General features: G+C 39.9%; 2 protein-coding genes and 1 long non-coding RNA gene across 5 annotated transcripts; 1 reads left to right on the top strand and 2 right to left on the bottom strand.

Annotated features, from left to right (window-relative positions):
• The first annotated feature begins 1,390 nt into the window (after positions 1-1,390).
• On the top strand, positions 1,391-13,047 carry LOC129561936 (uncharacterized). The gene is made up of 3 exons (XR_008687077.2): positions 1,391-2,850; positions 7,852-7,936; positions 8,760-13,047. It is a non-coding gene; the product is annotated as an uncharacterized LOC129561936 (long non-coding RNA).
• A 5,903-nt stretch (positions 13,048-18,950) lies between these two features.
• ANAPC4 (anaphase promoting complex subunit 4) lies at positions 18,951-53,634 on the bottom strand. Its single transcript, XM_055434669.2, has 28 exons — positions 53,287-53,634; positions 50,998-51,103; positions 49,531-49,663; positions 47,927-48,001; positions 47,758-47,784; positions 47,619-47,663; positions 46,895-46,979; positions 46,177-46,281; positions 44,829-44,912; positions 43,622-43,708; positions 43,141-43,205; positions 42,354-42,396; positions 42,165-42,241; positions 40,089-40,189; positions 39,953-40,004; positions 35,580-35,635; positions 33,108-33,154; positions 31,010-31,066; positions 30,588-30,644; positions 28,699-28,792; positions 23,461-23,558; positions 22,830-22,891; positions 22,712-22,750; positions 22,511-22,612; positions 21,464-21,538; positions 20,437-20,610; positions 19,658-19,781; positions 18,951-19,291 (listed from the first exon to the last, which is right to left on the bottom strand). Exons 1-28 carry the CDS (start codon positions 53,413-53,415, stop codon positions 19,064-19,066), a joined length of 2,427 nt encoding a protein of 808 aa, XP_055290644.2. The 5' UTR covers positions 53,416-53,634; the 3' UTR covers positions 18,951-19,063.
• Positions 53,635-61,015: 7,381 nt separating this feature from the next.
• ZCCHC4 (zinc finger CCHC-type containing 4) lies at positions 61,016-121,786 on the bottom strand. Of its 3 annotated transcripts, none has more exons than XM_055434654.2 (13): positions 121,641-121,786; positions 120,751-120,869; positions 119,948-120,030; positions 98,009-98,284; positions 97,490-97,570; positions 87,567-87,639; positions 81,591-81,741; positions 79,938-80,038; positions 71,620-71,741; positions 71,288-71,363; positions 68,477-68,528; positions 67,838-67,982; positions 61,016-61,849 (listed from the first exon to the last, which is right to left on the bottom strand). In XM_055434654.2, exons 1-13 carry the CDS (start codon positions 121,765-121,767, stop codon positions 61,714-61,716), a joined length of 1,542 nt encoding a protein of 513 aa, XP_055290629.1. In that variant the 5' UTR covers positions 121,768-121,786; the 3' UTR covers positions 61,016-61,713. The 3 variants fall into 3 exon arrangements, with proteins under 3 accessions (XP_055290629.1, XP_055290630.2, XP_055290628.2); XM_055434653.2 differs by lacking the exon at positions 61,016-61,849 and adding an exon at positions 64,815-66,137; XM_055434655.2 differs by lacking the exons at positions 61,016-61,849; positions 79,938-80,038; positions 81,591-81,741 and adding an exon at positions 64,812-66,137.
• Between the last annotated feature and the right edge of the window lie 22,393 nt (positions 121,787-144,179).

Here is a 144,179-nt window from a genome sequence, read left to right as displayed (position 1 = left end):
GGAAACAGTGATCTTTCTTCTAAGTAAAGCCACATGACTATGATCTTTCTAAAACAGTCTTCATCAAGAAACAAAGTCATCTACTGGGGCATACAAATTCAAACCAATTACAAACTGTGGGGCCTCACCTTGCTACCTGGAGCCAAACCAGCTGCCCACTCAAGGGGATGCTGACTGGTTAGGCCCAGTTGGTCTTCAAGTTCTCCCAGAGTCCTGGTCCTTTCCACATCCCTCTCTGGGAATCCTGACCTGACTTCTCTGGGAGGGGAAAGTGTATTCTGGGTATTGAGAGGTAGGGTGGCGCAGTGGACACACTCCTGACCTCCTCACCAACCCTTCCTCCTATGCCAAACTCTCTCTCCAGAGCAGAGGCTGGGCATGGTTCTGGGGAGGCCATAGGTTCCCTTTAGGAGCCGAGTGATTATTTCCTTCCAGAAGAGCAAATGTTACCGTGAGACCAGGGAGCCAGGGAAGCTGCTTCTCCCCTTGGACCCAGCACTGCGTCTGTGCAGCTTGAAGGCTGCTCAGAAGAGAAAGGAGAGGGGGGAGCGGGAGAGAGGGAAGGACAGGAGAAGAAAGAGGGGAGAAGGAGGGAGAGAAGGGTTGGAGAACAGTTCAGAGGAAGGAGCCAGACATCAGGAAGCGAAAGTGATGGTGCGGAGGCTGGTCTTCGGAGTGAAAAACTGCCTTTGGGGTAATTGCAGCAGGAGGATTTCAGAGAAGGAAAACCATCTCAGAGCACCAACGCCAAATGACAGCAGCACCCCTTCCCTAACATGAGCCCCTCCCAGTGAGAATTACAGATCCCACCTACAGGGAAAGATGAGGACCACACTGATTGCACATAAAAATAACAGCGGCTAAGTCAGAATAGCAGCACTCACTGAGCACCTTCTGTGTGCCCCGTATTTTTATACATAATGCAGTGTGCAATCTGGGCTCAGTCGCTCAGTCATGTCTGACTCTTTACAATCCCATGAACTGTAGTTCGCCAGGCTCCTCTGTCCATGGAATTTTCCAGGCAAGAATATGAGAGTGAGTTGCCATTTCCTTCTCCAGGGGCTCTTCCCAACCCAAGGATCGAACCTGTGACTCTTGAGTCTCCCTCACTGGAAGGTGGATTCTTTACCAGTGAGCCACCTGGGAAGTCCATACATATTACAGACATTTTCTTCATTCCATCTTCACTGCAGCTCTCCAAAGTAGAGACTGTGTTTATATTCCTTGAATGCAAGAAGAGTTCAGGTGATCGATCGGATGTGCCGCAGAACTTTCTAGAGTAGACCAGGACTGCAACAGTACTTGAGCCTAGATCTGTCTGAATCCACGAGCTGCTGTATCTTCACCACTGTTGGTAAGGACATTGGGTGAGGACTTCAGCAGGGCCATTGCATGCTGTTGCATAGGTCGTGGACTGTACAAGGGCCTCCTCCTCCCCTGGCAGGAAGGACTTTGCCTGCCAGACTATCTGTAGGGCTGTGAGCACCCAAGGGAAGGGCACCTTTCCCTAGTTCATCCAGGGGGGCTGGATCAGCCACGGTCCTCTCTGCCATTGACCTTGACTATTTCCTCTTGTCTCTCAATAACCCTCTCAGGAATGTATAGCAGTGCCCCCACCCCAACTTGAGTTCACAGATTTAACACTGACAAGTTCAGTTACTTGCAAGACCCCCCAGAGTGGGTCTGTGATGTGACATCACGGTCTGTGATGTGACATCATTGGTCACTTTGCTGGGGCTTAAATCTAAATCCTTGTGGGAAGGTCACCTGGCTGGGGGGTGGCTCAGTCACTCACAGGCTGGATTCAGCTCTCCATGTCACTTGGTTATATATCATTGTTTCTCCTTTTATGGAGAAACTTGATGGAGGATGATATTCATAGTATTCAAATTATTTTAAAAAATCAAAAAGAATATCATTCAGAGAAAGATGGAGATGGCACACTTCCAAGGGTTTATTTACTGTTCATAACAAGCAGGCTGATTAAGGGAGCCAGTGAGACCAGAAGCAGTGGGGAACGGGTACCACCCAAAGCCCAGAGGGGCAAGAGAGAACAGCACCCCTGGAAGTAGGATGAGCTGGAGGTGGCCCAGCAGGGACTGAGGCCAAAGAAGGCGGATGGCAGGAATAAACACCTTGACCTCTGTTTACTCTCCTCTCCTGATCTCCTGCCCCAGCCTCTCACTCAGGTCAGACCCAAGGGGAAGGCAGAGGACAGGGAGCTGGAGTGATTCGATCCATAGAGATCAGCCAGCTCCACACAGAGTTCAAGATTGGAGTGAGCCATGGGGCTGGGGGAAGGCGGAGGGTGGCCTCTGTTTCCCTCTGAGAAGAGAAGGACGCTTTCCTCAGCTTCCAGGGGCCGGGGGTATTGCTGGCAGACTGCCCTCAGCTGTCTGCCCTCATGGCGGGCTCAAGGTCCAGAGCCCTCACCTCTCTGGGTGAAGTGTTGGGCAACACTGAAGAGTTGTTGAGGGTGTGGAGCAACAGGATATCCACTCAGATAATTGGAGGCTAGATTGGTGTTGACCGACTGGGGACAAATGTGGCAAAAGTAAACGAGGCTGGATATTTGCAGACCTCTTGAGTTAGCAATTCCGCTCATGGATAAATACTTTGAAGAAACTCAAGCAAGAGCACAAGAATGTGGCATAAAAATATTCACTGAAGTGTTGTTTGTAATGGCAGAAGCTTGCAACAGCTTCAGAATGGCCATCCACAGAAAAATGGATAAATAACTTGTGATATATTAACATGATGGAATGTTCTACAGAGTTGAAATGACTGAACTACAGCTCTGTGGACCAACGTGGGCAAATCTCCAAAGCATAATATTGAACAACATAAAAGGTAAGTTGCAGAAAGCTGTACGCAGTGGCATAATCGTTTATAATGCATGTATGTACATAGTATATATTATTACATAATGAAAACTTTATACTATAAATAGAACTTTAGCAACATATAATAATAGAATTATTTAAGGAGACACTATTTGTATCAAAAATATAAAAACATGCCTATGAGTAGTAGCCAAATTTAGAGGGAGCGAGGAAATGCATGGGTACATAAGGGACTCCAACTGTGTCTGTAACACTGTTCTTTTATTGGAAATCTGGCAAAATGGTGAAATTTTATAAACCCGGATAGCAGGTGCTTGGCTGCCAGGCTATTCTGCTTGTTGGCATTGTGCATACATTTTGTTTTTTTTTTTTCATACATTTTGAAGATCTCTAATATTTAACATATTTCATTCTGGGACCCTTGGGCTCAATATTTCAAATCACACTTCTAATTAACCAATTTCAGTCACATGTTTCCTGAACACTTTGACCCTCCTCTAAAACCTGCCCTCCCTCTGTGTAAGAGAGCTCAGTTCTCACCCCACTGCCCTGAAATTTGGGCAAGTGCTCTCTTGTTAAGTTCAGCACTTGCTTCAGTTTGTTTTCAGAATCAGCTGACAAGCAGGCTGTCACCAAGCACATTTGACTTGCTTCTGTTTCATCACTGGAGAGGGTTCAAGTCCTGCAAAAGGACTCAGGAAACACAGTCTCCCTCCCAGGGAACCCTCCCCAGTCCAGGTACCAGGAAACCTAAGGACACACGTCCAGAGAGAATGGCTCTTCCAGCAACCGTGGCACCCAGAGCCTTGGCTTCCCCGCAGAGCCCTCGGCTTATCTACACCCTCAGGAGGCTTCTGGGGATTGCCTTTGCCAAAAGCAAAGACCAACTCCAGGGTTTCAAGGATTTAACAGCGTGGGCAGAGTGCAATGCCCCCCTGAGTTATTTCCTGAAATCCATACTAAAAAGGCCTTCAAGGAAATATCTAATCGGCTTTGACTTGAGTCCTGAGAAAAAGCCAAAATTGCCTTCCATTTTCCTGTCTCAGAACCCCCCTCTCCCACACACATGCAGCCTCTGCTGCCTCCTCCAATCCTTTCTAAATATAAAAGGAGAACTCAGCAACTCCAGGGACCAACCGGCAGCACCCCAGAGTGCAGGGGGGTGGTGAGCCCCTCGTGGTCTTGTACCCATCATCACCCCGCTCCCTGAGGGCATGTATCCAGGGGAGCCACTCCGCTTCTCTCTGGGCACCTCTGTTTTCTCTCTGGGCACCTCTCTGCTCCTCACTGGGCATCAGCAGGGTTGCTGGACCTGCCGGGCAGGCGGCCATGAAACAGGCCAAGAAGTCACGCCTGAAGGAGCCTACCTCCCAGTGGGGGAGACAGCGATTTACAAGTGAACTAATAGTCACACAGTATCACTGCAGGTGGAGACACGTGCTAGGTGGAGAAGCAAAGGGAGAGAAAGCGGCAGTGCACGGAAGTAGGGAGAGACCACGCCTCGTCTGCAGGGTCAGGAAGCCTCCGTGGGGAGGCGACTTCAGAGCCAGGTGGCGACATCTGCGGGAGAATGAATCCAAGAAAAGGGACCAGCAAGGATGTGATGGGAGATGCAGGTGGTGAGGCAACCAGGGCAGACCTTGCCCCAGAGCCGTGAGAGCACTGGCATGGCCGCCATGTTTCAGAGGAAGAGACAGAGGGTCCAGGAGAATACCAGGCTTGCCAAGACCCCACAGCCAGTATGTGCTGGCTGAAGCCAGGCTGTCTGATCTGAGAGGCATTGCTCCCCGTCTCCCTATCATAGGACACACACAGAGCCACGGCCCATATCCAAATCCTGGATCAGCTGTGGGTCGAAATCCAGGAAACCCCGATTTAAGAATGTTCATGCAGTTTGGTATGGCAAAATCTGAGATACACCCAGGGAATCCAGGACAGCACACAATTAAACATATGAACATAGCATGACAAAATCAGACATAGTAATATTTCTGCACCAAAATATACAAATCTTCACACTCAGTGGAGCTATTAATAGCCTCCATTCAGGTGAGGTTTTGCCACCAAATTCAGATCACATTTTGATGCCAAGCTAGTTACAAAAATAAATAGCAAACAATTTTTGGTTTTCACAGCCTTTAGGATTTCCCCTAAAAGCATAAAGGTCACAGAGTTACAGTTTCTGAAAATGACAGCTCTGTGAAGACAGGTGGTAGAGAAGCCGGCCGGAAACGAGGTCACTCATCTTCCCATCTTGGCATGGCTCAGCCTGAAGGACCTGTCGTCAAGGGGGCCGAGCGCTCGGGGTGCGAACTTCCTCCTTAGCCAAGGAGCCAACAGCAGCTCTGAGCAGCTGGCAATGCACAGGAGAAAGGTGATGCAGAGTCCAGATCAGGGGAGAAAAGGGGACAGGAGAGCCCAGCTTTACCAACAAAGCACCAAAATGGAAGCTTTCTTTATATTTATTATATAATAATATAGATTATATGGTCTTCCCTGGTGGTTCAGAGGTAAAGAATCCATGCAATGTAGGAGACGTGGGTTAGATCCCTGGGTAGGGAAGATCCCCTAGAAAAGGGAACGGCTACCCACTCTAGTATTCTTGCCTGGAGTATCCCATGGACAGAGGAACCTGGCGGGTTACAGTCCATGGGGTCGCAAAGAGTCGGACACAACTGAGTGACTAACACACACTTCACATATATTATATATTTTTGGCCTTGCTGTGTGGCATGTGAGACCTTAGTTCTCCAACCAGGGATTGAACCCATACCCCTTTCACTGGAAGCCTGGAGTCTTAACCACTGGACCACCCACCTAGGAAGCCCCTAGAAATTTTCTTTTTGGCTCTTCTTATAGTGCCCTTGTTAGCCTGGATTGAATTTGAAAACCTAGCCAGAGGCAGAGAAGTTTGCAGGGGTTAATAATCAGTCGCCTGTTGCTCTGGCTAAGCCATGAGGAAATCACCACGGGAAAAGAACAAAAGAAAAATATAGCAATACAGTATAATCTAAACAAAAGTACATCAGGTTGATTAGTTGAGTTGTCATGCCCTGCTAAGCAGAGGAAAAACGTAGTGTGGACCTTGGAAAGCCGGGTCAGTGCAAGTTCAGAATGCTGCTTGTGCACACACCAAGATGTTTTCCCAAGGCATATGCGACCTCCAGCTGGATGATACCCCTTGTGCAAGAAACTAGCCAGGATAGTTCTAAGTAATCAATAAGATGGGAGATGTGACCGGGGACACAGAAGGCTGATTTTGTGGTAACACAACAGACAACAGACACTTTCTGCTTGCCAAGACACTAAATTAAAGTGATGTGGCTCTGAGGAACAGGGTTCTTGATCCAAGAGGTCTTGAGTCCCCTGGTCCCCTCTTTAAAACTTTAATTCTGTCTCTAGTTTCTATTCCCAAACTGTGGGTCAACCACTTTTGATCCCTACCTGCTGTGCTGGCTGAAGCAAAAGTTAAAGGTGGGAGAGACAGAAAAGCATCTTTCTTGAGATTAAAAAAAATAATAATCAATCTAGTGCCTAAATCTTGGTTCTCCTGCCCCAATTCCTACGAAGAAACGCAAACCAATTCTGGACCCCTCCCTGGGCTCCTCCTCCCCACCTGCCTTAGAAGGGCCAGGAACCAGAGTAAGACTGAAGGTGCTGGGCAGAGGAACCAGGGTCAGAGGAGCCATTTCTTCCTTCTGCCCCTCAGCCTGGGGAAGAGGCCTTGACCATCATCCCCACCCAAGTTCAGGTGGAAACTCACAGTCCACATACGGCCTCCACTTCTGTCCTAATCAGCTTTAAGAGTCACTGAGAATCAAATGGCAACAGAAGAAGGAAATGACACAGTCTCAGGCTTTCCTAGGGAAATTGGGGAAATAGCCATTCAATTATTCAATAACTGTATTTTGAGCACCTGCTATATGCCAGGAAGTTTACTGAGCACCTACCATATTCATCAGAGAACAGAAGAGCAGAAGCCCTTGTTCTCAGTGGAGAGGGGGTCAGGCATGGATTCAATATATCATCAGAGGCAAAGGTGATGGGTGCCTTAGAGGTGGGGAATAACAGCACAGAATAGGGAGATCAGGGTGCCCAGGCAACAAACAGGGTGTTAAAGTTGAGCACTACCAAGCCCGCTCTCTGCTCTGTCCTTAGATGACATCATCACACCCAGGCCAATGTCTGAATTTATGTTACCATTTAGTCCATTCTTCTGAACATTCCCAGAGAGCTAACAATGACACTTGTATATATCAAGGGCATCTTGACTTCTATGTATCCAAAGTCAAGCTAAGGACAATGCATGGAAATAAAAACTAAACACACACACATACATACCTGATGTTCACATATATCTTCAGAGACATTAGACAAGATATTTCAGCTCTACACAAAGGAGGAGGTGGAAAAAAAAATAACAATAGCAATCAAGGAATAGGAAAGAACTCTTGGAAATTAAAATATGCTAGAAAAAATAAAAAATAATTAGAAGATTGGAAGACAAAGTTGAGGAAAGAAATCTTTCAAAAAATAACACAAAAGTCAATAAGATTTTTAAAAATAATGAGAGAAAGATAAAAAAAAATAAGAGAATCAGTCCACATGAATTACAGAGAAAGAGAATTGAGAAAATGAAGAGCAGAAAAAAATTAAGAAACAGTTTTTTTAAAGCCCCCAAACTGAAGGATATTAAGTCTAGTGGTGAACTGTAACTGTCTTGATCTGACTTGAGAGAGCATTTTCTAAATTTTCAGGAATTTCTTAAGCTGCTTGCTAAGCAAAGCTGCTATTCACAGATATATAAACTTACAATTAAGTAAATTGTGTTAAAAGCAAATGTAATGAATACTCAAAGTCTATTACTTCCTAATTACTTTACCACATTTTACTACCTTTTACAACATGTCACTATTATATATCTTTCGAGGTTATTAATGCCTATGTACCTGTATCTGTGAGGTCCAACAGCTTTGTGGCCTGACTTTCGTCTCACTCTTTAACACAGATGAAAATACCCACTAACATTGATATGGGACGTACAGTTGTTCATCAGTGACGTGAACACCTCTCCAGAACTGAATAGTAAACAGGTATTGCTTCATTTTTTCTGGTTTTGTCAAATCATGCCTGAATTGCCGCTAAAGGTATAAAGAGTGAAACAACAATGAAAGCATTCTGAGAGCCCATCGGCCGCGCTGAATTAGCAGCAGAGAATACTGCATATGTTATTATCATTTGTAAACGATGGGCGTGACTTTCCAGATGAAAGTCCATTAACAGCTCAACAGATGAATAAAAATCATCCCACCTAAACACATTATCATGAAATCTCAGCACCCTGGGGGAAAAGGGAGGGTACAAAATGCACCCAGAAGAGAAAATAAAAACAAGACCAACAAGCAGGTCATCACGCGGCGAACAGACGAGTCACTGGCAGCGAGGAAAGCTAAGGGATAAGGTAACAACGCCTTCAAAACTGTGAGCGGAACCATTTCTAACCGTGGAGTGCGCACCCAGCCAAACTGTCAATGGATGTCAGAACAAAGACAGTTTCAGAGATAAGACACTTTAGAAAGTTTACTCCTGTGTACCCACTCTCAGAAAGCATCTAGAAAATGTGATCCCCCAAAATGGGGATTTGGCTGAGAAAAAGGAAGGTACAGACCCAGGAATTACGTGGAGAGACACTGCGGGTTGTGGTGAGGGAGTGCGGAATGCCAGTGGCGACAGCTGCAGGACTGCTGGGGCCGGTCCAAAACCTCTTCTTGTTTTGTGTTTTCTATGGTCCCACCTCTCCCTAATTATAAGAAGCCTGGTACTCGCACTTGAAAAAACCCTGGAACCAAGATCTTGAGTTTTGTTCAATCAAAAAAAAAAGTGCATCTCAGTCTTATTTTCTGATCCATAATTCAGGTGTTCCTCAGGCCTCCCAGAGACTTTTGTGAAGACTGCAAAGTATTGAAGGCCTGGTGGGTAAATGAAGGTCACCAAGTAACTGGGGCAGTGGGGCATGTGGCCAGGTAAGTCATGTTAGTGAGCACTTACTGTGTGCCTCAAGCCACGGAGGATGAAGGTAAGCACCAGGTATTTGCAAACGATTGCATTGCCCCATGAGTCACCATGCAGGTACCAGCCAAACACAGCCGTCTTCAAACCCAAAGTGTCAGAAGGCAGAGCCAGGAGGAACCTGGGAGAGAGGGAGGCAGCAGTGCCCATGCCTCTGGTTACCAATCAATGCCATTCCCCACCCCTCTCCTTTAGATGGGTGACTGCAGAGCAAAGGGACTCCTCCCAAAACAATCCTTCAAAACTGTGTGTGCGAACGAGCCTGTCCCCTTGCAAATGGCCACTGGAGAGGCCACGCTTGTGGCAGCCCATAGTACTGTCTTCCCAAAAGGTTAAGACAGGCCTCCTTGGCAGCTGCCACCAGCCCCCATAGCATCTTCTCTTGAGTGCCCTCAGTAGAGAAAAGTCTTCATCCTTTGAGTATGAGGGCATTGCAACCAGAGCTGATGTCTGAGGTGACACATAAATAAGGAAATTTTCCTTCACCAGAAAGACAAATGTAACCAAAGCAATGAGGTGAATAGCATTACCATCTGGAATTAACCACCACAGGCTGAGTTTACTGAGTGTGGGCTGGGCCAGCACTAGTTCACCCCTTTCCATGAACGTTATCCCCTTGGCCCTCACCAGGACCCAGGGAGGCTAGGATCAGTGTCCCCATTTCACAGATAAAGAAGATGAGGCTCTGAGTAGTTAAACAGCCTCGTTAAGTTCTCATCGTTACTAAGTGGCAGCACGTGACCTGGGAGCTGTTCTGTCTGCCTGCAGAGCTTTTCGGTGGGACTAGGCAGAAGAGGGGCAGAAGGAAGGGATCACTTGGAGAAGCCAGTCTTTGTGCAGGAAGGAGAGACAATGGCAAAAAGACTCATCCTGAGGAAGATAGGGAAGGACAAAGCACTGCAGGGAAACCCATGTGGGGTTGGTGTCCCCAGGAAACCTGAAGTGGGGAGCAGTGAGGGTAACAGAGGTACAGAAATGCCTCAGCACTTGGGTACAGGGACCTGAAAAAGATGTGCTTTTTTTGCAGTAAGCCTAAATTAGCAAATCCCTGCAGAAGGATTTTACTGTCCTGCTTTTCAGTGTTTCAGGATGCCTTCGTGAGGCTATGTCCAGAAGCAGGAGGATTCAGAGCCACTTTCATGATAATAAGCTCAGGATCTTCCCCCAGGTGAAATCAGAAACTGTCCCTAATAGGTTAGAGGGGACGAGGAGAGACAGAAAGAGAAAGCTGCTCCAGATTGGTAGGTGGCAAGTTTAACAAGAAAGGAAGTTAACAAATGAGGCTTGTCTGGGGTGCCCCGATCTCCACACTTGCCCATTGGTCTTAAAATCTATGTAGAGGCCTTAAATGGGTTCAAATGGTCTCAACAGCACATTATCTCAAGGTTGCATCCTTGAGACAGCTCCTAGCGTGGGAACAGTGGGAAGAATGTAGACTCCAAGGACGGGATGGGGTAGGAGCCTCTGATTGCCGGGGTCCCCTCACAGGTCAACTGGTGGTCATGACCTCTCAATGACCTCCTCCAACACATGAACAGCAAAGAATGCATTGAAATTAGATTTTATGCTTATAAGGTAATTCATTGGTTTTGCATAACACAGCGCTGATTAGGTCCTTGAAAAGTTTGCTCTAGACAGATTAAATATTGCCCTCCTCCCTGCAAACTTTTTGCACAGTGAATTTGCTTAGCAAATCTTTTCATCAAATATTGATCAAATTTTTTCTATTTAAAATGAACAGGATCTAAATTAGGGAGCTGTGACCCAAGTTAGATGTTTGTTTCAGCCCAGGCTCACTGACTATCCTCACTGCCCAGTGTAAGGTCGGACCCTGGTGGCCTTCTTGGCTTCCCCTTCCTGGTGGCTATCTTGGCTCCTTCTTCCCCTCTCCATCCCCCGCCGGAGGGAAAAAGTCCCGCCAAACCGCTGAGGAATTTCTGACGTAATAACCCTCTGCCAGATCTATCCCCCGCTTCCTGACCTCCAGAGTGACCAACCCGGTCTAGCTGACCACTCTCAATCTCGCATTCCCGAGCTTTACCTTATCTTAGGCCTGTCCAGGTTATACAATACCACGTCCTGCCCCGAAGGCATAAAAATCGCACCCTGCCTTTGTTCGGGGCAGAACTCCTCGTGGCCATTCTTGCGGTCAGAGGGTTCTGCCCGGGAGCGCACTGCCAATAAAGCCTGTTACTTTCCCTTGGTGTCTGGGTTATTTCCTTACAGCTTGAGACACCCGTTTCCGCGACCTTACACCCAGAAGACCCCCACCATACCAAGATGGAAAAAAACACAGCAGAAGATCTGCAGGCTTAAGAAGGAAACAGACATGAAACAGATTCGTCAACAGGCAGACATTCTCCAGGGTGTTTGTACCTTGGCTTTCTTTACCAGGAGGCCCTCAGTCCTTGGAAACAGCACAAACTTGGATTCTAAGTAAAAGTTTGAAAACTGCGACTAGATCATGAAAGTTGCCTTGGTCACCAGTCCAAAGAACACAGGAATGGCTACATCATTGACAGGCTGCAGTATGGAATGAAAATATGGGACTTCTTGTCAAGAATTTCAAGACGGCGACAGCAGAGTGAATATGCAGTCAATGGCCAGACCATGCATGAAATAGAACTCTGACCTGCAGCCTACAGCAGCCTGCCCAGAAAACCGACTCATCAATGATAACCAGCCCAGGAAACAGTCTGTTTTATATAAACCATTCATACAGGAAGGGAGACGGCCACCTCAACAGTGGCAATCCAGGAAGCCAAAGAATCTTCTTGCAAAAATCGGCCTCAATAGCCAATGATCAGTAACCATCACTTCATGGCAAATAGATGGAAAAGCAGTGGAAACAGTGTCAGACTTTATTTTTTTTGGCTCCAAAATCACTGCAGATGGTGACTGCAGCCATGAAATTAAAAGATGCTTGCTCCTTGGAAGGAAAGCTATGACCAACCTAGACAGCATATTAAAAAGCAGAGACATTACTTTACCAACAAAGGTCCGTCTAGTCAAGGCTATGGTTTTTCCAGTGGTCATGTATGGATGTGAGAATGGGACTGTAAAGAAAGCTGATCACCGAAGAATTGATGCTTTTGAACTGTGGTGTTGGAGAAGACTCTTGAGAGTCCCTTGGACTGCAAGGAGATCCAACCAGCCCATCCTAAAGGAGATCAGTCCTGAGTGTTCATTGGAAGGACTGATGTTGAAGCTCAAACTCCAATACTTTGGCCACCTCATGCGAAGAGTTGACTCACTGGAATAGATTCTGACGCGGGGAAAAATTGAGGGCAGGAGGAGAAGGGGACAACAGAGGATGAGATGGCTGGATGGCATCACCGACTCAACAGACATGAGTTTGAGTGAACTCCAGGAGTTGGTGATGGACAGGGAAGCCTGGTGTGCTGCAGTCCATGGGGTCGCAAAGAGTCAGACACGACTGAACAACTGAACTGAACTGAACTGAAGTAACCGACAACTTTCCTACTTTCTGTCCCTGCTTCTAACTCAGGACCAACCAGATAAAGCCAAATACACAACTCCTAACCAGCCACACAGGATGGCCTGCTTCTATTAGGCCTCCTTTGGCTTCCTGGGGCCCACTGCCTCTAGTCAGGGTAAGCCTGCAGCCTTCCCTCTTCTTCACTCTAAAGCATTCCCAGCCCTTCAGCCTGCTCTGTAGTCTCTGCCCAAAGGTAAGACTGCCTCCCTTGCTCAGGAAAGCTCAGAATAAACAGCCTTTGCCTGTTCTCATGTGGTTAGTTCCACAGAGCATTAAACTGAGCCTCAGCCCTTCAGAGCATGAGGCCTGTGTTGTTCCCGTGTCAGGAAACCAGCCCAGCACGAACAGCACAGACAAGCAAACTGCTGCCCTCTACAGGGCCTTTCGGCCATCCTCCAACTTGCAGGCCACGTTGACCTCTGGAACCCCGTCTCCTGATGGGGACCCTCCCACACATCTTCCTCTCTAGAATGTTCTTCCTAGGCCACTGGGCCTGGCAGAGTGCTGCCTGGCGACCCAGCCTCAGCCAGAAAGGCCATGTGGTGCCCGAGCTTCCTGGATTGAGGCATTCCCACAGGGCAGGCTCAGCAATCCTCATGGGGCAGCCGTGCAGAGCAGCCCCTCTTACCTTGGGTGGCTCAGCTCTGCTGCCCTGGTCCAGAGCGCTGGGAACCTTCTGTGCTAGCCAGCTTGGTACTAAAGTTAAGACTTCTCAGGCACTAGGGGGCTCTGTGACTTCCTATATAGGACTCAAAGTGCTGGACTCCATCAATTTCAAGGGCAGGGCTTCCAATAGGGCAGAGATCTTTAGTGAGGATTTACCACCAGGCAGCAGGGGTCCCTGCCCTGGAGGAGTTCGCCTGCCAGAAGTGGAAGGTTTGTTGTTCACAAGAAAGGGAGGAAGTGGTTGATGTCAAGAGATGTACTACGTGTGATAGGAAACTCGGCTGACCCCTCCCTCACCAGCTGTGTGACCTTAGGCAAATTATCTAACCTCTCTGGGCTTCTCCATCCTCCTTGGTACAAAGGGAAACAGTGCTCCCTTTTTCTGGGGTGGGGGCAGCTGGACAAGTTCATACCCACAGTGCATTGATTAGTCCAGGTCCTCTCCTGGGCTTGGTGCTCAGGAAACACAATGGGCATGGTGAGGATTCGAGGCAGAGATGACAGCTAGCCTGGGCCTGGGATGGTGAGGGCTGGAGGAGTAAAAGGAAGCTTTGGAAAAGCATTTGAACTGGACTCTGGGACCGACAGAGGGGTAGCAAGTCTTTATTCTTCCGAACTAGGTGGGCACATTTTGCACCCTTCTCCCCTTAGAGCCACACCACTCCTCTCTGTTCTGCTTCAGCCCATAAAACATGTCTTAGTTTCCTTTGCCAGTGATTCTGTGTACTGTCATCTTCACCACATTCTGGCGGCAAACCATCATCCGTCCCTCCGGCTTCTGGAAATGTGCTGGACCACGTGGCATGTGTCACACACCTAGTGTGCAGCCCAGAACAAAACTAGCTAAAAATTAGTCTTGCATTTAAACATAAACAGACCCTTATACTAATTTTGGAACTAAGGGCAGTGAACTAATTTTGGAACTAAGTACTGGGTTAGACATTTGCGAGACCTAAGGCTCCCATTTTCACCGGGTTGCTGAGCCAATTTGCAAATCTGTTCCTCCAACTTCCGTTTCTCAAATGGAGACTACACTATTACAGTTCCTGCTCCATCCCAAGACTGTCACCTCAAGTCCCTTTTACGTGTTGGATGAGTAAATGGGATAACTGACATGTCATGCTCTGAGCTATTTTGTGGAAAAACGTTTAAGACGGAACTTATTTTCTCGACACTGCATTATCATTGATCCTAGCCCATAACTCGGAGAAGGCAATGGCAAGCCACTCCAGTACTCTTGCCTAGAAAATCCCATGGATGGAGGAGCCTGGTAGGCTGCAGTCCGTGGGGTCGCTAAGGGTCGGACACGACTGAGCGACTTCACTTTCACTTTTCACTTTCACACATTGGAGAAGGAAATGGCAACCCACTCCAGTGTTCTTGCCTGGAGAATCCCAGGGACGGGGGAGCCTGGTGGTCTTCCGTCTGTGGGGTCACACAGAGTCGGACACGACTGAAGTGACTCAGCAGCAGCAGCCCATAACTAACGGGCCAAGTGTGTTTTCTGGTCTGTGTTCCATAGTCACACAGTCCCTCTCAGTGTTCACCACCAAGCATCCCGTGTTTTGAATGGTTTCTCTGCTGCAAACTGCAGATTCACCCCCTGCCTGGCCCATGTATTTATTCAGAAGATCATCTCTGCTTCTTACCTGCTTCCCATCTTCCATGGAAGCCTTTACCCAGTGGAAGTCTGTAGACCAACAAAATGCAAAATATCTTGATGCATTGGGAATGAGACAGAGAATGTCCACAGCACAAATATAGTGGGTAGCTTCCCCACTGTCACCTTTCTGGGGAGAGCACGGCTGTCTCTGTGAGTCCTGAACACACACACACACACACGAGCCTGCTGAGGAGGCAAAGTGAGAGGCCATGGCCACAGGTGTGGGCAGCGCTGTCTTGGAGGAAACTACACTGACCTTGGGGGGCAGGATTTGGGGTCCCCCCACATACTCCCAAATCTGCAGGAAAAGCAGTACTGCTTCCCCTCACAGCCTGTTTCCTCACAGAGCTGATGGTGATTATGAAGGACGGAACTCTGAGAATGAAGCCTTGGCATCACTGTCAATCATGCCATACAGACATCATGGCGGCTGCGCCACTGCAGGAAGACTGTGGGCCAGAGCGTGGTTAGGGGCAAGGCAGCCAGGACATGGGAGGGAGAGTGGGGTTGTGGAACAACACAGACCCCAGAAAGGCATCACGCGTGGCGGTTAATAGCAAGGGTGCTGCCCCAGGCATCCCCATCCTGCTCCTGCAGCCTGCGTGATTCCTGTGAACAAGAAGACATTTCCTGTGCCTCAGTTGCTCCATCTGTGAAATGGGGGTGATGATAATAACAGCACTTACTTTGTAGGACGGGGCTGAGGCTTGAATGAGTTATTTGTGCAGTGTGCTTGGAATGGCACCTGGCTCTTAGTAAGTACTCAATTGTGGCAATTATTGCTACCTGGGGTTTTACATCCAGGCTGTTACATTGACTAGCTGTGTAATTGCGATACATGGAAACTCTCTGAACATTTTTCTTTTCTGTGAACTAAGGAGAGCAATTCCTTTATGCAGAGCTGATCAGAGAAACATATGAGATAATGTATATAAAGCTTCTCCCACACTATTTCTCTTCCATGTTAGGCTTCTGCACAGGAGAACCTTGAAAAGCCAAAGGCACACAGACCAGGAGGGGGATGGGTGGCAGCAGGTGCAGGTAGAAACCTTCTGATTACAACCAGCCTCGGGTCTGGCCTGGCCTGGCCCTGGAACATCTGGCTCTGAGCACTTGGGATTTTTGTGTACTTTGGTAGATGCAGAGGTCCATGGGCCAGCTGGGGCTAGGCCCTCCTGGGTCTGCTAAGCAGCCCAGTGCCATCTCCTGGGGGCCTGGGAACTGCCTGGTTTTTCCAAACAGCCAGAGCCCCTAAACAGGGTAGCTCCCCTCCCGGTAATGCTTCAGATGACCCAGGAGAGCACCCAGCACCAGAGAGGTCCTGAAATGCACCCACACCGGGGGAAAGACGGGTGCTTCAGTGCCTGCCCATCCCTGATCCCGCCCTGGGCCTCTGAGCAGGGCTCACTCCAGTCCACTCTCCCAGGCCACCGGATTGGGCTGCCTCCTCACACCACAGGATTATCTCTGAAACCAGTGCTGTGCTAGACAGGACCAGGCAGGGGAACAAACACCTGTTTCCCAGAGCCAGCGAGCAGAGCTGCCGAGTCAGCTTTAAGAACCCCCCCAACCATCATGGCCTTTTTTTTTTTTTTTTATTGGAGGCTAATTACTTTACAATATTAGATTGGTTTTGCCATACATTGACATGAATCCGCCCCGGGTGTACATGTGTTCCCCATCTTGAACCCCCCTCCCACCTCCCTCCTCTCCTTATCCTCCCTCCGGGTCATCCCCGTGCACCAGCCCCGAGCATCCTGTATCATGCGTCGAACATGAACTGGTGATTCGTTTCACATATGATAATATACATGTTTCAATGCCATTCTCCCAAACCATCCCACCCTCACCCTCTCCCACAGAGTCCATATCTCCCAGATGGAGGCAGTGAAAACCTTTAGCTGATATAGGACTAGAAGACATTGCTGTCTTCACAAGCTGGCTTTGTAATATTATTCTGCACCGGGTCCTCTATAACTCTGGGCTCTGCTTCGATCTCTCCAGAGGTCAGTGTGGGGCTTGGGAGCCCGGCCTTGCCTCAGTCCACCTGGGTCCAATTCCCTGCCTCCTCCCAACTTCCTAAGTGACCTAAGTCACAGATCCTCCCCTGGGCCTCTCAAAGCCCTGAGCACAGGCAACTTTTCAAAAAGCTGTCAGCTCCTCCTCCTCCTGCACTGGTGATCCCAGCACCCTACTCAGGGTAACTTTCTCCATCCTGCTTGCTGTCATTTTTGTTACATGAACAGCCACATGGATGAGTCATCCGAAAGCACCAGGCATTCAATTCTTGATCTACTGAGCCCCAGTGATTTTCTCCTTCCCTAACAGCAGCCACCATGGCCCCAGTTCCCTTGTCCTCTGTACCACTCACTGCAAACCACACCCGTCTCTCCATCCCTCTGAATCTGAAACCCCACAACCCTCCACCTTCTAACCCACTGACCCTGTCACAGTGTTACTACCTTCTCCAAGCCCCTCATCCCTTTCCTGTTGCAGTGGGTTGACAAAACCCCAACCCAGATTAAAGCCAATGCTCCACCTAATTCACCCAACATCTGAGCAGAAGGAGAAAATGATTCCATGAATTGGGTTCGTTATTAATTTATGCTACAAATCTCCAGCGGACCTTCAATGCTAACACTTCCTCAGTGAATTCACTTTCCCTCTGAGGTCAAGGATGTCACACGTTTCCTCTCATCTCTCTCCGCTGAGACGGTATCTCTTGGGGAAAGCTGTCGTGCCCGCAGTCCCATCGGCCATGAGCACCTGTCCCCACACACTGCTGTGAGCGTGGAAGGAAACCATGCTCCAACCCGAGGCTGACCGTTCCTCCGGCTGATGGCTCTTGGCCCTTTGTCTTCTCGAGGGTTTCGCTCTCATGTGCTTCCCCCTTCCTCTGGAATGGTCAATGTCTCTCTTGTGGATCACTCCTCTGGTAATATAAATACGCCTTCAGAGCACCCATCTTTTTAAAAAAAGCCTCCGAAGTCATGGCTCCAGCCTCTTTTCTCTCTTCTCTTGCAGCAAAATTCTTCAAGACTTGCCTACTTCTGTGGTCTCTACTTCCTCACTTCACATCTATTTCATATCCACTCCAATAGGGCCTCTGCTACCAACACTCCTCTGAAACACTGTGTCACCACTTTTATACTAAAAATCACCTTTCCAAATACACCATCTCTATCCAAAACCATAATTGAAAAAGACACATGTATCCCATTGTTCATGTAGCACTATGTACAATAGCTAGAACATGGAAGCAACCTAAATGTCCATCAACAGATGACTGGATAAAGAAGTTGTGGTGTATTACAATGGAATATTACTCAGCCATAAAAAGGAACACATTTGAGTCAGTTCTGATGAGGTGGATGAACCTAGATCCTATCATATAGAGTGAGGTGAGTCAGAAAGCGAAAGATAAATATCATTTTCTAACGCATATATATGGAACCTAGAAAACTGGTACTGAAGAGTTTATTTACAGGTCAGCAGTGGAGAAGCAGACATAGAGAACAGACTTAAATGGACATGGGGAGAAGGAGGAGAGGGTGAGATGTATGGACAGAGTAACATGGAAACTTACATCCCCATGTGTAAAATAGAGAGCCAACGGGAATTTGCTGTATGGCTCAGGAAACTCAAACAGGGGCTCTGCATCAATCGAGAGGGGTGGGCTGGGGAGGGAGATGGGAGGGAGGTTCAAAAGGGAGGGGATATATGTATACCTATGGCTGATTCATGCTGAGGTTTGACAGAAAACAGCAAAATTCTGTAAAGGAATTATCCTTCAATAAAAAATTTTAAAAAATGTAATTTTGAAAGCATTCTGGAGCTCTAAAATGAACTACAAAGGGAAGATAGAAAAACACAAATAAATATTGCTGCAGAATCCCAGGGACGGGGGAGCCTGGTGGGCTTCCGTCTATGGGGTCACACAGAGTCGGACACGACTGAAGTGACTTAGCAGCAGCAGCAGCAGTTTAAAAGTACTAAATGCATCAAATCTTCCAGTGATGAATGACTAAAGGTAACTTCTTCCTGATATAGGGGTGATTCCTGATACTACCTTTTGACAGAAAAGACTAAACTTTTTCCTCACATTCAATTTATATTTTCTTTAACACCCAGTATTAAAAAGAAATCTCGGTAAAAGGAGAGAGCCTCTCACAGTGGTTATACCATTAAGAGAAGAAGCAGAATAAAAAACTCAAGGAAAATTTACTGTTTATTTTGTAAAGAAAATTAAGTGGTTCAACACATCTTCGATCATCATCGATGTCCTTCCTGACATGAGAACATATAAAATAATGGCAAGCCAGATCATGAGTCTAGCTCGGGGTCTAGTTTTTCTACTTTAATAACCATCTCTGGAGCTGAAGCAGCAGCACCAGCTTGCTGCATCTCTGCTTCCGACTCAGACAACACCTCTTCCTTTATTTTTACAGGCTTGTTACCAGCCTCCTCCTCTTCATCCGAAGACTCATCAAGCTCCCATTCATCATCTATGTCCATTTCAAATACTCTCACATGACGGAGATTTGAACTTAACTAAAGAAAAGACCAAATAAAGAAATTTTAAATGGCTTAATATATTATATATTAAAAATCAGAAATCTGAACAGTAGTTTCATAGAAAAATTATTTCCCCATCAAGTTACAACAAAATCACTCAACTCAGCAATCACTCAACTCAGCTTTCATTCTGTACTCCATATATACAGTGACAATTTCAAGATTAATAAAATCTAAAACAGTAATTACTTAGTAAGCTTTCTCAGAACAAGAGAACTAAACAGCTACACTGCTGCATGCTCATAATCAACAGCAGCTTTATATCACAGAATGTTTGCACCCAGAGGCCCTGACAGATCCTGCCACTTCTGTTACTCTTAGTAACAATTTGTAAACACTTACCACACAGGACACCTTTCGAAAACCATTCCCAGCAACATACTGTGCTTTCATACTTTCCAGTAATCTCCAGTGCTTCTCAAAGTGCATGGTACGGGTGGGGATAGCATTACGCTGCTCATCTAGCCTAGAGAGGGAAGAAAGCCAACCCAGGAGTGAAACGGGGCTCTTCTCCCTCGTTTACTAGGGATGGCATGAGAGTTTGACTTCTACCAATATTCCCATTTCCAACATAATTCTCCCAGCTACTGTATAAAAAAGCTGTGATACTATATTCTATGAAAACACTGTGCTTCCAAGTGGACCAAATTATCTTATTAAAGCAGAAACCTTAGAAAATAAGGCTTTTGCTTCACTTTTAAGGTAAGCAAATGAACTCATTTTATTAATAAATTAGAGATCTGCTTACTTAAATCTCAATCTAAAGCTAGCTCTTGGAGGTGACATTGAACCCCTTCTGTAGCTACTGAGGTCCTAATTCTGAAAGACAAATCTAAAATAATTCTACTACAAACTAGGGCTAATGTCATCCTTGAAAACAGAAGTGCTGTTCTCCACACAAAATAATTCCCCACCTTCTTCCAGCAAATAATTCTTGATATACTAACAAAGCAAAAGGACAAGAGAGCTGTTGAAGTCAGTATTTTTTCAATTAATAAAGAAGTACTTCTGCTCAGTTGACTTTATCATACCTAAAGAACTATAACATACAATATACATTTTTTTTAAAAAAAAGAACATTTAACTGTTCTATCAGAAAGACAATCTTACTAATGAGTTACCTTGTAGAGTAAGTCCCAGTGAACTGATATTCTGTGGAATCTTCACTGCTGTACACTGAAGACAATGGCAACTGCACCAAGAGTCTATCTCGTCCTTCACGTCCTACAGCATCTTTAAGAACTACTGTGACTGTTTCATCATCATAAAACTGGGCATCTAAACAACTGTAGGTGCTAGAATTAAATAAGCTCCGTTATATCAAAGTTATCATGACTGAGAAAATGCTATATATATAGCATTATACTGGTACCAAATCAAAAACTGACAATGAAAATGTCAAGCTGACATTCTATGCAGTAACATTTAAAATATATCATTAGTTTACACTAAAGTCACAGTTACCTCTGGTACTGATTATTCACAAATATAACTAGGCCCTGAAAATAGGTAATCATGGAAAAAGAAAAATCTGTGAGGTTGGTTCACAGTTCCAGAAAATTCTTGACATCAATGGTCAGGACTTAAGCCTCTGGAAGTTCTATGAATGACACCATATAAATATATTGAATAATCAAAGTTAACTATAATGAAAAGTAAAAATAAGGTTTACATATGAAAAGATACAACTTCAAAGAACTTCCTTTATGTAAGGAAAACAGTAAGAAAAAGGTAAGTTTAGGATTAGTGTCAGTTCTTTCTCTTGCAAAGCCTCTAGATGATATCGGTATTGTTAACCTAAGAAAACTCCAGAGCAGCAAGAAGGACACCACCGCCTCACATCTCTGTTGGTCATAAGAAGACCTTTAGCCATCTGCCCCCTGCAATCACATTACTTTCCTAGGGGATAGAGACTTCAGAAGTATTAACTGTAGGAAACCATACTACAAAAATTCCTGCAGGCCAGTAAGGTTCTTTTCAACTGTATGTCAAATCACCCTCTAAGTATAAAACATATAACCAACCCAGCCCCGCTATGTTGCAAGTGACGAAGGCCTAAGCATATCATTCCTGTAACTGAGTCTAACCACATTCCTCTATCTGCATTTACTATAGATACAGCTCATCCAGACAAGGTTCAAGATTTACCTTCTTCTCACTTTTTCAGTTGTGGCATATGTGAAGCTCCCAAATTTAACAGCAATTAGTCCATGACTTACAGATCTTGAAGAAGGAAGAGGGGTGGGAAGAGACTTTGTAGAACTTGGATAGGCAATAATCTATACATGCTTGAAAAAAATGACTGTCAGTACACTTACATAATCACCAAACCCCAGACCAAAATACTATTACACTCACTCTAGAATACTGATAACTAATACAAATCCCTGACAGACAAACTTAACATCAAAATTACAACTTGGTGTAAAATCTCACAGTCACCAAAGCAGAAAGATATCTTACAAAATGAGGATGTTTGGACAAACAAATTATGTCTCCCATCCATGTACTAACCAGGCCCAATCCTGCTTAGCTTCGGAGATCAGACGAGATCAGGTGCGTTTCGGGTGGTATGGCCACAGACCCAAATTATTTCTCTTGGGCTACATCTTGGTTTCAAAAAGTTTCCTTTGGTTTAGATTTAAAACCATTTAAGATCCTAGTGACATTCTGAATATGACTTATCTTTCAAAACTTTTATTTGCATTCTCAAAAGAAGTCTCTAAAGAAAGGCCTCTTGTTTAATGAAAGGCATACTAAACCTGGCGTGCTGCAGTCCATGGGGTCACAAAGTGCTGGACACGACTGACAGACTGAACTGAATACTAAACCTGAGGTAGAAATCCTTTCCAGAAGGAAGCCAAAATACAATTCTGAAGTTCCACAAGTTCACAAGATATAATACCAACTATTTTGCTGTTATATTTTCCTTAAGCCTAAAGAAATTTTATATGTAATAACTATATACCAATACAAAATTAAATAATCTAAAATTAAAAGGGATTACACAGCTTCCTAATTTGGCATTACCACCTCAATAATGTGAAAACTAAGACTTAGAAGAGTTAAGTTAGCAAATCTAAAGTCAAAGTAGCTTAACTAAAACCTGAAATGGAGGGGAGGGAAGCAGTATGTTTTATTATTGAAAATATTAGAATCTTATCTCCTTGATTCAAACTTCAGATTAGTACTCACTGGGAAATATCAGTATGTCTCCTTAAGATGCACATTTTGTAAAGTGAATCTTCTAAAATAGTAAAAAGAAGATAATGTAGATTTGAGGTTTTATTATTCCACCTAAGGAAAAAAGTTAATGTCAAAACATGACATTTAGCTATCAATTTATACAACAAAACTGCATTGTTCACAGAAGACAGGGAAGAAACACAGACTTACAGAAAAGGGAATTTGAATAGTCTACGTGCGGAATCCTCACTAAAACAAAAGGAAAAAAAGGTAAGAAAAATTTTAATCGGCTGTTTAATTATACCACCCAAAAAGTAAACAGAATTACCTTCTACTATCTTTATATAATGGAATACATACTGCTTGATTCATTGATTTTCCAATTACATCCTAAATAAGATTTAAAAATATAATTAAAGCATGGACATATACAGAAATAAATACTCCATAGAAAGTGACTGATCATCACTGTTTACGTCTAGTGAAAAATCATCTATATCACCAAACCTTCATGCAAGAAATTTTAATGACAGTCACGACAGTAAAGAAGAGAGAAAACTCTGAGCACAAAAGGACCTTGGAGATAAGTGATGGCAGGTGAAAAACCGTCTCTTCTAAGTTTCACAACATCAATCATCCATCCTTCAGCAGTTAACAGACACATAAGATCTGTAACTAAGATCATTTATAATAAGTTTGTTCTGGGGACCAATAAAATACTAAAGATGCCAACATATTCAATAACCGTGTATTTATTTTTTAATTTATGTAAGAAACCAACAGTAAGAGGAAATATTAGGGTGAATCACACGAAACTGCCACTTCTGTTAGTCAAAAACCGTTGAGTATCAGCATTTTCATATGGCTCATCTTAATAATTATGATCATTTACATAAATGAGCCACATATTGTAGATATTCTTGCTCCTATACAAAAACATGCATTTCTTTCAAACTTACTGCTGGCTTTTGCAAGCACTGATCAATAACGTTCTCCATCCGCCTTTTCACAAAATGCAATGATTTTCGAGGATAATAAGGAAACAGCAAAGGACTTTCTGGTTTCAAACAAAAACAAAAAACAAAAAGCTGTAACAAACCAGACAGCTAGGCAAAACTTACCTACTTAGAGCCAGCCCACACAGCTTGTCTGACGGTGGAATTCTCCCTGGCCACTCCACTGTACCTTCACACAAACTCACTAAAAATGACCAAGGCCTCCTGCCTTGCAACATCCATGGCGGCCAGCCCACTGAAAACCACCACACTTTCTACAGGCTGAGTCCTGGCAGTTTACTATTCCTTTATTTTTCCCACCAAAATCCAACAGTATGCTTCCCTTGGCTGTAAGAGGAAAAGGATGACTTGGGAACCAGAAGACATATAACAAAATAAGTTCACTCTTCTCTCTTCTTTGCCACAATGGTGTAACAATAGCAACCCAGTATTATTTTGGAAGAGAACAAACCCAGGAGATAAGAAATTGGTGCTATGAAAATAAGCTCTTCGTTTCTGAAAAGGCTACTTTTAGCAGTAGAAAGTAATATATAATTTGTCAACTATCAACACCGAGTATGTTCGATCCCTTTCATATCTGTTATTTCTATTGTTTACAGCAGCTATATAAAGTCAGTATCATACTCCTGATCTTACTGATTTTTTTTTTAATGAAGCCTAAGAGGTTCAGCAATATGTGAACCGTGAACTTCCTGATGTTCAAGCAGGTTTTAGAAAAGGCAGAGGAAACAGAGATCAAATTGCCAACATCCGTTGGATCATGGAGAAAGCAAGAGAGTTCCAGAAAAACATCTATTTCTGCTTCATTGACTATGCCAAAGCCTTTGACTGTGTGGATCACAATAAACTGTGGAACATTCTGAAAGAGATGGGAATACCAGACCACCTGACCTGCCTCTTGAGAAACCTGTATGCAGGTCAGGAAGCAACAGTTAGAACTGGACATGGAACAACAGACTGGTTCCAAGTAGGAAAAGCAGTACGTCAAGGTTGTATATTGTCACCCTGTTAATTCAACTTATATGCAGAGTACATCATGAGGAACGCTGGGCTGGAAGAAGCACAAACTGGAATCAAGATTGCTGGGAGAAATATCAATAACCTCAGATATGCAGATGACACCACCCTTATGGCAGAAAGTGAAGAGGAACTCAAAGGCCTCTTGATGAAAGTGAAAGAGGAGAGTGAAAAGGTTGGCTTGAAGCTCAACATTCAGAAAACGAAGATCATGGCATCTGATCCCATCACTTCTTGGGAAATAGATGGGGAAACAGTGGAAACAGTGTCAGACTTTATTTTTGGGGGCTCCAAAATCACTGCAGATGCTGATTGCAGCCAGGAAATTAAAAGACGCTTACTCCTTGGAAGGAAAGTTATGACCAACCTAGATAGCATATTAAAAAGCAGAGACATTACTTTGCCAACAAAGGTCCATCTAGTCAAGGCTATGGTTTTTCCCGTGGTCATGTACAGATGTGAGAGTTGGACTGTGAAGAAAGCTGAGTGCCAAAGAATTGATGCTTTTGAACTGTGGTGCAAGACTCTTGAGAGTCCCTTGGACTGCAAGGAGATCCAACCAGTCCATTCTAAAGGAGATCAGTCCTGGGTGTTCATTGGAAGGACTGATGCTGAAGCTGAAACTCCAATACTTTGGCCACCTCGTGCGACGAGTTGACTCACTGGAAAAGACTGATTTTGGGAAAGGTTGGGGGCGGGAGGAGACGGGGACGACAGAGAATGAGATGGTTGGATGGCATCACCGACTCGATGGACATGTGTTTGAGTGAGCTCCGGGAGTTGGTGATGGACAGGGAGGCCTGGCGTGCTGTGATTCAAGAGGTCGCAAACAGTCGGACACGACTGAGCGACTGAACTGAACTGAAGAGGTTTAGGCAATCGCCCAGTGTGAGAATGACCAAGAAGCTAGACCTCTGAATCAAGCCCAGGTCCCACTTCCAAGCTCACCCTCTTCCACTGTGCTCTACTGGCCTCCCTCATAGCATCTCCTGCCCCAGCTATGCTGGACAAAGGAGTTTTAATCATGCTAACATTTTAAGCTCCCAACAGGCGACAGATGCTGTGGTATCACAGAAAGATACTTGGTCTCTGTCCCCAGTTCCCGGGACAGAACTCTTTAAAACCTCTGGAACTTCCTGAGTGATAACGATGATAGGAGCATCCTCTGTTTTAAAGATAGCTTCAGGATGCGGGTTGGATTTCAGCCCCATCCCCCAACCAGGTAGAAGAGAGAAGCCTGCACTGAGTCCCTCTAACAATGAGAAAACATCAACAACACAAACTGAGAGACATGCTACAAAACAAATGACTGTTGCTCAGTTGCAACCCCACGGACTATAGCCCAAGAGACTCCTCTGCCCATGAGATTCTCCAGGTAAGAATAGTGGAGTGGGTTGCCATTCCCTTCTCCAGGGGATCTTCCTGACCCTGGGATCGAACCCAAGTCTCCTGCACTGCAGGCAGATTCTTTACCATATAAGCCACCAGGGAAGCCCTGCCCCCTCACCCCCCAAAAAAAAAAACCTGACTAGTACTCATCAAATCAGATCATAAAAAGATAAGGAAACAAAAATATATAAAAAATATATAAATAAAAGTTTAAAAAAAGAAAAAAAAAGATAAGGAAAGACTTGAGGAGCTATCATAGATTGGAGAAGACTAAGACGACACAACTCAATACAGTGTGGGATCCTAAGGACAATGGAGGGAAAATATGAAGTGTCACCAATGGCCAGTAAGTTAACCACACCTACATAACGAAAACTCCACAAAACCCCTAGATGACAGAGCTAGGGCCTCTGGGTCGAGGCCTGCATTAAGGGGCTGGGAGGGGTGTGCGTCTAGAGAGGGGATGGAAGCTCCACGTCCCCCACTCTATCCCTCACCCCATGTGCATCTCTGCTTGGCTATTCCAGAATTGCATCCTTTATAATAAAACCAGTAAATGTAAGCCAAGTGTTCCTTAGTTTTGTGAGCCATTTTAGCAAATTATTAAACTTGAATTATGGGAACCCTCAAATCAGTAGCGAAGTGGGACAGAAATGTGGGTAACCTGGGGGCCCAGTACTGGTGACTGAAAGTGGGGGCAGTCTTGTGGGACTAAGCCCCAAACCCTGGAGTCTGAGCTAACTCTGCAGAGTTAGTGTCGTAAGGGAAGTGTGGGACACCCAGGTGGAATCAGAGATGATCTCAGGAGGAAAAGAATCCTCTCACTTTGGAGTCAGAAGTGTTCTGAGTAACTGCTTGTGTGCCATGTGGCAGGCACTATCCTAAGTGCTCCGTTTAGATTAATTTATTGAATCTTCACAACCGCTTTTGAGGGAGGCACTGTGATCACCTCACTTTACAGAAGAGAACACTGGGGCACAGAGAGGTCAGGCAATGTGCCCACAGCCACACACCAGCAAGTGGCAGGGCAGGTCCCCAGCCCAGGCAGCCTGCTTCCAGCACACCCACTTTCACCCACATGTGACACCAACTCTCTCACCTCCCCTGGGAAGGTATGTACATTAAGTATTCAGCACTTGATTTTTGCAAAGTTCTAGGAAGAAGTTTCATCAAGCGTTTCTTAAAAGCTCTATAGTAACAATCTGTACTACTTCATACTCTACGAAGAAACTGGGAGATTCATAAGCTGGTCTGAAGTCACATTCTAACATCTTAAGAGGTGGAGTTAATCTGAAGTTAAATATGAGGCCTGTAACTAAGGTGAGGCCTTTCTATTCAGCTACAGAAGATGTGGGGAGAAAAAAGGGTAGGACCAGTTTTTTTTCCAAAGTCCTCAGGATGGATATGAGCCCAACAGTGACCAGGCCCTGGTGCCATCACTGCTTGAACGCTGCTATCAGCCTTCCCCCGGCATCACTCCTCACTCTGTGGGCATGCTGATTAAATACAGTAAATGAGCTGAGTCAGCTGGACTTTTATTATCCCTCCATTCAATACTAACTTATGTTAATACATCTCTCTAGTGATCCTGAAGACTCTCAAGCAATATAAAACATGTTCTGCTCCAAAAAAGAATGTGGGCTTCTAGGGTTACATCAAAAGAGCAACAAGCAAAGTTCTGGGCCTGGGATTTCTCTGCTTCTCCCACCCACTCCTCATTCAGATAAACAGCAAACAGAAAGAAGCAGAGATCATTACTGAGTGCAGTTAAAAACAAAGGTTCTCAAGTTAGCAGAGTCCAAGCTCTATCGCTTACTACCCTTATCATCATGGGCCTTCTCTAACCTTCAGTTTCCTCTTTAGTAAAATTAAGATAACCTTCTAGGTTCTTCTGAGGATTAAAGGAGATAATACATGTATATGGTGGCTATTGGGAGAAGGCAATGGCAACCCACTCCAGTACTCTTGCCTGGAAAATCCCATGGACGGAGGAGCCTGGTGGGCTACAGTCCATGGGGTCGCGAAGAGTCAGACATGACTGAGCAACTTCACTTTCACTTTTCACTTTCATGCATTGGAGAAGGAAATGGCAACTCACTCCAGTGTTCTTGCCTGGAGAATCCCAGGGACGGCAGAGCCGTCTATGGGGTCGCACAGAGTCGGACACGACTGAAACGACTTGGCAGCAGCACGCGGCTATTACCCCAAGGATCTAAGAAACAGCTAAACCTTGGTTAAATTACGCTTTGAAAAAGCAAAGAAATAGATGCTTTAAACATCTTTTCATCTAAAATGGAGAAGTTTTGATACATAATGGTTGCCATTTTGTGTTGCATCCCCAATAATGTTGGCTTAATAAAATTTTACCGTATCAACAATCCAGAGAACAAAAGGCCTAACAAGTTAAAAAAAAAAAAGCCACCTCAGGAGAATGCAGCGATGCATCACTACAGGAGTTAAAACTGTCATATGTTTTTAAAAGCTAATAAATTGGAACTGACTTAAACAGACTTCTCTGGTAAGCTCTATAGTTTTCTTCCCAATATCCTATTTTTTATAGCAGACAATACTTAAAATAAGCAATCTTACTACATCATAGTTAACATAGTGTTTTTGAACATGGTAATATCATACACTGTTATTATTTTCCTGTTTCTCTAATCAAATAAAATAGACACAAAAAGATAAATCAAAGAACTTAGCAAGTACACTTGCTGAGGTACTGGTCTCAAATAAATATGAACATGGCCCAAATCTGCTTGGTTCATGAAATACCTTTAAGGTGGCTGCTGTTCTGAAGAAAGTCATACCACTGGTTTCCCTCTGTGTTAGGGGGTGACACAAGATCATCATCTTCATCTTTCAAGTACTAGAAACAGAGAATTAGACATTTCAGCTTTGTGAACCAAAGAATTAGGCTCTAAAATTGCTTATATTTAACTCTATTCTACTCAAGTTATTTTTACTGTCAAGTCCTCTGAAACCACATTATTCTGTGAGATGACCAAAATTTACTAAATGCCAAGCTACTGAAAAAACTGCAGACCACTAAAAGATTACAATGCAACAGACACAGAGACCATCAATTGAGTTTAAGTATCATGTTCTATTTTCACAGAAAATAGAACTTTTAACCTTACATATTTTAAACTTAGATATTCAAGTTTATAAATTAATTTTCAACCGTTTATCAACTGTCAATCTACCCCATGGCAGTAATTCTCAAAGTGTGGTCCACACCACTTGGAGAGTCTTCAAGATGATTTCCAAGATCCATGAGATCTTTACTATTTCTATAATGGTATAAAGCTTTTATTTGCTTTTTCTACTGTAATGACATATGCCCTGGTGGTCAAATGCACAGGTGGGGACAACTGCTGGCACTGCCACCGAGAATCAAACCAAGCTAGTAGTCACTGGATTCCTTTTTGCCACATACAGTTTCACTAATCTCTGATAAGGCTATTAAAATTATTAATTTTATTAAATCTCAACAAAATCTTTTTAATATTCTGAGAGACAGAATTGGAAGTATGAATAAAGCATTTCGCTGCATACCAAAGCATGACAGTTATCATGAGGAAAAGCATTTATGAAAACACACTTGATTCAAGCTAGGCACATCTTTGTTGCTCCTGGAATTCCACTTTTACTCAAAAGAATGACTGGCAGACAAACTCTGATTATTCGTTCTTGGGTATTTGGCAGATATTTTCTTGAAACTAAAGAAAGTGATCCTGTCACTCTAAGCAAAATAACTGACAGTATTTGTTGTCAGTGATAAAATTTAAACATTCAAGTAAAAATTAAAATTTTGGAAAACCCATATCTGCTATTATGTGCTTGACAGCCTCATAGTAGTTAAAAATTGTCTGATGAGATTGGTAATGATATTAACAAAATCTGACTTTTGGATACTGTATGAAGAAAGGTATCAGCCTATGGAAGACCTCTGTAATTCAGTGAATCAATATTTTCCCAAAGATCAATACATGATATTACGAAATCAAGCACAGGGTAACAAGATCCTTTCAAAGTGAAAAGCAGATGAATAAATTTTAATGAATCATAATATGGAAAGTCTACTGTTGCAATTTAGATTCCACACTAGAACGAACCTAAGATACTACTGTTTGTCAGAATTTGGTAAAATACCAAAGAATATTCACAATTTTCTAAAAAGCTATTAAAATATTTCTGCCTTTCCAAATACATAACTGTGTAAAACCAGGCTTTCTGATCAAACAACATATCACAACAGAACAAATGCAGCTGCCTTCTCTTAAGCCATACATCAAGGAGATTTGCAAACATATAAAACAATGTCACTCTTCACTTAATTTTGTTTTGCTAAATAGTTATTTTCCATTAAAAATATTTATATTAACATGTAATGAAAAGGTTTGTTCTTTTTAAGTGAATTAAGAAATAAATCTTTTTTCTGTTTAATTTCTAATATCTAATAATATATGCTATTCAGACACAACCCCAAAAGTTTAAAGCTACTCTTTGGTGATTTTACTAAAAGGAGAGGGCTACTATATAATTTGGCATTATGCTACTTTCAGAAAATTTTGTATAATAAAGACTAACACTGCTAATGTTTTAAAATCAGTTTTTAAAAATTAAAAAATTAGTAACTAGATTCAATCCAGAGCCCATACCTGACCAACTTTTTCAACGTTAAAGTATTTTCCTTTTCGATTATAAAGATCTGGAGCCTAGAAAGAAATAAAAAAAGTTTAATTCTTAAGTCAATTCATTAAAGAAAAAAAATATCTTATATTTTAACCAAAAACTCTACTTCTTAAGAAAGCTGTTAGTAGCAGTTACTTTTTTCTTTTGTGGATGGTGAAACACAAAGTTCAAATTATGTGCTTTACATTTAATAAATAAGTACTGCCATTCGGACATGACTAAAGCGACTTAGCAGCAGCAGCAGCCATTAATTAGTTGAATAGTTGAAAAAGTATACATAATTGCTAGAAGGTCACTTAAATTGGATTAAATTTGATCACTTCTTACCATTATCCAGATTTATTGTAATTATTGTTTAAAAAGCACTATAGAAATGCCAATTTCCTACCTCATTGAAATGTTCAGTAAGAAATTCAGCAACAAATGTGATATCTTTCTGAGTCATCTATCAAATCCAAAAGGAACAAAAAGAAAACAAATCAAGATAAAAGCTTCTCAATAAAAAATTATGTAACAATAAATGTGACAAGCATGTAATTAAATATTTTAAACCCATTTTCCAATCAGCAACTCCAACAGCTACAGATCTCTTTATGGTCTCAGGCTATTTATTATTTTATGCCTAATGCTAAGACTGAGAAACCTGTATGCAGGTCAGGAAGCAACAGTTAGAACTGGACATGGAACAACAGACTGGTTCCAAACGGGAAAAGGGGTACGTCAAGGCTGTATATTGTCACCCTGCTTATTTAATTTATAGGCAGAGTACATCATAAGGAACGCTGGGCTGGATGGAGCACAAGCTGGAATCAATAACCTCAGATATGCAGATGACACCACCCTTATGGCAGAAAGTGAAGAGGAACTAAAAAGCCTCTTAATGAAAGTGAAAGAGGAGAGTGAAAAAGTTGGCTTAAAGGTCAACATTCATAAAACGAATATCATGGCATCCGGTCCCATCACTTCATGACAAATAGATGGGGAAACAGTGGAAATTGTGGCTGTTTTATTTTTCTGGGCTCCAAAATCACTGCAGATGGTGACTGCAGCCATGAAACTAAAAGACGCTGACTCCTTGGAAGGAAAGTTATGACCAAGGTAGACAGCATATTAAAAAGCAGAGAAATTATTTTGCCAACCAAGGTCCATCTAGTCAAGGCTGTGATTTTTCCAGTGGTCATGTATGAATGTGAGAGTTGGACTATAAAGAAAGCTGAATGGCGAAGAATTGATGCTTTTGAACTGTGGTGTTGGAGAAGACTCTTGAGAGTCCCTTGGACTACAAGGAGATACAGCATGTCCATCCTAAAGGAGATCAGTCCTGGATGTTCACTAGAAGGACTGATATTGAAGCTGAAACTCCAATACTTTGGCCACCTGATGTGAAGAGCTGACTCACTGGAAAAGACCCTGATGCTAGGAAAGATTGAAGGCAGGAGAAGGGGACGACAGAGGATGAGATGGTTGGATGGCATCACCCACTCAATGGACATGGGTTTGGGTGGACTCCGGCAGGTGGTGATGGACAGGGAGGCCTGGCGTGCTGCAGTTCATGGGGTCACAGTGTGTTGGATACGACTGAGCGGCTGAACTGAAGAGTGAGTGTGGAGTCCCTCCTTTGGGAGCAGAGGACGTCTGTTTGATAAATAACCTCAATCTGGGTTAAGGGCTGCAACCTGAGAACATTGCTTGCTTCAGTGTTGGCCTCTGCTTCTTTTAATGACCCCACCTTCTCCCTACCCCAGTTCTTTAGCCTTCAAAAAATTACACATTGAGGTCTCTGCCAACAACTAACATATTCAATCTCCCAAAGTAAAGCTAAGAGTGATGGCAGAGAAATAGCTAATGTGAACACTCCTGGTTTGCAAGGTCAGTCATCCACAGCAAAAAAGACCTACTTCATATAAAAAATGTGATTCCTTATTTATCTGGTCCACTAAGACTAATTTTAATACTCCCCATTTTTTCAGGCTTAAAACCACCTAATCTACCTGAATCACAGTTTGGGGAGGGGTGAGGATGAGTGAGCTTCAGGAACCAAACGGGAATTCTGCCCTATTCTGTAAGATATTCTGAGAAGGAGATTCCATTGCTACTTGTCACAATCCTTATTACAGTCAGAAAGAAAATGGTACTCACCAGACATGAACATAGGTACTAATATATACGTACTAGACTTCCAAGGAAAATAAAAATGCATTTAAGATTTTAGGAAGTTAAAATAAGGAATCCAAATACCTTATGTTATACAGACTATAAAATCTTTTACAAACATGAAAACAATAAGCTTAGCCATAATAAATGTATTCTGTGAGATAAAAAATATCAAACATGCAAATTAAAAAAAGGGCTTACTAGGCTCTCTCTTGTGCCTACAACCTAACATCTCTTAACAATAATTGCATAAGACTACTAAGATGACCAGCAAAACTGACCTCAACCAGGGCAATATTAACATATATAGGAAAAATACTATTATATACTACCTTATTCAGTTCGGGAAGTACATGGTCTTCTGTCATTCTCAACATTGCTGAAAATATAAAGTTTAAAACTATCTTTAAAGGGAAACTCCAAACATAACTTATTTTTCTTCTAAGAACTACAGAGTGAAGAACTTGATTTATATTCTTAGGCTCAAAACAGTTGGTATAGCCATCTTAAACCATTTTTTGTTTTCTCCTTCAATACAACCCATTGCCACTCCAGACAAATAAACCGAACTGTTGCCTTTAGCAAAGACTGCGTGTGCAGGAATCCCTCCTAACTTAGTCATGTTTCTTCTCTGAAAATGTGCAGGCAATTCTTTCTTTCCTCCAAAAGCCTTAGAATGCCAAACAGATGTGTTTCTTCCCCTTGGGCTTTTCTGCCACATGAAGATGCTTGCGCTAAGATTTATGTGTGTACATACACACTTATATGTGTGTATATATGTATTTATATTCCTTGTTTAATATTTGTGGTTGACTTTTTGTCCTTTCATGAGGTGTCTTCATCAATACTGTATTTTCTATACATATTACATCCACCTAGGTGAAGAAATATATTGCATGCGTTTTGCATAGTGTTTGAATATGCTTTTTATGTTTGGTCAGGAAAAAGTATGTTAGACATGATTCTGCAAATAGGGATTATTTTAAGAAACTGTTCTTAATTAATTCAGACTTTTAATTTATCTGGAAAAAAAAAACAGCCATAATCTAGTTCCATTCATTCATTTATCCATTCAAAAATTACTTACTAAGCGTAATACAAGTACTGGGAACAAAGCAGTATAAATAAATCCCTGCCTTCATGGAGACTGCATTTTACAAAAGAGCAAACCAGGGTTAGAGCGCTAACTAGTGGCAGCATCCAGTTACAGTTAGGTCTCCAGTTCTCCAATGCAGTGTTTGTTCTGTTGTTGTTCAGTACCAAGTCCCGTCCAACTCTTTTGCAACCCCATGGACTGTAGCCCGCCAGGCTCCTCTGTCCAGGGGATTTCCCAGGTAAGAAAACCGGAGTGGATTTTCATGTCCTTCTCCAGGGGCTCTTCCCGACCCAGGGATCAATTCAGTGTGCTTTGTGCTAATGGTAAGGACTGAGTGGTAATTCATTTATCTTCTAATGCAGCTTCTTATTACAGTTAAGACATGCAATAAGAATATAAACTGCCTAATTACTCCAGTAATTATAAGTAAAACCAAGCTACTATTTCTCTAATAGAAAGTCACTTCTAAGGTTTCATTTAATTTGAACACTGCAATTTATTCTAATTAACTCTGATATTAAACAGGCTGGCCTGATAAACACTCTGGCTCCCCATTCTGGCTAGTATTGGTATGGTTTTGAGAAAAATCTAAGAATTTTAAATGTCAACATCCACTGATTGAATTCATTTTTTAATTAAAAGCAATTATATTAGGCTAACAAATATGAAAAGTCATGTTTTAAAAACATGAAAATTAAAGATTTGGAAAAAATCAATTAAAAGAAGATTTGGGCATTTGTTTAAAAGGATATTAGCACAGTACAGGTAATTTACTTTCTATTTTACTCTTTAGAATTTTAAGTACTATGGAATAAATAAATTCTATTTACAACTAAATTTTCCTGTGTTGGAAGGAAATGGATGCTAAATTATTTCAAAGACATTAAGAGAGGTCACAAAAATAGCAGTACAAATGGACTACATACATAAAATATGCACACCCTGTAGAGTGAGCATTAAAACATTTAATATCATGTCAGTAACTATTTGTTAATTACATACAAATGCAAAGAGATGCGGCGACACAAAGTAAGGACTAGTGGTCTGCAATCTATTCAGTGGGGCATCACTGTCCAGGAGAAGTGATAAGGGCAAAGTTCTAGTTCTGTGCTGTCCAACGTGGTAGCCACTAACTACAAGCAGCTCCTGAGCACTTCAAATGTGGCTAGCATGACTAAGGAACTGCATATGTAATTCTACAGAATTTCAACTAATTTAAACAGCCATAATCGACTAGTGGCTACCACAATGAATGGCACAGACCTACAGACAGAAGATCAAAGTATAAAACAAGAGTTAAACTATTCAAGGCAGAGGCTTTGTCTTATTTTCTCTCCCCCTTTCCACTCCAAATCTAACACCTAACAGTGCCTAATACAAAGTAGAGATTAAAAAATGCTATTTGAACCTAGGGAGACATTACAGAGTAAAAAAAGGTCAGTTATCAGTAAGTGATAGAGACAATCAATGTTAGAAGTTGTATCTGTGGGGGCGGGGATGAGAGGGTGTAAAGAAGAAATATGATTGGCCATGTGTTGAAAACTGCTGAAACTGAGTGAAGTGTAGGAGTGGGGTCATTTAAGCTATTCTCTCTACATTGACAAGTATTTAAAATTTCACTAGTGTAACAATATTCCAAATTGATATTCCCACATTTTTTTCTTCAAAAGTGTTAAAAATACAAGAATGCTTCATTCAACTAACTTACCCACATACAGCCACCGAAAAAATGCTTTGAAGTTTTTCATACTGCTATCTATAACTCTAAAAGATAAAAATAAATCAGAAATGAAATTATTACATGAGGTTCATATATCATTGTTCAATTACTATGGAATATAATAATCCTTACTGTTCTAGTATAGCCTATCTGGATGACATTTAAAGCTTTAGAACAGATTTAACAAATCAAACACATAGCTAAAAATAAAATCTCAAAAGAGCAAATCCTGATTCTTTTCAAAAATAAAGCAAATAACTCAGATTCTAACTGGTTATAACAGCCTTGCCACAAACTGTAATAGTCTCTCCAAGCATTCAATAAAGCATGAAATCCTTTTCTAACTTTGGAACCAAAAGAAATAAAAAAAAAACGAAAACAGTTTTCAGCACTATTCTCAGTTTTTAAAAAATATCACTGATCAGTAAGAAGAAAAAATATCAACCATAACAGAAAATCATTATTATAAATTTATACTGTCACTACCATTACCTCTAATATCAATAAGACATTACTTATGGAAGTTGATATTTTTATCCTTACAGTAACAGATCTCAAAAATCGAATTTCCTTGGGCTTTACACAAATGTACCCTGAAGACTAAGTGTTACAAGTGGAAATCATCTACACTTTGATGAAACTGTTTCTGAATATAGAAATGGATATCATTTTTTTAAAAGCTCTTTAAACTCACATCTGTAAGATAATTACTCTAAGCAAATAATATGTGCCCTTTTTACCCCTAAATCTCAAAGTCCCTTCTAAGCATTAAGTCTCATAATACTACTGGAGAAGTAGGTCAGTATCATTAACCTTTCTGTACACAGTACAACACGTGACATAAAAAACTGTGACATCTCTTGAGTTACCAAGCAACACGATCAAAACTCTCTTGCAGCAAAAATGGGGGAAAAAAAAAAAATTCCTGTCTTTCTCAGTTCACCCCAACCTCAGGCAACCACTGATCTGTTATAGGCTAATGTTAAAATTCTCACTGTCTCAGTTTCTCCATTATCACCTAAAATAATGCTATATTTCACTTATCTCCAAGGAGCAAGAAATTAAATCAACAACCTTTCATTCATATTAAAACATGATCAGAGAAAACTTAGTATTTTATGTTTACTCTCTGCAAATATGCAGAACCAAAAAATTATTCAACATTCAGGAAAAGGAATGTCATTTCCCTCCTGCTCTGTTCTTTGAGCACACACATCTATATTCTAAACTCCATTAAAATGACAGTGGGGAGGGGTGTATGTGTTATAAACTCACATACAAAAAGAGGATGATAGAAAAAAAGAAGTTTTTTTTAAGTTTCACAAACGTCAAAAGCAGACAGAAGACTGGTGAAGCTCACCAGCAGTGGCCACAGGTGAGGCACTTCAGAGAGAGAGCAGCAAGGAGTCATCCACCCAGCAGAACCCTGGGGACACTCAGTCCTTAGAAACATCAAGTTCAACAGAAGACATCAGGATGTATACTAATGCGTCGAGACAGCAAAAGAAACACAGATGTATAGAACAGTCTTTTGGACTCTTTGGGAGAGGGCAAGGGTGGGATGACTTGGGAGAACGGAATTGAAACATTTATATTATCATATCTGAAACGAATCGCCAGTCCAGGTTTGATGCATGATACAGGATGCTTGGAGCTGGTGCACTGGGATGACCCAGAGGGATGGGATAGGGAGGGAGGTGGGAGGGGGATTCAGGATGGGGAACACATGTACACCTGGGGCAGATTCATGTCAATGTATGACAAAGCCAATACAATATTGTAAAGTAATTAGCCTCCAATTAAAATAAATACATTAAAAAAAAAAAGACATCAGGATGGCGTCTGGGGCTGGATAAAGGAGGACAAACTGAAACAGAGGGTCACAGCACAGGCCCCCCCACATGCTCTGGCACTTGTGCTGGCTTTGGTCTACCATGCACCCAGCAATTCCAAGCAACTTTAAACTGCCTCAGGAATAAATGTGAGTAAACAATCAGGCATCAGGTTTTTGAGGAAAGCTTGCAACAAGAGACCAAAACAAATAGCAAAGTGACATATAAACAGGAGATAATTCAAGAAGCAGCAAAGACTTTAAAAAATCTAATTAATGTCCTCAGAGAGCCATGAAATGTCGTATCTACAGAGCAAGAGCACCGCTTTGAAAAATAAGTAAACAAATAAGAAAACACTTAGTAATTAAAAGACAGGACTGCCATAATAAAACCTGCAACAGCATGGCTCAGGTCAATGACCTCATTCTCCATTCCACCTGGGTTCTTATTCCAAAGTTCACACCCTAGACCCTCTTTACCAACCTGAGCCTTCTAAATCTCAATTTCAAGCATCCTGCTCAACCACAACCACCAGCTATCTTTCCAGTGACTTCTTGCCAGTATCCCAACAGTCGTACCACCAAGACTTACTCTACTAGTTCTCCCGTCTTTCACTGTCACTAACCCACTTATTTCTACTTTCAAAATATATTCAGGTTTTGACCATTTCAGATTCTGACCACCATTTCTCTCTTGGCTTCTGTCCTCACCCTCATATAATCTATTCTCAACACTAAGTAAATAACAAGAGGGATCAAAAAGACCCTAAGTCATATCCTGTTCCCCCACTGCCTGTAATTCCCTAAGAGCTTATTATATTATTCTTTATTATGTCCAGCGTAAAAGCCAAAGTCCTTACAACGGCCTACAGGCTCTACACAACTTGACCCATCCTCCATGTCCCCTTTCAACTCATCCTATTGCTCACAGTGTTAAGTTCACTAACTTAGTGGCTCCTGGAGGTTTCCCTCAAGTATGTCAGGCATGCTCCAAACTCAAGGCCTTTATACTTGCTGTCCCCTTTGCCCCCAAATATCAGCAAGGCTCACTCCTTCCACCCTCAAGGCCCTCCCTGACCAAAAAACTGCACCTCTACCCCCAGCATACCCTAGGTCCTTCTTCCCTACATGGTTTTTCCCACCACTACAAACCACTATCTGACCTGCTACAGATTTTAATTATTCATTTCTTTATTATCTGTCTCATCACATTAGAATACAGTATCTATGAAGGTAAGATTTTTATCAGTTTTGTTCACTACTATATTCTCAGCATCTAGAATAATGTTTAAAACACAGTTAAAAATGCACAATAAATGTATATGATGAATGATAGTGCTGGATAATCAAGTCAAGAAAATTTCACAAGAAACAGTAAAGACAAAGCTATTTTAAAAATGTGAATAAAAATAAAAGACATAGAGGGTCAATCCACGAAGTCTAATATGACCAACTAGATTTCTAGAACAAAAATCTAGTTTTAAAAAGTGGGGAAGAAGAGGAAATTATCAAAATAACAGAATTCAGGTTAAAAATAGCATTTTCTTATTAACAGTACAATGAATGGAAAGATCCACATTTAAAATACTACTGTGAAATTTCAACGTATCAAGGATAAAGCATAGTTTTCAAGATAAGAAAAAAAGCATACAAAGGAATGAGAATCAGAAGCACCAGACCTTCCATCAGCAACAAACAGGCCAGAATACAACAATGCTTTCAAAGATCTCGGAGAAAATAAATCTCCCTTCATAATCTATACTCAGTCAAAACCGTCAATTAAGTGTGGAAAGAGGAGAAAAGACACAAAAGGCCACAGAAAGCTTACCCTACACATCTGTTTTCTGAGTTATTGGAGGACATTTTCCACAAAGTGATTAAGTGAACCAAGAAACAGAGGAGATCCTGAAAGTAAGGATCTAACCCAGGAAAGCAGTGAAGAAAATGCCTGGGTGGCAGCTGGCACAAGAGCTGGAAGCAATGGACAGACTGGTGCAGGGGTGGTGGTGGGGCGGGTGCTGTGAGGTGGGAGGCTAACAGAGGAGGCACCAGGGACAGAGGGGCGTTCCAGGGATGTGATGCTACCCTTGAGGCAGGGAGAAAACCTAAAAAGGTGGTAAAGAGAGACAGAGCAAGGAAAAAAGAAAGCAAATAAGAGTCTAGAAAAAACAAACAAAGAGAGGAACAATTTCAAAAAACTTATAAATAAAAGAAATGCAGTACGGTCATACAATTTAGAAACATGGAAATAACCTATAGCACTAAAACCAGAAACAGACACAAGAGTTTAAAGGATTCCCTCTAAAGAGAGGACGTCCTCTGAGGTGAGGACAGGTGAGACAGGAAAATATCATGTGAATTTTTAAATCATTGTGCTATTGGTTTGTTTTAATCCTATAAACATGCAATTTTCATAAGAACTTAAAATCTCATTTTAAGAAAATCACAACAATTTGCTAGGTTCTCAACGACAAAAAGTGAAATATTCTCAAGTCAATGATTTCAATATTCAAGTATCCCCAGTACTTACTGAAGAAGTTCATTTGCCTTGAGTATGAAAGAACCTACTGCAGTAATAGCATCTGAAAAGAAGTAAATAAATAAATATCATTTGTCAGGTAAGTAAAGTGAGTTTAAAGCATTCTATTGAGAAATTAAATTACTACCTTCAATTCCTGCAGCATCTAGTCCAAGAGGTTCATATTTTTGCTTCCATGAAGCCATTCCTTTCAGTTCACTCAAATGGTATAATAAAGACTCTGAGCCACTATCAAAAACAGAGCAGAAATAAATTAGTATCATCACCATCATCAGGGTGGTAGGCACCTACTATCTTGCTTGAATATTTCCAAGTTTTCAAAAATAAAAACTGAAAGTAACTTTAATTTTCTTTCTATGAGAGACTGCTACTGCTGCTAAGTCACTTCAGTCGTGTCCGACTCTGTGTGACCCCACAGACGGAAGACCACCAGGCTCCCCCGTCCCTGGGATTCTCCAGGCAAGAACACTGGAGTGGGTTGCCATTTCCTTCTCCAATGTGTGAAAGTAAAAAGTGAAAGTGAAGTCGCTCAGTCGTGTCCGACCCTTAGCGACCCCACAGACTGCAGCCCACCAGGCTCCTCCATCCATGGGATTTTCTAGGCAAGAGTACTGGAGTGGCTTGCCATTGCCTTCTCCGTATGAGACTATTAGCTCTCAAAATTATTTCAAAAAACTGTAGCAGAATCATTTGGTTGTCATGACTAGTGAGATGAATTGGCCACATGATTAAACTTTATAAGATCAAATTATGTTCCACAGTTGGTCCTGGCACTGTTAAGACAGTCAAATGGTCATCTTGTTCACCTAACAGCTATGTATTTACCACTGAGCAAATATTTATTAAGCTCTAACTTCAGGTCAGGCACTATGGGGACTTCATGGTAAACGAAATGAAAGAGTCCTTATAACACTGATAGTCTAATGGGGGAGAGTCATAACCACATAATCAGACAGTATACCATTTCAACTACATAAATGCCCTAGAGGAAAACACACCAGGTTGGAAGGACTGATGCTAAAGCTGAAACTGCAATACTTTGGCCACCTCATGCGACGAGTTGACTCACTGGAAAAGACTCTGATGCTGGGAAAGGTTGGGGGCGGGAGGAGAAGGGGACGACGGAGAATGAGATGGCTGGATGGCATCACCAACTCTGTGGACATGAGTTTGAGTGAACTCCGGGAGTTGGAGATGGATAGGGAGGCCTGGCGTGCTGTGATTCATGGGGTCGCGGTGAGTCGGACACGACTGAGCGACTGGACTGAACTAAACAGTGAAAGAGAAGAACCTGAACTAGTCTGGGAATTAGACAAGGATTCTCTGAACATCTGAGCTGACAGCTGGAAAATGCAAGTGAAGAACAGAGTGGGAGCGCTCCAAAAAGCAGAAGAGACGCACAAAAGCCCCGGGTAGGGGACAAAAATGTTAAGTCTGAGAAGGCCACCAAAGACATGGGTCCTAAGAAACGAGAAGGCATTGGAAGCTTTTAATAAGAGTAACATGATAGATCCACGGTGGAGAACACATCTGAGGGACACAGTGTGGACTGGAGGAGACCGGGCCAGACAGCCCTACAGTGCTCAAAGAGGGAGGTGAGGGCCAGGGGTCTCAGCATAAAGAAATCTATCAAAATCTAAGTCAAACACTAAACATCAACCTGCAAGCTGCCTCACTGAGGTAGCGGTGTTTAAAAATGGCATGAGATTTGAGGATCTGGAACAGTCTTGGCTCTGACACGTAATAACTTTGGGGCAGCCATATGCCCTTTCTGAACTTCAGTTTCTTATGTAAAATGAGGATAATCATAACCCACACCTTGCCAAGAACTTAAAAGCAAAAATATGTAACATGTTTTTACATAACATATAAAATGATAAACAAACATACTTAATTTCACCGCTCAAAAAAGGGTATATGCCCTATTCAAGACATAACTCATGGTTGTCTGGGTGAGAAAAAAGCCCAGATAGGGCCTATGGTGGTGAAAAGATGTTGGAAAGTTATTTCATAGAGCAGAGTCACTATTATCAATTCTTTAAATCTTGGGCACTCCAAGATTTCCCTCAAATGCTACAGCAAAAATTTCAGCTAGAAGACGCTCAAACAGAGAATGCTAGATAAGGAAAAGAAGGCTGGAGAAAGAAAACCAATGCGAAGTACGTGCAGTGCAACACCAAAAGATTCTACATCATCTTCATACCTCTGTAAGTGACTTATAACCAATTTTTGTATACTGGAATATGATGACTCTATAGACTGGCCAAGCTTCTTTAAGCCCTGATTAAGAGAAAAAAAATATAACATTTAGCATACAAGTAAGATACTATATGCCATTCTAAAAAATAATAAGGCTATGTTCATAGTCATTAGAGTACAAAGATAACCACACCTTTACTGTTAACTGGTTCATTAAGAGGGTCTGAAGTTCAGCACTAGAATGAAAAAGAAAGTATTTTTAGTCTTCTCTATTTAAAATCTGAATGCATCACTTAAAACATTTAATTTCAAAGTACAAATTTAAACAAGATTTTAAACAAAAAGAAATAGCCCAGCAAAAATTAAGACTCTGTGGTAAGCAGAGAAACAGACAAAAACAGGAAACATTAAAGTCCACACACAGACTGAAATAGACATGAGAATGTGCTATACACTAAAATGGTATTTCACAACAGTAAGGAGAAGACGTACTACTCAATAAGCTACACTGGGCAATTATCTACACACTTAGAAAAAAGTAAGTTGCTGTGTCTTTCATAGCATACAACTAAATAAATCATATCTGGAACATGTAAATGGAATAAAATCATAAACCACAAAAAAAAAAAATCTCTGGATGAAAATAAAGATCTCTGACTGCTTAATATGGGAAAATCTTTTTAAGAATAATGCTGAGGCAAATACGATAAAAGAAAAGAGTGATTTAGCTACATAAAGATTTTTAATTTTCTATACATTTAAAAAGTACAGATATATGTACACATAGTACATACACATAAAATGATTAATTTACATAGAAAATAAATGTGTGAATAAAAAAGCCTAGAAAGACACATACTATTCTTTGTTTTTTGTGCATCAGAATTTTCTATTTTTTTTACAATGAATATGAATTCTTTTGAAATAAATTACTTTAAAAAGAGAAGGTAAAGCAAGAGTATCTAATGTAAGTTTATTACCTTGCTTTCCCCCACAACAACAAGTCCATGAATTCGTCTTGCACTGATGTGGTTGTGTTCTTTTCCTAGAGAAAGATGGATAAACTCATGATAGGTGTTTTTTAAATAAGTATTATTCAAAATACAGGAATATGATGACTCCCTTTCTTACCTTTAGCTTTCTCTCAAATCCATATTTAAACTGAATATCTGAATAGCAGTTATAAGAAAACAGCCAGTCAGCTCGTCCAACACCTGTCCTTAATCCCCACATCTTATCAGCTCCACTTCACAATCCTGTCCCCACCTACGTTTTTCCAATGGGAAGGACTGGCATTATCCCTCTCTGAGACAAGAGTCTGAGATTAGATGAAGCCATCTCAAAGAAATCATGATCTGAGCCTTGAACAAATCAGACCGATTTTTCTCATGTCCCTCATGAACGCAGTAAGGACATCATACACTCTTTAACACCTTCCATGGGAAACTCCAGTTACATTACCTGCACAAACTTGGTAAGACGAGAATCCATCTGCATCAGTATTTCTTCCCAGGCTTCACACATACATGTCAGTGACAAATTTATATACTATTAGCAAAAAGAAAAAATATTAAAGTAGCAAAAAACACAAGTCAATATGCTAACTAAATAATACATGCTTCTTACTGCCAACTGTCTCAAAGAAATCCAGGATTTACTGTAAACCACTTTTAACTCAGTTAAGCCTGAGAAAGAAGAGACCATGGCTAACACCTGATAATCATTTAACTATCAAACATTCTCAAATTAAGTTTTTATCTGGTAAAATAGATATTTTTCAACTATTTACATGTATGATGTGTTTTATGTACATTCACTGTCAAAATGCTGATTGGTCAACTATTCAATCTTCAAACAGTATCCTTTTAAAAAGATACTGATCTCCAGAAATCTTTGACACGAAGTACATTAGTGACTGTGGCAGACTAAAGAGAGAAGGTCACGGTTCTCTGCAGCGCCTCTATCCAGATGTAGAGTCAGTTTCTCCAGTCTGTCGATTTGGGCTGGCTGTGCATCTCAGTGTGACACAGCAGCACACGTGTCACTGAGTCCAAGGCTCCAGAAGGCTTTGCAAGCTTCCACTCACACTCCTGACATTCCCGCTGTCGACAACACTTACCCAACAAGCCTGATCTAGCCTGTTGGGAAATGGGGAGTGTGGAGCTCAGATAAAGCCATCATGGCTAAGAGATACTCGAACCAGCCAGCTGACCACTGCTGTATGACCCAGACCAGCCTGAAGAGATGAACCTAGCCCAGAACAACAGAACCTTCAGCTGGCCTGACCCAAACAGTCAACTAACTAAAACACAATCACCGGCTAATTTGGGCTACATTTATTATATTCAAAAGCTGTTAGAATGACTATTTTCCATAATACTTGATTTGCAAAGAAACTTTTAAAATTCCAAAATATTTTATTTATGAAAATGTTTAAAAAGATTTAAATTACTTTTTTCTTTTCTTTTGGATATATAGGGATGGGTGGAATAGATTTTCAATTAAATTCCTTTTTCTTGTTTCAGTGGACATTATAAGCTTATCTATCAGACTAGACACCGCTGCCATGTATAGCTGGCTTTAAAAAGTAAGATTTTCAAGTTTTTTGTTTACACAACATTAGAAACTTATAGTAAACAGTCACACAAAACAAGCTATAAATAAATACCTGTAAAAGAGCTGAAATGTGAGTAAACTTCCTGGCCATTCGAGTTACTTCAGGTAAGAAAGAGTACAATAGATTGGTTTCAAGCTGTCAAATCAAAATACTTAAGTGAGTCACAAACAGATATATATTTACTACTCTTACTATGTATCAGAAAGACTACCTCAGAATTTTGCTCCTTTTCAGTATAACAAATCAGAAAATAACAGAAAATAATTTTAGGATTCTCTCATCTGTAGCATCTAACTATGTACAGATTACCCCCTCTAAGTTAGCAATCCTCTCTACTTAGTTAGAATAAATGTAATAATCTAATTTATACCACTATTATGAGGGACTTTTAAAATGATCACAAATAACATCTAAAAATTTTTTAAGGAATTATAGCTACTGATAAATACAAGTTAACTATCTATTACAGAGGTACACAAATTATCACAATAAAGTTGTTATTAAAAACATCCGTTACAAATTCCACATAAAGAGTGAATTATTTTACTGTAACACCAAACACAATTCGGGAAATAGTATTTTCACAGAACCGTAAGATGGAGAGCAACCATGAACAACTGCTCCGGCAAACAGCAGGAAGTCAGGAGCTCTCTGCTGATGTGAATACAATGAAACTATAAGGCCTCATTTGCGTCACATCCTGCATCTTTTCCTCCTACTTTTGTTTGAAAGTTCACACATACTAAGATTAAGTGGCTGGGTTATTTGAGATGAAATTTCAGGGAAGATTTTCCAGAAGGCAAAGCTCCAATCTAAATACTCTGTAGGAGCCCAGTTTCCAGTCTATGATACAAACTGCACACAATGAAAAGGTTTTCCCCAGCACTGACTAGGCATCTCACACAAGAGGCAATGTGTTAGTTAAGAGCCCCGGCTCTGGAGCCAGACTGCCTAGCATCACTTTCGAGTCCTTACCAAGCAAGTTACAGTCTCTCTGTGTGCCATTTACTCAACTACAAAATGGGGATAATAATAGTACCTACCTATTAGGTTACATAAAATTATACTGAATTACTCAGTACTGGGCACATATTAAATAATAAATATTAGCTTTTATTATTATTAGGGTCAAAATCCCAAGAAAATACTTGTTACAAACATGAACTGGCATAGCAACAAGTTAATATTGGTCATTAATAGACCATCAAAACACTGTTTTGATGAAAATTATGCTGAGCAATTGGAATAATAAGGTATTCACCAGTAACACTCTAAGATTTAGAAGCTCCAAGTCAATTTTTTGCTTTGTTTTAATGGCCATTAGAATCCAGTGATATAGATAATAAAAATCAAACCTTTAAAAACATATATTTACTCTCTGTTAGGTTCAAATACTCACCTGAAAATATGAAACTTCTGAAGCACCACTGGCAGAAACTTCTGTGACCACTGACAATGATTTCAAATCACTTGATAGACATAATGCAAGACAAGTACCAACAATCTGTAAAACAGTCAAATCCCCATTATATTTAGTGTTATTGCTACACTGCATCTGCTTACAATACAGGAGGCAAAAATTCAGAGCTCTAAAAAGCAGTAACTCCTGCCACATACGTGGCAGATAAAGGCATGTGTCCACTTAGTTGCAAGGACACAGACACAGACCCTAACAATGCACCCAAGTGCTGGAGAACTAACATAGCCCACAGAGCCTGCAACATTTTCCATCCTTCTAGGGAACTGTAAGAATAAGAAAAAGGTATGAGAAGACCAAGACTGCACCTAAGATTGCGTCTGATGACTTTCATCACATTCCAACCACAAACGGTAGCTCTTAAACTCAAGGCTAGAAAAACATTAAATCATAACCAAGTGCACCATAGTAAACTTTTAGTTAAGAAAAAATTTTTTGACTAATTCCACTAAGAACCTCTGATCTTCACAGACATCATATCACTATTTTATCTTAGTAAGAAAATTATCCTCTTAACATTTAAGGACAAGTAAATCCAAGAAATGAAACTGGGAAAAAAAGTAACGTTTTATTCTTTTCCATAAATCAGTCAGCTGTTACATTCTAAGGCAAAAATAGAGAATCTTAAAGAAAAACTTACCCCAGTGACTCGAGCAATTTTGAACATTCCATAAGCATAAAGCTCAATAAAACCAGAGCTTCCTCCAAGGACAAGAATATTAAGCCTAATTAAAAATAATGCAACAAGCTGAGGACAACAAAGAGGACGAGTTCTTACACCAAGAGACAAGTTGCTGCTGCTCTCACATCATCTGCACACTCAAGCTCCCTAGCAGGAAGACTAAACCTCTAAACAGATTCACCAAGGTTCAATTGTATCGGGCTTATTCTCCACCCCCCTCCCCAGAAGAACAACATAAATCTCACCCGGCCTAAAAGACCTCAGTTTACAGTAAAATAAGAATATATTATTTTAACAATTGTATTTATATACCCTCAATAACAAAATCCTCTCTTTTCCAGTTAATATAAAGTGCCATCACTTTTACCATGGCCCTGATGCTAAACATATTAAGTGGGCTTACAGAACCTGAAGATTTCAATTTAAATTTCAGAAACTCAAGCACTTCTATCCTTCTTTACTTTTTTAAAATGAAAGTATACCATAATATTAAACTTGACACAAATATCATACAATAAAAATGAGTGAAAAATATATATTATCTGTTTATTGTTCAGAGGTATTTGTCAGCAGTGAAATAAAATGACAAAGAAAATATCTTTGGAACTCTGGTCTAAAAACTGCCTCAAGTATCAAATTTAAGAAGATAAAACTTGTTATTTAAGATGTCTGCAAGATTTACCTGACATCTCCCAAAAGCTTAATAATTTCATCAGAATTTTCTTCACTAAAATATAAAAATAAATTGGGTTATCTTTCAACTATACGCTTCAAATAATAAAAGATTTATCTTACTTGAAAACAAAAAAGGCATACCTTACCTAAATATTTTTGAGGTGTTGCTATAACTAGAAAAAAGAAACAGATTAGGGTAAAAAACTCTCAATAGAAATGCATTTTTTTAAAACACATGAGAAAACTGTCAATGTTAAAAGTAAAAGAAAGAAACCTGTAAGATTAATTCTAATGAGATTAAACTCTGATACTTACTTTTTCGGCAATGTAGGAAGTTTAGGTAAGAGAAGATTTGATTCATCCTCAGAATTATAAAAGGATGTTAGAACACTACAAAGGGGAAAATAAGATAAAACAAAAATAAGTATTATAAAAACAAATATTCTACTTCTTGTTCCATTAAAAAATATTACTTTTTTAAAGGCCCAATTTTACATATGACACATTACCAAATAAACATAGTGACTTTTACAGTGGTAAAACTGTGTATGGCATTTAACAATCACAAACAAGAAACAGAAAAGTTGGAAATTCTTCATTTGTCTTGAACTTTATTTCTGAAAGAAAAAAAATCAGCCTACCCACTTTATGTTAAGAGGAACAAATATTTATAAACAATTTTCTCAGCATATGAAATGCATCCATATGTATTTGGTAGCAGTACCAGATATGGACTGATAATTTGATTCCTTAACTCTCCTCTAAAAACCAACACTGAACACAGGAGTACCAAGAGCAATTTTAAACAACACTGCAGTTATTATAATGTAATGATGGGTTCTATGACTTATACGCATTTGGAGATGTAACAATCCAGTAGGTGTATATAAGATGACACCAAGTATTCTGAAACAGTTTTATTTATCCTCCCATTTTTTTCAATCCTACCTCCAAATACAGTTGGAAATGAATAAAGTGAAAAGTGGTGTCCTGAAAGACCCTGGAATCTCCATATAACATTTCTGAACTCTTAACAGAAAGTGTGTTAGGAATACACTTAGCAGATAACTGGACTGGAACAGAAATTACATGGTATACTCTGCTCCTCTATAGATTCACATGACCACTTGCAACCTTTATTATTTGATGATGGATTGATCCTTGTTTTATCTACAGTGACTTTTAAACCCCAGGCTAGACCTTATTATTTAATATTTTTACAAGCCCCTCCTGAGGAAATTTGTGAATTAATAATCAGGATTTACAAATTAATTTGATATTAACTTAAAACTTAATTAGAATGGAAAAGCTAACAGGAAGAAAATGATCTTATTTCCTCAAAAAAAAAAAAAAATTTTATGTTCAGTATTCACTAAGCCTACTGACCCTTTAGGCTATCTTTACTGCAAACGTGGCAGAGTACTTGATTTCACAGACTAAGGCAAAACTATTTTCACAAAATAAGGAAATTATAGGGACCACAAAAACAAAAAGAACTCATTCACTATCAAAATAAAATGCTCAATTCAGCATTTTTCATATTCGAAGAATATTTACTCAGACACAGAAACACAAAGTTCCAGAATGAAATATATGGTGAAAAGAAAAACAGAACCTTAATTTGCTAATCAGCAATCTTAACTAATATTACTTGAACGTATAAGTCATTGATATAAACTTTTAAAAATAACCAAAAAGAAAAATCTTGGCCATTCAGGCATTACTACTCCAATAATAAAACAGATTTTTTTCCAGAAGAGAAAGAAATCTAGCAAACATTAAAAAAAATTTCATCTTGATAAGTTTAAAACAAAAGGTTAAAAGCAAATACACACTCAATACTCAGATACGCCTAAGTTTCCACTTTAAAAAAATGAAAATGTCATGAACATCCTACTGGGACTACTTTATCACTCTACCTGCTCTCAACAGTCACTTCCATCCAATGCATACAAGAAACGGGGGCCTCCACAGAAAAAGAGTGCAAGCTTTCAGGTTTTTCTACATCACACAACACGATTTTCTTGGTATCAGCAAGAGCAAAGGCCAAAACTAAAACAAGAAGAAATAATCAGAATCAGTCACTGTAATACTAAGAGAAAAATGGGTATTTCATTTCTTGCCCAATTTTACTATTTTAAATATATCATAATCATAGAAATGACTTAACCCTTAAATCCTTCCTTTAAATAAGTAAAAAACTGCAAGGTATCTTTGCATCCAGTTATGCTGTTATCTACACTTATCTTCAAATGCTCAAACTTTTGTGAGCAATTTACTACTGTCTTGTGTACTGTTCTTAACATCTGACATATCAGAGCCTCTAAACTGGAAGCTTGATGCCAAGCAGAAAACACACAACAGACATCAACATAGAAACAATAATACTGTATCACCAAGACATACTGGTCCCCATCTGAAAGTTAAAAAGCGATTCCATCTGCTTGGTTCTTGGCAAGGTTTTTTATTCCACTTTTTAATTTCTAACCCTTATTGAACAGGGATATCAAATACTAATGGGTCTTCTTCCTTTCACTGTAGCTGAATGATTTAGTATCATTTCTCTACAGAAGTCTTTAATGTCTTCCTAACATATAAAATTGAAGAACGTCTAGACAGAAGACTGTGTGTTTCACTGAATACCAATACATACAACTCTGCGAGATGTATCCAAGTCTCCTCTTCTTTAAAACAATTTAAAGCAATCTTGAGATAATCATTACCAAGCTAAGCCTTATTTTACTGTCCAAAAACAGGAGACATTTTAAAATGATAAAATATCACCTACTTAAATACATTTTCACACACACTGACTTTCATGATTTTTGAGATCCTGATGTTTTTGGATAAAGAGAGAAAGATCTCAAAATACTACTTACAAAAGTTCTCTAATTTTACACATACTTTTTTTATTTTTTTTTCCAGTAGAAGAAACAAGAACTGAGCAAAATGAATATTGAGCAAAATAGTTGTTATTTGTAGAGTGACAGGATTTCAGGGCGTTTTTACATACTTATATTTATCTAGGGAAAAAAGGAGGCAACAAGGAGGAATACATATCATTTTACAAAAACAATTTTTTTTTTAAGCACCAATGATACAGATGACTTGCAGCATTTTCCTGTGCTGACTGGATATGTACGGCAGCTCAAATGACTGTCACTGTAAGAACACATGGAAGAGGAGAGCTCAGTCCTCAGAGCAGCAGCACGGTAAGCTACGACATACAGGGCATCGACAGGAGTAAGATCACACGGAAATTGAAGGAAGGGGGTCAAAACTGAATTCTAGTACACTGTAAGAAAAATTCTTTCTGTAAGTAAGTTCTCTTCACAGAATACTTTTTCTGAAAAACAAAAACATAGTTTTTACAATACTGTCATTACGTTTGCCATCTGGTCTCCAAGCCAGACAGGTCACTTCTTTTCCTGTATTTTCATTTGGTGGAAAACTCCAAACTCGATGAAAACTAGCAAGTCGATGAAGTAAAACCTAAGACAAAACAGATATAATGGCAGATAATAAAAACATCCACTTCCAAAAATAAAATAAATCTAAATCCCCACTATAAAAATTTTTTTAAATTGTACCAAGTATAATATTTAGCCATCAGAAGAAATTCAAAGACAAGAGTGTCAGAATGAACTTAAGGTATTTTCAAAGAAATGGGTGAAACAAGGCCTAATTTAACCCTGTACGCTACACACTTTCCTAACTTTTATGTCAACAAGAGACTTATGTTTTAGAAAGGAATACAGCTTCCCGGCAGCTCAGCGGTAAAGAATCTACCTGCCAAGCAGAAGACTCAGGTACGATCCCTGGGTCGGGAAGATGCCCTAGAGAAGGAAATGGCAACCCACTACAGTATTCTTGTCTGGAAAATCCCATAGACAGAGGAGCCTGGCAGGCTACAGTCCATACGGTCGCAAAGAGTCTGACACAACTGAAGCGACTTAGCACACATGCGTGCACTGGCTCATTCACGCCTTCCAACACTACTCATCATCATTTTTGGTGACTTCAAGAGCAACAATGTCCTGGCTGGTTGGTTCTCAACTACCTCTTCTTCAATGATCACAGCTTCTACCTCACCTCAGTCATTCCCAGGGTCATGTCTGGTACACTGTCATTACGGACAACTACAAATGCTGCCATAAACTTCAGCTGCAAACTTCCCACTTTCCATCACTGTCTGTATCTTTCCTGCTCATCCCTACTAATACCCAACTTCAATTCTTCAACCTCACCAAGACATACAATCCAATGAGTCTACCATCGATTCTCTGTCCCTCACCCCACACATGACCTCACTTCCCTACTTAATCAGGTTAGAATCCAAAGTTCATCATTACAATCACTTCTCTTGTACATAACTTCGACTCCCTTGCATCTCTTGCTTTTTGTCACCCTTTGTCACAACAACTCTGGTTAAACCCAACCACACCTGCACCCATGCAGCTGAACAGAAGAGGCTCACAACCATGCTCACTAGTTTCACTGTAGAACCACTAACCTCATGTGCCTTTTAATACTGAAGAACAATCCTATTAGATGCACTAGTCCACTTGCCTTGTTGGCTTCTTCAAACTTCTCTTCCCTCCTCAAAATTCCAATATTTTCTTCTCCATCCTCACTCCTAAAGAGTGCCCTTTCTTCTTCACTAAGAAAATGGAAGCAACAAGTGCCCACAATTACACCTACTCATCTGGTCACACTAAAGTTCCTGTTTTTCCCCTTCCCTCCTACAGTTGTGGCTGAAGGAACTGCACTCCTCTCAGAGCCATGACAGAATTCCAGAACACTCTGGATGCGAAGGGAGACTAGATTTCATGGAGGGCTTTGAGAAAGCAGACATCAATACCCTGGCGACAAAGCCATGACAATCAACACAGCTTTTCAGGCTGCCATGTTTCCCTGGCTGCTAAGTTCCCTTTTCCAACTAGTTTCCAAGCCTGGCTGAAGACAACTCCCACCTGACCAAGTAACTATCAGGACACCTGCCAAAAGGCCAAAGGAGTAAAGACACAAAAGTGAAGGTTTCCTTACAAAATGTCTTGCCAAGTAGTTAAAAACTTTCAGCAGAAAGTTACAACTGGGTTACACTTGATGAAGTGTCATATAATGCGAACCAGAAAGACTGACAACACTCAGGCACATTCCATCAGGCATCAGTGAATCAGGCACATTCCATCAGGTGAAGCATCACTCTTTGTTTCAATTTAAAGGTGTTTTTAATAGGAGGTGGCTAACCAACCAACACTGTGAACGTTGGACCACAGAATAAAGATTCTTAAACATCCTCTCTGACAGCTACAGACACACATATTCACAGCTCGAGTCTGACAGCTCACCTTCCTTCTGCCTGAATTGTAAGTAAACGAAGGGCGGAATCCGTGGCCCCACTACTATGTCAACTCATGAGTGATACATGAGTCTTTAAAAGCCCCATTTAACAAATAACTATGAGAGTGTCCGGGATGCTGGACTGTGTGATTGTGACAAGCTGTGTGAAAACTAGTTTCGGCCACAGAATGCGGGAAACGGGTGGACGAAAGACCTTTCCTGTGTACGGTCCCTTACAGTCACCTGGACTACGGAGCAGGACTGCAGAGAGGGGCAGCGCAGACAGGTGGCCCGGGCTCGGCGTCCTCGTGGCTGCGCGCCGGCTCACTCACCTCGCCCGCGGTGTTGGCCAAAGCAATGAGATCCCGCTTGGGTGACCAGACCAGGAAGATGATCTCCTGCGGCAACTGCTTCTCTCCCACCACCCGGAAGGATGGGAAACAGGTCGGGAAACGCAACATGCGGACGGCCCCGCAACGACTTCCCTAGTCGGAGGCTGGCCGGGGCCCGCCCGGGGCCGCTCTGACAGGGCCCGGCGCCGCTCCCGCCCCGGACCCTTCCGGCAGAGCCCCAACGGCGGCGGTACCAGGGAGGCGCCCCACCTCAACCAACGCGGGCCAGGCGGCCTCCGCCTCCCGCTTTCCCTGCCCGAGCCGCCGCCGCCGCGCGCTTTCCGGGCACTTCCGGTGCGCGAACGTCTCGCGAGAACACGGAGGCGAGGTTTCGATCAGCCAGGGTCCTTTCCACAGTCTCCACACCGGTGGTCCCCAGTCCTGCTTGCTCAGTAGAGAGGTTTTTTGGTTTCTTTTGCTTTAAACACCGTGCCCAGGCAGCACGCCAGACTGATTAAAAGCACTTCCCTGGTGGCTCAGACAGTAAAGAATCGCCTGCAATGCGGGAGACCCGAGTTCGATCCCTTGGTTGGGAAGATCCCCTGGAGGAAGGCATAGCAGCCTACTCCAGTATTCTTGCTGGGAAACCCCATGGACAGAGCAGCCTGCCGGGCTACGCAAAGAGTTGGAAACGACTGAGCGACTAATGACAGCATAACACAGTACGGAGTGGGACCCAGGATTTATGGCACACTCAAAGTGCTGCCAATTTGCAGCCTACGTAGGAGAGCTCTTGCTTTAAAATCTCCGACATAGGCAAATACCTTGATTCTTTGTCCCATTTAAGCTTCAAAACTACTGATATTAGTAGCCGCATTGTAATAAATGAGGACGGTGGGCTCAGTCAGGATTTGTCTCATAGCTATTGGAGCGTCTACCATACGAAGGAATCTGGGCTCCACAAGTGCCAAGGGGACATGGATGGGCTCAGCCTGGCCGGATGTGTGAATCAGAATCCATCTGATGCCTCTTGTTACACACCTAAATGTGTTAACTTGTTCAAAAGTTCCCATAAGTTATGTATCTGGTTAAAAGAATGTGACTATCATCCTGTGATTCTCCATCTTAAAGTCTATGGTAGAAAGCCATCTACCTTTCACTTCGTTTGACTGGCTCAAAGAAGAAATGTGGGAAGATCTTCAACTCTAAATAAGCCCTATCTTCCTGCCATCTATCTGGATCTAGACCCTGGGAAAAGGTGACAGAAGTAATTCATTCAGCAACAAGTATTTCAGGCACTATTTTGTGCCAGGCAGTTTGTAACTCATGATGTTTACCCTGCTCCCTTTCAGAGATGGGTCTTTTACCTTGCTTTTTCTGCAAACTATTAAGCATGGTCCCCAAATTTGTCCAGAGGCAGTATTCCAAGGTGAGAATGGACTTGCTTTTGTTATTAATGAAATGCATTTTTGGGTATTATTTAATGTTCTGGAGTGTTGTATAGTTGTTAGCACAACCAGTGCCACCTTGAGCATGTACAGTACCTCCTGTCCTTCCACTGCCCTACCCAGGACTGTGTGGTAAATCACTTCTCTGTCACCAAGAGCTTTGCAGTTAATACTGTTTAATAATTATTAGGACCAGGTGGCCTTTATGCTCTGTTAGTCCCCAAACAATGATGAAGACCTTCCCTGACGTGTTCCTGGCACCCAGAAGACTAGTTGTGCTAAAGTTGCTTTAGTCACATCTGACTCTGCAACCTATGGACTGTGGCCTACCAGGCTCCTCTGTCCATGGGATTCTCTAGGCAAGAATACTGTGAATGGATTTTCAGCCCACCTCCAGGGGATCTTCCCAACCCAGGGATCAAACCTGGGTATCCTGCATTGCAGGCGGATTCTTTACAGTCTGAGCCACTAGGGAAGCTCAAGACTAATTCAGTTCAGTTCAGTTCAGTTCAGTCGCTCAGTCATGTCCGACTCTGCGCGACCCCATGAATCACAGCACGCCAGGCCTCCCTGTCCATCACCAAATCCCGGAGTTCACTCAAACTCATGTCCACAGAGTCGGTGATGCCATCCAGCCATCTCATTCTCCGTCGTCCCCTTCTCCTCCCGCCCCCAACCTTTCCCAGCATCAGAGTCTTTTCCAGTGAGTCAACTCGTCGCATGAGGTGGCCAAAGTATTGCAGTTTCAGCTTTAGCATCAGTCCTTCCAATGAACACCCAGGATCGATCTCCCTTAGAATGGACTAATTACCCATTCATAAATCTTGACTTCAGAATGCACTTCTTGTTTCTCTAGGTGAACTACTATAAAACTGTTGCAGTGGTCCTTTGGCGGTGCTGAGTGCAATTGCAAATGCTTCCAGATCATTGTCTGCCTGACCCCAACTTGTGAGTTACCTGGTAATAAACTGATCCATTGATAATATGGCACTGGCTGCCTGGTTTTTGGGTCTCAAGATAACCTTCTCCATCCTCTAACACATGGCAATAGATAATCTAGATGGTGGGATGCATTTAGATAAATCCACTATCTACCTGCTTTACAATCTTATGAAAACTGAATGCCCACTTTCCTGAAACTATCTTATGAAAACTGAATGCCCGCTTTCCTGAAACTTACCCTGAATATGGTCCCTCATACCACACAGGAAAAGGACTGAATAAAGCTATACCCTCAGTGTTACAAGACAGAGGAGAGTAACTACCTACATATTATGAAACCTTCACAGAAGAGTATGAATTTCCCCCAAGATATGTATAACAACATAGGAAATATCATAGGTGTGAAGTTCCAGATGTGGCCATCTGGACATAAGAAAAAATTTGGTTGTAAGTACATTCATCAAATTGTTTACAATAGTGAAAAATGGAAACAACTTAGCTGCCCAACCACAAGAGACTGATTAAATACAATATATCCATACTGAAGATTAATACTGTCATTATGGGTATAAACTGATGTTCACAACATCTTTATGAGAGGATTACAAAACAATAATTTTTACAATTCCATTTTTCTTAAATTTAAAGTGTCTGTAGCTATTTAAACAGGAATCTTATTTTTGGAAGAAAATACACATAAGCTGTGACAGTGGTTATCTCTGGGTAGTAGAATCAGAGTTACTTTTCATTTTCTTTGACTGAGGTGGCTCATGTATTAAGTGTAAAGTTAACAGGCAGCAACTTTTATTTCCTTTTGTCTTCTTTAAGCATGTAGAATGTTTAGGCTGACTATCTCTAGTTTTTTCCCACTCCTCACCTCCACATTTGCAAGTGAAGAAACTGGCCCATCTAATTAGGGTTAGCTCCTTAAAGATGAACAGATGTCACAGTTACAGTCTGCAGGGGCACTAAGCCGTGCAATAATGTGAGAATCCAGCTAAAGGGATAAAACTTATCCCTTGGATCTCTGAGATCTGCTTGCTCAGTTTTGATGCTTCCCCGCCGGCTCAATCTTGCCAAGTTAACATTTATACTAAGTTTCTTGAAATCGAATTGTAGACATCTTATCGTCACTTTATCAATGACCTTCTAGCTGACCCTCAAGTAATTTAACCCATGTCCTAATTTCCAATTAAAACCACATCAAATAAGTTAAATTAGACTTTTCCTTTGCATTTTTTTAAAGCTTTTCTTTCTTGGCAGCTCTAAGTGTCTATTAGGCAGCACAGTTGGGTTTGGAGGCATGAATGACCATTTCCATTCACCCGACCCAACCCTGATTTATGAGGAGCTTCTACTGGGTGAGTAAACAACGGTGTTAGCTTGGGTGCTAACTTCCAGTTAACCATGTTAGCTTCCCAGGCTTGTGGAAGAAGGAAGGAAGCCATGGGTCCTGCAGCTGGTTGTGTCTGATATCACCGTGTGCAAGACACAGCTCTGGGAGCCAGTGAAGGTGCACCATGAAGGCCACAGGCCTCGGCCACCAACAAGCTCTAAGCTACAGAGGGGAAACAAGCACAGAAAGTCGTTCTAATGCAGGGCATGATTTAAGTGCCTGAAAACAAGTCGAAGACACACAAACACCTATTTTTATTTCACTGGCAAAAGATGTACTGTTCCACTGGAGACACCAACAAGGACATCATGAAGGAGGTGGCATCAGACCACAAGCTTTTGTAGGCTGTGATTTTATATTTAAGTCAAAGGCACACCATGCTTTATTGTACTTCACAGATATTGTGTCTCTTTACAATTGAAGATTTGTGGCATCCCTTTGTTATGAGATGATGGTTAGCATTTTTTAGTAATAACTGTTGTGTGTTAGTTGCTAAGTTGTGTCCAACTCTTTGTGACCCTGTGGACTATAGCCCGCCAGGCTCCTCCATCCATGGGATTCTCCAGGCAAGAATACTGGAGTGGGTTGCCATTCCCTCTCTCCAGGGGATCTTCCTGACCCAGGGATCAGACCCAGGTCTCCTGAACTGCAGGCAGATTCTTTACCACCTGAGCCACCAGGCTTTCTTTTTTTTTTCAATCCAAGAAAAAGAGCAATTTGTCTCCATATCTTAGGCAAGCCTAATGTTAGGGACTGAACTGTGTCTCTCCAAATCTATATGCTTAAGTCCTAACTCCAAGTACTTCAGACCGGGGCTGGGTTTAGAGGCACCATCTTTAAAAAGGAGATAAAGGTAAAATGAAGCCATTAAGGTGGGCACTAATCCAATCTGACCATCCTTACAGGAGGAAATGTGGATTCAAAGAGACACTGAAGAAAGACCGTGTGAAGACACAGTGAGAAGGCAACCATCTGCAAGCTAAGGAGAGAGGCCTCAGAAGAACCAAGCCTGTCAACACCTTTGTCTTGAACTTCCAGGCTCTAGAACTGTGAGAAAGTTAATTACTGTTGTTTAAGCCATCCAATACATTTGTTATAGTAGCCCTAGCAAATGAATATACCTACCACCTGAAAACCTCTAGAAAATTCCATACTTTCAAGTTTCTATTGCGTACCTACATCACATGGGAGACACGAGACTGTAGGAGGTGGGCACTGACATTAAGACACTGAAACCTTTCGGGGAAACAAAAGCTGTCAATATGACCACAGAATAACACATAAAAAGTGACTCAAGTGTTGTGCAGAATAGCAAGCAGCTTGGAGAGGAAGGTCTTAGCTGGTATCAGTCTCAAATGTGAAACCTACCAGGAGAGAGTGGGATTGGGACCAGGGCCTAAAGGCTCCATAAGACTTTAAAAAAGATGGTTGTATGGAGGGAAATATTCCAAACAGAAAAAAGAGAATGGGATGAAAAGACTGAGGCATACCAGAGAAATAAATTAGTCTAAATATCACACTAAGTATAGGGGAAAAAAAATCTAATCTCACTCAGGGCCTATAAAGTGACAAAATGTGACAAAAATACGACAAAGTAACGTCATATTTCATTACATTATGTAATATAAACAAGAAATAGAATGAAATTTAGCTGCAGTGATTTAAGAAAAATGTCCTTTTCGGGAACTTCCCTAGTGGTCCAGTGGTTAAGACTTCACATTTTCACTGCAGGGAGCACAGGTTCAATCCCTGGTGGGAGAACTAAGATTCCACATGCCACAAGGCATGGCCAAAAAAAATTTCCTTATAAAACCTTAAAAAGGTTTGTCTGTCAAATTTCAGGGATTTTCTTTTACTGCTGTTTTAAGTAAGTATCTTAATGTTCAGATATGCAGATTCCTAATTAGAACAAATGACCTCATCTCCCATTACACTTTATACCTCCCAGAGACATTTTCACATTCTATTAGTTTATCCTCTGAGAAAAGAAAGAGATTAAGTCCTTAAAATTACCATTAACTGAACACAAGAACAGAACCATCAAACTTCCTATTTTTAACTCACTGAGAAGGTAACGAAATTCTCAAGTACAGAACTCCTGATTATAAGCAACACCCTATTTGCTCAATACTAAGATGGGCTTTTTTTCACATTTCAGTATTTCTGAAATAAGACACATCTAAATCTGGTCCCATCACTTCATGGGAAATAGATGGAAAAACAGTGTAAACAGTGTCAGACTTTATTTTTGGGGGCTCCAAAATCACTGCAGATGCTGATTGCAGCCAGGAAATTAAAAGACGCTTACTCCTTGGAAGGAAAGTTATGACCAACCTTGATAGTATATTAAAAAGCAGAGACACTACTTTGCCAAGAAAGGTCCGTCTAGTCAAGGCTATGGTTTTTCCCATGGTCATGTATGGATGTGACAGTTGGACTGTGAAGAAAGCTGATCGCTAAAGAATTGACGCTTTTGAACTGTAGTGTTGGAGAAGACTCTTGAGAGTCCCTTGTACTGCAAGGAGATCCAACCAGTCCATTCTAAAGGAGATCAATCCTGGGTGTTCATTGGAAGGACTGATGCTAAAGCTGAAACTGCAATACTTTGGCCACCTCATGCAATGAGTTGACTCACTGGAAAAGACTCTGATGCTGGGAAAGGTTGGGGGTGGGAGGAGAAGGGGACGACAGAGAATGAGATGGCTGATGGCATCACCAACTCTGTGGACATGAGTTTGAGTGAACTCCGGGATCTGGTGATAGACAGGGAGGCCTGGTGTGCTGTGATTCATGGGGTCGCAGAGAGTCGGACACAACTAAGTGACTGAACTAAACTGAAAGCTTAATATATACAATTAATAAGATAAGGGTGCTTTTTCCCCTGAAAAGATATGATTCCATCAATAGCACACTTTACAATTGATGGTATCTTAAAACTAAGAAAACGTGGTGATGATAACCATTGGCCATCAGGACCCAATTCTTCAGCAGTCAGTCCAGTCACGGAGAAGGAAATGGCAACCCACTCCAGTGTTCTTGCCTGGAGAATCCCAGGGATGGCAGAGCCTGGTAGGCTGCCGTCTATGGGGTCGCACAGAGTCGGACATGACTGAAGCGACTTAGCAGCAGCAGCAGCATAGTCCCTCAGGTGTCTGAGTTTCTGGGCAGATTTCAATAGATTTTAACCACAGTATCATGGACACCATGAAAGTAAGGCAATGTCCACACCTATGCCTGAATCAGAGAGACTCTTACAATGACTTTACAAGGTTCATATCTCATCCAATCACCTCAAAATCTGCCCCTCCTATCACCACAGCAACCCACAAAAATGGGGCAAGAGAAGAATTTTCTGATGCTTGTTCAGTCCAGGAGCTTGGCTCATCTTTTGATGTCACCTGATCTATCAGGACCACACTGTCAGGGCCACGTGTGAGGATTCCACAGCAGGTACCAAACCATCCAAACTTAAATACCAGGTGGAATTTAAATAAGAGATGGAGTACAGTTCTTCTACTTTTACTTACAGGGCTCCAGCTAAGCCCAAGCAGGGATGCCTTCAAACGTGCTCTAAAATAGTCATGTGGGAAAGAGACGAGAGTCATTATGCAAATACAAGCCATTCAAAACTACTAAGTCTGAAGAAGATAATGTCAGATACCTAAAGGAGAAATGGGGAGAGGAATTCTTTGTTTAAACTCCTCCCTTTAGCGCTGCAACCCTGGACCACCAGATAATCACCATCTTCACCTGTTAACATTTCTCCAGGCTAACAAGCGAACTGAGAGCCAGGTGCATGTGCCTCCTTTAACCACAAACAACCTGAGATGTGTTGTCCCCATTATAAGATAAGAAACAGTGGCTTCTAGACAGTGAATGACTTGGCCAAAGACACACAACCAGGAAGTGTTAGAATAGGAAAGAGGAGTTTGAATCACCAAAACAGACTGCCTCTGCTACAACTTTTATAAAGAAACATCCTGCATAAGTTAAAAGACAATAAGATGACAGAGCAAGTCATAATTCAACAAACATTTAGGTGATTCTATACCATCAAAGGATAACTGCAAACAGTAGTTGAAAAATAAATATTTAATATTAATATAACCATAATCATAATTCTGTTTTAGACTACCTTTGTCAAAATTCTTTCCATCTTCAGATTCTGTCTTAAAAAAACAAACTGTACGTTGTATTTCTCTTTACAAGTAGGATTTAAGCCATTGTACAATACTTTAATATTTAACATATCTAACAACATACTTTATGTTCAATGTAAACAAAACCTTGGGTTTTCATTCTTATTTTCTTCTTTGTTTCTGCAAAAGAATGCTCTGTGCCCATTTTTCAGATAAAAGAGGCTAAAATAATATGACTGGAAGAGATGTAAAGAGAGAAAAAGGGCACCAAAAGATGGTGAGCCAGCAAAGGTCTCCAGAGGGGCTGCAGTGTGTGTTGGGGGGGGGGGGGGCGTGTAAAGGGGCAGTGCCTATAAACCAGCAAAATGCCACCTCCCTATTTTCAAGCTTAGAAAGGTGCATACCTTTGAAAGCAACAGAATTTAAGTCCAACATGGCACTTTCAGAAAATGGCATCAAAGGCTGAACTATAAATCTTTCTTATTCTCAAGTCACTGGACATTTAAGAGCAAAGATATTGATGGTTTCTTTCTCTCCTTTTCTTCTTCCTTGTAACAGATGTATGATTCATGGATTGTCCTTTAGTGGTCTCCATTTTCATCTTATTGCTTTTTCTTTGCTTCTGCTTTCTGACAGCTCTGAAAAACAAGGTGCTAAATTATTTTGGAGAATGAGCACAGTGAATTATGTAATTATACTGAAGTTTAATTAACTAGCTAACCAAATAAGAAAACAGAAGGGAAAGAATTTACTGTATTATAAGCATAAATCCTCAGAATCCTAACCACAGTAACAAGGAGATAGAGTCCTGACCAAGCAAAATGTTTTAGAGAAGAAATTTCTTTGAAAGATGGTTACTACAGATTTAGAACTATCTATTCAGGACAAATACACCACAGAGGTAAAGAGTCAAGCCAATGAGTTGGGAGGGGTTTTTTTATTTTTGTTTTTTCCCTTGTACATCTGTACTGCTCAACTCAGCACTTCAATCTCCGAATCCCTGAATTACATATTTCAGAAAAAGACCGATACATTGACAGTTAGCAATGGTAGAAAAATGCTGCAGCTCTGAAAAGGCTTACAGAAGCTCATCTTATAGTCTTAACTTTCCTTTCCTCAGTATCCTAAAATCCTGACAGGTGCCATACAGGATGTCCACATTTAGTGGTCTCTTGAAGACTAGCTTCAAAATGAATAAGCTGAAAGTCAATCTCTAAAAAACATTAAATCATACCAGAAAACAAAAACAGATCCTTTGTTTCAGGTGCTCTCTGAACTAAGTTACAGGCAATCTATAGCGGAGAAAGATTACTGGTCTGTTCATTCACTTTCTCCAAGCTAGAAGAATCATGCCATTTATTATATCATGAACAAAGGGATGGGCTGGGGCTGCCAGCACTGGCAAACCTGGAAACTTCCAAGGCTGCCCAGCAATATCAACTGTTAGACTCCTTCTTATAAACCACCACAAATCCTAGGGAAAAGCTTCTTCTTGATCTTCCCAAGACCAAAATCTGGGAAAGCAGCTTCATACACAGTATATAATCTCCCAAGGGGCAAACTCAGCCTCTCCTTTGGTTCATTCAGTATACATGCTAAGTGTTGGGAATACAAACACGAATGGGCACAACTGACTTCAAGGAGCTGGGAGACGAAGACACGGCAGGCGTCACCCTTCCCCTTCCTTCTCACTTTTCTTTTTGAGGGAAAGAAACTGAGGCTAAGAAACCATCTATGAGGAAGTGGCAGAACCAGCTTGATTCAGGAAACTGTGCTCTTAATTTTACCTTGATACTACATACACTACTATAAATTATTCAAGTATATAAAATGCTCAGCATATAGTAACTCCTAAATAAATATTAGTTATTATTAGTAGCTCCACATGACTACTATTCAGAATTTTGCTTGGTAATTTAATATTTTTCCATGTTTAGATTTTGCACTAGGGTATCTTTTAAGTTTAAAACAAAACAGTCATCTTCATTCTTTTTTGTGCATGTTATATTTATATGTCTCCTTTTTCTCTAGCCATTTATTTTAAAGTAGGAAAATGTCCTGGTAAGTGATGATTTAGCAAATGTAATGACATATAATCTCTTGATGGCAAAATCAATGAAGTTATTAGGCATGCCTGTATACAAAATTCAAACAAATTTTCCTTGGCTTATTCACTAATAAGAACTAAACATGAACCAGATTTCACTAGAAGATATAGTAAACAAAAACAGAAAGAAAATACTCATTTGTAATATGAATAAACAAAATGTTCCAGAGGTAGAGTCTTTAAATAGTGATAAACTGAGTATAAATCAACTGGCTGTTTTATTTTGCCTTAAAATTAAATTGACCTGGTATTGATATTTGTCCTCTAAATTACAAGTATTTATGTGACTGTTAAAACGAGCTCTAACCACAAGAGGGAGCCAGCATCATTCTAGTTCATAACCAAAAGAAAATTAATACTAAGGAAAACTAAAGTAACATAAGACAACTATAAAACATACAACATGAAAAGACCTTTTATGCCATATAGGCTAAAAAAAAGCATAAAAATTATATTTTACTATTATACAAAGTTCATGCCTTGTCAATTCATTGTAAAAATTTTTTGAAAGCAATACCTGAAAATAACCATTAACAGTTTAGGTGTCTTCTCTAAGACAAGGTGATACTACTCAAGAATTATCAGGTATACCACATCCTAAAAGATTTGGTCTTGAATTAAAATTGATAAAATCTAGTACTGAAAGATACTACATGATTTTCCTCAATGAAAACAATATATTACTAACAAATAGACTAGTCAGAGCTATTTAAGAACCAAGGAAGAGCCTACAGTGTATTACCAAAATGCAAATTCAGTTTCCATGTGTCATAAAATCACAGAATCAAAGGCTGAGCATGATACCAATTCCTGTTTGCAACTAGAATTATTCTGTAAATAGTAAAACACCCCGAGATCACCCCTACTTTATGAGATTGTATTCTATTCTTAAAGGTTTATAAGGAAAAGTATTTTCTAATACTCAATATACCTCTTTAATTAATTTTTATAATACCACTTCTACCCTTGATTACTTAGTGGGAATAATTATTTAAAGTAGATTTGATAAAAAGTATGGGCTTCCCTGGTGGCTCCGATGGTAAAGAATCTGCTTGCAATGCAAGTGACTCAGGTTTGACCCCTAGGTTGGGAAGATCCCTTGGAGAAAGAAATGGCCACCCACTCCAGTATTCTTGCCTGGAGAATTCCATGGACAGAGGAGCCTGGCAGGCTACAGTCCATGGGGTCGCAAAGAGTCAGACACGACTAAGTGACTGACACTCTCATTTTCACTTCAATGGAAAAGGTAGTTTAAATAGTAGGCAGAATTCAAATGGCTGGCCTTTAATGGAAAAAAATTTCTACTGACCAAAAAAATAAAAAAGATGAAAAAGAATACAATCATAAGTAGTAAAGCATCAGGTATTCCTTCCGTCCCATCACTCAGTCGTGTCCGACTCTTTGCGACCCCGTGGACTGTAGCCTACCAGGCTTCTCCGTCCATGGGATTCTCCAGGCAAGAATACTGGAGTGGGTTACCGTTTCCTTCTCCAGGGGATCTTCCAGGTTGGTATAAAAGTAATTGTTTTGGACCATGAATTTTAAATCATTATAGCTAGACTCAAACACATCTTTATTAATCAAAATAGGAACCATTACAATCAACACATATTTGCCAGTGAGAAATAAGTTTGTTTATCCCTGTAGCATAAAAATCTGTGCTTTAGGATTTGATGAACTCTTAGAAAGCGTTTTCTGCCGCCTGCTGGTTGTGGAAGCATTTTCCCTGCAAAAAGTTGTTGAGATGCTTGAAGATATGGTAGTTGGTTGGCGAGAGGTCAGGTGAATATGGTGGAAGAGGCAAAACGTTGTAGCCTGATTCATTCAACTTCTGAAGCAGCTGTGTGACATGCAGTCAGGCGATGTTGTTGAGAATTGGGCCCATTCTGTTGACCAATACTGACTGCAGGCGTTGCAATTTTTGGTGCATCTCATCGATTTGCTGAGCATACTTCTCAGACGTAATAGTTTCAGCAGGCTTCAGAGAACTGTAGTGGATCAGAGAGGCAACAGACCACCAAACAGTGACCATAACCTTTTATGGTACTAGTTTGGCCTTGGGAAGTGCACTGGAGTTTGTTCTTGGTCCAGCCACTGAGCTGGTCATTGACAGTTGTCATATAAAACCCACTTTTCATTGCGCATTACAATCCAATCAAGAAATGTTGCACAGAATAAGAGAAACTGCTGCTGCTAAGTCACGTCAGTTGTGTCCAACTCTGTGCGACCTCATAGACGGCAGCCCACCAGGCTCCCCCGTCCCTGGGATTCTCCAGGCAAGAACACTGGAGTGGGTTGCTGTTTCCTTCTCCAAGGCATGAAAGTGAAAAGTGAAAGGGAAGTCGTTCAGTCGTGTCCGACTCTTCGCGACCCCATGGACTGCAGCCTGCCAGGCTCCTCCATCCATGGGATTTTCCAGGCAAGAGTCCTGGAGTGGGTCACCAGTACCTTCTCCGAGAATAAGAGAGGATGACACTTCAAAATAATGACTTTTTTGATTTTTGGTCAGCTCATGAGGCAACCATTTATCGAGCTTTTTCACCTTTCCAATTAGATTGAAATGCCAAATGACCATAGAGTGGTCAATGTTGAGTTCTTCAGCAACTTCTCTGTAAGGGTTTCAGCTTCAATGATGGCTCTCAATTGGTCATTGTCAACTTCCTATGACCAGCTGTATTACACTCCTCATCTTCAAGGCTCTTGTCTCCTTTACAAAACTTCTTGAACCACCACTGCACTGTATGTTTGCTAGCAGTTCCTGGGTCAAATGCATTATTGATGTTGTGAGTCGTCTCTGCTGCTTTACAACCCATTTTGACCTTGAATAAAAAAATTGCTCAAATTTGTTCTTTTGTCTAATATTATTTCTATAGTCGAAAATAAATATAAAGTAAACAAGTAATAAGTCATTAGCAAAAAATAAAAGAAATGTGCATGAAAATGATGTATAAAGTAACATCTATTTAAGAATGTATTCCAGTATCAAATGGCAAAATTCAACAATGCAAGACCACAATTACTTTTGCACCAACCCAACACTTCTAATATGCAGGTCAGGAAGTAACAGTTAGAACTGGACATGGAAAAACAGACTGGTTCCAAATAGGAAAAGGAGTACGTCAAGGTTGTATATTGTCACCCTGCTTATTTAACTTATATGCAGAGTACATCATGAGGAACGCTGGGCTGGAAGAAGCACAAGCTGGAATCAAGATTGCCGGGAGAAATATCAATAACCTCAGATGTGCAGATGACACCACCCTTATGGCAGAAAGTGAAGAGGAACTAAAAAGCCTCTTGATGAAAGTGAAAGAGGAGAGTGAAAAGTGTGGCTTGAAGCTCAACATTCAGAAAACAAAGATCATGGCATCTGGTCCCATCACTTCATGGGAAATAGATGGGGAAACAGTGTCAGACTTTATTTTGGGGGGCTCCAAAATCACTGTGGATGCTGATTGCAGCCATGAAATTAAAAGACACTTCCTCCTTGGAAGGAAAGTTATGACCAACCTAGATAGTATATTAAAAAGCAGAGACATTACTTTGCCAACCAAGGTCCGTCTAGTCAAGGCTATGGTTTTTCCTGTGGTCATGTATGGATGTGAGAGTTGGACCGTGAAGAAAGCTGATCGCCGAAGAATTGATGCTTTTGAACTATGGTGCTGGAGAAGACTCTTGAGAGTCCCTTGGACTGCAAGGAGATCCAACCAGGAGATCGATCCAGGGTGTTCATTGGAAGGACTGATGCTAAAGCTGAAACTCTAATACTTTGGCTACCTCATGCAACGAGTTGACTCAATGGAAAAGAGTCTGACGGTGGGAAAGGTTGGGGGCGGGAGGAGAAGGGGACGACCGAGAATGAGATGGCTGGATGGCATCACCGACTCGATGGACATGAGTTTGAGTGAACTCCGGGAGTTGGTGATGGACAGGGAGGCCTGGCGTGCTGTGATTCATGGGGTCGCAAAGAGTCAGACACGACTGAGCGACTGAACCGAACTGAACACTTCTAATACTAAAAGATGGTTTTTTTTGCATCACAAGTTATATGATTGCTCAAATTTTTTATCCTGATCTCAATTTTCATGTAATATTAAACTTAGCTATCTGGTTTTCACATCAGCAAAACAAGAGGACTCAATCAATACATGTTATCCCTTTAGTTTAAAAAGAAAAAAGTGTAATCATTCAGGTTAGCCCATTTGAAATACCAATAGTATTTCTAAATCAACTACTGTCATTGGTATAATGTTGCTCTGAATTGTAACAACATACACATACAGGAAAGTTAGTCAGTCATTTTCTACCTTATATTTTGGTTATTTACTGGTCTTGCCTGTAAAATCTTAAGCTCTCTGACTCACCTTGATACGCTTCCTCCCCATCTATGCAAACAATGCCTAACAGTGAAAGCAACAATTAATTTAGCACTTATGGATCCTCCAGTTATTGCACACTTTTGTGGACTGTTCTGTACACAAGAAAAATTTTTTCTAGTAAATAAAGGAATTCAACTAACTTGTTAACTTTCTTAGATGTAGAGATGTTAGGACAAGTACTCCGTTTATGGTCTAATTCACCACAAATAAAGCAGCCGTCTTTAGGGCCCTCGCAAGAATGATCTGGAAGAGCACAGTGACTGCAAATGCTACAGTGGATCCAGGCTGTAAAATAAAAAATTAGGTTTTAGAAAAGGTTCATTTAATAGAATTCTTCATTAGATTAACCTTTATGATGAGAAAGCATGAACAGTGTTTACTTCAAACATTGTGATCGCTTTGCCTAGCTAATTATAGTTTGGCTAAAGAGGCCAAGGTTAAGAGGTTAGAATCCCACATAAACCAGGTAACTTCTTTCTGATACGTGGTAACAAATTCTGCCCTTCTGCAATGAGTCACGAACCACTGATACAATGGGGACCAGCTGAAAGATACAAAATCCTACTAAAATAAGCCAAACCAAACAAGGTAAAGTCATCTCTCTCTGAAGGAGAGAAAGTTCATTTTCATAAGTGTAAAAATTAAAAAGAAAGCAAATTAATGTAAATCTCTATATTAATTTTTTTCTTTTGTAAATATAGTTAAACAAAAATTCTATTTAGATGAAGAAAAACCCAAATGTTTTCATAGGACTGCAAATACTAAGTCCAAATACTTACAAGGCTTTACACACTTTTTGCAGAGAAAGCAATGGTTCCATTTCCTGCCATCCTACAAAAACAATTTTTAAATTATGATTAATTTGTCATTAAGAATCAAGTTCGATAATTAAAAATTAAAATGGCTTATTAAAAGCTGTTTAAATTATTCATTCCTTATTTCTCACTTTCCTGAGCTTTACAATTAAATACTTTGATTTTAATTTATGCATTTCTCCACTCAACTCAAATGCCCCAAATTCCTTAACACTAAAACTGGGGGATTTATTTAAATGATCTTGAAAGTCCACTCCAGATCAATCAACCCAAACTGCATGAAGAAGGACTCAATGAAAACTTCAAGAGAATTAATGACTCATAGTTTTTATAGTCTATCTGACATAATCCTTAATAACGTTCATATTTGAGAAAATGTAATTTAGAAGGATGGAGGTTACTATCTGGGTAATTTAAAAACTATGAAATAAAACATACCTAGAAAAGTACATGAAATGCATACATCCAGTTTAGTGAGTATTATAAAGTGAACACTGAAGAACCCAACACGTCAAGAGACAGAATACCATCAGTCCCCTAAACACTTCCCCAAATGCCTCTTTCCAGTCCAGCATTCCTCCTTCCCCACTGAGAAACACCTATCCTAGCTTTTCTGATGCTCACTGCCTTGTTTTTATCTTTTCCACTTATGTGTGCATCTCTAAATTTAAAAAAACTGTTTTTTTTCTCATTTTGTAATTTGAATGATTTGGGCGTAATTTTTTTTAATTGAAGAATACAGACAATTTCTAAACTAATTGGAAATATATATAATCAATGTTACCATAGTAAAAAACCAGTATAACCAGTAATACAATTATAAAGTTATAAAAAAATGTACTTTCCAATAGTTATAAAAATATAGCCTTACCTTTAGAGAATAATATGTGCTTATCAGCCAACTAAACTTCACATGTTCTTTTTGACTGGATTTAGTTAAAATAACAGAGTATCCTAAGGGTGATCCTGCCTTTCTAAAAATGTCACTAGGAGGTATGTCCCCTGCCGTCCCTCCTCACCTGTGAAAAGCCCTGTCTATTAGTGTGTGTGAGGAGTAAATGGCTCAGTCCATGTACAGCACTTAAGACAGGGCCTGGCACATAAAAAGTCCTGTTATTAACTACTGCTTCATAAGAACAGTGATTGGTATCTAATAATTCAATGCCTTATTTGAAACAATTTTGCCCTCAACAAAATTTAGTCCTCATTTAGTGCCTTATTTGAAACACTAATAATTTTAGCAGTCACACAGTACCATATAAAAATAACTCAAAAATTACTAATGATAATGAAGGCAACTAAATATTTTTAAAAGCCTGCAGTACTTTATGATTAGAGAAAAGATATTATATTAAAATATAATAAACAATAATACACTAACTGTTGTTGTTGTTCAGTTGCTAAGCCGTGCCCAACACTTTGCGATCCCATGCACTGCAGGCTTCTCTGTCCTCCACTATTTCCCAGAGTTTGCTCAAATTCATGTCCATTGAGTTGGTGATGCTATGCGATCATGTCATCCTGTGCTGCCTCCTTCTTTTGCCTTCTAACTTTCCCAGCATCAGGGTCTTTTCCAATTAGTCAACTCTTTGCATCAGGTGGCCAAAGTATTGGAGTTTCAGCTTCAACATCAGTCCTTCCAATGAACACCCAGGACTGATCTCCTTTAGGATGGACTGGTTGAATCTCCTCCAAGGGACTCTCAAGAATCTTTTCCAACATCACAGTTCAAAAGCATCAATTCTTCGGTGCTCAGCTTTCTTTATAGTGCAACTCTCACATCCATACATGACTACTGGAAAAACAATAGCTTTGACTATATGGACTTTGTCAGCAAAGGGATGTCTTTGCTTTTTAATATGCTATCTAGGTTTATCATAGCTTTCCTTCCAAGGAGCAAGTGTCTTAATTTCACAGCTGCAGTCACCATCAGCAGTGATTTTGGAGCAAAAGAAAATAAAATCTGTCACTGCTTCTACTTTTTCCCGATCTATTTGCCATGAAGTGATGGGACTGGATGCCATGATCTTAGATTTTTGAATGCTGAGTTTCAAGTCAGTTTTTTCACTCTCCTCCTTAGAGGCTCTTTAGTTCCTCTTCACTTTCTGCCATTAGAGTGGTATCATGCGCATATCTGAGGCTGTTGATATTTCCCTTGATTCCAGCTTGTTGATATTTCCCTTGATTCCAGCTTGTGAGTCATCCAGGTCAGCATTTCACATGATGTACTCTGCATATAAGTTAAATAAGCAGTGTGACAATATACAGTCTTGATGTACTCCTTTCCTAATTTTGAAGCAGTCCATTGTTCCATATTAAGTTCTAACCGTTGCTTCTTGACATGCATACAGGTTCCTGAGGAGACACATAAAGTGGTCTGGTACTCCCATCTCTTTAAGAATTTCCCACAGTTTGTTGGGATCCACACAGTCAAAGGCTTTAGCATCATCAATGAAGCAGAAGTAGACTCTTGCTTTCTCCATGACCCAATGAATGTTGGCAATTTGATCTCTGGTTCCTCTGGCTTTTCTCAACCCAGCTTGCACATCTGGAAGCTCTTGGTTCACATATTGCTGAAGCCTAGCTTGAAGGATTTGAGCATAACCTTGCTAGCATGTGAAATGAGCACAACTGTACAGCAGTTTGAACATTCTCTGGCATTAATACATTAATATGAATTATAACATTAAAAAATAACAGCAAATGTAGCGAAACTAGTGAACTAAAATAAAACTAACATATTTGAGTAAAAACACATTCTAAAGAAAATTATACCTTGGATGTGCAAGAATTACAGTGTTCACAGTGTTGATTCTCTAGAGAAACATATCGTTGACACAGTGGGCAAAATCTAAGGAGAAAAGAAAAACTTGACGAAATGAGCTGCATATATTTATACCTACTGAGATTCACAAGGTAGATAAAAGTTCACAAGGCATATTACAAAAATTCGGTATAATTCAAATTAAATTCAATACCACATTTTAGGCCACATTTAATAGTAATAAAAGTACTACATGAGTCAATATGAAAGGCATTTTCATGTCAGATATATGGAACTTTATTTTCTGTGACTCATGTATGTCAAGGTCCCTCTGTGATCTTACCTGTACCCTTCTTCGACAGGAAGGATTATTTTGTTAGGTGGGATATTCGTGAAAATACGCACAGGAGACTGTTTCCGTCCTGTCTTTCCATGTTTATAAAGTGCATGATTATCATAATCTACCTAGAAAGTAAAAAAAAAAAAAAAATTAAAAGAAAAATTTCTCAACTGAGTCAACATTTGTTAAGACTATTTAACCAATAAGTGAACAAACTGATACCAAGGTACAAATTAAATCAGAGCATTTAACAAGAAGTTCTTAAAAGCAGTTTATTTATTAGTCAACAGATTCAGAGAGGACTCCATGAGAGTAAAATTTTATTATAAAAAAGGTAAAATTTGTTATGACAAATTTATGTTACCTGGGATTAAGAGAACTCTAATCTTGTATCCAAGGCAACAGACTCTGCAAGAAGGGCTATTATATAAAGGGCTATTACATAATTAAGAATTTAGCTTTCGGGTTTAAAAAATTCCACCTTTGACGACCTGTGCCAGCTTGGTTAGGGTTTTTCACTTTTTGCATGCACTGCATGTCAGTTTTCGGCTCCCTGAGGCTCAGTGCCTCCTTGGTTTGGCCTTCCACCGTCACTTTCTGACAGAGCCAGGTTGAGGCCAGGCAGTGGCTCTGCCGCTCACTTGTTATATGACCTCAGGCAAGCCTGCATCATTTTCATCTGGAAAAGGAGGTTACTAATACTTACCTTAGAGTTGCTGTGAACGTTAAATGAGCCAATGCATGTAAAACACTGAATTCAGGACCTGGCATATGTTGGAGATAGAAGGATGGAGACACAGAGGGAAATCAACTACAGTTCTCCCCACAATGACGACTTGAAGCATTCACCTCTCTCCTTAAGATCCCTAACTCAACTTTCCCTTTCTACAGATTATCTGGACAGTAAACTGAAACCAACAAGCATGATTCCTATCAGCTTCTGGCTCCCGTCTCCTCCTCCAGCCTATCATCCATAAACATTCTCAGTTTGGTTTTAAACCTGCCGTGAATTCCACCTAGTCACTAAGTCCATCTTTCTTCAGATCATTAACTCTCAAAGTGTCGTGTCTGGTTCAGCAATATCAGTATCATCTGGGATCATGTTAGAAATGCAATTTCTTGTCCCACCTAGGACCTAAAAACACAAACTCTGGGGGTGGGGCCCAGCAATCTGTATTTTTAATAAGCCCTCTTCGCACACTAAAGTTTGAGAAACACTGCTTTAGATCACCCACAAGAGTATTATGAGATTTTTATAAGAAATATCCCAACTTTCAAGTAATAAATTGTGTAGATTATACATAAGATTACACTTAAGAATTTAAAACAGAACTAACTCGCAAGCGAGCTATTTAATGAGAGAATTGCAAAAATATAAGGCATAAAGCATCTCAGAAATTCCTGTCAAAATGTCCAAAACTTTGGCCACCTGATGCGAAGAACTGACTCATTGGAAAACACCCTTATGCCCTGATGCTGGTAAAGATTGAAGGCAGGAGGAAAAGGTGACGACAGAGGATGAGATGGTTGGATGGCATCACCAACTCGATGGACATGAGTTTGAGCAAGCTCTGGAAGACAGTGAAGGACAGGGAAGCCTGGCATGCTGCAGTCCATGGAGTCACAGAATTGGACATGACTGAGCGACTGAAGTGGACTGAACTGAAGGCACTAAGCACAATGGAAAGAGAGGCCTTTAACAGGAGATTCCTAGGTTCTCGCATGTCCATATCACTACTGGCTAGATTTACAGGGGAACAAATTTAGGAAGACTGATTAACAAGCTTCAGCAGTGCAGGGATAGAAAAGTACAAGGTGAGGAGACCCAGCTAAACGAGAGACAGTGAGGAAGAAAGCCCTAGGGTGTTCTGCATGGTGAGCACACACAGGTCAGCATGGTGAGTCCACAGCCTAGTGTAGCCATCGAAGAGCAGGTGTGGGCCTACAGCTGGACTACTCAGGACTATAACAACTATAATACCATTAACAAGGAAAGGAGACGAGGTCAGATCACTTTCAAAGCTCTGCATTCAGTTGCTACATTTTAAGAGAGACATTAATAAAGCCAGTTCATTTCTACTGAAAGTAATGGGGATAAACAGGACTTACAGTTTTACAGACTGGGGGTGTTTATTCAGAAAAGAGAAGACTCGGAGGATCTGATGACTATTTTATAACTGAAGGGGTGTCATGTGGAATAGAAATTAGACTTCTCCTTCATTGCTTTGGAAAACAGAAGTAGGACCAATGGTTAGAAGTTAATAGGGAGCATATTTTATCTCCATCTGAGAAAATTTTCTAATGATTAGAGCTATTAAATAAATTGAGTTGCCCTGTAAGGCTGTAGGACTTTGCTCATTGAAAGCATTCAAGTGAGGCTAGACGGCTGCTTGTCATGAATTTAGTGGAGAGGATTATTACATTGGAAAGTTAGCCTATGCTAAAGCTATGCTTGTTTCCAACTTTAAAATTCTATGAATATATGTTACCTATTAGAGGCTAAGATACAAAAGTAGACTTTACTTCAATCACCTTAAAACAGTACTTTAAGTAGTTTTCTTTTAAAATGGTTTAAATTCATAATTTTTTCCTAACACACTTCCTCAATGTACTCAGTAAATATATGGCAACTTATTAAATCCAACAAAGATATTCAGAACATTTATGAGTGTCATAAGAAAAAAAAATTCTTTCCAAGAGAATCTTATGAAGATTTTCAAATGCTGGAAAAAAGTATCTTAGAAAGACTTTTAGTAAATGGAATACTCCATGCAATAGAATAGATAGCAGATGGAAGAGAGGGGGAAAAAGAACAATTTCTTTATGATTACCCAAGGAGTCAGAGAATGCGTGTGTCAGGAAGGTGGTTGATTACTTGATTTTGCATAACCTAATTGAGATTATTATTATTTTTAAATGTGGGTTTGTTGTGCTAATTAACTATAAACATATGGTATGTAAAATGCATGCTGCTAGGGTAAATTAATGTACCTCTAACATACATCCATATTTCATAGCTTCATCCACACAAATAAACCTCCTATGGAAGTGCTGTAAAGCAAACACAATTTTGCAAATTGCATATCACTAGTGGCAGAGCTGATACACCATTTTCCCATCATTACCCCTGACATTTCACTCACAATGATGATGAGAGGCATTTTCAAATAGAAAATTTCTCCCATGGAACTGATTAATGTGATGAAGTACTGTATAGAAATGAGGGAAAGTACAAAATCTCTGCAATTCCTAACTTTTAATTTTATCTATAAGCAAATGTCTTCTGCAACACAAGACTGAAACTAGTTCTATGGAAACCAAGACATTCAAGTCGACAATTACTCTGCACCTACTATGCTTCAAGTGTCACGCTGGGAAATAAAGATTAAATAAAAAACAGTACATACTTGTATTTTCAGAACCCCCTAAAGTATGTTCTGTTTAATTTCATTATATTCAAAAGATCCCAAGTGAACTCTTCAGCTCCATCAATCAACTTCTGCCATAGCAATAAGGTTTTTTACATATATATTACACATATAATATGTAATATATTTATCAGGTGTAAGTATAAAAGTAAAAATTATCTGCCATCCCTTTTCTGGTTCAATTATTTTATTTTACAGGTAAGGAAACAGAAACCTGGAAAGATAAAGTGACTTCCCTCAAGATTAAAGAAGTTCTAAAAAGTTAAAAACCTTATTCCATGTAACCTCTTATTTTAAATATCGTATGTATAGATACATATAGATATACACAGAGACACAAACAGACGTATTTGTGTGTTATTCATCACTTCAAATCCATTAAATGTTTTATGTTTATTATATATTGAGTCTTGAGAATTTCTTGTCACCTTATAATTTATAAATTCCTGTCAAAGTGTCATTTCTTAACATGAAATCAGCCTTGAAAAACTGTTTTCTAATGGGATGATTTTTTTTTAATGATAGCTTAAAAATAAAAAAAAGCAAAGATCTCTACTTTTCAACAATCCAGATAAATGTCCCAGACTAAGTAGAAACAAGAGATCATAGCATGTTCCAGATGGAAGGAAAGTGAGATGATCCAGCTCCGATATGGTAAATACAGGACCTGAATCTACCACTCTCTGACCCTGACCCTGTGGCAGACATCACTAATCAATCACGCTACTTTCTGCTAGTGAGTCTGGTATTCTCAACAAATTCTCCAGGAAGTCACTGTCAATTCATCAGGCTTATGCCTAAAAGTAAAACTTATCTTCCATCCCTTTTCTGGTTCAGTTATTTTATTTTACAGGTAAGGAAACAGAGACCTGGAAAGATAAAGAGACTTCCCTCAAGATTAAACAGCTTCTAAAAGGCAGTGCTTGGAGAATTCTGAGCATGACTTTACTAGCATGTGAGACGAGTGCAACTGTGCGGTAGTTTGAGCGTTCTTTGGCATTGCCTTTCTTTGGGATTGGAATGAAGACTGACCTTTTCCAGTCAGACTATTTTTGGGGGCTCCAAGATCACTGCAGATGCTGACTGCAGCCATGAAATTAAAAGACGCTTAGTCCTTGGAAGGAAAGTTATGACCAACCTTGACAGTGTATTAAAAAGCAGAGACATTACTTTGCCAACAAAGGTCTGTCTAGTCAAGAATATGGCTTTTCCTGTGGTCATGTATGGATGTGAAAGTTGGACTGTGAAGAAAGCTGATCGCCGAAGAATTGATGCTTTTGAACTGTGGTGTTGGAGAAGACTCTTGAGAGTCCCTTATACTGCAAGGAGATCCAACCAGTCCATTCTAAAGGAGATCAATCCTGGGTGTTCATTGGAAGGACTGATGCTAAAGCTGAAACTGCAATACTTTGGCCACCTCATGCGACGAGTTGACTCACTGGAAAAGACTCTGATGCTGGGAAAGGTTAGGGGCGGGAGAAGGGGACGACAGAGAATGAGATGGCTGGATGGCATCACCGACTCTGTGGACATGAGTTTGAGTGAACTCCGGGAGTTGGTGATGGACGGGAAGGTCTGGAGTGCTGTGATTCATGGGGTCGCAGAGAGTCGGACATGACTGAGTGACTGAACTGAACTGAAAAGGCAGTGCTAGGACTCAAACTTCTTCTGACTCTAAACCAGAATTTCTTTTCATTACCAAATCCTTCCTTTCTAGGTGTTAGATAACTATTTATTCTGTATTCATCAAGTGCTTCATCACTGAAGATTCTACAGGATTTATATTTTATGAAGATTTGCTGCCTTCCGCTAACCTAAAGAGTATTTCTAAAAAAAGAGATTTTGTCATTTTTTTTTTTTTTTTTACTGTATTGTGGTTTGGGGGCATATAATCATCTCAGACCAAGTCAGAAAGAAGGTCTAATCAAGGTCTATGGGAAAAGATCTGTGAGGGAGGAGAGGAAACTTGCAAATTTTTCATTTGATGAAGGCAGTTTAATAAAAATGGAAAAAAATTACCACAAAATGAAGTAACAATAGAAAAAAAAGAAAGAATGCAAAAGGTTTGGAAAGGATAATAATAAGTCTAGAGAAAGTCTCAAAACAAAAACAAAAAACAGAAAAACCATCAGAGAAGAAGTACAATAAACGAGGTTTACATTCACCCCAGGAGATCTGGCAAAATTTTCTCCCAGTGAGCATGTAATGGGGCAGTAGTTCTTATCTTTAGTAGGAATCACAAAAAAAATGAAGATTTGTTTTGTTTTATAGTTTTATTCTAATCCTTCTCAAAAGTTGGCTTTCTCTTTATTGAAAACACTGCTTTCACCCTATCTGATATACATGATCTAATTAGAACCTTTTCCCCCAATGCACTGAGTTATATAACTACTTTCAGTAAGCTTGGATCTTGGAACTAGTTCTCAAAACTAAAACTCCAACATTTGTAAAAGTTCTTTTGTAGTAACACAGCCTGTCTAAACTAACGATAACTGGTTAATCCACATTAATTGCTCTCATCTCCCTTATCCTGGATCTGCCTTCTTCTGCCGCCTCACCATTTCAAACTCTTGCCCACAGTGAAAAAATGGAAATAAGTTTGAGCAAACTCGAGGAGATAGCAAAGGACAGGGAAGCCTGGCATGCTGCAATCCTTGGGGTTGCAAAGAGTCAGACGTGACCTAGTGACTGAACAACAAAATGTGGATGAAAGTTTTCTGAGGAATGATGTGTTTTACAATTTTAACGTCTCAGATACTGTACAAAAGAGACCTGAAGAAAAGTTTTACCCTGACTCTGGGACCATCTGAATGAGGACAATATCAAGACGGTTTCAACAATGCTGAGAGCCTAGTTATTAAGTGTCAAAACTGGGATTAAAACCCAGTTCCTTTTCAACACCAGAGTTCATGCTCTTTCATTCAATTACTCACTCAACATGTATAGGGCACCTACTATGTGCCAAACATTGTACTGGATGATTATTCACTGTCAAAGGCAGCAGGTGCACCTGGAAGCCAGAAATGGCTTCCTCAGTTAACATCTGCAGGATATGTCAGCTATCTCTGCATTGCCAGTGTCCATATTACAACAGAAGCATCCTTCAGACAAGAAACAGAACACTGGATGCCCTAAAAGGGAAAGTAAACCAGCTTTGAGAAGAATTATGATACAGATTTTGCCTAAAGAAGAGCTCAAGAAATCAAGGTTAAGATGATTAGTACTACAGTTTTGGAAAAGACTCTGTTAATGTGGTTCAACAGCTATGAAAATGTCCATTAAACTTGACAATGTAACTTTTGTAATTCTATTTTAGTTTTAGAAATTTATTTTAAGGGAGTTATGTACAATATGAAAAAATTCTATGAATAAAAGATGTTTAAAGGTGGAAGCAACCTCTTAAGTCTGAAAAGAGAGAGAATAACAACATAGTCCATTAATGAAATAATAAAGCATAAGATTATACAGCTACATTTTAAAATATACATTTATATAAGGCACCATGAAGGAAGCAGAATTCATATTCATCTGCTATGATTACAAATATGTAAAAGTATTTTCTGAAACGACTAAAAGTGAATACAGTTGACCCCTGAACAACACAAGTTTGAACTGTGTGGGTCTACTTATTCATGGATCTTTCTCAATAGTAAATACTATCAAAACAAATTTGGCTGAATCCACAGATGCGGAACCACAGGTATGGAGAAAGTTCAAATACAGAGGGCTAATTATAAGTTACACACTGATTTCCAACTGCACCCCTAACCGTCTGGTTATTCAAGGGTCAATTCTACTCCAACAATATATTTGCTGTTTGGAGTAGAATTATAGGTAGGATCTGTGCCCTCATTTTTAGTAATACTGTTTCTCACATTAATTCTAAATAATTTTCATAATAGTATACATTTTCAAGATGTACAAAGATCAGAGCCAAGTGCTACAGGAATTATACCTCTTATCTTGTAAATAGCGTATGATATAATATAATCTGCAAAACTACCGAATCACTATGCTGTACAGCTGAAAGTAACACAGTATGATAAATGAACTATGCTTCAATTAATAAAAGAAAAGAATCAACTGCTGGCTTGGAACGACTAGTGAAGACTTACAATTTGGGGGCTGAAAAGCCTTGATCAGAGACTAGTCAACTGCTCAGAAAACTCAAACAGAAAAACATCATTACAGAAGAAGAAAGAGTGCCCACTTGCTGACCACACACTGTGATGGCAACAATAGGGTTAAACTCAGAACTCAAGGAAATGAATCCAGGAGAGTGGATGTTAAAGCAGACGAGCTGAATGGCAGGGATGTGAAGGAGACGGTCTGGTCAGTGCCCTGAATCGGCACACTCGCACCTCAGCATCTTCGCTTCCCTGACACACCAGTTGTTCCAACACGACTTTGGGCAAACCCCTCCTTGGAGCTCTTGGCATCCTCTGGGCAACAAAGTAAAGTGTACATGGCATTCCACCCACCAGAAAAAGTGATTTACTTCTCTACCAACTCTGAATGGAGAAATCCCATGTTCATAATGATGATCTTGGGGTGCTGCCCAATCTCCTGGTGACGTGAAACATTAGATCATTTAGTTTAAAACCTGGCTGAGTTCAGAATTACCTGCGAAGCTTGGAAAAATATTTTTTCTTATAGCTTTACCCTCTGATTTTGATTTAGTAGGCTTATTTTGGTACCAAGAGTTTAATAGGCACCCTAGAGATTACAGACACCAGGAACCACTGCACTAAGTTACATATGATAGAGTTTTAGTGTCTCATATAGCTTATGGTGTTTGCATTTACTAAAACTGATGGATAGTCCTACCAAAATATTTATTTAAACAGAATAACCACTTCCCAACCATGCCAGAAAACAGAATATTTACTATACCTGGTAATCCAGCATGCAGAAACTTGGGAAAAACTGACAAATTCGGGATTCAAAAAAATAGGGGAAAATCCAGAATATGGGTAGTTCTTTCTGACTGTTATCTAATGGATCACAAAAAAAAAGAGAAAAGAAAAGAAAAAACTGATATTAGAGAAAAAATAAAGCAGAGAGTTGTTACTGAAAAAATATGGTATTGGGAGAAATTGTAATCCTTCAGTACATTTAAATCATACAAAAGGAGAGACTATTTACCAGAGTACCATTTACAACTTGACTTTTCCCCAAAGGCAATGGAAACATTCTCGTATATTTAACCACAGCTACACGGGGTATGTATATAAAAGTTAACTTTATATGCATATCACTGTGGTCTAGGTAAAGGCAAAGATATTACCTAAAAAGTGAGAAATAAAAAATGAGTTTCACTATGAAGCACAAAGGTGGTTGTGATACAGTGGAAGGATTCCTGGACCAGAAGGCAGAAGGCCTTAGATCTGAATCCTTATCTCTGCCAGAACTCACTATGCCAGTTTTCAGGGTGGATCCATCTTTTCTGAATCATGGGAGATTCTCATGAACAATTTCGTCAAAATTAATTTTTATTAGAGACAGTGGACATAGCTACTATTTACAGAACACCTCATACAGGCTGAGCACAATGCTAGGAACTTTCTATATGTTATCTCTTTACCAATACCTGGAGTCAGATATTAATTAGTAATCTCATATCATAGATGGGGAAACCGAAGCTGCAAAATTAAGCGCTTTGTTCAAATTTATGCAGCTAATAAGCAGCAGAACTGAATTCAAGCCCATAGGGTTCTTTATTGCTTTTCCAACAACAATGACTTTTCCACTCTGAAAAGTAGACCTCAGAACCAAAAATAAGTGGGAAACTTAGCACTATGAGTCACTTTTCAGATTTCATTTGCATCCTGTCCCCAAAGCACACTATTTATATAGCACAATTAATGGAGAAGCTTGATCACCTAATTCCTGACACTCTTATATTTATCAATTTGCAGGCTGGAAACTGAAAAATGATTACACTGACTAATTAGGCAATTATATAAAATACTTTGAAGTCCTAAGCCACTTTAAGCTGAATATCCCCCAGTCATTAACCCACTTCTAGAGTCAGGGGTCCATGCATCACTGCTAAGCTGCTTGATGGCCAGCCTTCCCAAACAAATCTCTGCACAGTTCAGAGCTTTGGCCCATAGGCTAGGTGCCCTTCTAGAGTTTTGGGTAAGGCTTCTGGAAGATGAAATATAAGGTACATGAGGGCATAGATAAGTGTCCATTTACCACTCCACTTCCAGTACCTAAAGAGTATCTGGAACACAGTGGCCACTTAGTAAATAGTAAATAAATGACAACAGTTCACTGACATTCTGTTAAATGTTCATGGATAATGCCTCCTTACACCCACCAAAATAAAATATTTTACTTATGAGCCATTTTTCAAACACATAATTAGAATAAAACAAAGTATATCATGATAAAGTCATCATCAAAAGCCTATTTTTCAACAAAGAAGGGAACTCAAGGCATGTATTTTTTCAGTGCTCTGATTCACTAAGGTCTGCTCATATGTGACAAGAAGTAGATGCATATACATGTTTATTTTGCAGTAAATAATAAATCACACACCTTGGCTGTGACCTTCTTTCCACATAGCAATTAACTTCCTGAATGTAACAGCCAGAGGTTCAACCAAGCCACCAAATGGAGGGTCTGTCACCATGACGACTCCTTCACCTTTATCTTCCTGTAAAAACGTCTTGCACACTTCAAGGGCGGCCTGGAACAAACAGAAACTCATTTCTAAATTAGGACCAGAGTCAGGAACTTCGCCCCACTTCGAGGAGAATGCACCAGGCTCAGTCTCTCTCTTCATCCTGAACTTCACCCACCCTATCACTCCAGAGTCCCTCAGTGACATCCTGAAGCCTCTCTTATTTGGCCCCATAAGATTTTATCTTTGGGTTCCTTGATAAGTGGGTTTATAAAATTGCAAATTCAAACACCATCACTATCAGAGGAGTACACATTTCAAATAGTTAAATTAAAAAACTAAATTTAGTAACCTAAAAGAGAGAAACTCACTATCCATGAAGACTATCTAAAATGCTAACTTCAATTAAACAAACAGACGCAGGGACTGTACTAAACACTGGACAAAGATGAATAAGACATATTTTTCCTATCGGGTTTATCCACCACCATAATTTCAATTTAATGAGCCACAAATCACCAGTTAAACACGCATGTGTTTTTGAGTGCCAGGTAAATGGCAGGCCTATTTGAACAATGAAAAGTAAATAAATGCAAGTTCACAAATAACAAAGCTTATCCAGGCCATGAAACTGTGTTACTAACATATTTTCCCAACAAATTAACTGAAGTGTTTTTAGTAATTGCCAACATCCATTGGATCATCAAAAAAGCAAGAGTTCCACAAAAACTTCTATTTCTGCTTCATTGACTATGCCAAAGCCTTTGACTCTGTGGATCACAACAAACTGGAAAATTCTTCAAGAGATGGGAATACCAGACCACCTGACCTGCCTCCTGAGAAATCTGTATGCAAGTCAGGAAGCAACAGTTAGAACTGGTCATGGAACAACAGACTGGTTCCAAATGAGGAAAGCAGTACGACAAGGCTGTACGTTGTCACCCTGCTTATTTAACTTATAACTCCAATACTTTGGCCAACTCATGCGACGAGTTAACTCACTGGAAAAGACTCTGATGCTAGGAGGGATTGGGGGTGGGAGGAGAAGGGGAACGACAGAGAATGAGATGGTTGGATGGCATCACCAACTCGATGGACATGAGTTTGAGTGAACTCCGGGAGTTGGTGATAGACAGGGAGGCCTGGCGTGCTGTGATTCATGGGGTTGCAAAGAGTCGGACACGACTGAGTGACTGAACTGAACTGAACTGAACTGAGAGTACATCATGAGAAATGCTGGGCTGGAGTAAGCGCAAGCTGGAATCAAGATTGCCGGGAGAAATATCAATAACCTCAGATATGCAGATGACACCACCCTTATGGAAGAAAGTCAAGAACTAGAGAGCCTCTTGATGAAAGTGAAAGAGGAGAGTGAAAAAGTGGGCTTAAAGCTCAACATTCAGAAAACTAAGATCATGGCATCCGGTCCCATCACTTCATGGCAAACAGGTGGGGAAACAATGGAAACAGTGGCAGACTTTATTTTTTGGGGCTCCAAAATTACTGCAGATGGTGACTGCAGCCATGATATTAAAAGACGCTTGCTCCTTGGAAGAGAAGTTATGACCAACCTAGACAGCATATTCCACTCCAGCACTCTTGCCTAGAAAATCCCATGGATGGAGGAGCCTGGTAGGCTGCAGTCCATAGGGTCGCTAAGAGTCGGACATGACTAAGCGACTTCACTTTCACTTTTCACTTTCATGCATTGGAGAAGACAATGGCAACCCACTCCAGTGTTCTTGCCTGGAGAATCCCAGGGATGGGGGAGCCTGGTGGGCTGCCGTCTATGGGGTTGCACAGAGTCGGACATGACTGAAGTGACTTAGCAGCAGCAGCAGCATATTAAAAAGCAGAGACATTACTTTGCCAACAAAGGTCCATGTAGTCAAGGCTATGGTTTTTCCAGTTGTCATGCATGGACATAAGAGCTGGACTATAAAGAAAGCTGAGTGCCAAAGAATTCATGTTTTTGAACTGTGGTGTTGGAGAAGACTCTTGAGAGTCCCTTGGTCAACAAGGAGATCAAGCCAGTCCACTCTAAAGGAAATCAGTCCTGAATATTCATTAGAAGGACTGATGCTGAAGCTGCAACTCCAATACTTTGGCCACCTGATGCAAAGAACTGACTCATTTGAAGGGACCCTGATGCTGGGAAAGATTGAAGGCAGGAGGGGAAGAGGATGACAGAGGATGAGATGGTTGGATGGCATCACTGATTCAATGGACATGAGTTTGAGTAGACTCCGGTGTTGGACAGGGAGGCCTGGTGTGCTGCAGTCCATGGGTTGCAAAGAGTCGGAGACGACTGAGCGACTGAACTGAACTGAACTAGTAACTGCAAAGTTAACATTAAAAACTGTCCAGTATATTTATCCCTTTTTTGCTTCTGGAAAGATCAACAAGAGACAGACCTATAATACTAGCTCTGGTCTACTGACTTTGTAGCAGCTTTCAAGTACTCATCTATAAAAGCAAATCAACACTTTTAGTATACAAAACAGTAGAAGTTTAATGGCATTTAAACTTTAATAAACCTATATGTAATTTATAATAAAATATATATTATTCTACTATTAAATCAACTTAGAAGACCCAACTGAAGAAAGGAAAAGTCACAACACCCTAATCCCTTTTCTCTAAGAAAGTCTTTATTAACTTCCTCCTGGAAGTCCTACAGCAAAGGATGGTGTCAAGAAGGTTAATCATTTTTCAAGTGCTGCCTGGCACTTCTTAACCTGCCTACACGATCAAGGACTAAAATTATAGACGATGTTATTGAAAAACCTTCAAATACCTAAGAGTTATAAGTAGAAAAAAAAAAAGTAAAGCCTGAACACAATTTTTAAAAAACATTAAAGAGTATCTTTCCAGGTAAGAGTCAATGGTGGGGTGTACTGTTCTCAGTGGCTGAGGGTCCTAAGGTTGATCACCTTAGGAAACGAGGCGGGAAACAAGACGCATGCATATGCCACCAAAGCTGACAATAACTTAACTCTTTTCTCCATCTCAGTGACTGGCATTTTAAATAGGCACCCTCTGTACACACTTTAACCACCTTAACCGTTAAGGTGTATGACATTTTTTATTTTTCGAGAAACTATATCATTTGCTATGAAAAAAATCCTGTACAGGAAACTTCCGCTTTTTAATCCAGTCAACTGTGGACAGCTTCGGTGCAGTGGCAGAGGCTTAGATCCTCAAAGGCACTTGGTGCCTCAAAGGCTTATATGCCTTCACAGACAGGCACCTTGTAGACACTTAAATACTTTAGTGATTGATTATTAGATGGTAATATTTACTGAAAACCTTGACTCCAAGTAGGTAGAAAAGGGGCAGACAATAAAATCATTAAACAATATTCTACAGATCATTTTCTATAGCTGCAGTGCTATTCAGAGGCTGCTCCTAAAACACAGAGAAAGGAGAGCCTGAGTTGGATGACTATTTTCTTCTAAGAAAGAAAACATGGAGCTCAGTCTTTACAGCTTATTCCTACAGTTATTCTAGAAACTTGCAAGGTAATTCTATAAACTCTCAATAAAACTTACACAGAATTTCCTAGAGAAATGATAATTATGTGTTACTTTCTTGAAATATATAAAATTGCTGGCTGACTGTTAGGTATTTAAATGTAATTTTACTCATCTTTACGGTTCAAAATAAAAAGCAAAGTCATGGTCTAGTATTAAGAACAAATAAATGAATACCTGACCCACTACGGAAACATCAAGCAGTAATAGAGGCTCAGTTTCTCCCTCATCTGCGTCACCAACACTGACAGCACCCCTGAGCTCAAGGCCCCACAGTTCCAAGAGGTCACACTGGACACGTGCATGTCAATGTTCTGCCAGCCCCACAAACTCAACATTTCCAAATGTCACTTACAAACTTCTCCACTCCGCGTTTTGAAGAATGAAAGATGAACCCAGGTCATGGCCCCAAAGTATCTTTGACCTCTTCCCCAGCACAGGTATCACCAAATCATCTTTTTTTTTTTCAATTGAGGTATAATTACATGTGTACACATAGTAATTACACCAAGTCTGCTGGTTTCCATCAGTGAAATGTCTTCAGAATCCACTTCTTTCCTCTCCTTTTCCTACTGTCACTGTCTGAGGTGAAAAGCCCCTCTTCATCTACTGTCAAGTGATTTTTTCAATTTCTTGTTCTCCTTAAAGCTCATCTAATCAGTCCTCAAATTCTGGTGATTATCAACCACATAAGCCCTTCAGGAAACAGTGAAATACATCTAATTGGAACTGCTATTTACTTCAATACTTGGTTTTCATAGCTTTCACTGCTGAAGAATGTGTATCCCAATGCTAAATTGATTCTGATGGAAGAAGTACATCATTGGCTATACCTACTAAATCAGAAGACTCACTTTTCAATCCCAACCAACAATTTAGAATTTATTTTCATTCCTAAATGCATAGGTCTTTGGGTTTTCTTGATTTTCAGTCTGTCAGTTAATATCTTAAAGCACAATATATACTTAAGCATAGTTCAGCATTTAAAAAAATATATATATATGCATATATGTATGGACATGGGCTTCTCTTATAGCTCAGCTAGTAAAGAATACACCTGCAATGCAGGAGACGTCCAGTTCAATGCTGGGTTGGGAAGATCCCCTAGAGAAGAGATAGGCTACCCACTCCAGCCAGTATTCTTGGGCTTCCCTGGTGGCTCAGACAGTAAAGAATCCGCCTACAATGTGGGAGACCTGGGTTTGATCCCTGGATTGTGAAGATCCTCTGGAGAAGTGCATGACAACCCACTCCAGTATTCTTGCCTGGAGAATCCCCATGGACTGAGGAGCCTGGCGGGCTGCAGTCCATGGGGTCACAAAGAGTTGGACACAACTGAGCAACTAAGCACAACACAGCACAGCACAGCACACGGGTGGATATGCTTCAGGTAGTCTTGATAATTTCAAATACATTTGGCCAGCCTTCTGTCAGGTATGATTACTTGGTTGGATACATATTTTATTTTGTAATGGGACTAACAAAGAGTTCAAAACAATAGTAGAAATATCAGTTTTTGCTATGTTATTTATTCACAAGAACATTATTAACATACTGAAAGAAGGTTTGTTTTTTTTTAAGCCACTCTCCTTTTTTTAAGGCTAATTTTTAAGAGCAGTTTTAAGTTTACAGTGAAACTGAGAAGAAGGTTCAAAGATATCCTACATACCCCCTGTTCCTACCTCTTCTACAATATCCCCCACCAGAGTGGGACATCTGTTAAAAGTGACGAACCTAAACTGATATATCATTATCACCTAGAGTTCACAGATTGGGGTTAACTCTTGACACTATTTTTTAAGGATTAGTTTAATAAAACCATAAATCCCCTTAACTGGGACAGGAAATTTATCAGAGAGAAGACATCAAACAACTAACCACAGAATTATTTAATTACAGTATTGTAAATCTACAAAGGAGAACCTGACCTTGTGTGAGGGTAGGGGAAGCTGGAGAAAGGAACTTGGAACAGGGTTCTGAAGGATGAGGTGAAATTAACAGGGCAAAGAGGGAGCGGAAGAAGGAGGGAACAGCATGGCAAAAGCCCCTGTGATGGAAAGGCCAGTTTGAGACGAATGTCATATGTCCTGAATACAAACAGCAAAGTAGGAACTGAGAGAAGACAGGCTAGAGGGTGGCAGGGTCTTGTTGAGAACGTAGGTCTTTACCCAAGAAGCAGTGAAAAGCATGAAAGGTGACTAACATGATCACCCCTAGATGCTCGATAACACTCAGTGAACAAACAAAAGTAAGTATCAATAAATGGAGGAACAGCCACCATTTGCTCTTGAGGGACTGTATAAAAATAATGAAAGAAATACAAGATAAGAAGAAAGAGATAATGGTCATAACTCTTACCTTTCCATCAAAGAAGTGATGGTTAAACATATTATAATGGCAAAAACTATCTTCCATATAAAACTGCGAATACCTGTAAAATAATTTATTACTGTAGTTACTTGTCTGGTCACAGCTATATAGTAAATAAATGTAAACTAAATTTTAAAATTATAAAATCACACCTTAAATAAAATCAATTCCATCATCCTTCAGGTTTCGGAAATAAAGAATACTTTCCCAAAACCTCAAGAAGCTAACAATAGTGGATGAATAACAAACTTAGATTATGGTCCCAAGTTTAGTAAGTCAGTGGGAGAACTACAGAAAATTCATATACAAAAAAACACACATATTCCTATGGACCAGAGATTATAAATAAATAATTATGTTCCTGATATTATTATGCATTTTAAGCTTGAGTCACGTTGGCAGTTAAAATATGTCTCTCATAGTTAATAACTTTAAGGAAAATACTGAATCAACATTTCTGCTCAACAGCTGTTATTTTCTTCTGTGGCTAACAAAAAAGGTATTTAATACAGAGTTTTCTTGTCTACTACAAATTAGCTTAATAAAATATGCTTCTTAATACATAAGAAAAAGAATTTATGTGCATTTCATATTTACTGAATTAGTACCAGGAAAGAGGATATTTATTTACTGATTGAATCATTTTATTCTTCTAACATACTACTTTAAAATGCAATCACTAATGAATGGGAACACCAGCTTTGGGTATTAACACATTATAATTTCTGCTAATTTACTAGGCAAAATTCATACCACATTTATGGCTTAAACTTGCATTTACTTGATTTCTTACAAAACTGAAATTTCTTTCTTCCTTAATTTTATTTGTACTGCCTATCTCTGTTTTCCCCATTTATGTCTATGGGTCTTAATGTCTTTCTTGCTGACATGAGGGTTTTCTTTGTGTAATATAGAAACCTCTTTCATCACAATAGAATTCTGAACTTCCATAGTTTTGTCAAAAGCAATTTACACAGGACCACACCATCCTTTTACAGAACACATAAGCTAGTGGAAAGACTGAAAAAAATCATGGACACATACTTACTTATACAACTTCTTTAACCAAATCATGACAGAGGCACTTCTTTGCTTCTACTCACAGTTATTTAATACCATCTGCACGATCACCAACCATGTGGAGTATTTAACACAATGGACAAGCCTAGATTATCCTCTTTCTATTACACCGTGACTAAGAGTACAGCTTGGAGAAGGCAATGGCAAGCCACTCCAGTACTCTTGCCTGGAAAATCCCATGGATGGAGGAGCCTGGTAGGCTGCAGTCTGTGGGGTCGCTAAGGGTCGGACACGACTGAGTGACTTCACTTTCACTTTTCACTTTCACACATTGGAGAAGGAAATGGCAACCAACTCCAGTGTTCTTGCTTGGAGAATCCCAGGGACGGGGGAGCCTGGTGGGCTTCCATCTATGGGGTCACACAGAGTCGGACACGACTGAAGTGACTTAGCAGCAGCAGCAGCAGCAAGAGTACAGCTCTACAGTCAGGAGGCATGGTTTCAAACTCTTAAGTCTCTCAGTTACCAGCTGTATAACTTTAGTAAGTTATTTTACCTATCTGAGCCCCAGTTTTTTCATCTGCAAAATGGGAAAATGATTTCTACCCCATAGGACTAGGTAAGAATACACAAGATAATTATGTAAACTGTTTAATACAATGCCAGCTATAAAGCATATTCTGAGATTTCAGGTATCATTATTTTAATAAATACCAGCTATAAAGATTTACGTCTCAATGTCTCTAATATTAAGGAATTAGGTTTATGTCTAACCAACATTTCTCCTCCTGTAATCTAAACCCATTTCCTCTTATTCTGTGGAGACAGAAGAACATCTGTTCACCATTCTCAATACAATATCCCTTAATATCATTTAAGATACTGCTAGTACATCTGCTGACATAAATTTAAACTGAAGAAATAAACAGAAGGCTTAAATAATTGAAAATATTTAAACTATACACTGTAACCTAAGGAACACTCCAAAAACTGTGGGACAATGTCAATTACCATTATTTAACAAATGTTTTCCTCTTTAACCAAATCCCAAATAGCTGATAATATATCCATATCAATTATTCAATTTACATATATATTAAGACTAGTACAGTTGTAGATCAACCATCATTGAGGTGTTCTCCCTTGCACTGCTTTGTGTGAACAAGGGAAAAATAGTCCCTTTTTAAATGTATTTCTACCGCCCTCCACTTTTTTCACTGCTTCATAACGCAAGAGGTATTATTTTTTAATCAAAAAAAAAAGTGTTATTTACAAAAAATTCAGCACAGCACACTTGTCCAAAATGTTCTCAGCAGCAGTGGGCAGAGCCAGAGACAGAAAAAAGCCAAGGTTTCAGCTCTAAGCTTCCATCAAACAAAAATAAGGGAGCATAATTATTCATATTTTATATTATGAAAAATCACTCAACATTACCCTCTTAAAATGAAATTGGCCTCAAAGAATTATTCTCTCCATTGAATAAGGCAAACAAAACCAATCAGAAATGCATACACTTGAAAACTGCTCAAAAGGACATCCATTTAATTTGGCCATTCATTCTCTTTAAATGAGAGCTAGTTACCAAGTATGAAACATGTTCTACACACAGGAAATGTAATCAAGAGCTGAATAAAATTAGTTCACAAAATGAACCTAAGAAATTCAGCTTTTTGATATAACTTTATTTGGATGTAGTTTGCCAAACAGAATTTCACATCTTTCATGCTAAAATTGGAGCATACAGAAATCTATCTTAGCAAATGTTAACTTCATATCGTCTTTTTCTTATTGCTCACTTGCTAAGTCGTATCTGATTCTTTGTGACTCCATGGATTGCAGCATGCCGGGCTTCACTGTCCTTCACTATCTCCTAGACTTTGGTCAAACTCATGTAAATCAAGTCAGTGATGCAATCCAACCATTTCATCCACTGTCACCCCTTTCTTCTCCTGCCCTCAATCTTTCCCAGCATCACAGTCTTTTCCAGTGAGTCAGCTCTTTGCATCTGGTGGCCAAAGTACTGAAGCTTCGGCATCAGTCCTTCCAATGAATACTCAGGACTGACTGGTCTGATCTCCTTGCTGTCCAAGGAACTCTCAAGTCTTCTCCAGCACCACAATTCAAAAGAATCAGTTCTGTGGCACTCAGCCTTTTTTATGGTCCAACTTTCATACATACCTGACTACTGGAAAAACCATAGTTTTGATTATTTAGACCTTTGTCAGCAAACTGATGTCTCTGCTTTTTAAAATGCTGTCTAGATTTGTCATAGCTTTTCTTCCAAGCAGAAAGCATCTTTTAATTTCATGTAGTCACTGTAGTGATTCTGGAGGCCAAGAAAATAAAATCTGTCACTGTTTCCACTTTTCCCCCATCTATTTGCTGTGAAGTGATGGGACTGTATGTCATGATCTTCTTTTTTTGAATGCTGAGTTTTAAGCCAGCTTTTTCACTCTCCACTTTCACCTTCATCAAGGGGCTCTTTAGTTCCTCTTCGCTTTCTGCCATTATAGAGTGGTATCAACGGCACATCTCAGGTTATTGATATTTCTCCTGGCAATCTTGATTCTAGCTTGTGATTCATCCAGTCTGGCATTTCGCATGATGTATTCTGCATATAAGTTACATAACCAAGATGACAGTATACAGCCTTGACATATGTCTGAACCAGTCCATTGTTCTATGTCCGGTTCTAATGGTTGCTTCTTGACCTGCATAGAGTTTCTCAAAAGACACGTAAGGTGATCTGGTATTTCCATCTCTTTATGAAGTTCATATCTTAGATGCTCAGAAAAGGACATTGAGGACTTCCCTGGTGGTCCAGTGGTTAAGGATTCTATCCATGGTCCAGGAAGCTCTGACATGCTACAAGGCAACTAAGACTGCAAGCCACAACATCTCAGCCTGCACTCTAGAGCCTGTGCTCTGCAACAAGAAAAGCCACTGCAATAAGATGCCCATTTGCTGCAACTAGATAAAGCCCATACCCAGAGACCCAGAAGGAAGGAGGGAGGGAAAGGAAAGAACATTTACAGCACATATAACCTGAGCCCTAGAGTTGAGGGAGTTCTCTGTAGCTCTGCACAGACCTTCTGTAGGGCAACAACAAGCCAAATTCAAAGTGCCAAAGGAACTATCTACTGCCACACTGTACTACACAAGAATGTTTCCCTGATTTAATTGTGGTCTCTGTCAAAAATGTGAACCAACCCCACACTCCATCATAATGTAAATATAGGCAACAGGCAGAGTTCATTCTGACTAGTAACATATTTCAATTAAACCAGCTCTCTCTTAGCACTCAATGTTGACCTTTTACAGAACTGACTCAAAAACAGAGTAGCTATCAAAGAAGCTAAGCCAGGAGACCATAGTTCAATACCTTCAGCTTTTGTTTGCAACACACACAGAGGTTTGCAGACACAGAAAGAAAAAAGCATCTGTGTGTTCCATAGGTTATAAAACAACTTTATCTACATCACCTACTCCCTACTTAGACCAGGGGATTTAACTATAGGCTCAAGAAAAGTGAAACTGCAAGGCATGGCATTTAAGGCGAAAGAGTCAAAGCACAACATAAATCGTTCAAGTTAAAAGTAAACCAGTAATAAGACACAGAATTTCTTTTTAAGTAATTTTTAAAAATTAATGTGACAATGATTAACTTAAAAAAAACAGTAAAAGTACATCAGATAAGATGCAAAGAAGAGTTTTGCAGAACAGTGCACACTGATGTGAATATACTTCACTTACTTCACACTACTAAACGGCATACTTAAAAAACTGGCTAACGTGGTAAATGTTATACTATGTATATTTTATTGCAACTTAAAAAAAAACGTAAATCAGGGCACGAGCAATGAACAACACAAAATAAAATTTTTTAAAATTTAATTTACAAAAGCAATAGAAGAATGAAGTGTTTAGGAATAAATTTAACAGAAGTGCAAGCCCTGCACACTGAAAACTACTAAATATTGTTTAAAGAAATTAAAAAAGAAATGGAAAGATAGCTCATATTCATGAAACAGAACACAAGATGGAAAGATGTGGGTTTGAGCTCTGGGTCAGGAAGATCCCCTGGGGAAAGACGCAGCAACCCACTCCAGTGTTTTTGCCTAGGAAATCCCATGGACAGAGAAGCCCAGTGGACTATAGTGCATGGGGTCATAAAAGAGTTGGATACGACTTAGTAACTAAACAACAACCCCTCAAATTGATCTACAAATTCAATGTGACTCCTATAAAGAGTTCAGTGAGCTTTTAACAAAAACTGACTAGGTAATTCTAAAATTCATATAGAAATGCAATAAACCCACAATAGCCAAAATAATCTCGAAAAAGAATTAAGTTGAAAGATGAACACTTTCCAATTTCTAAACTCACTACAAAACAACAATTGAGATTGCATGGGCCTGGCATAAGGACAGACACAGATAAATGGAATAGAATTTAAGGTCTACAGATAAATTCACAGATATATGGTCACGTGGTTTTCACTAACTTTCCAAGAGCATTCCATGGGAAAAGAATAATCATTTAAACAATGGTGCCAAGGCAACTGGATATCCACATGTAAAGAATGAAACTGGACCCCTACCTCACATCATACTAAAATATTAACTCAAAATTAACTAAATGTAAGAACTAAAAATTTAAAACTCTTAGAAGAAAACAAGTGTAAATATTCATGCTTTTAGACTAGGTAATAGTTTCTTGCTATGACACCTAAAACACAAGCAACCAAAGAAAAGAGAATAACTTTTGACTACATAAAAGTGAAAAGAAAACCCACAGAATGAGAGAAAATATTTATGAATTATATATCTGATAGGAATATAGTACCCAGAATACATTAAGTACTCTTTCAACAGTAAGACAAATAATCAATTTTAAAAATTGAGCAAATGATTGAATAGACATTTCTCCAAAAAGATAAACAATGGGCCATAAGTTCATCAAAAGATGCTCAACATCATTACCACAATGAGACACTATTTCAAAAAGACAGACAGCAGCAAGTGTTCATGAGCATGTGAAGAAAGTGGAACTCTCATATATTGCTGCTGGAAAAGAAAAACTGTGCAGTCACCTTGGAAAACAGTTTGGAGCCCTTCAAGAAGTTAAACATAGAACTACCACAGGACAATTATAACTGTGACTTTGGTCAAGTTATTTAATTTCTTTGTACCTCAGTTTTCTGTCCTGAGGAAAGGAGAATGCTAATAGCATCTATCCTAGAGGGCTATTGTGGGGACTAAAGAATTTACAATAGGGTTTGACATGTGACAAGCATTTATTAAATAGCAGTTATAGTTAATATTTCATGTTATTATAAGAACATAAAAGTTAAATTTCTACCTTTAAAATAATACCTTTATAATAATTCAATGCAAAGAAATAGAGGAAAACAACAGAATAGGAAAAACAAGAGACCTCTTCAAAAACAAGAGACCTCTTCAAGAAAATTAGATTCCAAGGGAATATTTCATGCAAAGATGGGCTCGATAAAGGACAGAAATGGTATGGACCTAACAGAAGCAGAAGATATTAAGAAGAGGTGGCAGGAATACACAGAAGAACTGTACAAAAAAGATCTTCACGACCAAGATAGTCACGATAACGTGATCACTGACCTAGAGCCAGATATCTTGGAATGTGAAGTCAAGTGGGCCTTAGAAAGCATCACTACTAACAAAGCTAGTGGAGGTGATGGAATTCCAGTTGAGCTATTTCAAGTCTTGAAAGATGATGCTGTGAAAGTGCTGCACTCAATATGCCAGCAGATTTGGAAAACTCAGCAGTGGCCACAGGACTGGAAGAGGTCAGTCTTCATTCCAATCCCAAAGAAAGGCAATGCCAAAGAATGCTCAAACTACCGCACAATTGCACTCATCTCACACGCTAGTAAAGTCATGCTCAAAATTCTCCAAGCCAAGCTTCAGCAGTATGTAAACCGTGAACTCCCAGATGTTCAAGCAGGCTTTTAGAAAAGGCAGAGGCACCAGAGATCAAATTGCCAACATCCGCTGGATCATGGAGAAAGCAAGAGAGTTTCAGAAAAACATCTATTTCTGCTTCACTGACTATGCCAAAGCCTTTGACTGTGTTGATCACAATAAACTGTGGGACATTCTGAAAGAGATGGGAATCCCAGACCACCTGACCTGCCTCTTGAGAAACCTGTATGCAGGTCAGGAAGCAGCAGTCAGAACTGGACATGCAACAACAGACTGGTTCCAAATAGGAAAAGGAGTACGCCTAGGTTGTATATTGTCACGCTGCTTATTTAACTTATATGCAGAGTACATCATGAGGAACGCTGGGCTGGAAGAAGCACAAGCTGGAATCAAGATTGCTGGGAGAAATATCAATAACCTCAGATATGCAGATGACACTACCCTTATGGCAGAAAGTGAAGAGGAACTCAAAGCCTCTTGATGAAAGTGAAAGAGGAGAGTGAAAAGGTTGGCTTGAAGATCAACATTCAGAAAACAAAGATCATGGCATCTGGTCCCATCACTTCATGGGAAATAGATGGGGAAACAGTGGAAACAGTGTCAGACTTTATTTTGGGGGGCTCCAAAATCACTGCAGATGCTGATTGCAGCCATGAAATTAAAAGACGCTTGCTCCTTGGAAGGAAAGTTATGACCAACCTTGATAGTATATTAAAAAGCAGAGACATTACTTTGCCAACCAAGGTCCGTCTAGTCAAGGCAATGGTTTTTCCCGTGGTCATGTATGGATGTGAGAGTTGGACTGTGAAGAAAGCTGATCGCCGAAGAATTGATGCTTTTGAACTGTGGTGTTGGAGAAGACTCTTGAGAGTCCCTTATACTGCAAGGAGATCCAACCAGTCCATTCTAAAGGAGATCAATCCTGGATGTTCATTGGAGGGACTGATGCTAAAGCTGAAACTGCAATACTTCGGCCACCTCAGCGACGAGTTGACTCACTGGAAAAGACTCTGATGCTGGGAAAGGTTGGGGGCGGGAGGAGAAGGGGACGACCGAGAATGAGATGGCTGGATGGCATCACCGACTCTGTGGACATGAGTTTGAGTGAACTCCGGGAGTTGGTGATGGACAGGGAGGCCTGGCGTGCTGTGATTCATGGGGTCGCGGAGAGTCGGACACGACTGAGCGACTAAACTGAACTGACTGAATAATTTAATAATACTTTAGGAAATAAACAAGGTAGTTAAAAAAGAAATTGATATATTCACGCAATGGAATAGCATACAGTCATAAAAGGAAATACACTTATATGCCATGACATGGAGGAAACTTGACAACCTTACCCTAAGTGAAAAAGGTCAGACACAAAGGTCATATATTGTATGATTCCATTTATATAAAATATCCAAAGAGACAAATCCAAATGAAAGAAAGAAGATTGATGCTTATCAGGAGAAGTAAGGAGTCTATCTTTAGTGTGATTAAAAATGTTGTGGAATTATGGGTGATAGACTGCAAATGCAAAACAGTGAATATACCAAAAACTGCTGAAATACACACTTTAAAATGGTCTATTTTAAATGAGTTACATTTCAATTTAAAAAAAGAAATTGAGTTTATCTTTAAGAAGACGTCTGTATTATCACTCATGGAATTCCATTTTCCCAAAAATTACTAACATCAAACAGGTATTTGTAAAGATTGTGCTCGTCTTGTTAATAAGGAATGAGAGTTGCAGAAAATGTGGGTAATTTCTGAGACATGTACATGCTTACAGTAGATAACCCAAAGCTAACTTGGAAATCTAAAGAAAAATAAATGATGAAAGTTGTACTTTTTATTGTGACTTCTATACTTTAAAATTCTGTCTGCCTTGTTTTTAGGGAGAAAAAGCATATGTAATTTCACAGAGAATCTGAGTAATACTGGAGAGAACACAACAACTACTGGAATATTGGCCAAATAGGTTCTATCAGATTAAAAAAAAAACAAAAACTTAAAGACTGATTCCTTCAGTACACTTAAGAACAAGAAAAATATACTAAGGACATGGTGTCTCATAGACTTACCATGAACTCCTAGAATTCAAACAATTACAGAAACTAGGAAGAGTACTTCAAATTTACAGAATCAGAGAGTCTGTGGATGGACACATTTGCCATCCTGTGCTGTAAATCAAAAATTTGTATCTTCTCAATTACAACCAGAGGGAAGACTCAAGATGTGGTCCACTGTCTCATCTGTTTGTTCCAACATATCAGGTGCTGTTTAATTCTGATTCTCTCCCACAAAGCTTATCTGTTTGCTTATTAATTAGCCTCTGCCTCAGGACCTATTTCCTAGTTACCACTCCCATCACTTCAGGCTTCATCTAGTGAAAGATAGTATATACATCCTTCATTAAAAACATTAAAATACACATCTTATCACATTTAAGACATAATGATAAAATCCTAGAGGAAATTCAGATTTACCCATGAAAAGTAAGTATATAAGAAGAAATTTCACTCAATAGAAATGTATGTCTAAATTATAAGCCAAAGACAACTAGATACATTCACAGAAAAAATTTAGGAAGCATACTAGCAAAAAGTCTACTGCCTCCCTGTCAGCTGGTAAAGAATTCGCCTGCAATGAAGGAAACTGGGATTCGATCCCTGGGTTGGGAAGAACCCCTAGAGAAGGGAAAGGCTACCCACTCCAGTATTCTGGCTTGGAGAATTCCACAGGCTGTATAGTCCATGGGGTTGCAAAGAGTCAGCCATAACTGAGCGACTTTCACTTTTACATGTTGAGTTTATCTAACTGAAGAAATATAAACAATTACTACTTCTATATTAAGTAAAGGATTATAACAGGATTAGTACAAGGAAAACATTAAAAAGAAACAACACAATGAAGGAGAATAAATATTATACTTTGTAAACCTACCGAAAATCAATATCCAATAAAAGGCTTCTAATGTTAGACTTCTTGCCACCTGATTCTTTCAACCTGATCAGCTCATGTAACCTAAAGCAATTAGTGAAAACAAATTTAGTAAGAAACGACTAATGTCACATGTAATAAGCAAACAAACAAAAAACCCATCAATAGTCTCCTGATATTTCTAATTTCATTTCAATGAAACACTGAAGAAAATTTGGCAGTTATAAGTGAAGTTTCAATTTCAAAGTATTTTTAAATGGTGGATCTCATCTAAAACAGAAAACTCTAGAATTAATACTATATAACTGAAGATTCAAGCCAGAATCTTCTATCACACATCAGAAATCTATAAACATTTCTCTTGATTGGAATAAAGATTACAAACTCCTTCAGAGAAGGACTATACTGTATACTTGAGGTTGCATGTTGTACCCTCTATACAGTAAATAACTACTCACTACATTTTCTTACAGTTTAGACAGTGGTGATGGGAGAAGCCTTTAAAACACTGTTATCACATACCTTGGGGTCCCAACACACAGTACTCTTCTGAATCCAAGGTTCGAGAGCAGGTCTACCAAGAACAGACAGCTCCGGTCAGCAAACAAATACTGGGCATTTGTCCTCTTGTTTTCCAGTGGATAAAGGAGTTTACTGGGCCTTTTTAACTGGGTGATAGAAACATCACCCACTACCTGATGTTCACGATGCTTCTCATCATCATCTGGCAACAGCAGCTGCTGGCAGCTCTGACAAAACTTTCTCTGAGACAAGGGCAACTCGATAAACTTCAAGTACCTTCAAGAAGCAACAAAACACAAAGCAATACAGTCTAAGTTGGTTACCTAAAAGGCATTTGATTTTTGCCAGTTTTAATATGCAAAAAGTATTACTTCTTAAAGAGTGCTGTGCGTGCAAACATGCATGCTAAGTCACATCAGTCGTGTCAAATTCTGCAGCCCTAAAGACTGTAGAAGGAAACGGTAACCCACTCCAGTATTCTTGCCTGGAGAATCCCATGGACGGAGAAGCCTGGTAGACTACAGTCCATGGGGTCGCAAAGAGTCGGACACGACTGAGCGACTGCACTGCACTGAAAGACTGCAGCCCACCAGACTCCTCTGTCCATGGGATTCTCCAGGCAAGAATACTGGAGTGGGTTGCTGTGCTCTCCTCCAGGGGATCTTCCCAACCCAGGGATCAAACCTGTGTCTCTTATGTCTCCTGTATTAGCAGACTGGTTCTTTAACCACTAGCGCCCCCTGGGAAGCCCAAAGAGTGCTGTATGAAGAAGTAAAGGTACAAAAAACTCTGTGGAATATTGGCTAGAATTTATGTCTGTCTGCAGACCTAAAAGTAGAAAAGGATCAGCGATTTCATAAGAATTGAGATGCTCCAATTTAGCCAGTGGATGAAGATCAATATTCATTTAAAATGTGAATATAATATATTACTCAAACAACTTAGTAGTAATGGAGACTACTATCACCTTTAAATTTATTGACAAATCCATGTATTCTAACTTGGAAGTGTTAACCAGTCTGGCTCAGTAAGACACTCATTTTAAAATGAGAAATTAAGATCATTCTTCAATTTCTCATGGCATACTTAGCAAGAAAAATTACCTCTTAAAAGAAAAAATTGTTCTCACAAAGTTCCTCTGTTCTTAGCAGTACTGATGGAGGCAGATCTGAGCTTACGTGCAAAAGAGCAAAATATTCTGTCCTGCCCGTCTCAGGTTCCACAAGCTGGTGTGCGGAAGTGCCCTTCTGGGGGGCTTTTCTGCTACTCCACAGGGTTTTGGAGCTGGAGTCAGAGGGACCAGTAACCCATCAAGCCAGTACTTCGGAGGACTCAGAGGAATCCTTCATCTCTCGTGCATTCAAGGTTGAGCAGAGCAATTTGGTTTTGATGCTGTGCCAGCAATCTTCTGACAATGAGTTACTGGAACCTGGAGAATAGGAACTGTGTGCAGTGCCACAGGCATTTTATGGTGGACAACAGTCCATTTCATGAGATCAAGCCCTGAGACTTTGGAGTGGGAGCACTGGCCCCAAGACCCTAGACTACCAGAGAACTAACGCTAGGGAGTACCAAATAGTGAGAACTCACACAAAAGAAACCACTTGAATACAAGACCCGGCATCACCCAACTACCAGTATCACCCTGTACAGGAGGCCTCATCTAAACAACAAACAAAACAAAAATACAAACCCAATCATCAGCAGACAGGATTACCACCTCACTCAGCCTGGCCAATCAAAGGAAAAACATACAAACAAACCAAAACTCAGCACAAACCTCACCCTATTCAAAGCTTGCGCAAACCACTGGATCAACCTTAGAAGGGCAAAAACCAAAAGGAAAAAAGAATTCAACCTTGAAAACTGAGAAAAGGAGACCTCAAACACAATAAGTTAAAAAAAAAATAATGAAAAGGCAGAGAAATACCACACAAATGAAGGAACAAACTAGAAACACAGAAGTCCAAATAAATGAACAGGAAATAGGCAAACTACCTGGAAAAGAATTCAGAATAATGATAGTAAAGACGATCAAAAACCTTGAAAACAAAATGGAGAAAATTCAAGAATCAATTAACCAAGGCCTAGAAGAATTGAAGAATAAACATACAGAGACAAACACCACAATTACTGAAATTAAAAATACTCTAGAAGGAATCAATAGCAGAATATCTGAAACAGAAGAACAAATCAGTGGGCTGGAAAACAAAATGGTGGAAATAACTTCTGAAGAGAATAAAGTAAAAAGAATGAAAAGAATTGAGGAAGAGTGTCATGGACCTCTGGGACAATATCAAACACACTAACATTCAAGTTATAGGGGTCCCAGAAGCAGAGAAAAAGAAAGGGTATGAGAAAATTTTTAAGAGATTATAGCTGAAAATTTCCCCAAAAAGGAAAAGGAAATAATCAAGTCCAAGAGGCACAAAGAGTCCCATACAGGATAAACCCAAGGACAAATACATCAAGACATACTAATCAAACTAACAATGACTAAACACAAAGTTCAGTTCAGTCGCTCAGTCGTGTTCGACTCTTTGTGACCCCATGAGCTACAACACACCAGGCTTCCCTGTCCATGACCAACTCCTAGAGCCTACCCAAATCCATATTCATTGAGTTGGTGATGCCATCCAACCATCTCATCCTCTGTTATCACCTTCTCCTCCTGCCCTCAATCTTTCCCAGCATCAGGGTCTTTTCAAATGCGTCAGCTCTTCGCATCAGGTGGCCAAAGTACTGGAGTTTCAGCTTCAACATCAGTTCTTCCAATGAACACTCAGGACTGATCTCCTTTAGGATGGACTGGTTGGATCTCCTTGTAGTCCAAGGGACTCTCAAGAGTCTTCTCGAACACCACAGCTCAAAAGCATCAATTCTTCGGGACTCAGCTTTCTTTACAGTGCAACTCTCACATCCATACATGATTGGAATGAAAACTGACCTTTTCCAGTCCTGTAGTCACTGCTGAGTTTTCCAAATTTGCTGACATATTGAGTACAGCACTCTTACAGCGTCATCTTTCAGGATTTGAAATAGCTCAACTGGAATTCCATCTCCTCCACTAGCTTTGTTCATAGTGATGCTTCCTAAGGCCCATTTGACTTCACATTCCAGGATGTCTGGCTCTAGGTGAGTAATCACACCATCGTGATTAACTGGGTCCTGAAGATCTTTTTTGTACTGTTCATCTGTGTATTCCTGCCACCTCTTCTTAATATCTTCTGCTTCTGTCAGGTCCATACCATTTCTGTCCTTCATTGAGCCCATCTTTGCATGAAATGTTCCCTTGGTATCTCGAATTTTCTTGAAGAGATCTCCAGTCTTTCCCGTTCTATTTTTTTCCTCTATTTCTTTGCATTGATCACTGAGGAAGGCTTTCTTATCTCTCCTTTTTATTCTTTGGAACTCTGCATTCAAATGGGTATATCCTTCCTTTTCTCCTTTGCTTTTGGCTTCTCTTCTTTTCACAGATATTTGTAAGGCCTCCTCAGACAGAAATTTTGCTTTTTTTGCATTTCTTTTTCTTGGGGATGGTCTTGATCTATTGTCTCCTATACAATGTCATGAACCTCTGTCCAGAGTTCAAAGAAAGAATATTGAAAGCATCAAGGGAGAAACAACAAGTAACACATACAAGGGAAACCCCATATGCTTAACAGCTGATATTTCAGCAGAAACTCTGCAGGCCAGAAGGAAATGGCAGGATATATTTAAAGTACTGAAATGGAAAAATCTACAACCAAGATTACTGTACCCAGCAAGGATCTCATTCAAAACTGATGGAGAAATAAAAAGCTTTTCAGACAAGCAAACATTAAGACAATTCAGTACCACCGAGCCAGTTTTATAACAAATGTTAAAGGGACTTACATAATCAGGAAATAAAGAGAAGAAAAAAGATCTACAAAATCAACTTCAAACAACTAAGAAAATGGCAATAGGAACATATATATCAATAATTACTTTAAATGCAAATGGATTAAATGCTCCAACCAAAAGACACAGACCAGCTGAATGGATACAAAACAAGATCCACATATATGCTGTCTATAAGAAATCCACTTCAGACCTAAAGACTATATATAGACTGAAAGTGAGAGGATGGAAAAATATATTCCATGCAAATAAGAAGCAAAAGAAAGCTGGAGTAGTAATTCTCATATCAGACAAAATAGATGTTAATATAAAGACGATTACAAGAGATCAGGAAGGACACTACATAATGATCAAGGGATCAATCCAAGAGGAAGACATAACAATTGTAAATTTCTATGCATCCAAAATAAGAGCACTTCAATACGTAAGACAAACACTAACAGACATTAAAGGAGAAACTGACAGTAGCACGATAATAGCAGGAGACTTTACCTCCCCACTCTCACCAATGGACAGACCATCAAAACAGAAAACTAATAAGGAAACACAATCTTAAATGACACATTAGATGAGATGGATCTCACTGTTATTTTCAGGACATTCCATCCAAATGCAGAAGAATACACCATCTTCTCAAGTGCACATGGAACATTCTCCAGGACAGACCACATCTTAAGTCACAAATCAAACCTCAGTAAATTTAAGAAAACTGAAATCGTATCAAGCATCTTCTCCGACCACAATGCTATGAGTCTAGATATAAATTACAAGAAAAAAACTGTAAGAAACACAAACAGATGGAGATTAAATAACACATTTCTAAATAACCAATAGGTTACTGAAGAAATAAAAAGGGAAATAAAAAAATTTCTAGAAACAAATGACAATGGAAACACGACAACTCAAGACCTATGGGATGCAGCAAAAGCAGTTCTAGGAGGGACGTTTACAGCAATACAATCCTACTCAAGAAAACAAGAAAAACATCAAATAGACAACCTAACTTTACACCTAAAACGACCAGAAAAGGACGAACCAAAAAAAAAAAAAAAACCCAAAATTAGTAGAAGGAAAGAAATCATAAAGATCCGAGCAGAAAAAAATTAAAAAGAAATGAAAGAAACAATAGTAAAGATTAATGGAACTAAAAGCTGGTTCTTTAATAAGATAAACAAAACTGACAAGCCTTTAGACAGACTCATCAAGAAAAAAAGATAGAAGAATCAAATCAACAAAATTAGAAATGAAAAAGGAGAGGTTACAACAGACGATGCAGAAATACAAAGGATTATGAGACTATTATGAACAACTAAATAGCAATAAAATGGATAACCTGGAAGAAATGGACAGATCGTTAGAAAAGTTCAGTCTTCCAAGACTGAACCAGGAAGAAACAGAAATCATGAACAACCCAATTACAAGCACTGAAATTTGAAGCTGTGATCAAAAGTCTCCCCCCAAACAAAAGCTCAGGACCAGATGGCTTCACAGAAGAACTCCACCAAACATCCAGAGAAGAACTGATGCCCATCCTTCTAAAACTCTTTCAGAAAACTGCAGAGGAAGGAGCACTTCCACGCTCATTCTGCGAGGCCACCATCACCCTGACACCAAAACCAGACAAAGACACACAAAACTACGGGCCAGTGTCACTGATGAGCACAGATGCAAAAACCCTCAACAGAATTTTAGCAAACAGAATTCAGCAACACATCGAAAAGCTCATACACCATGATCAAGTTGGGTTTATTCCAGGAATGCAAGGATTCTTCAATATCTGCAAATCAATCCACGTGATACACCATACTAACAAACTGAAAGATAAAAACCACATGATCATCTCAATAGATGCAGAAAAAGACTTTGACAAAATTCAGCACCCATTTATGATTAAAGCTCTTCAAAAAACGCACACAGGAGGAACCTATCTCAACATAGTAAAGGCCATATATGATAAGCCTGGTGAAAAACTGAATCACTTCCCCTAAGATGAGGAGCAAGACAAGGGTGTCCACTTTCACCACAATTAAACATAGCTTTGGAAATCCTAGCTACAGGAATCAGAGAAGAGAAAAAAAAAGGAATTCGGATTGGAAAAGAAGAAGCAAAGCTCTCACTGTTTGCAGAGGACATGATAGTGTACATAGAAAACCCTAAAGATAGTATCAGAAAATTACTAGAGTTAATCAGTGAATTTAGCAAAGTTGAAGGATACAAATCAATACACAGAAATCACTTGCGTTTCTATATTCTAACAATGAAAAATCAGAAAGAGAAATTATGGAATCAATCCCATTCACCATTGCAACAAAAGGAATTAAATATCTAGGAATAAACTTATCTAAGGAGACAAAAGAACTGTACACAGAAAATTATAAGACACTCATGAAAGAAATCAAAGATGACATAAACAGAGAGATATTCCATGTGCCTGGGTAGGAAGAATTAATATTACGAAATGACTATACTACCAAACACAATCTACAGATTCAATGCAATCCCTATCAAATTACCAATGGCATTTTTCACAGAACTAGAACAAAAACTTTCACAATTCATATGGAAACACAAAAGACCCCGAATAGCCAAAGCAGCCCTAAGAAAGAAGAATGGAGAGCTGGAGGAATCAATCTTTCTGACTTCAGATTATATTACAAAGCTAAAATCGTCAATACAGTATTGTACTGGCACAAACACAAAAATACAGACCAATGGAACAAGATAGAAAACCCAGAAATAAACCCATGCACCTATGAGTACCTTATTTTTGACAAAGGAGGCAAGAATACACAATGGGGCAAAGACAGCCTCTTCAATAAATGGTGCTGGGAAAACTGGACAGCTACATGTAGAAGAATGAGATTAGAACACTTCCTAACATCATACACAAAGACAAACTCAAAATGGATTAAAGACCTAAATTTAATACCATAAACTCTTAGAGGAAAACATAGGCAGAACACTCGATGACACAAATCAAAGCAAGATCCTCTATGACCCACCTCCTAGAGTAACAGAAATAAAAACAAAAGTAAATAAGTGGGACCTGATTAAACGTAAAAGCTTTTGCACAGCAAAGGAAACTATAAGCAAGGGGAAAAGACAACCCTCAGAATGAGAGAAAATAATAGCAAATGAATCAATTGACAAAGGATTAATTTCCAAAATATACAAGCAGCTCATATATCTCAATGCCAGAAAAACAAACAACCCAATAAAAAAGTGGGAAATAGACCTAAACAGACATTTCTCCAAAAAAGACATACAGATGGTTAACAAACACATGAAAAGATGCTCAACATTGCTCATTATTAGAGAAATGCAAATCAAAACCACAATGAGATATCACCTCACACCAGTCATAACGGCTATCATCAAAGTCTACAAACAATAAATGCTGGAGAGAGTGTGGAGAAAAGGGAATGCTCTTGCACTGTTGGTGGGAATGTAAATTGATACAGCCACTATGGAAGGCGGTAAGGAGATTCCTTAAAAAACCAGGAAAAAAACAGAATATGACCCAGCAATCCCACTCCTAGGCATATACCCTGAGGAAACCAAAATTGAAAAAGACACAAGTATCCCATTGTTCACTGCACCACTATTTACAATAGCTAGAACATGGAGCTGAAGCTGAAACTGCAATACTTTGGCCACCTCATGCGACGAGTTGACTCACTGGAAAAGACTCTGATGCTGGGAAAGGTTGGGGGCGGGAGGAGAAGGGGACGACGGAGAATGAGATGGCTGGATGGCATCACCGACTCTGTGGACATGAGTTTGAGTGTACTCCGGGAGTTGGTGATGGACAGGGAGGCCTGGCGTGCTGTGATTCATGGGGTCGCGGAGAGTCGGACACGACTGAGCGACTGAACTGAACTGAACTGAGAACATGGAGGCAACCTAAATGTCCACTGACAGATGAATGGATGAAGAGGTTGTGGTACATACACACAATGGAATAGTACTCAGCCATAAAAAGGAACACATTCGAGTCAGTTCTGATGAGGTGGATAAACCTAGAACCTATTATACAGAGTGAAGTGAGTCAGAAAGAGAAAGATAAATATCGCGTTCTAACACACATATACCGGAGAAGGCGATGGCACCCCACTCCAGTACTCTTGCCTGGAAAATCCCACGGACGGAGGAGCCCGGTAGGCTGCAGTCCATGGGGTTGCGAAGAGTCGGACACAACTTCACTTTCACTTTTCACTTTCATGCATTGGAGAAGGAAATGGCAACCCACTCCAGTATTCTTGCCTGGAGAATCCCAGGGACGGGGGAGCCTGGTGGGCTGCCATCTATGGTGTCTCACAGAGTCAGACACGACTGAAGCAACTTGGCAGCAGCAGCAGCAGTAGCAGCAACACATATATACAGAATCTAGAAGAATGGTACTGAAGAACTTATTTACAGGGCAACAATGGAGAAACAGACATACAGAATAGACTTATGGACATGGGGAGAGGGGAGGAGAGGGTGAGACGTATGGAAAGAGTAACGTGGAAACTTACGTTACCATATGTAAAATAGATAGCCAACGGGAATTTGTTGCATGGTTCAGGAAACTCAAACAGGGGCTCTGTATCAATCTAGAGGGGTGGGATGGGGAGCGGATGGGAGAGAGGTTCAAATGGGAGGGGATATATGTATACCTATGGCTGATTCATGTTGAGGTTTGACAGAAAACAACAAAATTCTGTAAAGCAATTATCCTTCAATTAAAAAAATAAAGTAAAAAAAAAACTGGCCATAGAAACTAAAAAAGAATTTAAAACAGCAAAACAATAATCAAAAGCCTTAAAATATATGATACCAGATATCCTATTTGATCCCTTTCAAGTTATCTTTATATCTGATTTCAAAATCATCATTTTGGTTTTCTTTTCCTTTTATTCCTGATGATTAGACAGAAGACAATCAGAGTATGCTTTTAAAACTGCTGATTTTTTAAAAACCAACTAAGAAATCAAGAGTAAGAAAACAAAAGAAAAAATAAGATTATCATGGCTCATGTGTGTGTGTCTGTTAGTTGCTCAGTCATGTCCGACTCTTTTCAACACCACGAACTGGGGCCTGCCAGGCTCCTCTGTCCATGGGATTCTCCAGGCAAGAATACTGGAGTGGGTAGCCATTCCCTTTTCCAGGGGATCTTCCCGACTCAGGGATCGAACCTGGGTCTCCTTCATTGTAGGCAGGTTCTTTATTGTCTGAACCATCATGGCTCACAGAAGGTCAGAAATGTCTAAATCTAAGCACATCAAAGGATTCTTAGAGTCTGAAAAGAGTCATATGATTTCAGTTGAACTAAACTCTGAACTGCACTGCAAAAACTATGAACTTAACATCGATCCAAAGTGGGTTTTAAAACTTTTTTGTATCTAAGCACAGTTTCACTTCAAAGCACCCAAGGCAGTGACAGATATTTTGAATGGCTACAGCAAGAAATAAGCTTATCATGCTGGTAATTTAAATGCTCCTATTTCTATGACAAACTGTTCTTTTGATAGCTCTATCTATGACAGGAAAGAAAAAGGAGCACGATATTAGAAGCAACTTTAATAGTAATTCAAAGTAAGAATGTCAGTAGGGAAAAGGGCACCCAAGACATGAGATGCAAGCAGAAGGCACCAGTACCCTCCTCAGCAACAGACACACTGAATCACTACTATTACCCTTCATTAGTAACTGTTCGTTGTTGAAGACTTCCACAGCCAGCCAAGACAGAGCAACAGAGATAGGATTTGCCATCCTGGCCCTCAAAAAATGGGTAAAATATATGAACCACAGTGTTAAGCTACTGGACAACTGGTAGCCCAAACGGTGAATGCTGAGAGACAGGAAGAGATGAATGCGTGGTAAGGTGCCCAGCTTCCTGCCCGTGGAGAGCTGGCTGCACAGGACCAAGGCTCCACCGCAGCACGATGACCAGTTAGCAAGGCAGAGTTGAGAATTCATGGCGGCCATGGGCTGGACCCACAGGACAGAGCACTGAACAGAACACACAGGGCACAGAGAGCAGAGAGCGGACAGTGAGAGAGCGCTCTGAGGCCTGATGGGAGTCCCCTCAAGTCTACGCCGCATACCGATCAGCAGGTGCGTGACAACACTCCCCTCCAAGAGGGAAAGGACCAACGCAAAGGAGCAGGTGGAACAGTCACGCAGGGCACTGAGTGAAAACCTCTAAATGCACAAGCATTCGATACAGTGCTCAGCACGCATGGCCCCGCGAGTGGGCAGAAATCAGCCCAAAGGCTGCACTGATCCTCCTGAAGACTCAAAGATCTGCCTTCAAAAGCAAAGGACTACGAACAATCAGACAGTAAATACTGTGAGCATGGCCATCCATTCTCTATCACTACTCTTCTATCACCAGAGCACAAAAGCAACCACAAACCAAACAGAAACAAAGAGGTATGAGCAGATGTGGCCTACAGACTGCTGTTGGCCAAATCATGCTCAAGAATATCAAACAGTAGACAAGTAACTTAACTGTACCATGGAACCAAGTTCAAAAATAGGTAAAGGAATACAAAATATCCCTATACGAGGTAAAAATCACATTGCCAGCATCAGGTATGCAAAGAAACAAGAAACTGTGACCCATGATGAGGGAGAAAAAAAATCAATTCAAACCAGCTCAGAAATGACAGAAACAATGCAATCAGCAGTCAGAGACAGTAAAGCCATTTTATTATAACTATATTCCATATGTTCAAGAAGGCAGACAAAAGCAACAGCCAAAGTAAAGACATGGAAAACAGAAAAAGACCAAAATCAAACCTATGAAGATTTTTTAATTGTCTGAAATGAAAAACATGCTAGACAGGACTCAGGACTAACAGCAGTTCAGACACTATAGAAAAAAAAAAAATTGGGGTACTCGAAGACACAGCCCTAGAAACTAGCTAAAATGAAACCTCAAAGGGCCCAAATATGTGAAAATGAACCTCCAAGAAGGGAGAGTGGGGAGAAAGCTTAAAAAAAATAATGATTAAAATTTTCTAAAACTATATCCAAAGATCAAAGAAACTCAATGAGCTACATGCACAAGAAATGAAGAAAACTATGATATATTATCTGCCTTTTAGTGAGATGTTAAAGGAAATACACCCCACCACTTACAGAAGAGTCTGCTACCAAAACTGAACTTGATTTTGGTGACACGCTACTCTCCCAGAAATACAGGGGATAGAATAAAAGTTCAATGACATTACAGGATTCAATCAATCAAATTCAGATATGGAAAGTCTATCAGACAAATGACTCTAATTCTTCAATGAATAAAAGATATAAACCAATTATAGTGTGTGAAGGTTGTCTGGATCCTGATATGAACAGACCAATTATAAAATGGCATTTATGAGGTAAACAGAGAAATGTTGATTACTAACTGCACATGATACATAATATTAAGAAACTGTTTATGTTTAAAGTATTTTAATAGTATTGTGATCATGTTTTTAAAGGCCTTATCTCTTGTTATACATAGACAAGTATTTCTGGGTAGAACTATATAATGCCCAGGTTGAAGGTGAGGGTAGAGGGTACAAGTGGAACAAAATTAGCCTCATATTGATGACTGATGAAGCTGGGTGTGACGGCAGGCTTTTTACACTGCAAAGAATAAAGGAGGCTCTCTCTTCTCTTGTGTATGCTTGAAATTTTCCTAAGTTAAAGGTGTTAAAAAGCACTTTAAAGGAAAGGCAAGAGTCAAACTCAAAAAAAAATAAAACGAAGACAACTCCAGAAGATCACTAAGCAAAAACTGGGTTTTACTCAGCCGTAAAATCATGTAAGACTCAGTTTTTCATTCTTTGGCATTGGGGACATAATTAGGGAAATTTCTCAGAATTCAAGAAAATGCGTTTCCAGTTTGCAAGGATTTACCTAACACCCAGCAAAATAAAATAAAACAGACTCACATCAAGATAGACCCTCATGACATATCACATCCCTAAGAAAAAAGATTCTAAAAAATTGATGGAGGGATCAAACAAGTCACAGGTCACACAAAAGAGATCAGGAATGAACTTGTTGAACCTGAACTTCTCAACAGCCATAAGGAAGACAGAAGAAGCTGGAACACTGCCTTCCAAACTCTGAAGAAAATACATTCCCAACCTAGAATCCTATCAATGAAGTATCAGCATAAAGATATTTGCAGAAATACAAAATTTCAAAGCACAAAGAGAAAAGATCAAGTCAACTGCTGGGTGGTAAAAAATCAAGCTGGCTCCAGACATCTATAGTATTTACTTAACTCTAGAACAGCGCTCCGCAAAGAGGGCCAGGCACTGGAGCTGGCCACCATGTGCCTCTAGTTCCTGACCAGACAAAGACAGACATTAAGAGTACGTGTTTAGAAACTTTGATACCATTTAGGTAGAGTACTTTTATGTCTGTTCAGTCTAATAATAAAAAATGTGGGCTTGTATTCTATAGTTTTCTTTTTCATCTTATTTTCTAATTATATTTTTATTATATTATAGAAGTATCTGATCCCAGTGAACTGTAAATAAAAATATAAATCAAGCAAACAAACAAAACACTGACCCTTTAACACAGATCATTAGGAAGCACTGCTCTGGAGGACATGAAGCAATACTGCAAAATCCCAAGGAAAATACACACCTGAATTATTTTATATTTGAATACAATGCCATTCAAGAACAAAGGGGTGACACAGACATAGAAAAAAACTTATGGTTACCTCAGGGGAAAGGAGGGTAGGAAGAGATAAATTAGGAGTTTGGAATTAGTAAATATATGCTACTGTACATAAAAAAGAGGCAACAAGGATCTACTGTATAGCATAGGAAACTATATTCAGTATCTTGTAATAAACTATAATGGAGATGAATCTGAAAAACTGATACATATATATATAAAACTTTAATGGCAGAAAGTGAAGAGGAACTAAAGAGCCTCTTAATGAGGGTAAAAGAGGAGAATGAAAAAGCAGGCTTAAAATTCAACATTCAAAAAATGAAGATCATGGCAGCTGGTCCCATCACTTCATGGCAAATAGATGGGGAAAAAATGAAAACAGTGATAGAGTTTATTTTCTTAGGCTCCAAAATCACTGCAGACAGTGACTGCAGCCATGAAATTAAGATGCTTGCTCCTTGGAAGAAAAGCTATGACCAACCTAGACAGTGTATTAAAAAGCAGAGACATCACTTTGCTGACAAAGGTCTATTCAGCCAAAGTTACAGTTTGTTTCTCCAGTAGTCATGTACGGCTGTGCGAGTTGGACCATAAGGAAGCCTGAGCACTGAAGAATAGCTGCTCTTGAACTGCAGTTCTGCAGAAGACTCTTGAGAGTCCTTGGACCACAAGGAGATCAAATCAGTCAATCCTAAAGGAAATTAACCCTAAATATGCATTGGAAGGACTGACGCTGAAGCTGAAGCTCCAATTCTGTGGCCACCTGATGTGAAGAGCCGAAACTCACTGAAAAAACCCTGATGCTGGGAAAGATTGAGGGCAGAAGGAAAAGAGGGCAGTAGAGGACGAGATGGTTGGATGACATTACCAGTTCAATAGACATGAATCTGAGCAAACTCCAGGAGATAGTGCAGGACAGGGGAGTTGGGCGTGCTTTAGTCCATGGGGTCACAAAGAGTTGGACACAGCAACTGAACAACAACATAAAAAACCAAATCACTTTACTGTACACCAGAAATTAACACATTGTAAATCAAGTATACTTCAATTAAAAAATATATATGTGTAAAAGAAAAAAATAGAGATTAAATTTCTAATGGTAAAAAAAAAAAACCAAAGAATAAAGGCATTACATATTTTTGGACTTGGAAGAATACAGGTTACACGGTTATGTAATCTGGGTACTTCATGCAGAAACTGCTGGACAACTGGATGTCAAGGAGAAAGGGCAACTTTTCCAGTCAGGAGCAGTTCAGAAAGTTTGAGGACAGATTTCTTCAAGAAAGTGAAGCTGAGAGATTATGCTACATTTGAATGTTTTGAGAGAGTTCAGACAACAGGCAGAGTTTTCAGTTGAATCATTTCTGAAGCACATAAATAATTAAACAGTCATTACAAAACAAATAAACCCAAAACTGTTATTAGCTAGTTGGGAAACAAAAGTTGTGCAGAAAAGAAGTTATTATGATTAATACATGTTTTAATATAAATGGAATAACACAATAGCCACGTGGATATTTTGATGTAAATTATTTTTAATTAATAAAAGCCTTTATTTATGAAAGAATTAAAAGTGCTGGAGGATAAATTTCAGCCAAATGAAAAAACAGTAGGCTGTCAGTCAGCACTAAATCCATTTGACCACAGACTAAAATGAGAAAAAAATATGAATCTCAGAGTATAAAATGGAAACAATAAAAATCCAAATAAAACCAGCAGAGGAAGTGGAAGAGAAAGTGGGAGATAGTAGAAGTATACTGATTTTCTCATGTTGTAGAGCCATAGGCCAAAAGATATAATTTTAAACTGAAAAATCAAGTAAAAGTGCTGTAAGCAATAATCAAAGGTATGAGGTTAACCCTAAAAAGAAATAATCAACTGAAATCAGATAGTAACTATAGAGAAGGAAAGACAGAAGAAGAAGAAATAAATAAAGTCACCATTTCTCATTTTTAGATGAAGGAAGGCAATATATAAAAAAAATTAAATCTGGTTTAAAAAACCACAAAGGCAACTATGAAAACAAAACTACAGAAGAAACGCACATTAAAAAAATAAAAGCAAACACAGACATAGAGTGAAAGAGAATCCAAAGAAGCAATAAAAACTGGAAGCATAAAAACCACACAAGAAAACCAGGACCAAGCCTATCTATCGTGCCTACTATTAAAACGGGCTAAATAAGCCCACCCATTAGAAGAAAGGCTGGATCACAAAAGCAAAATCCAATCAGCCTATTTCATCACTTCTAAGATGCATATATTTTCATATTTTAGCATCGAGGATATTGAGACATGATTTAAAACTGCCATCAGCCAGACTGCAGGTGGAGTGTCACTGCCATCATCCTATGACTCAGTCCCGAAACACAAAGTTATTGTACCTGCAGTCAAGGACCAAAGCGGAACAACAGAGCTGAAGCACGAGCACACGTGCTAAGTCGCTCAGTCGTGTCTGACTCTTTGCGACCCTATGGACTGTAGCCGGCCAGGCTCCTCTGTCCATGGGATTCTCCAGGCATTAATACTAGAGTGGGTTGCCATGCTCTTCTCCAGGAGATCTTCTCAACCCAGGGTCAAACCCACATCTCTTACAACTCCTGCATTGGCAGGTGGGTTCTTTACTACTAGCACCGCCTGAAGAAGCCCTGGGAACCGAAGCACACTTGATATCAGAGAAGTAAATGCTCGTCACTGAATAAATGACAAAAACAATCAAAGGCTTTGCAGGAAAAAGGAGCAAGGAAGCTCCCCAAAGAGACGATGCTGTCAGCTTCTGCTACTTAAAAACAGTCATAAGGACTGCCCATCACACACACACTGCAGCCAACTGAAGGCAGGACAAAGTGCAAGTCACCAGGAAGAGATGAAAGTTCAAAGCCAGGGGCCAGTGTGGCAATGCACTAACTACATGGGACTGTCTTAAGACACTAAGTTTAATTATTTCTAAGAAAAGAAAAAGAACAATGCTAAATGAACCTCCACTTACATATTTTGTGCCTGGTCAAAACTATCCTTCAGAAAGTCTTTGTTGCTAATTTATTAATCTTCTCTTGACAAGCTCAACTGAGATCTTAGGCATATTTCTATTCAAAATTACATCATCATTCAACGACATGGCTTTATGTAACATTCAGACACGAGAGTTTTTTTTAAGCTTGGTAGGAAGAACACGAGACTCTCCAGAGCGAAGGATTACTCAGCTCCCTCCTCATTTGTACTTACTACACACACCCGGGGGCAAGAAGAAATTCATTCTGCTGCACGGCTCAGCATGACTCACAAACTGCAGGCTAGCATTCTGAATGTCACTTTTATTGATCTCCATTTGATGTTCCATTTGCCTTTCCAGGAGTTGACAAATTATGTTTATGGCATTTCCCTAATAGCAGACCTTGAAAATCTGAGTTTAAATGAGCTCTGAAAAAAATATAACTAAATGAATTATCAACTAAACAAAACTATCTGGATGCACATAAATGCATTGTGATTTTAGCATTAAAATATATCTTCTCTAAGACTTCAGGGATCATGATAAAGATGCCAACATACTACATAATAGAATACATAACAGGCAGCTAAAAACTGTAAGCAACGTCAAGTCTCAGGCACAAAATGTAAACCAGTCATGTGACCACATATGAAATATAAAGCATGGTTCAAAGAGTAAAATTAGGAAAATGATTATCAAATCCTATATTGTAGAACTTAGAAGTCTGTGCAGCACTGCCAGTTCCATAATAAAAATCAAGTAACAAAGGTCAATTTATCTCAATAACTACAATTGTTCTTTTCTAACAATTTCAAAACTAAATCAATGAAAAGCTAATGCTACGTCACAGTAACAGATAAAAGGTTTGCTTTATAGAATAGGTATAATGTTTAAATGCATTTTAACACTTTCAAACATAGTTACTAAATAACACAAATGAGTTATATAATATTAAATTAGAAAACAATTATAATCTCAAGTAATAGTATGTTATCCTTAGGTCCATTACACACAAGAATAATTTGCTAGTCTCAAACTGAAGACACACTAAAAGAATAAGCAATTAATAGCATAGAACAGGTAATTTAATAAGCTTTGGTTTCAGAAAGGCAACATTTTTAATTTTGAAGAATGACTAATTTCAAACTTTTCACTCCTTAGCAAGCAAGTAAGAAAGCATAAGAACATCAGCTATAAAGTGAAGCCGTAAAATCAATCACACTACACTTCAAAAAATGTAAACTTTTACCAATCCTCCAAAACCTATTTAAATACCATATCCTTAAACTGAATCAGTTAGTGAAGGCACAAGTAATCTGTAAAGCTTCTGACCTTGCACAGTACCCAGTTTTTTCTAAGAATACTGGCAACAGAGTACATTCTTCTTTGCACTGTATTATTTTTAAATATATCTCAACTCCATTATTACTAGCATTTCAAGTTCTTTTTGAGTCCTCAACAAAGAATGAATAAATGACTGGATGGATGGAAGGATACATAAATGGACAGAGGCCTGGGAAACAAAATTCTGAGGTTTTGGATCACAGATGATTTAAGACAAGCTCTCAACAATCAGCAGTAAGATGAAATCATGGCCCCCAGGAAATAACCTTTTGAAAAAATTTTAATATTTTCATATTCTAGCCAGTGTTTTTATTTCTAATTATCATGAAATATGCATTTCAAAAATTCTTCAGTATCAAAAGCCATACTCTGGCAGTACAAAGATTTGCACAGCGGTTTAGCTCCAGGCTAAAATCTTATTATGTAAGGAAAGATCATCTAAATTTTCTTATGGAGTTTAACTGAATCACCAATATTCTTATGCAATAACATGAAATACATGCTTATCAGCTAAAAGTGATACGGTACAGTACAAAACTAAGTACACATTATGACCACAACCCCTTTGCACAGGAAAAAGGACAGGAGGAAGTATTAGAAAATGACCAAAGTGATAGCTTCAAAGGGAGAAACCATGATGATGCTTCCCTACTTTCTACTTTCTGCATTTATTCTATCTCATTATGATAACCTCATAATAATATATCTCTATATAACTTTGTTTTATATCCTTAAATTTCCTTAAATTACTACATATCATATATTAATTACTATCTGCTTTGAGTGCCGAAGAAATGATGCTTTTGAACTGTGGTGTTGAAGAAGACTCTTGAGAGTCCCTTGGACTGCAAGGAGATCCAACCAGTCCATTCTAAAGGAGATCAGTCCTGAGTGTTCACTGGAAGGACTGATGCGGAAGCTGAAACTCCAATACTTTGGCCACCTCATGTGAAGAGTTGACTCACTGGGAAAGACCTTGACGCTGGGATTGGGGGCAGGAGAAGGGGACGACAGAGGATGAGATGGCTGGATGGCATCACCGACTCAATGGACGTTAGTTTGTGTAGACTCCGGGAGTTGGTGATGGACAGGGAGGCCTGGTGTGCTGTGATTCATGGGGTCGCAAAGAGCTGGACACGACTGAGCGACTAAACTAAACTGAACTATATGCTTAAAAATACCACTTCAGAATCAGAGAGACATAAGTTTGAGTCACCGCTCAGTCATTCTAGTAGTATGAAGTTGATGAGATTAACTTAACTTCTCCAAGCCTCAATTTTCATGTAAGTAAACCACCTTGGCAGGATTAAACAGTATCTCATGGAGCAGGAAACAGCAACCCACTTCAGTATTCTTGCCTGGAGAACCCCATGGACAGAGGAGCCGGGTGGGCTACAGTCCTTGGGTTCGCAAAGAGTTGGACACAGAGTGACTTTCACTTCACTTCACATGGAAAACACCTCACATAATGCCTGGCTCAGTTGTACCCAATTTTCATTAATTCTCCTTTCAACGTTTTTCGTTGTTGGTTTAATTCCCATAAATTAAGTAGATATCAAGTTAATTCCTATAAATTAAGTAGATATCACTAAGTACTGTAGTTAACGGGCAATCAAGTTATCTTTAAAAAAGTAACCTCCATCAAAGGGCTTTAAAATCTACTAAAAGCTCAGGAAGACATTTTTAACAGATCCCAGTATCCTTTCCACTTAACCTAGATAAGACTTCAGAATCCTTCTCAACACAGCAGGCCAGGTAACCAGAAGGAGCTGTCATGTGAGTGAAAACTTGTTCATCATCAGCAACCCAGACTAGAGGCTTTGTAAGAAGCTTCCCCCAGAACATAGAGCATGACGCCTACCACAAAGGAAGGGATGAATTTTCTTCACAGGTTTATCAATAAATTAAACCTGTGGCTCAATTCCAGTTAACCCAATAAAACATTTTTAAAATGCAGATTTTTAAAGACAGATTTTATAGCTTTAAAACTTTTTAGTTCTTTCATTAATACTATTACAATAAAGAAGATTACAGTAAATCTTCATGAAACTGGATCTGGCAATGATTCTTAGCTATGATAACAAAAGCACACACAACAACAACAAAAAAAATTGAAAGATGAGACACTTTGATACACTCTTGTGGTAAAGAATCCCCCTGCCAATGCAAGAGACACAAGGGATTCAGGTTCAATCCCTGGGTTGCAAAGATACCCTGGAGTAATATATGGCAACCCACTCCAATATTCTTGCTTGAGAATCCCATGGACAGAGGAGCCTGGCAAGCCACAGTCCACGGGGTCACAAAGAGTCAGGCACGACTGAGTATGTGCAGACACACACACACATCTAGAACATATAAAGAACTCCTGCAACTCAACTACAAAAAGAGTAATGACCTTGTTAAAGTAGACAAAGGACATGAATAGACATTTCTCCAAGAAGATATATAAACGGTCAAAATGCAAATGAAAAGATGGTCAACACCATTAATATAGAAGGAAACAAAAATCAAAACCATAATGACATACCACTACACAACTGGTAGGATGGCTATCCTAGCAAAAAATAATAATAATACATGTTAGCAAGGACATGCAGAAATTGGAACCCTCCTACATTGCTGGGGGTATGTAAAACGGTGCAGCTACTGTAGAAAACAGGTTGGCAATCTCTCAAAAAACTAAACAGTATTATCATATGATCCAGTAATTCTACTCCTAGGGACACATACACAGGAAATGAAAATAGGGACTCAAACTATTTATTTATTGACCATTATTTATTTATTGACTATTACATACAACGGCCAAAAGGTGGAAACATCTGGGTGTCCACTGATGGATAGACAAGATGTGGTACACATATACAAAGGCATATCATTCAGCCATAAAAAGGATGAAGTTTTGATACATGCTACAACATGGATGAGCCTTGAAAACACTACTCTAAGTGAAATAAGCCAGACACAACAGGACAAATACAGATGATTCCACTTATCTGAAGTACCTAGAATGGCCAAATTCATAGAGTCAAAGAGCAGATAAGAGGTTATCAAGACTGGAGGAAGGTGCAACGGAGAGTTATTACTTAATAGTGACAGAATTTCTGTTTGGGGTAATGAAACACAGTGGTGATGGTTGCACAACACTGTTAATATAATGATCGCCACTTCATTCTGTCGTTTTTGAGACTGCATCCAAGTGCTACATTTCGGACTCTTTTGTTGACTATGAGGGCTACTCCATTTCTTCTAAAGGATATTGCCCACAGTAGTAGATACAATGGTCATCTGAGTTAAATTCACCCATTCCAGTCCATTTTAGTTCCCTGATTCCTAGAATGTCAACGTTTATTTCTCCACTGATCTGTAGTAGCATATTGGGCACCTACCGACCTGGGGAGTTCTTCTTTCAGTGTCCTATCTTTTTGCCTTTTCATACAGTTCATTGGGTTCTCGAGGCAAGAATACTGAAGTGGTTTGCCATTCCCTTCTCCAGTGGGCCACATTCTGTGAGACCTCTCCACCATGACCCGGCTGTCGTGGGTGGTCCCAAAAAGCATGGCTTAGTTTCATTGAGTTAGACAAGGCTGTGGTCCGTGTGATCAGAAAGGCAATGCCAAAGAATGCTCAAACAACCACACAATTGCACTCATCTCACACACTAGTAAAGTAACACTTAAAATACTCTAAGCCAGGCTTCAGCAATACATGAACCGTGACATTCCAGATTTTCAAGTTGGTTTTAGAGAAGGCAGAGGAACCAGAGATCAAATTGCCAACATCTGTGGGATCATCGAGAAAGCAAGAGAGCTCCAGAAATACATCTATTTCTGCTTTATTGACTATGCCAAAGCCTTTGACTTTGTGGAACACAACAAACTGTGGAAAATTCTTCAAGAGATGGGAATACCAGACCACCTGACCTGCCTCTTGAGAAACCGGTATGCAGGTCAGGAAGCAACAGGTAGAACTGGACATGGAACAACAGACTGGTTCCAAATAGGAAAAGGAATACGTCAAGACTGTATATTGTCTCCCTGCTTATTTAACTTATATGCAGAGTACATCATCAGGAACGCTGGACTGGAAGAAGCACAAGCTGGAATCAAGATTGCTGGGAGAAATATCAATAACCTCAGATATGCAGATAACACCACCCTTATGGAAGAAAGTGAAGAACTAAAGAGTCTCTTGATGAAACTGAAAGAGGAGAGTGAAAAAGTTGGCTTAAAGCTCAACATTCAGAAAACTAAGATCATGGCATCCGGTCCCATCACTTCATGGCAAATAGATGGGGAAACAGTGGAAACAGTGGCTGACTTTATTTTTCTGGGCTCCAAAATCACTGCAGACGGTGACTGCAGCCATGAAATTAAAAGACGCTGACTCCTTGGAAGGAATGTTATGACCAATGTAGACGGCATATTAAAAAGCAGAGACGTTATTTTGCCAACAAAGGTCCGTCTAGTCAAGGCTGTGGTTTTTCCAGTGGTCATGTATGGATGTGAGAGTTGGACTATAAAGAAAGCTGAGCGCCAAAGAATTGATGCTTTTGAACTGTGGTGTTGGAGAAGACTCTTGAGAGTCCCTTGGACTGCAAGGAGATACAACATGTCCATCCTAAAGGAGATCAGTCCTGGGTGTTCACTGGAAAGACTGATGCTGAAGCTGAAACTACAATACTTTGGCCACCTGATGTGAAGAGCTGACTCATTTGAAAACACCCTGATGCTGAGAAAGATTGAGGGTGGGAGGAGAAGGGAACGACAGAGGATGAGATGGTTGGATGGCATCACTGACTCGATGGACATGGGTTTGGGTGGACTCCAGGAGTTGGTGATGGACAGGGAGGCCTGGCGTGCTGCGGTTCATGGGGTTGCAAAGAGTTGGACACAACTGAGTGACTGAACTGAACTGAATTTGGCAAATGTTAAATATACATTTTACCACAACAAAAAATACACTAATTACTTAAAGTAAACTTAAAGGCACAGAGAAAAAAATCAACAATGGGATAATAAATTAAAAGTGACACCCCATCAGTACCTTTCCACACACTGAGATCGGGATAAAGGAGGCTGACAGCTTCGGTTATGGGCTTCCCGGGCAGCAAGTCTGGCTCCTGACAACTGAAAGATAGTATATTACCCACTTAGTAAATTATCCATCTGGCTATCATCCTAGAAAAAGTGGTATCATATTCGAACACCAAGAAGCCAGAAACTCAGGCAGTTCAAAGCTGTAAACAAGCATTCATTTCAGGGGAAAACAAAAGACATTAACCTGGGGAAACTCTAGAGCAGTTTGAAACAGTAAACAACGTATTGAAGCAATGAGAGATTAACTCACACATGGTGATCTTAACAAGTCTACAAAAGAGTGGCACACAGACTGTTTTCCAATAAACCTAACAAAGCTGAACGTTTTCTAGTCAAAACTTTCAGAAACTTGAACTGGCACTTAGCCAAGAGGATACCACGCTCATAACTGTATCTCTAAGTGCCTTCGTCAGCCATCCAATAGCTGAAGAAAGGATGTTTGATGCAAATGCTTCCCAAAAAGGGTTTTTCTAAAACACTTCCTGGAATGATCATGACCTGCATTCTTTAGGAAGAAATCTATATTTGCAAACTCAATATTAATACCTCAGAAAGTTTTAAAGGAAATTCATTCTTTGGACAGTAGTTTAAGACATCAGTAGTCAAAATAAGTTCAAAGTAAATATAAACTCCAATCTCTGGACCAAAAAAACATGGTATCTTCAGCTCTTAAGAGGTTTATCTCATATGTTCTCAACAAAATGTCACAGACATCAAAAATAAATAAATATATCCAGAAAGTTGATATACCTTTTCATCTTCCCATTGAAAAAAATTACAATCTTTTCTATCTCTACAAGCTGAGCAGGCATAAAACCTCCGTGTTTCTTCTTTCCCTTGGTCCACCTTTACAAACAGAAGAGTAGGTCCTAGTTCCATAATAAGAAAATACATGTCAAACAGTCATCGATATCAAGTTTCTAGTTTTCACCAACCTTAAATAAAATTTGTTTTAGTTTTATGCACAGGTTGTCATAATTAGATGCAATACTTTGATAACTTTTTTTTTTACCGAAAGTCACAACATTCAGGCACTGACTACTTAGGAAATATATTTTGAAAACCAGTCTCTCCAGAAAGAAAATGCTAGTGTCAGTACAGTTGCAGTCCACATGGTGAACCCGCTAGGTCCTGCCACAACAACAGAGTTCGAACAAGTGAGCACTTTGTTACCTCCGCTCAGTTATCTTTGCAGTGAAACTCTTCGCTTTTAGATTTGGACACACTATCTCTCCGCGAGTTAGAAAAAAACTGGGTCTGGTTTCTAAGCAAGAATTCATGATTTCGCGCCTCCCTAACTTGTTTTAACTAAAAATAAAGCAAATCAACAAATGAAATAGCCAAGTACTTAGCAATGGGAATTACTCAATTAACATACATCCTTTGTGCCTAGCATCTGCCTCGTCCCTTCAAAAAAGATGTAACGACGATGGAGCCAAAACCACAACAGGAGGGCTTCTTTGAAGGTTTCTTAAGTAAGTGGAAAAGCACTCCTTCCCGAGGAAGGAGCGTCTTCTAGAACCACACTCAGTGGGAGAGAGGCAGATAAAAATTCGGGAGCCCTAAATGCCCCAGGCGCCCTCAGGCTAACCACGCCCCTTGGCGCCCGACAGCCAGGCTGAGCCCAGACGCGGACCCACCGTGAGGGCACAGCGGGGCGGGGATGGCAGGGTCAGAAGAAAGCACCACCTCGACTCCCGAGTACCCCTGGCGACCCGAACTCCCCTCTGCCGCCAAGGCTCCCAGCCGGTCCCTGGACGTCGCCATCTTCCCACCGCCGTCCCGAAAGCCTCAGGCCGGACCAAAGAGGCTGGGAAAGAGCGCCGCTTGGACCTGCAGCGACTTTAGAGCGCCCCCTCGCTGCTAGGAGGAACTTCTGTTGCTGGAGCGGAGGTCATGCCCCTAAACCCTGTCCCTTGCTAGCTGGAGGCCAAGAGGTCCTTCTCCTGGGAGTGAGTGGGAGACAGGATGGGTTGACAGGCAACTTGTTCGACCCTGTGCAGTAAGCTCACCTATTTTCTGTCTCAGCTTAGTAACTTAGGATCCATGAGTACCCTCCTTGCGTAAGAATATAGCCAGGAGATGAAATGACTCTTGGGCTTCCCTTGAGGCTCAGCTGGTAAAGAATCGCCTGCAATAGAGGAGACTTGGGTTCTATCCCTGGATTGCAAAAATCCCCTGGAGAAGGGAATGGCTACCCACTCCAGTATTCTGGCCTAGAGAATTTGATCTCTGGTTCCTCTGCCTTTTCTAAAAACAGCTTGAACATCTGGAAGTTCACAGTTCACGTATTACTGATCCTGGCTTGGAGAATTTTCAGCATTACTTTACTAGCGTGTGAAATGAGTGCAATTGTGCAGTAGTTTGAGCATTTTTTGGCATTGCCTTTCTTTGGGACTGGAATGAAGACTGACCTTTTACAGTCCTGTGGCCACTGCTGAGATTTCCACATTTGCTGGCATACTGAGTGCAGCACTTTCACAGCATCATCTTTCAGGATTTGAAATAGCTCAACTGGAATTCCATCACCTCCACTAGCTTTGTTTGTAGTGATGCTTCCTAAGGCCCACTTGACGTCGTATTCTAGGATGTCTGTCTCTAGGTGAGTGATCACTCCATCATGATTATCTTGGTCGTGAAGATCTTTTTTGTACAGTTCTTCTGTGTATTCTTGCCACCTCTTCTTAATATCTTCTGCTTCTGTTAGGTCCATACCATTTCTGTCCTTTATCAAGCCCATCTTTGCATGACATATTCCCTTGTTATCTCTAATATTCTTGAAGAGATCTCTGGTCTTTCCCATTCTGTTGTTTTCCTCTATTTCTTTGCCTTGATCGCTGAGGAAGGCTTTCTTATCTCTCCTTGCTATTCTTTGGAACTCTGCATTCAGATGCTTATATCTTTCCTTTTCTCCTTTGCTTTTCGCCTCTCTTCTTTTCACAGCTATTTGTAAGGCTTCCCCAGACAGCCATTTTGCTTTTTTGCATTTATTTTCCATGGGGATGGCCTTGGTCCCTGTCTCCTCTACAATGTCACGAACCTCCGTCCAGAGTTCATCAGGCACTCTGTCTATCAGATCTAGTCCCTTAAATCTATTTCTCACTTCCACTGCATAATCATAAGGGACTTGATTTAGGTCATATCTGAATGGTCTAGTGGTTTTCCCTACTTTGTGTTGAAATGCAGTACTTGGACACAGTCTCAAAAACGACAGAATGATCTCTGTTCATTTCCAAGCAAACCATTCAATATCACAGTAATCCAAGTCTGTACCCCAACCAGTAACGCTGAAGAAGCTGAAGTTGAACAGTTCTATGAAGACCTACAAGACCTTCTAGAACTAACACCCAAAAAAGATGTCCTTTTCATTATAGGGGACTGGAATGCAAAAGTAGGAAATCAAGAAACACCTGGAGTAACAGGCAAATTTGGCCTTGGAGCACGAAATGAAACAGGGCAAAGGCTAATGGAGTTTTGCCAAGAGAACGCACTGGTCATAGCAAACACCCTCTTCCAACAACACAAGAGAAGACTCTACACATGCACATCACCAGATGGTCAATAGCGAAATCAGATTAATTGTTTTCTTTGCAGCCAAAGATTGAGAAGCTCTATACAGTTAACAAAAACAAGGCTGGGAGCTGACTGTGGCTCAGATTATGAACTCCTTATTGCCAAATTCAGACTTAAATTGAAGAGAGTAGGGAAAACCACTAAACCATTCAGGTATGATCTAAATCAAATCCCTTATGATTATGCAGTGGAAGTGAGAAATAGATTTAAGGGACTAGATCTGATAGACAGAGTGCCTGATGAACTATACATGGAGGTTCATGACACTGTACAGGAGACAGGGAGCAAGACCATCCCCCCAAAAAAAAGAAATGCAAAAAAGCAAAATGGCTCTCTGGGGAGGCCTTACAAATAGCTGGGAAAAGAAGAGAAGCAAAAAGCAAAGGAGAACAGGAAAGATACACCCATTTGAATGCAGAGTTCCAAAGAATAGCAAGGAGAAATAAGAAAGTCTTCCTCAGTGGTCAGTGCAAAGAAATAGGGGAAAACAGAATGGGAAAGACTAGAGATCTCTTCAAGAAAATTAGAGATACCAAGGGAACATTTCGTGTAAAGATGGGCTCGATAAAGGACAGAAATGGTATGGACCTAACAGAAGCAGAAGACATTAAGAAGAGGTGGCAAAAATACACAGAAGAACTGTACAAAAAAGATCTTCAGGACCCAGATAATCATGATGGTGTGATCACTCACCTAGAGCCAGACATCCTGGAATGTGAAGTCAAGTGGGCCTTAGGAAGCATCACTATGAACAAAGCTAGCGGAGGTGATGGAATTCCAATTGAGCTGGAATTCCAGTTGAGCTATTTCAAATCCTGAAAGATGATGCTGTGAAAGTTCTGCACTCAATATGCCAACAAATTTGGAAAACTCAGCAGTGGCCACAACACTGGAAAAGGTCAGTTTTCATTCCAATCCCAAAGAAAGGCAATGCCAAAGAATGCTCAAACCACACAATTGCACTCATCCCACACGCTAGTAAGGAAATGCTCAAAATTCTCCAAGGCAGGTATCAACAATACATGAACTGTGAACTTCCAGATGTTCAAGCTGGTTTTAGAAAAGGCAAAGGTACCAGAGATCAAATTGCCAACATCAACGGGATCATCAAAAAAGCAAGAGAGCTCCAGATATACATCTATGTCTGCTTTCTGCTTTATTGACTATGCCAAAGCCTTTGACTGTGTGGATCACAGTAAACTGTGGAAAATTCTGAAAGAGATGGGAATACCAGTCCACCTCACCTGCCTCTTGAGAAATCTGTCTGCAGGTCAGGAAGCAACAGTTAGAACTGGACACGGAACAACAGACTGGTTCCAAATAGGAAAAGGAGTACATCAAGACTGTATATTGTCACCCTGCTTATTTAACTTATATGCAGAGTACATCATGAGAAACGCTGGGCTGGATGAAGCACAAGCTGGAATCAAGATTGCCAGGAGAAATAGCAAGGGTCGCACAGAGTTGGACATGACTGAAGTGACTTAGCAGCAGCAGCAGCAGCAGATATGTAGATGACACCACCCTTATGGCAGAAAGTGAAGAGGAATTAAAAAGCCTCTTGATGAAAGTGAAAGGGGAGAGTGAAAAAAGTTGGCTTAAAGCTCAACATTCAGAAAACAAAGATCATGGCATCCGGTCCCATCACTTCATGACAAGTAGATGGGGAAACAGTGGAAACAGTGACAGACTTTATTTTTGGGGGTTCCACAATCACTGCAGATAGTGACTGCAGCCATGAAATTAAAAGACACTTACTACTTGGAATAAAAGTTATGACCACTGTAGATAGCATATGAAAAAGCAGAGACATTACTTTGCCAATAAAGGTCCATCTAGTCAAGGCTATGGTTTTTCCAGTACTCATGTACGGATGTGAGAGTTGGACTGTGAAGAAGGCTGATCACCAAAGAATTGATGCTTTTGAACTGTGGTGTTGGAGAAGACTCTTAAGAGTCCATTGGACTTCAGGGAGATCCAAACAGTCCATCCTAAAGGAAATCTGTCCTGAATATGCATTGGAAGGACTGATGATAAAGCTGGTACTGCATTACTTTGGCTACCTGATGGGAAGAACTGACTCATTGGAAAAGACCCTGATGCTGGGGAAGACTGAAGGCAGGAGGAGAAGGGGACAACAGAAGATGAGATTGTTGGATGGCATCACCAACTCAATAGTCATGAGTTTGAGTAAACTCCAGGAGTGTGATGGACAGAGAAGCCTGGAGTGCTGCAGTCCATGGGGTCGCAGAGAGTCGGACACAACTGAGCTACTGAAGTGAACTGATAGTATGTAAAAAAAACATGCTCCTCATACATATTTAGACTCACTCATTTGATGCTGCTGCTGCTAAGTCACTTCAGTCGTGTCCGACTCTGTGTGACCCCATAGACGGAAGCCCACCAGGCCCCCCTGTCCCCGGGATTCTCCAGGCAAGAACACTGGAGTGGGTTGCCATTTCCTTCTCCAATGTGTGAAAGTGAAAGTGAAGTCGCTCAGTCGTGTCTGACTCTTCGCGACCCCACAGACTGCAGCCTACCAGGCTCCTCCGTCCATGGGCTTTTCTAGGCAAGAGTACTGGAGTGGCTTGCCATTGCCTTCTCCGCATTTAATGCTAACATATATTAATTTAGAAATACTGCTCTTTTCCTGCACTTTTTGTGCAATAGTTTCACTGAGATCTTCACCTGCCCCTGTAGCATCTGGTCTTCGACATAACAGTACCCCCTTTCAAGTTCTCTAGCATGGATTTCTGGAGCACATTATCTGCATTTCTACATCTGCAGTTAGGAAACTTTCAGGACCTGCTGTTGATGGTACATGTTGATGGTATATCCAAAAGGATATATCTCAAGTCCTAATTATTCATTCACATTAGCAGTAACGCCTCTATTTTTAAAGTTTTGGCTTATAGGTAGATATATGTAATCTTTAAAAGGCTTGTTTGCAAAATTTGCAATTGAATTCATGAAATCATATCACCAGAAATAATTACCAATTTTTTTGGCGGGGGGTTAATAAATATGTCCTCAAATGCCGACCTCTGCCTCTTTAAATGTCTTCCTTTAAATGTCTACACCTTTGTCTGCACCAGGTCTTAGTTGGAGCACATGGGATCTTAGTTCCCCAGCCAGGGGTTGAACCTGGGTCCCCTGCATTGGGAGCATGAAGTCTTAGCCATTGAACAACCAGGGAAGTCTCCCAATACTCTATTTTCTTATTCTCTCTTAAATAATTGTGATTCTGTGAGATAACCTGTAAAAACAGCCCAAATCAGTCTGGATTTGCAGCCTTTACAGGAAAGATTCCCCAGGCAGTAAAAATATAACAAAAATTGATCCACATAAAGTAAATGAGAGAGCATCCCTTAATATGAGAGAAATTGAAGTTTTCAAAAATAACATGGATCTGTAGGTGAATCCCTCTTTTCTGGGGAATAATTTTGGAGAGAAAAAAGTCTCCCATTATATTCAGATATATATGTTAAATATATATATATATATATAAATATGGGGAGACAATGGAAACAGTGACAGACTTTATTTTCTTGGGCTCTATAATAACTGCAGATGTTGACTGCAGCCATGAAATTAAAAGACGCTTGCTCCTTGGAAGGAAAGCTATGACAAACCTAGACTGTATATTAAAAAGGAGAGACATCACTTTGCTGACAAAGGCCTAGCTAGTCAAAGCTGTGGTTTTTCCAGTAATCATGTATGAATGTAAGAGTTGGACCTTAAAGAAGTCTGAGTGCCAAAGAATTGATGCTTTTGAACTGTGGTTTTGGGAAGACTCTTGAGAGTCCCTTGGACGGCAAGGAGATCAAACCAGTCAATCCTACAGGAAATCAACCCTGAAAATTGATTGGAAGGACTGATGCTGAAGCTGAAGCTCTAATACTTTGGCCACCTGATGTAAAGAGCTGACTCATTAGAAAAGGCCTTGATGCTGGGAAAGATTGAAGGCCAGAGGAGAAGGGGCTGACAGAGGACGAGGTGGTTGAGTGACATACAGACTCAATGTACATCAATTTGAGCAAGCTCCAGGAGGTGGTGAAGGACAGGGAATCCTAGCATGCTGCAGCCCGTGGGGTCACAAAGAATCGGACATGACTGAGCAACTGAACAACAAAATGTTAAATAGCATAGTTGGTTCTTTGCTGGAGAGGCCATGCAATGAGCATTAATTTATGAATGTTTCATTTTATTGTCTCATAATATTTTTAGTTTGTACACAAAAGTCCTTGAGCAGAGAAAAGCTAAGAGTCTTAGCAGGACTCTGAGACAGACCCTTGTCACACTTCCATCTCAGAGCATCTTTAATGCCACTAATTAATGATCTTAAATCTGCTAATTAATGCTCTTTAATGCTGCTAAGAGACACTCAATTTTGGTGTTCCACCCCGAACAGAGGACAAACTGGTGATCTTCCTATGGAGATCAGGAAGTCTTACTCCTTGACTTTCTGGATAAAAGCCCTCAGTCCCCAAGCCTCCTGCAGAGAACATGGGTGAAGCATTTGGTAGTGGCTCTCTGACTGTCTTCTCTACCTTCTCTAACAGAATTCCAATTTTCCTTTGGGAAAATAACTGTTCTCATTTTCGGCCCATTGTAGTTTTTTTTTTTTTTTTTGGCTGTGCTAAGTCTTCAAAGCAGCGTTCAGTTTCTTCATTGCAGCACGCAGGCTTCTCTAGTTGAAGCATCTGACCTTAGTTACCCCATAGCATGTGGGATCTCAGTTCCCCAGTCAGGGACCAAACCTGCATCCCCTGCATTGGAAGGCAGATTCTTAACCACTTTTACCAGGGAAGTCCTTAGCCCATTGTAGTTTGAGAGTACAAAGAACCAGCTTGGTTTTCTGACTTGCTTGGGTTTGGGCAGATGGCTTGGAGCTTCTGCTAGAATGCCTGCAAAAGAAGCTGTTACAGGTCCATTTTGTCATCTCAGAGATTTCTTATAGTGGAGGGGTTCGGCTCTCTAATCTTACCTAAGCTAAGTCATTGTCTACGTGATCTACATTCACCTTGACAAGAATAACTCACCTCTTCTTCATGTATGCCTCAGCCTCCTCCTGTAACCAACTGGCCAGCTTGGGCACATTTTTCTCATGAGAATGACAGAAACACAATAGAGCTAGGAGAAACAGATAAGCTTCTCAAGGCCTAGGCTTCGAGCTGCACTGTCACTTCTACCTCCTTCTTCTGGCTCAAGCAGGTCATCTGGTCAAACATTAAAAAGTTACAAGGCAAAGGGAATAGGTCACAAAGGGCTGAAGAACTGGAGGCAATGACAGAGTCTACCACAAAAGCACTCTTCGCTGGGGCAACCAAGTGTCTCGTGGTACTGTTTCCAACCACTCCCAGGTGACGCTAGTGGCCGGTGCTCCACAACAAGAGAAGCCGCCACAGTGAAAAACCTAAGCACCATAACTACAGAATGCTGCTGCTGCTAAGTCGCTTCAGTCATGTCTGACTCTGTGTGACCCCATAGACGGCAGCCCACCAGGCTCCGTCACTGGGATTCTCCAGGCAAGAACACTGGAGTGGATTGCCATTTCTTTCTCCAGTGCATGAAAGTGAAAAGTGAAGTTGCTCAGTCATGTCTGACTCTTAGTGACCCCATGGACTGCAGCCTACTGGGCTCCTCCGCCCGTGGGATTTTCCAGGCAAGAGTACTGGAGTGGGGTGCCATTGCCTTCTCCTAACTACAGAAGAGCTCCCACTCAACTGCAACTGGAGAAAGCCTGAGCAGTAATGAAGACCTAGCCACAATCAAAAATAAAGAAATAAATAAAATTATTTTATAAAAATTACAGAAAGCATGTACACCTGACAGCTACATTATCATGTAACAGTGTGGTCATGCCAAGCACTTACATGTGAAATATATACTCTATTGTAAGTAACTGTCCTTTTAAAATATTTTGTACACTTTGTTTATTTTATTAAAAATTAGGTGTTTAGTTAGATTTCCTTATCTATGAATTTCATTTTGAGGGAGTCAAGGGGGTTGGCAAAGTGCTTTTTATGAAAAGAGGACAAAGGGGAAAGGTTGGGACCATAGAGGTAATCCAGTGCATACAGCTCAGCCTGGTGAGGGTGGGTCACTGAACCACACAGTGGTTTGAATCCTGTTCCACCGTTCACAAATTAATTTTGCCCACTTCAGGCAAGTTGTTCAGCATCTCTGAGTCTTTCTCAGGTTTACTATATGTAATAATACATGTGGCTTCTGAGTCGCGGGAAGAATGAAACGAAAGCACATGTGCAACATTTGGATCCTGGCAGGAAACAGATGGCACATTCACGTGGGGTAACTGAAGGAAGTCTTATAAGGGGACTGTTTACCAGGTTGTAGGCAGAGTTAAGGTGAACTACCCAGGGAAAGTGTATTCCCTTAGGGATATTAATAGCGGGAAGTTATTTCCACCCCAGGCCTACAGGGCCAAGGAAGTTACTGGAAACCCAAAGAGAATAATTATGTGGAAGGAACAGCCCTGCAGAGCGATGGCCTTCAGCAGAGGGCCTCAGCCAGCCATGACAGGCCCACAGGGAAGAAGCTGGGGGAATAAATATCCAACCTCACTTTCTTCCTTTGGCCCTCAGATCTTTCATCTTTTCATCTCCTATGGGCAAAAAAAAAAGAAAGATAACAAACAAAAAACACAGAAATGAGATGTGGAGATGCCTGCTGATGGTGTCCATGAAGGTCAGCCTCCCAGAACAGAGCAGGGGGGGAAGGTGGAGAGTAAATAGGGAGGAGCAAACAGATGTTTACACAGCACAAAAAACACACAACATAGTACAGGGCTGAGTAAGAAATTTCATACGTGGTAGCACAGTTAACTAAATAAGTGAACACACACACACGTACCTACATATAGTGTATATATATTATATACAAATTACATACATGAGAAACTCAACCTCCCCAAAGTATGAATAGAAACTCCACTAGAATCTAGTTCATCTTGTAGGGAAAGAAAAATAAAAAATCTTTTCCTCAACTCACCTAGTGTTGTCTGGCTGAGGCCCTACAAATTAAACTAAAAAAAAAAAAAAAGAAACTAGGCTAATAAAAAACAAGCAGACATTTATGAACATTTTTTGTCAACCATACACATGGGAACATTAGAAGTGAGTCTCTCACAGAGGTGGTTAGAACCTAGGCTCACATTCAATCTCTTGACAAAAGAACAGTATATATTTAAAGACATAAGATATGAGAAGGACTTTGAGCTCCTGTGGATGGCAAATTTCGGGAAGGTAAGGGAGACAGTGGATACTAATGGTAAACAAGGATCTAGCATTATCTCTAGTGGTTTATTTCTGTTCTTGATAGAGAAGGGAGGTGGCGGGGAGTGAGGGAGTGAAGGGGGCATCTTTACAAGTTATCTTTACAGAGTATGTCCCCCTTTTAGGTAAACAAGAGGAGGACAGTGAGCTTTTCTTATATCTGCTGATTCTCAATTGCCTTAAGCTCCAAATCATGCTTAAGCCAAAGTGGCATATTCTGTTACCTTTCCATCTCTTCATTCAGAGTCAAAGACTTCTTCCTACTGCATTCCTCTATATATCAAATTTTCACACCAGCAATGACAACTTGCCCTCTTTGAACCACAGACTTTTGAACCTTTAAAATAATAAATAGTAATATTTGCCCTCAAACCGTAGAGTGGATGTTGTCACAGTAAATGAGCAGCATTTAGGCTAGAGATTGATGGAACTGTGCGTTTACAATTCCTCACCTGTAATCCGGAGAGCCAGCATAGCTGAATGTTAAACTGCTTAAACACTGTGCCAGGGTGGTGGCAACCTTGGTTTAAACCAGTGCCTTGGCTGAAAGGCAGTTCCTGATTACCTGTAAGTGCCACAACTTAGAACAAACACTTGAAAGGTAGAGCAGCTTTCTGGATTGTTCCCAAAGCCCCGCTGAGATTAAAGGCAGGCTTCTTCACCCTGAAAGGCATTTCTGCACAAGCCTCACTGAATCTGGTTAAACCAGTTCCAGCTGCCAGGGGATCAGCTCTAAATGTTTACACAACTTTCTGACTCTCACAGAAGGCAAAGCTACCTGATTTTTCTACTGTTTCTGAAAGCTTCAGTAGTTTCAGAAGGCTTAACGGTCACGTGGGGGTTGTGTATCCAGAGCTGAGGAGCAGCCAGGGTTCCTGGAGTCAAAGGAAAAATAAACACATCATTTGCATACAGAGTAGATTAGCGGCTTCTTTTTGATATCATGTGCTTTCAATTTTGGGGTCTTAAAAAACCCCCAAAGGCGATCAGCAGAAGTACCAGTCACCAACTGCCAGGTTACATTTCACTGGCTGGAATGGAGTGTCAGGATTCTGAGCAAATACCTTTTGAAATGTCATTTAATTTCTAGGGAGTCAGGTTTGCATAAAGCTCTCAATGTTACCCAGTGACCTCAGGTGACTTTTCCTCTCGACCCCAGATCACCCCCAGGTGTCACACGACAGAAAACTTTAAAATAGCCTTTGATTCCCAATCTGTCACCATGCTCCAGAAAACATGATATTCAATCCAGAAATGTATGCAATAATCCAAACCCATAAACACAGATGTGTGCTTTATTTTATCATCTAAAACCTAAAATCCAAAAGTGCCATTAATATACACAGACAGCTGCTCGGATAGAAACCAAATCTATAACAGAATTTGTATTGCACTTTTCACAGAATACATATATGTTATGTTTCATCCTCATTGAAAACTCCGAAGTTAGCATTAGCTCTTGTAATTTACATGTGGAGAGAATGTTGTTCTGAGAGATTACCTGATCTGCCCAGGGCACAGAGCTAATGAAGGATGGAGCCAGGACTTAAATACAGGTCTCTCTCAATCTCAGACTCTCAGTCCAAAGAGAACTGTGGCCTGCCTTTTAATTATTGAAGATAATATTAGAACAATATTAGAACAATAATTAGAACATAAGCAGTATTAGAACATAAGCAATATTAGAATATAAGTTTAGTGTATTTCAAAAAAACAAAAGTTACATCTGCTGTATTAGTTAGCATTAGAATAAAAACTTCAAGCCTAAGGACTTATTTTTCATCAAAAAACTTTTTACATGTATTCTGAAGCAGGTTTGTCGTTCACTCAGTTGTGTCTGACTCTTTGTGACCGCATGGACTGTAGCACACCAGGCTTCTCGGTCCTTCATCATCTTCCAGAGCTTGCTCAAACTCATGTCCATCAAGTTGGTGATGCTATCCAACTATCTCATCCTTTGTTGTCCCCTTCTTCTCCTGCCTTCAATCTCACCCAGCATCAGGGTATTTTCTAATAAGTCAGCTCTTTGAATCAGGTGACAAAATATTGGAGCTTCAGCTTCAGCTGAAGCAGGTCAAAACTTACTGAATACAAAATGATGCTGATTAATAATGCACTTTGTTTAGATACATGTATTTGTGTTATATACTTTCACAGTTCAATCCATGGGCACACTTAACATTTAGGGATCTTCATATAAGAAGCACTGAGAAAAGCAAAATAGCCCCCAGCAATGGATAAATGCAGCAAAAGTTAAACACGACTTTTATCCAAGTTATGTATTTTGTTCCTGAGATTTTATGCTTAATTACTACCATTCATGACAATATTCTTTTGATATTATGACAGATTAGAACATTTGTTTGATGGAAACCAACTCATCATCATCATTATCATCAAAAAAAAAAAAAAAGATGAGACAAGAATTCAGTTTTCAAATAAATGGGAGTGGAAGGAGATCTAGCCATGCTCCACAGACAAGAACATATTTTGATTTGTGAAAAGAGTTCTTGCTGCCATGGCTCTCTGGCTTTTTTGGGATTTTTCTCCCCTACCGTGATGAATTTGTTGATACAAATAGTTGGAGAAATATACCATGTTCATGGATCGGAAGAATCAGTATAGTGAAAATGAGTATACTACCCAAAGCAATCTATAGATTCAATGCAATCCCTATCAAGTTACCAACAGTATTTTTCACAGAACTAGAACAAATAATTTAACAATTTGTGTGGAAATACAAAAAACCTAAAAAAGCCAAAGCAATCTTGAGAAAGAAGAATGGAACTGGAGGAATCAACCTGCCTGACTTCAGGCTCTACTATAAAGCCACAGTCATCAAGACAGTATGGTACTGGCACACAGACAGAAATATAGACCAATGGAACAAAATAGAAAGCCCAGAGATAAATCCACGCACCTATGGACACCTTATCTTTGACAAAGGAGGCAAAAATATACAATGGATAAAAGACAATCTCTTTAACAAGTGGTGCTGGGAAAACTGGTCAACCACTTGTAAAAGAATGAAACTAGAACACTTTCTAACACCATACACAAAAATAAATTCAAAATGGATTAAAGATCTAAATGTAAGACCAGAAACTATAAAATTCCTAGAGGAAAACCTAGACAAAACACTCTCTGATGTAAATCACAACAAGATCCTCTATGACCCACCTCCCAGAGTAATGGAAATAAAATCAAAAATAAATAAATGTGACCTAATTAAACTTAAAAACTTTTGCACAACAAAGGAAACTACAAGCAAGATGAAAAGACAGCCTTCAAAATGGAAGAAAATAATAGCAAATGAAGCAACTGACAAAGAATTAATCTCAAAAATATACAAGCAACTCCTGCAGCTCAATTCCAGAAAAATAAACCCAATCAAAAAATGGGCCAAAGAATAAATAGACATTTCTCCAAAGAAGACATACAGATGGCTAACAAACACATGAAAAGATGCTCAACATCACTCATTATCAGAGAAATGCAAATCAAAACCACAATGAGGTACCATCTCACAGTGGTCAGAATGGCTGCTATCAAAAAGTCTAGAAACAATAAATGCTGGCGAGGATGTGGAGAAAAGGGAACCCTCTTACACTCTTGGTGGGAATGCAAATAAGTACAGACACTATGGAGAACAGTGTGGAGATTCCTTTAAAAACTGAAAATAGAACTGCCATACAACCCAGCAATCCCACTGCTGGGCATACAGTGAGGAAACCAGAATTGAAAGAGACATGTGTACCCCAATGTTCATTTCAGCACTGTTTACAATAACCAGGACATGGAAGCAACCTAGATGTCCATAAGCAGATGAATGGATAAGAAAGTTGTGGCACATATATATACACAAAGGAATATTACTCAGCTATTAAAAAGAACACATTTGAATCACTTCTAATGAGATGGATGAAATTGGAGCCTATTATACAGAGTGAAGTAAGTCAGAAAGAAAACACCAATACAGTATATTAACACATATATATGGAATTTAGAAAAATGGTAACAATGACCCTATATGAGAGACAGCAAAAGAGACATAAAGAACAGACTTTTGGACTCTGGGAAAAGGCTAGGGTGGGATGATTTGAGACAATAGCATTGAAACATGTATATGACCATATGTGAAATAGATCACCAGTCCAAGTTTGATGCATGAAACAGGGCACTCAAAGCTGGTGCACTGGGACAACCCTGAGGGATGGGACAACAGGGAGGGAGGTGACAGGGGAAGTTGGGATGGGGACATATGTACACCCATGGCTGATTCATGTCAATGTGTGGCAAAACCCACCACAATATTGTAAATAGCTTCCAATTAAAATTAGTTAATTAAAAAATTAAATCTCTCTTATCTAATTCCTGATATAAATACGTTATGAAGTATGCAGGATCACTTGGGAAATATTGCCAAAAATGTTTAACCTGAACCTATTCAAGCTTTCAGATCTCACTTCCAGTTTAGAGGAAATACAGGGGATAGAGGATCAAGTGGAACACTAAGAGGAAATAATGAGACAAATCCAGAACGGGGGATATCCCAAAAGTTAACGTCATGGGGAAAGTTAAGGGACTGTTTTAGATGAAAAGATACAAAAAACAAATGTATGATATTTGATTGGATCGCAATTCAAAGAAACCCAGCTATAAAATATATACTTGGTGAATAATTGAAGATATTTGAATATGGTGTATATAATAAATAAGAATTTTTTTTCTTAATTTCTTAGTAGCAACAGCCTTGTGGTAAGCAGAATGACCTTTTTCTGCTTCTCTTTCAACATAATCTTTCCACATGATTAGCTTGGGCTTCTTCACAGCATGGTGAACTCTGGGTAGCTGAACTTCTTTACATGGCAGCTGACTTCCAAGGGTAAGCGGAGGCTGCCAGGCTTTATAAAGTTAAGCCCAAATCTGGCATTGCTATACTTTTGCTACATTCTGATGATCAAAGCAAGTTGCAAGGCCAGGTCAGATAGAAATGGGGGAGAGGTAAACTCCAATTCCTGATGGATGGAAAAGTACATGCTTGCAAAGAGGGAAGGGAGTGATGACAGCCATCTTTGGAGACTATCTACACCCTTCCATCCAAAAAACGGATTAAATATATCCATTGAATGAAAGCCACACCCTCCACCTTACAAATCTAGATGTTGAATAGATGCTTCTATTATAAATAAGAAAAATGTTGGGCATTCAAATCAAATCCAGTGAGCATTTTGCTTACAAAGCATTTCATTCCCCCCCACCTTGTATGCATAAAATGCACAATTTAAGTAGCAAAGATAGAAATGTGCACACACAATGAAAGATGAAGACATTATTCCCTGGAAAACACTTTTAGACCTAACACCATTTTCTGGTTTTCCTTCTGCCTTTGAGCAGTATCTGACAAGCTCATTGTTCTCCGTCATGTCTGACCCTATGCTATCCCCTTGACTGTGGCCCGCCAGGCTCCTCTGTCCTTGGACTTTTCCTGGTAAGAATACTGGAGTGGGTTGCCATTTCTTTCTCTGGTGAATCTTCCTGACTACCTCCCTTGAGTCTCCTGCATTGGCATGTGAATTCTTCACCAGCTGTGCCACCTGGGGAGTCCTAGAATTACCTAAAGAGTGATTCCAAGGGCTGAAACTACTACTGATTTCTGTCTTCCTACTGCCTGTTGGAGAATCTGGCACATGTGAATACCCATAAATGCTTGTTGAAATCCATGTGTGACATATCATACAAACTGTTGTCCATGAAGGAATTAGAATTTTAGCAAATGAGAAAGAGTTAAAGCAAATTCACGTATCTGCCATGTTTGAGAAACGAGCTGGTCTGGTTCACAACTATGTAGAACAGAACCAGGAGGTCAGCAGTAAGCAAGACATTTACTTCAGTTGTCAAAATACTTATTACAAATCCAAAGGTCAAAAAAGTCCCACATGTTATGAAGAGGAAAGTTTCTCAATCTTCACTTCAGAAAATATTTACAGGTGGGTGTTCCTATTATTTCAGTCTTCCACTGAAGACTAAGCAGGTGGCTTGAACTGCAGCAGTGGCCAAGGGAGGCGCTGAGCCTGGCCGCCTTCAGAGAGGCTAATGCATATGGAGGTGCCTAATAATTTTTGGTTTGGATAGTGCTATCGGATGAATTGTGTCCCTGCATCAAATTCATATGCTGAAGCTCTAGCCTCCATGTGACTAGATTTGGAGGTACAACTTTTCAAGACGTTAATTAAGATTAAATTAATTGGGGGCATGTAGGATGAATTGGGAGATTGGGATTGACACATAAATGCTATTGATACGATGTATAAAATAGGCAATGAGAACCTACAGTATAGCACAAGGATCTCTACTCAGTGCTCTCCGATGGCCTAAATGTGAAGGAAATACCCAAAAGACGGGATGTATGTATATGTGCAGTTGGTTCACTTTGCTGTACAGTAGAATCACAACATTGTACAGCAACTATACTCCAATAAAAAGTAATTAAAAAATTAAAAAAACAGAACAAAAAATTAAATAAGGCCCTAATTCAATAGAACTGGCGTTCTTATAAAAAGAAGAGACACGAGGGACATAAGCGCAAGAAGAAAAGGCCATGTGAGGACATAGTGGCAAGGCAGCGATATGTAAGACAGGAGAAAGCCTTCACCAGGAAACAAGCTGGCTGGCACCTTGATCTTGGGCTCCCAGCCCTTCCAAACTGTGAGAACATTTACTTCCATTGTTTAAGCCACTCTGTGATATTTTTTCATGTCAGCCCTAGAAAATTAAGAAAGGTGGCATACAAAGCCTTCACATAAATGTGTTCCCAAATAAAAACTTATTTAAAAATGAAATAACTGAAACATATGGAAAACAGAGAATATTTAAAAGCTCACCTAAAATCTGCTGCCCAGATTTTAGCATATGTGGACATCTTGTCATACTTGTTTCAAATTTTTAAAATTTTTTTTACATTCACATGAAAGAAATCTGTTTACTGATCTTCCTTTGCAATGTGACAAGAAAAAAGTTGAGATAATGTTACAAAACAATTAGGCCATTGTCTTAGAACTCTGTACAAACATTCCAGCCAGAGGCATCTCCTTTGCAAACAAAGCAAACGACAGATTGTTTTTAAAGAAATAAAATGTTCATACTTAAAATTGGTACCCTTTAGATCTGTTTCCATATCCTCCTAGCCCTGAGGTAAAAACTCTTTCGAAATTGGAGGCCAATTTATGTTTCCTGTTGACTTTTTAATATATTATACTTAGATGTATGCATATATCAAAGAGCAACCATAAGAAAGTACCATCAATCTGCTTTATATTTACATAAATGTGTAAATACTTTTGCAACTTAACATTTTTTCCTTCAATATTGTTTTGAGGTTTATGTGTACATTTTGATACATGTGGCTATCGTTTAATTATTTTTAGTGAGCTGTGGTTTTCTACCGTATGGGTATACCACAATTTACTTATCTATTTTCCTACTAATATTCAGGTTGTTCTCAATTTTTCAGTATTATAAACACTACAGCATTGACCAATCTTGTATATGCTTCTTTGAACACATATACTACCAGCAAACTTGCATCTTCGATTTTACAAGAGATTGATCTCAAAAATGATTGTACCAAACTACAGGCTTTTACTTCTCCCAAATCTGATAGGTTTACAGTAGTAATTCACTGTCTATTGTTTCATGAAGAATACTTTACATACAATGAGCTGTGCAATTTGATGATTGACAAATGTACTCACCTATGAAATCAGGACCACACTCAAGACACAAAGTATTTACATCATCCCTTGAAATTTCCTCAGGCCCCTGTTCACACCATCCACCCCCCAACCCCATACCCTACCCCCAGCATCCATCTCAGTCCCCAAGTAATCACTGGACTGTTTTCTTTAGCAATGAACTAGTTTTCATTTTAGAAAACTTTATATGAATGGAACCAGTTGGTACGTTCTCTTTGTGCCTAGCAGATTACTTTGTTGTTCAGTCGCTCAGCCATATCCAATTCTTTGAGACTCCATGGACTGCAGCACACCAGGCTCCCTTGTCCATCACCAACTCCCAGAGCTTGCTCAAACTCATGTCCATCGAGTCGGTGATGCCATCCAACCATCTCATCCTGTTGTTCCCTTCTCCTCCTGCCTTCAATCTTTCCCAGCGTCAGGGTCTTTTCTAATGAGTCGGCCCTTCGCATCAGGTGGCCAAAGTATTGGAGCTTCAGCATCAGTCCTTCCAATGAATATTCAGGACTGATTTCCTTTAGGATGGACTGGCTGGATCTCCTTGCAGTCCAAGGGACTCTCAAGAGTCTTCTCCAACATCACAGTTCAAAAGCATCAATTCTTCGGTGCTCAGTTTTCTTTATGGTCCAACTCACATCCATACAGGACTGCTGGAAAAACCACATCTTTGACTAGATGGACCTTTGCTGGCAAAGTAATGTCTCTGCTTTTTAATATGAAATATAGGTTGGTCATAGCTTTTTTTCCAAGGAGCAAGCATCTTTTAATTTCATGGCTACAGTCACCATCTGCAGTGATTTTTGGAGTCCAAGAAAATAAAGTCTCTCACTGTTTCCCTTGTTTCCCCATCTATTTGCCATGAAGTGATGGGACCAGATGGATGCCATGATCTTCGTTTTTTTCAATGTTGAGTTTTAAGCCAGCTTTTTCCCTCTCCTCTCTCAAATTCATCAAGAGGCTCTTTAGTTCATCTTCGCTTTCTGTCATGAGAGTGGTGTCATCTGTATATCTAAGGTTATTGCTATTTTACCTGGAAATCTTGATTCCAGCTTGTGCTTCATCCAGCCCAGCATTTCGCATGATGTACTCTGCATATAAATTAAATAAGTAGGGTGACGATATACAGCCTTGGCGTACTTTCCCAATTTGGAACAAGTCCATTGTTCCATATCCAGTTCTAACAATTGCTTCTTGACCTGCATACACATTTCTCAGAAGGCAGGTAAGGCAGTCTGGTACTTCCATCTCTTTAAGAATTTCCTACCGATCCACATAGTCAAAGGCTTTAGCATAGTCAACAAAGCAGAGAAGTAGATTTTTTCTGGAATTCTCTTGCTTTTTCTATGATCCAGCAGATGTTGACAATTTGACCTCTGGTTCCTCTCTCTGGCTTTTCTAAATTCAGCTTGAACATCTGGAAGTTCTTGTTTCACATACGGTTGAAACCTAGTTTGGAGAATTCTGAGCGTTACTTTGCTAGAATGTGGAATGAGTGCAACAGTGCAGTGATTCTTTCAGTTAGCATAATGATTTTGAAGTTCATCCATGTTGCTGGGTTTATCAGTTTATCTTTTCCTTTTTATTTTATAAATGTATTTTTTGCTTATCCATTCACCTGTTGGTGAATTTAGGTTCTACCTAGCCATTTGCTTTCATTTCTCCTGGGTTAGTAAAAGAAGAATGACTGGGTGGTATGATAGGTATAAGTTTAACTTTATTCATAGTGGGTTTTATTTTTATTTCCCTGGTGATAATGTTGAGCTTCTTTCATGTACTTACTGGCCATTCATTTGTCTTATTTTGTTCATCTCTTAAGTTATCTTCTTATTCTTGAGTTGTGCAATCTCTTTATATTTGGAATTCTTTATCAGATATATTTGTCTAATATTTTCTCCCTGTTTGTGACTAGAAATTTTAATTTCTGAAGTATCTTTTGAAGAGCAAGATGTTTTAGTTTTAATCAAGACCAATTTATCAATTTTTTCTCTAATGGTTTGCGCCATTTGTGCTCTAAGAAATCTTTGTGAAAACAAAGTAAGATTTTCTCCTGCTTTCTTCTGTAAATTTTAGCTCTCATACTTAGGTCTCTGTATGGGATTAAGGTGAAAGTTCTGTGAGTCTGTGTGTTTATGTGTCTAGTTATTGCAGCACCATTTTTTGAAAAGACTACCCTTTTCTTTGAAATGCCTTGGCATCTTTGTTGAAAATTAGTTTACTATGTGTCACTAATATTTACACATTTTTTTCTGGATTCCTTATTCAGTTTCATTGATCCATGTGCCTGCTAAGTTGATTCAGTCATGTCCAGCTCTTTGTGACTCCATGGACTGTAGCCTGCTGGGCTCCTCTGTCCATGGGATTCTCCAGGCAAGAATACTGGAGTGGGTCACCCTCTTCCAGGGGATCTTCCTGACCCAGGGTCAGAGCCTGTCTCTTTTTAAGTTTCCTGCACTGGCAGGTGGGTTCTTTACCTCTAGCACCACCTGGGAAGCCCTTCATGTCTATCTTTATCCCAACTATCACTGTCTTGATTGCTGTAGTTTTGTAAGTTCTGAGACCAAGTAGCCTATTAAGTTCTCCACCTTTTACTCGCCTCATAGTTTGACCAAAACATTTCCATACACCTTTTAGAATTAGCTTGTCAAATTAAAAAAAAAAATCCTGATGGCATTTTGACTGTGTATAGACAAACTTGGGAGCATCAACATCTTAATATTATTTATACATAATCATGGCATTGCTCTCCATTTATTTAAATCTTTTTCTCAAATTTTTAATAGCTGGTGTAGAGGGCTTGCTTCTATGTCTTTGGTTGAACTTATCCCTAAAAACCTTGTATGTTTTGCTGCTACTGGTATCTTTAAAGATTTTCTAACTGATGTTGCTGGGATATAAACCTTGCAAAATTCACTTATCAATTCTAATATAGTTATTGGTAGATTGTTTTAAAATTTCTATGTGCATAATTATGACATCTGTAAATAATGACAATTTTCTTTCCAATCCTCATTCCTTTTAATTCTTCCCTGCCTTTACTGCACTGGTTAAGCTCTCCAGTATGATACTGAATACAAATTGTGAAAGCAGACATCCTTGTCACATTATTGATCTCAGAGAGAAAGTACTTAAGTCAGAATTCTGGCCCCCAAAGATGCCCACATTCTAGCATCCAGAATTTGTGAATATATTATACAGCCAAGGGGAATTAAAGTTGAAGATGGAATTGAGATTACATGTAAGCAAGCCTTAAGATAGGGAGGTTAGACTACCTGGGTGGGCCCAGTGTAATAACAAGGGTCCTTAAAAGTGCAAGAAGGAAGCAGAAGGGTCAGTGTCAGAATGATGTGATGAGAAAAGCATTCAACCCACTGTTGGTGGCTTTGCAGATGGAGGAAGAGGGCTACAAGCCAAGGAATGTCTGATGTTCATAGACACAAGAAAGGACAAGGAAACAGATTCCTTCCTAGAGCCCCCAGAAAGAAACAGCCCTTTGAGGCTTATGTCAGCCTTCTCATCTGCACAGCTGTCAGATATGGAAGAGTTTGTGTTGTTTGAAGACACTAATGTTTGTGACTATTTATTACAGCAGAACAGAAAACAAATGCAGGAAACTTCAGATTTTCCAGCACTAAGTATGATGTTTGCTGCAGAGTTTCTATGGATATGTTGTCTGTTTGTTCCTGGGTTCCTTTTAGTGTATTTCTTAAACATAGTTTCAACTCTAATGTTTCTTCTGATCTCTGTCAGCAGTCATTTTATTTCCTATTGCTTACCCATCCAATTTTTCTTCTTTTTTTTAATGTAGATAATCAACCTCTTTTTTTTCCCATCTAATTTCTGAGCTTTTCTGATTTTGATGTTGTATCGTTCTTTCTTGGCTTCTATCATTTCTTAAATTCCTTCAGCATTTTAACAAATATTACTATTTTTCTCTGCTTTGTAAATGTTTCTAGGATATCTTCATTTTCTGTAGGTATGTTATCCTGTCTTCTTAAAGCATGCCTTACCATGTGGTCATGTTTAAAATGAGATGAACTTTGTCATACTTTGCTCCTTTATTTTCAGAAAATTTCAGTGTAGGTGGTGAGGTGGGCCTGGAATTTCCTGGTTTTGTGGTTCTAGGCTTTCCTCTTCTGCAGTTACTACAAATCATTAGATAACATTTTTAAAAAATAACTTTTATTTTTAAATTATTATTTTTATTTTTTACTTTTATCTTTTTGACAGTGTATCACAGCTTGTGGGATCTTAGTTCCCCACCTAGGGATTGAGCCCTGGCCCTGGGAATGAAACCACTGGACCAGGGAATTTCCAGATAATGTGGGGGTTTTTTTTGTTTTTGTTTTTTTGCTGTTTTTTACTGTGGTAAAAGCCACATAATATAAAACATACTATTTTAACCATATTTAACTGTACAGTTCAGTGGGCACCAGGTATGTTCCCAGATGACATGGCTTTTTATGTACCTTCTTAGTACCATCTTGTCTTATCTGGTTCCCTGTTCCAAATGTATCAGGACCTTTCTATCCTTTATCCCTAGGGTCCTTTCCTTGTTGATGTTTATTTTGTACCTAGTAGTTTCTCTCAGTGCAGGCCTCTGTGCTCTCACCAGATACTTCTGAGAACCCTGCAGGCCAGGTTGCCCTTGCACCCTCATACCTCCCTGCAGACTCCTTTTATAGCTGCCAGTTGAATGCTGACAGCCCTCTTCCAATTCTGATTGTGGTTTTGCATGCAACAGTTGATACTGCCATGACAACTGGGGCTCCTCCTCCTGGGGCTGAGGACATGTGGGCAGGCTCTGGGATCTTTGGCTCTTAGGACCATCACAAGATGCCCTCCCTTTCTTTGTTCCCATGTGATCCTATTAGTTTCTTGGATCCAGAGGGATATTCTTCCACCTAATTTTAGTGAAGATGGTGTCACTGTGACTTTTCTTTTGCTATCCCAGTTGTTCAATGAGGATCTGACATTAAATAACTACTCACTGTGGCTGCCATCTAGCCTTCTGTAATTGGTTTTTAATTTTTAAATGTTTTATATTTTTCTATTTATACTGTAACACCCAGGGTAGCACAGACTATGGTAAGTTTTAACAAATAAATGCAACATCTTAGTGACTAAATACAAGCCCTTATTTCTTGCACATGTCACAGTCCAGTGCAGTTGGTATGCTCTACTGGTAGGTTTACAAGCAGTGACTCACATGCCCTGGGTAATTCCACTTTGCAAATTATTTGTTTAAAGCCAAACGAGAAGAGGGAAGAGTGGTCAACAGTGACCACTGGTTGTGATGCAGTGAGTTTTATTGCCAGATATGGAGGTCACGTAACATCCTTGGCTGGACTCCGTCACACGACTCCAAACCACAAGAAAGGACTGGAAACAAAGCCACACTGAGAACTCTTCCTCAACTCTGTACAGCTGCCCAAGCAACTTCGGGAAAGAAAGTGGACTATAAAACAGTACCCATCTCTCTGTATATCTGTAAAACAATTTAAGATGTAATCTAATCAAAGAACTGGTCACCACTGTTTTTAATAAGGTTTTAATTCCA

The sequence above is a fragment of the Moschus berezovskii genome, chromosome 5 (assembly GCF_049115385.1).
Source record: "Moschus berezovskii isolate FMDL1 chromosome 5, NW_MosBer_1.0, whole genome shotgun sequence".
Lineage (NCBI taxonomy): Eukaryota > Metazoa > Chordata > Mammalia > Artiodactyla > Moschidae > Moschus > Moschus berezovskii.
This window is presented reverse-complemented; position numbering and strand designations above follow the sequence as displayed.

Excerpts from the sequence above, each read along its gene's own strand:
- ANAPC4 (XM_055434669.2), bottom strand. The coding sequence starts at position 53,415 with ATGTTGCGTTTCCCGACCTGTTTCCCATCCTTCCGGGTGGTGGGAGAG. Across the intron at positions 49,664-50,997 it reads TTGGAGACCAGATGGCAAAC|TTTTGGCCTTTGCTCTTGCT; the intron begins GTAATGACAGTA and ends TTCTTGTTTTAG. Across the intron at positions 47,785-47,926 it reads CTTCCTACATTGCCGAAAAA|TTATAGCAACACCTCAAAAA; the intron begins GTAAGTATCAGA and ends TCTTTTTTCTAG.
- ZCCHC4 (XM_055434653.2), bottom strand. The coding sequence starts at position 121,767 with ATGGCGACGTCCAGGGACCGGCTGGGAGCCTTGGCGGCAGAGGGGAGT. Across the intron at positions 120,870-121,640 it reads CGCCCCGCTGTGCCCTCACG|GACCTACTCTTCTGTTTGTA; the intron begins GTGGGTCCGCGT and ends TTATGGAACTAG. Across the intron at positions 66,138-67,837 it reads ACATCTAAGAAAGTTAACAA|GTCAAAATGGGTTGTAAAGC; the intron begins GTTAGTTGAATT and ends TTTTTATTCAAG.